Here is a 144,179-nt window from a genome sequence, read left to right as displayed (position 1 = left end):
ATTGACCGTCACATTATACGCCCCCACGGCTGGGAGGGCGAGCATGCTTAGCGCGACTCGGGCGCGGACACGCGACCCTCGGATTACGAGTCGCACGCCTTACGCGCTTGGCCATGCTAGGCCTCTACAATAGTGGAGAAGACTGCCTGTTTTGAGCAAGCAAGCTCTCCGTAAGTTTCGATTGAGACCTTCTCTAACATATGATGTTGTAATAAGTTCTCTATCTGAAACTGGATTATGTTTTTATACATTTCACGTCGTCACAATTTAGTGGATAACGTATTCAACAAAGTGTTAGATTTAACGAACCTAATAGAAGGTTTACTTAATAAACAATTACGTGAGCAAAACGAAGCCTTTGATATGCTTCATAAAGAGCTGTTTCAAGGTACTTTCGGTACTTTCATTGTCAATATATTAGATATGGATGTAGAATAAAGTATTGTATATTGTTTGTATCACCATTCTCCGAATCGATTCTTTGCTTCGCACGTAAATTACTCGAGTTACTGGTCTGTGTGCTCACTCAGCTACTTACACAACTGTCTTTGTGGAATTGAAATAAATTCATTGGTGACTCGTGAAAAGTCAAACTCAAGCGCATGGCCTTCATCGGTTCACCTATTACACCCCATACTCTGCACTGTGACAAACACCACAAATATAATAAGTAATTTATTAGCACGTTTCTTGTATTCGTACTTTTCTCCCACCACTTTTCCTTAACTTTGCCTACTGCAGCAAGATGTCTGAATCTTTGACCATTACTATTAAAACGTCGCATAGGAGGAGAATAAATGCTTGAACTTAAAAAATAACAACACTAGTTTAAGTAAATTCCTATTTTCAAAGGTAAGTGCTAGTGTCGTACCGTGTATATCATTTTTAAATATTATGCTTTTCACTTGTGATATGACTGAACATCTGATAATATTTTTCAATTCGTCTGAACTAATATCCTCATTTACTCTATGAATCATTCTTTCCGTTCCATTAAGGTTTACACGTTTTAAAATTACACTTTCACTATCTATAGAGAGTTTATTTTCGGTAATTATAATTATACACGGATGCTTATGTGTTATTTCTAACTTTTCTTTCTTAATAAATCTGCTTCATTTTAATTTCTCATTTTACTTTTTTAATTTTCTTCATTGTTATTTCCGTAAATGTATTAACACTTTTAGAGAGATATAAACATAATTAAACTTTAAAGTTACAAACAATTTTGGGATGGCTTGCGCAAATAACCATCGTGCACGTGCGTAACCAAAAATGGCCATTGAGGAGAGGTTAGTTTGAGTGCTTGATGCAAGCGCCGCAGGCGCGAAGCCATGCTAGGTGGTCCGGGGCATGCCACTCGGGAAATTTTAAAATAAAAACATTAATAAAATTTTAATAAAACGCCTGAATTATGCATTCTGAGACCACCTTTTTGGCAAATTTCAGAATGGCACACTGAGGTGTTTGTCTTATTTTTTAAATCATAAATAAATATATAGTTATCAGGCCCAGCAAAGTAGGCCTACAGTCCTGTCATCAACATATAAAATGTAGAGTCACTCAGGAGAGTGAAAAATATATGTATAGTGCCTATAAACTGTATTAAAATACCATGAATAGTGTATGTTCAGGTTCCCTGCATTTCAAGAATTAATTTCACAAATAAACAGTGGGTGGCACCATGATACTATGAATGTGACGTTGCGATAAACAATCATTCACTCTGTCAAGCCTGAAAAAGCAAAAGACACTGCATGGGTTCTTTAAACCCATTCATGAGGCTGAACCTGATCAATCTGCTGCAGCCAATCAGGTTGAATCAGAATTGTCAACTGAATTGTCAGAGTCATCAACGTGGCCTTCTACCAGTGCTGTCACTACCACCTCAGGTTCAGTCTGGGACATTGGAAATTACATTTCTGATGATGTCAGCATTGGTAAACAGGTAAGTCGACTCCTCATTATATTAATATTGTATTAAAAATCATGCAAACACTCTGTATCGTTGGCTTTCACAGTGGAGATGGCTACTCTACAGTCAACATGCAAAGGGTGCTTTCTGCAAGTACTGCTGTCTTTTTGCTCCTGATGGTGCTGGTGTTGAAAGCCAGAAATTAGGACAACGAGTGAAATTTCCATACACAAACTGAAAAAAGGCTGTTGAAGACTTCAAGGCACATGAATTGAAACAGTACCACAAAGACAGCAAAGAAAAAGCTAATAATTTTCTATAGCTCGTAAACACAAGTTCATCTGTACATTTGCAGCTTGGTACAACTTATGAACAAGAAATTGAACAGAACCGGCAATATTTAATGCCTATTGTTGATGCTGTATTGCTGTGTGGGAAACAGGGTTTAGCTTTGAGGGAAAAAATATGATTCTAGTCCAATGTTTGTTGGTGAAACTGATGAGGAGCCAATCAATAATGATGGGAATTTTCGGGCAATTTTGCGCTACAGGACAAAGGGTGATGTCAAGCTTTCAGCAAGCCTAAAGAATACAAAGAGGAATGCTACGTATCTGAGTCTTCAAATTCAAAATAAAATTATCAATGTCTGTAATACTCATGTTCTTGATGCTTTGGTCAACAGGGTTAATGCTGCAAAGTGTTTATCAGTATTAGCTGATGAAACAACAGATATTTCAGGCATTGAACAGTTTTTGCTGTGTGTTAGATATTTGCATGCCAATGACAACTCTGTTGTAATGAAAGAAGATTTTTTTTGCAATTTATACCTGTTTATGATGTGACAGGCAGAAACTTGGCTGATGTTATCATAACCAATCTGACAAAATATGGTATTGACATGGCTTACCTGAGGACAAGGGCACGACGGTGCTGCCTCTATGAGTGGGAAATTCAATTTTGTCCAGAGACACATAACTGGTAAATTCCCACTTGCACCCTATGTACACAGCAGTGTCCATTCCATAAACTTGGCAATTTCTGATGCTTGTAAAGAAGTTCCTGTGCGAAATTGCATGGGAGTAATTTCCAGCATTGAAAACTTTCTCAATACACCCAAACGAAAGCACGTTTTGGCTCTTTCGGTGGAGAATAAAGCACCTGAATCGAAAAAAAAAGTTTGAAAGGTCTCTGCCCCACCCGGTGGGTTGAGAGGCATGACTCAGTCATTGTCTTTTTAGAATTAATCCATGCAGTTGCAGATGCCCTTGAGATCATATCAGGTTGGCAAGACAGATTCTGCCATGCAAGCCAATCAATTGTTGTGTTCTAGCCGTCCCTAATTTAGCAGTGTAAGACTAGAGAGTATGGAGCTAGTCATCACCACCAACCGCTAACTCTTGGGCTACTCTTTTACCATCGAATAGTGGGATTAGCTGTTACATTATATCGCCCATTCGGTATTAAAATGTCTTTAGGGAGTTTGAATTTTCAGAGATTAATATAAGCACAACAAACATCGTGTACTACAAGAAATAGATCGAGCTTAGTTTAATTCTGTTACAACTATTCTTTTGAAAGGTTCTAGACTGATTTGTTTGTTTAAAGTTAAGCGCAAAGCTATACAATGGGCTGACTATTTGTGCTCTTCTCATCACGAGTATCGAAACCTGGATTGTAGCAGTATAAGTTTACAGACGTATCGCTGTGTCAGTGTGGAGGCTTTCAGAGTGAAAATGCATTATTTGCAATGAAGCTAAAGAATGATACCCTGTTAATTATTTATTCAGTTTTATCAAGTTAAAATGAAATTAAACAGATATAGTAGTTATTTGTTACTCAAAGAATAAATAAAGTAGACCATTATTATTGGTCCTAATGAACTAAATTATCTAGGTAACTAAATTTGAATCATGACAATTGCTCAACTTCTTCATCGGAATTCGGACCATTGACCTCTTCCTACCTCAATCCTAGATAAAAACCCTTGTTATTTTGTTACGTTACTCAAGTTACTCACAGTATGTTAAATTTTGTTCGCTCTCTGCAGCTTTAATTAACGTGTTTTCTTGCCAAGCCCGTTTCATGTGGTAATATTATCTCGTTTATTTCTTCGATTCCCCTCGGTGGGCTGAGCAGATAGCCTTTGTGGCTTTGCTAAAAGAAAACACACACACACACACACACTCGTTTATTTCACTTGCTTCTCTTATGCACGATTGCACAATTAGTCTCTGTTCACTATACAGTTGGCTTAGCATGGCCAGATGGTTAAGGCACTCGAGTCGTAATCCAAAGGTCGCGGGTTCGAATTCCCGTCACACCAAACATGCTCACCCTTTCAGCCGTGGGGGCGTTATAATGTGACGGTCAATCCTATTGTTTGTTAGTAAAAGAGTAGCCTAAGAGTTGGCGTTGGGTGGTGATGATTAGTTGTCTTCCCTCTAGCCTTGCACTGCTAAATTAGGGACGGCTAACGCAGATAGCCCTCATGTAGGTTTGTCCGAAATTCAAGAACAAACAATCAAATTTTATTATTCAAGAGTAGAGTAACAAAATAAAGTTTGTTTTGCTACGTAAATAAGAAACCGACTCTGGTGACAAACACTGGCTTATCAGGATAAAAGTTCAAGTTGAAACAAACATTGTCGTGTTTTACACTCATTTATTTAAAGAAACAGGTTTTTCTGTAATTGTTTCTAAGGTAATGTTTCCATCTAGAAGCTAAAGGTAAAAATGATAAAATATCATCTGATGTATTCTTACGGTGATTTTAAAATGTGATTAGATAAAATATATTTAAAATGATAACGATATATTGGGATTTGGCGATAGATAAGTTTTGTCAACTCACCCGGTGCTGAGGGAGCGATGAAGAACAACTCTGTCACTTGTCTTAATGTGAGATCATGCGCAGTCTTAATAAGAACGTCTTGCACTCAAGAGTTTGACACGTGCGAGTTATCTTCTTGCATATGTACATGCTTGTATTGATTGTATAAAGAAAGTCAGAATAACAACAAATTTTGTTCTATACACACGTTTCAAGGAATCGTGTCAGATGCTGTCTTTTATAATTAGAAACTTTTGAAATAGTTGAGTTCTTGGATTTTCTTTATTCTTTTACTTATGGCGTTGGAATATCCTTTGTTTTCACATCTTTACGAGCAGACTACTCTCTTGTTGGTTGAAATATGTTTCATGGGTTTTACTGAGTTTTTCTTCTCTTCTTTTACCGTTATTATTTCTTTGCACATTTTTTTAAATTATTGAACCCGAACCTTGAACTCCAGAGAAGATTGATTGTGAAGTTAAGTAAACATCCAATTTAATACAACGTCCATCTCGGTATACTCTCACGTTGATTGTGAAGCCTTGTTTTTCGTTTTTTATTGTTTTAATATGAGATGATAGTTTCACTGTAGGTTGGAATTTTCATTACAAGTTTAGTCTAAGTTTAATAATAATATAGAACATGAAGTTAGACTGACAGGTTAATGGCCGAGACAACTTTAGTTTTTTCTTGTTGGGGAATCTGATATGTATATAATTACTATCGGATTGTTTTGATATAAGTAGTTAAATTGCGCAAATTGTAGTCAAACTAGTGATTATCTTGGTTAAATGTTACAACCGCCAAAAAATGTTTATATTGATAACGCAAGGAAGACGTTCCGAACTTCTAATCTGACGTTTTCCTTTCATCCTAAATATTATTTTAATTATTCCATTATCCAACTGGATCTGGCCCGGCATGACCAGGTGGGTTAAGGCGTGCAACTCGTAATCTGAGGGTCACGGGTTTGAATCCTCGTCGTGCCAAACATGCTCGCCCTTTTAGCCGTTGGGGCGTTATAATTTGAGGGTCAATTCTACTATTCGTTGGTAAAAGAGTAGCCCAGGAGTTGGCGGTGGGTGGTGATGACTAGCTGCCTTCCCTCTAGTCTTACACTGCAAAATTAGGGATGGCTAGCGCAGATAGCCCTCGAGTAGCTTAGCGCAAAATAAAAAAAACAAAACAATATATTAATAGAAGTGAAATCTTCTATATAAAAGAAATAGAAGTGAAAAACAACTGGATCTAACGATAGTTTGTCTTAAGTCTTTTGAGCTAAACTAAGACGCCCCAGGTTTTTTGTTCCTAGAAAAACAAGATCGTATTTAAGTTCCTCCAGTAGCCTTCCTCTGCAACTCTCGCAGTCTGCCAATATATTTTTTACTAAAAGAAGATTCTACACATGGATTCATTTTATTAATCTTGTTATTTTACGATATCGCATAATTCTCAGAACGATTTTAAAGGCTTTACTGATCCGTTAGAGATTTTGGATGACGTTTTCGCTTTTAACGAATTGGTTTGGCATGGCCAGATGGTTAAGATTCTCGACTCGCAATCTGCGAGTCTCAGCTTCGAATCCCCGTTTATCCAAACGTGCTCGATCTCACTGTTCGTTGATAAAAAGTGTATCCCAAGAGCTGAGAGTGGGTGACGATGTCTTTCACTGCTAAATTATGGACAACTTGTGTAGATAGCCTTCGTTTTTATTTCTACGAACTTTAAACGAAACGGCACGGCATGGCCAAGTGGTTAAGGCACTCGACTCGCAATCTGCGAGTCTCAAGTTCGAATTCCCTTTTAACCAAACGTGCTCGATCTCACTATTCGTTGATAAAAAGAGTATCCCAACAGCTGAGAGTGGGTGACGATGTCTTTCACTGCTAAATTATGGACAACTTGTGTAGATAGCCTTCGTTTTTATTTCTACGAACTTTAAACGAAACGGCACGGCATGGCCAAGTGGTAAAGGCACTCGACTCGCAATCTGCGAGTCTCAAGTTCGAATTCCCTTTTAACCAAACGTGCTCGATCTCACTATTCGTTGATAAAAAGAGTATCCCAAGAGCTGAGAGTGGGTGATGATGTCTTTCACTGCTAAATTATGGACGACTAGTGTAGATAGCCTTCGTTTTTATTTGTACGAACTTTAAACGAAACGGCCCGGCATGGCCAGGTGGTTAAGGCACTCGACTCGTAATCCGAGGGTCGCGGGTTTGAATTCTCGTTACACCAAACATGCTTGCCCTTTCAGCCGCGAGGGCGTTATAAAGTGACGGTCAATCCCACTGTTCGTTGGTAAAAGAGTTGGCAGTAGGTGGTGATGAGGTGCCTTCCCTCCAGTCCTAAACTGCTAAATTAGGGACGGCTAGCGCAGACAGTCCTCGTTTAGCTTTGTGGGAAATTATGTAGCTTTCTGGTTAAAAGAAAAACTGAAACACACTGTTTGAAAGAACGTAACGAAATGCTCTTTAAACTAAATTGAATTAAAAGCACTAAAGGTATGATTATTAAGTGATCTTGTGGCAAAAGAAGACAAAACCATTTTAGCACAACAGTTTCTCGCGTTTCGCATAATTGCTGTTAATCTTAATTTCATCCGAATTTTAACTTTGATTTGTGAATGATGATTGGTTTATTCTGTTTTGAATTTCGCGCAAAGCTACACGAGGGCTATTTGCGTTACCCGTCCCTAATTTAGCAGTGTAAGACTAGAGGGAAGGCACTTAGTCGTCACCACCCATCGTCAACTCTTGGGCTACTCTTTTACCAATGAATAGTGGGATTGAACGTCACATTATAACGCCCCCACGGCTGAAAGGGTAACCACGTTTGGTGCGACGGGAATTCGAACTCTCGACTCTCAGATTACGAATCGAGTGCTTTAACCATCTGGCCATGCTGGGCCCCACCATGATGTATATAGCATTACTTATCTTAATACGTAAAATTATGACCTCGCCTGTAAAGTTAGATGTATGTATGTATACATAATGCTCTATGTGCTGCCTTCGTGTTTATGTATTTTATTTTGTATAATTTAGTACTTGCGTAACGGCCGTGTTTAACAAAGTTAACATATGTAATGCTGTACGCGTTACGTCATAAATCGTGAACAGTTTGATTCGAAATATTGAAACTGCGAGACAATTCTAGCATACGACGATAAAAAAGTAATAATAAATCATTTTTCTTGAGTGAAACTCCCAACAGGTTTACAGAGATATCTTTCAAGTTTCATACATGGCATTCTATTAGATACACAGATTGTTTTTATATCTTAAAGAGAGTTTCATTTTCTTTCTCAAGGCACTTGTCGTATTTCTTTTGATGGAAGCCATTCTGATAATGTTAGTTACAGTTTTAATTAAAAAAACGCAGTATTTTTTAAAGATCTGATATGTTAATTATTTCTTTTAAAATTCACAATAAAACCATAGATACGATATATGGCCAATAATAATAATCTTCACAGTCATATAATCTCTAAATACGTTTTGATTCTTTCTAAAATGTGTAGAAGGCGTCTTCTTCTGTGTATTAAATCATCTATAGGTTTTAGTATTTCTTTTGTTTGTTTTTGAATTTCGGGCAAAGCTACCCGAGGGCTATCTGGAAGGGCTAGAGGGAAGGCAGCTAGTCATCACCACCCAACGAATAGTGGGACTGACCTTCACATTATAACGTCCCCACAGCTGAAAGGGCAAGCATGTTTGGTGCGACGAGGATTCGAACTCGCGACGGTTGGATTACAGGTCGAACGCCTTAACGCACCTGGCCATGCCGGGCCTGGTTTTAGTATACGTTTAGTAAAACTTACAAAAAAATCGCTTTCTCATATATAGTGATTAACAGAAAATACACAGTTTTGTCTTAGTTATGGAGCTATCATTATGATGCCAGTTGAGATCTCTAGGTAACAGTTTAGAAAGTATGTGATAACTTATCTTCCAACTCAAGATATCCCCTCCCTCTAGAAAGTATGTGAGAACTTATCTTCCAACTCAAGATATCCCCTCCCTCTAGAAAGTATGTGATAACTTATCTTCCAACTCAAGATATCCCCTCCCTCTAGAAAGTATGTGAGAACTTATCTTCCAACTCAAGATATCCCCTCCCTCTAGAAAGTATGTGATAACTTATCTTCCAACTCAAGATATCCCCTCCCTCTAGAAAGTATGTGATAACTTATCTTCCAACTCAAGATATCCCCTCCCTCTAGAAAGTATGTGAGAACTTATCTTCCAACTCAAGATATCCCCTCCCTCTAGAAAGTATGTGAGAACTTATCTTCCAACTCAAGATATCCCCTCCCTCTAGAAAGTATGTGATAACTTATCTTCCAACTCAAGATATCCCCTCCCTCTAGAAAGTATGTGAGAACTTATCTTCCAACTCAAGATATCCCCTCCCTCTAGAAAGTATGTGATAACTTATCTTCCAACTCAAGATATCCTCTCCCTCTAGGGTGGGGATCTGAATGTTATCAGGGGTTAACAGAAAATAAACAAAAACTGTAATTGTCATCGTTTATAAACTGATTTGGTAAATCACTACCAAGTAGCATTATTAAGTTGAACTGCTGAAGCTGATAAAATATGGTCAATCAGGGAATACCACATTTGTTTGTATACATAAGGTCAGCTGTAAGTTTATGGTTTTGGTTTGGTTTCTTTTGAATTTCGCGCAAAGCCACACGAGAGTTATTTGCGCTAGCCGTTCCTAATTTAGCAGCATGAGACTAGAGGGAAGGCAGCTAGTCACTACCACCCTTCGCCAACTCTTGAGCTACTTTTTTTTTTAATAACGAATAGTTGGATTGACCGTCACATTGTAACGCTTCGATGGCTGAAAGGGCGAGTATGTTTTGTATGAAGGAGATTCAAAGTCGACACCCTCAGATTGAGAGACAAGTGCTCTAATCATTTGGCCATGAAGGCCCAGACGTTTACGTACTTACCATACGAGACAATTCAAAGTTCAATTCCCCAAGGTGGACGGAAAGTAAATAGTCAATTGTGTAGCTTTGTGCAAATAACGCAGCTCTAAACATTTACACACACACACACATATATATATAATGCCGTTCGTGATGTTTTTACTTAATTTCAAAGCTCATTTAAATAATAGCAAGTTGTTGTTTACATTATTAAAGTGTATCCCTAACGTGATTAATTAAGACATTCAGGAGTTAACGTAAAAACCATGAACAGGCCTTAGGTTATGTCTGTTCTACCACATCTAATTATCTTTACTTTTTTTTTTAGCAATAAATAGTTCAAGAAACAAATGTAGACAGTCACATAAACGCCAGACTAATCACTTAATATCCACATTTCTTTTCTTTCTTCAATTAAATACCCCAGAGGGAAACACCTACATCCACAGATCTCAAGTGTAATGTAAGATACTAGTAAGTGATTTCCAGTATCTACAGTATAAATCAATAGAAATGTAAGTTTATGTATTCGTAACCTTTCTCTTCTACATGTATTAAAACAAAAATTAAACTCTATGGAGAATACAAAAGCATAAAGTTCTAATTGTACTGTGGAATACACTGAAAATGAACAAATATTACTACAAAAAACAAAACAAACTAGTTAACGAATAAAGCCAAACTTATTTTCTAATCAGTCAAATTACTGTCGCATGTTGACTCTACTCAAAAACTCAAAAGTGAATAACTTACTTATTAATTAGCACTTAGTGTTTTTTGTACGTAGATATTAATTTGGTTTTATGCTAATCTATGGCTGCAGACTTCAGAAAGGTTCAAAGGACTAATTACTGTGATGGGCTATATCAGTTGTGGATCTTATTTATGGAAACCTTGTTTGTCATCCACTCGGCTAGAGATCCTCTAGTTTTTGCTTCTTGAACACTGTTGGGTGTTCCTTACAGATTTTTGGCTGCTGATCACGAAAATCACATCCAAATTTGCCCATCACGTACTGTTTCATCAAAATCTTCAGTTTTGCTACAATGGAAAAGCGATATCAGGGCAACTGGAATCCGTCAATGCTTGCTGACTACTGTTGGACACTGCAACGTGATGCACCGGACATTAAATACAAACGAAAATCAGGAGCAAAACACTTTTAATTATGTTGAACTTCATAGCGTATTAGAAACACAAACGCAACTAAATACGTTATTGCCGGTAAACAGTTAACTGTCTATTTCTCAGAGTTTCTACGTGATGAAGCAAAACTTTTCAAAAAAATTGTTATGCAGTGTATGTGAACGATGACAGTATATATTGACAGGTTTTTGATTACAGCTTGTAAATACAGGCAAATACACGCTGAAACCCGTATTAACAACTTGATATCATAATTCGATGTGATCGAGCGTGGCCTTGTGGTTAACGTGCAAGACTGTGGATCTGAGATTCCATCCCCTTATGGGACCAACATGAGCAGGTGGTTACGGCGTTCGAATCCCCGTATCATCAAACTGTCACGTTATTTCCAAGAAAAAAAAATCGTCGTCCGCATTTTGTGATCTGGGTTTATCATAAAAGTAACAACAAAATCTTGTTATACGTTCTACTATAAGCAGCTCAAGCGGAGGCAGCGGGTACTGTTAACACGCCGTTTTTCATTTTGTCTGTCTTTTCAAAATTAGGGACGGCTAGCATAGGCAGTTGTGTAGGTTTGTTTGTTTGTTTTTGAATTTCGCGCAAAGCTACACGAGGGTTATCTACGCTAGTCATCCCTAATATTGCAGTGCAAAACTAGAAGGAAGGCAACTAGTCATCACCACCCATCGTAAACTTTTGGGCTACCCTTTTACCAACGAATAGTGGGATTGACTGTTACATTGTAATGCTCACACGGCTGAAAGGGCGAGAATGTTTGATGCGACGAGGATTCGAGCCCGTCCCCTTATTGGGCCTCTGTGTAGCTTGGTGAGAAATTCAAGGAAACAAATAAGCCCGATTTTCTCGGAAAATAAACGTTCTCGTCTCTCACTTCAAAATTAGGGATGGCTAGTGTAGATAACGTTATAGTTGCTTTGCATGCAAATTCAACAGAGAAACAAAACGCAACTTATTTTAGTATTTTTTATTCTTGTATACAGAAGAGTTTTTCGGAGATACTTAAGGGTACTGTATAAGATAAGTTAATGACAACACGCTTTTCAAATAAGGATGTCTATTGCCTAACAGTGACGTAAGACAAAAATGTTAATACATTTTCTGACTTATCTACAAACACAAAAAATGTCTTATAATTGTATGTGCGTGTGCATAAAAATGAATACAATGTCTCTGCGTGTAGATAATAGTCATAAGGAAAAACAAATGCCTCATCAAGTTTCACTATTTCATGAAAGTTAAAGCTTTGAATTATATCCGAAATCAGTTTTTCACTTGAAATCTACTATGTGCTAAATATATCTCGGAATGAAACGAAGGTTAACTGAAGTGACTGCCTGGTTCTCATATTCACGAAATGAATTAACATTTGTATGTAATATAGATGATTCAATATATCAATGATCCACCGTTAAATGGTTCAACATAGCGTTGATCCACCATTAGACAGTTTAATGTAGCCATTTTTTTGCCAGTGATTTCAGCACTTGTTAATTTAGCTTCAAGTGATTCCTGGCTCTCACAACGTTTGCAACAATTAGTTTTATTGTATAAGTAATAATGACTTGTATATTTTGTTTTCTGTTTCACTCTAAAAAGATGTAAGAACTAGAGTATATGGACAACTTTGTTTTTTGATGATATGTAAGCAATGCCAATAGTCCGAGTGCTTTCGGAAAACTAACTTCCCTTCATCAGGGGTTAAACAAATGACCATTGTAAGTCCAACCATCATTTACGCGGCCGTTGTTCTGGAAGTGAGACGTTGCGCGATTGTAAAAGATGACCTAAATTGCAAAAAAAACAACAAAAAAACTGCGTGTGTAAATGCTGGAGGTGGGATAAAGGTTTGGTTTGTTTGGAATTTTGTGCAAAGCTACACGAAGGCTATCTGCTCTAGCCGTCCCTAATTTAGCAGTGTAAGACTAGAGGGAAGGCAGCTAGTCATCACCACTCTCTGCCAACTCTTGGGCTACTCTTTTCTAACGAATAATGGGATTGCCCGTAACATTATAACGCCCCACGGCTGAAAAGGCGAGCATCTTTGGTGTGGCGGGAATTCGAACCCGCGACTTTTGGATTACGAGTCGAATGCCTTAACCTACTTGGCCATGACGGTCCTATAATTAGTGGTTATTTATTTATGAATTTTTATTAGTTTATTTTTCAAAAGAATTATTTGTATGTCACGTAGCACACAAGTAGATAACCAATAAAATTAACTGTGTGCATCAAGCCCCAAAATACTGTTGATTTCTTACCAGTTTCTGAAGGAAAAGAGATTACTTGATGCAAACACGTTGTTTATCTTTCCTGTCCATTTTTATTACGACAGGAACAATAGATACGTCTGTCTTTGAAAAGGTCTTAGCAACACGGGTATAAAGTCTAAAGAAATGGCTTGTTCTTGGGGTAGATCAATATTTGTACTTTAACACACATCAGTGAAGATCAGTGTCTCTGTACTGGCACTTGTAACAGAAGACGTCTTAGAACTGTTTGATCACGCCTCGTTCTTTATGTGATATCTGTAACAAAATTAAACAAAACAAAACGACGCGACATGCTGTGACAAGATCCTTGTCGTTCGTAAATGTTGAAATGGTATGAAAAGCATCAGTACTGAAGAAAAATATATTTTAAGAAAAACGTGTTACGTTCACGTGAAGCCATGCTCCATAAGGTTATCTCTTGTAATAGCTAACTCAACGAAAATCCTAGCTGTTTTGAAATGTTTCGAAAAATACTCACACACACAAACAGTATTGGAAATGATTTTGGAAAGAGTGAATAAAATCAGTATAGAATGTGAATATCATGGGACTGCTGACATTCTATTATATGAAACTGCACTGAACCAGAGTGTAGTCACGTGTTGTTTTCTTACAACCAATTAGATAGCGCTACTACAGTAACATAAAAGTATAGGTAATCATACTATTCCCAGTAATAATGTGGTGAATCCATTCTTGGTTCCAAAACAGAAATGTTACGTGATATATTTGTAAAAATCAAAATGATGCGAAATTTTGTTTTCAGTACGAGTTGAGTTGGATCTTTCAAGAATGAATGCAAAAGTAATACTGTTAAGCGGTCAGGTCAGAAGGCGCATACTCCTCAGAAGTGATGTACGAGGTCTGATAAAAAATACGCGGTCTGATGTCATAAAACAAAATGTACTTTATTTAGAAGTTACAAGTCTGGGACCCCTTCAAAGTACTCTCCTCCCCAACGCACACACATATCCCAACGGTGTTTCCACTTGTTGAAACAGTCCTGGTACGCTTCTTTTGTAATGTCCTCCAGCTCCTTCGTCGCATTTGCCTTAATCTCGGGTATCGTCTCAAATCTTCTTCCTTTCAAGGGTCTTTTGAGTTTGGGGAACAAGAAAAAATCGCAAGGAGCAAGGTCAGGTGAGTAGGGGGGTGGGGAAGAACAGTGATCGAGTGTTTGGTCAAAAACTCACGAGTTCTGAGGGCCGAATTTCGCAGCAACGCGGTGCATCTTCAATTTTTCGGTCAAAATCTCGTAACAAGATCCAACTGATATCCCACATTCTTCAGCAATCTCCCTGACAGTCAGACGTCGATTTGCCCGCACCAGGGTGTTGATTTTGTCGACGTGTGGGTCGTCAGTTGACGTGGAAGGACGTCCAGGACGATCATCATCTTCAATGGACTGTCGACCATCTTTATAACGTTCATGCCACTTGAAACATGCCGGACGCTTCACAGTAACATCACCGTAAGCCGTGTTAAGCATAGCATAAGTTTCAGTCGCAGATTTTCCAAGTTTAACACAAAATTTCACAGCAAGTCGTTGCTCCTTCAGGTCATTCATTCTGAAATCCGCCAAACGAAAAAATCGCACTTCACTTAAAACCACGTAGCTAATACACAAATGAAGATATCTGCAATCGGGAAATGACGTCGTAATCAGCTGATCTGTGCGAACCTAGCGACACCAAGCGGATTCCCCTGGAACCTACTGGAGCCGCGTAATTTAAACAGTCCGCGTATTTTTTGAACAGCCCTCATAACTCATGATAATCTGGTAGAGAGCTCGTAAATGTCCTAACTGTAAATCCAGGTATGAATGTGACCGTTAGGACAGTAAGATACACAATGGATGTACAACTATTTATAAGATATAAAAAAGATAAAATCAAAAGGCTGAAATGGAAATTATGTCTAAAACAATGGGACAACAAAGCTGAAGGAGTGCGTACCTTACAGATGAACCCATCTTCAAATGGGTAGCATTTAGTGATGGTGTGTTCTATAACAGAGAAGAGAGTGGCACCAAAACCAAAATACAGTATCCATAGTGAAGCATGTTGAAGACCAAAGATAAGGTAGGCTGCATTTTAGCCAAAGATGTTGAAGATTTACACAAAACTGATGGCACCCTGACTACTAACAGGTACAAATATGTTGTTATCCATTATGCTATTCCCTCGACATGTTAGGAAGGGATTTATCTTCAAGCTAAGACAGTTTTCCGAAGCATGCAACATATGTGGTGAATTGACAGCTGGGAGATAAATGACCATTTGAACATGCTCAGCCATGGCTTACCTATTCATATTTATAATAAGAAATTGTTTAGGCAATATAGACTTATATGAAAACTAAAATGTTTAGGTGACAACCAAACAACTTATCTGAATTGTTGGGATTAGAACATTGGAAATAATATTTCACAATCATACATACACACCAAACATGCTCGCCTTTTCAGCTGTGGGGGCGTTATAATATCACCGTCAATCCTATTATTTGTTGGTAAAAGAGTAGCCCAAGAGTTGGGGAAAGAGTGGTGATGACTACCCGCGTTTCCTCCAGTCTTACATTACAAAATTAAGGGCAGCTAGCGCATATAAATCTCGTGTAGCTTTATACAAAATTCAAAACAAACCATACCAAGATTTGACAGTGGTGATAATGACTAGCTACCTTCTCTCTAGTCTTTCATCGCAAAAATTAGGAACGGCTAGTGCAGATAGCCTTCGTGTAGCTTTGCGCGAAATTCGAAACAAACCAAAACAATCGTAATCTTAGGGTCGCAGGTTCGAATCCCTGTAGCATCAAACATGCTCGCCCTTTCAGCCGTGGGATTGTCATAATATGACCGTCAATCCCACTATTCGTTGGTAAAATGAGTAACCCAAGAATTGCGGTGGGTGGTGATGATTAGCTGCCTTCCCTCTTGTCTTGCACTACTATTTAGGACGGCTAGTGCAGATAGCTCTCGTGTAGCTTTGCGCAAAATTCAAAATCAACCAGACCATTATTATTTCAAATACTGCATGTTGCATAAAATGTATATATGAAGTTAAGTTAATCTTGAATATTATTATGGAGATTATCACAACCTACGTCTTCGTTTATTACGTTTCTATTTGTCACAAGTCTCAAAGAGAACTCCACGCTACTATAGTGAAGTTAAGTTATAGTTAAGAGGGCTAATGCACGCTTTTTTATTCATTTTTTTTATTTTTAAAGTGAAAGGAAATGATTATGCGTATGCATATGCTTTATCTTATTAAATAAAAATAACCTATTATCAAATTCTCACATAAGGGACAATATTAAGCCAATTTACTAAACTGTTCTGACACTTTCGTATCAGGTTTATTGAGAATAAATTGTGTTAAAACCTTTTTGTTGAAAGTATCTGGCGTTCAACTGAAGGAAAATACGACATTGAATGAGCATACCAAGTAATAACGGGTGAAAAAATATATATTGTCAAAAATAGCAAATTTAACAAAATAGAGCAGGTGACATAAGTATTGTTAGTTGAAATAAACCCTAAGGGAAAAGACTACAAAGAAATTTAACAATTTCCTATACGTGTAGACTCGAAGTTACTGTTTTTGATCCTAAGCCTGACAAAATATTATACCCGCTCCTAGCGTAGCCTACATATTAAATATGAAATAAATAGGGTATTACAAATATTATAATAATTCTCTTTCATTCCCCAGTGGGTCAGGGATAAGATTACTGATTTAAACACTAGCATTTAGGGTTAGGTTCACTGCGATGGATAAGGTTCTAACAACCCATTTTGTAGTTTGACGGTAAACCTTTTTGTTTGTTTTGGCAAACATTTTTAAATTCACGATGATGAAGGAAAGGGCAACCAAGCGAATTGGAAATTGGAACATGTGAGCAAACATAAAGCATTAAGTGTGCTTTAAGACTGCTATTCTTCCATTAACCGAAACGACGAGAGCCGATGTAAAACAAAGTACAAACTAACAACTATTTGACTTTATTTCAAGTGTTAGCACAACTTGTGGTTTCAACAGTTTTTTTTTTACGCTAGACTTGTCAATAAGTCTGAACCATAGGCACAACAGTGAGATAGTTAAACTAATATTTCGATTTTGAAAAAAAAAGAAAAGAAAAAGGCTAGGCTTCGAATTTTTCAACGTCAATTTCATCAGCGATTTTTGCTTCAATTAATACGTGATTGGTAAATAACCAACCCTTCATGATTCCTCCAAAAGCCTCCTAGTGACACAATGGTATGTTTGCAGACTTACAGCGATAAAAATCGGCTTTCGATACCTGAAGTGGGCAGAGTACTGATAGACTTTTGTGTGGCTTCGTATTTAATAACAAATAAACAAAACAAAGTTCCTCAAAACAGAGTAATTTTGCTGTTCGTAGCCGATTTTTAATTCATCGATCTAGCGTTGGAGTAGTTTTATATTTTAGGTCTAACACTGTAACCAATCTGCTTTTATGAAACGAGAAAAAAACAACATGAAAAACCTTTCTATACCAGAATACATACAAAAATGAAAAGAAAACAACTACCCAATGTAAAGTGAAGCCTTGCACATGTGTATCACGTAGTGTTTTAGCTATAAAGAAAATAATAGGCGGTACCGAAACCATAACGAAGTACAGCCTTCCATGTTTGCTTCTAAAGTAAATATTTTCAAGTACAACGCTAGGATGTTTTTTTTCTTTTTCTTCCTCTATCGTAATTTCTTTGAAAGAAAAACCACATGAGGTAGATATCACAAAAAGCTGCTTGGTTATAAATAGGCTGTTTTGTAACAACGAATGAAATATCGGAAAGCGAAGAAACGTTCAAAATAAAATTCAAATACGTTTAGTACAAACTTCAGTTGTAATTATGTTTGTTTGTTTTTTTAAATTTTGTGCAAAGTTACACGAGGGCTATCTGTAATGGAGATTTGAACCCGTGACCCTCATATTACGAGTCGAGCGCCCTAACCACCTGGTCATGGCGGGCTGTATAAAAATATCTACCGCCTTTCCTAATTTTAACGGATTCGAATCCCCCCTCACACCAAACATGTTCGCCCTTTCAGCCGTTGGAGCATTATAATGTGATGGTCAATCTCACTATTCGTTGGTAAAAGAGTAGCCCAAGAGCTGATGGTGAGTAGTGATGACTAGCTGCCTTCTCTCAAGTCTTACACTACTGAATTAGGGACAGCTATTTGTGCTAGTCCTCGTGTAGTTTGCGCGAAATTAAAAAAACAACAACAAAACAAATCAATCCTAAGTTTAAAATGCTGTTTGTTTGTTTCGAAGTTAACAACAAAAGATACGTAATGGGTTATACGTACTCTGGCCAATACAGGTATCGTAATTTCTAGCATTGTTAGTTCAGACATGCTGCTGTGCCACTTGGGGAGGGGGGCTTTGAACTACTGACCGGAGAGAAAGGCAGTCAGACGGCAACGCCCCCAACCACGCTAAGAGGTTGACTGTCACTCTTGTTACATATCTGCATCCTGTGTTTTGTACTAATTTTTTCTGTGGTAGGTGCAGATAATTTTCTGATACATCACCAACGTATGTGTTATAACATTAATGACTGTCACTCTTATTACAAATCCACAGCTTAAAGTTGTGTCTTTTGTTTCATACTTATGTTTTTTCCATCATTGGTATAGATAATTTTTTGTCCACCAACAAATCATTTGGTCACTCTTCACTCCTGTTGAAGTTTACAACTTTAATCACTGTCATTTTTCAGACTTTGTAAACTACAGCCAAGCAGTGGTGTGTGTGTGTTTTCCTTATAGCAAAGCCACATCAGGCTATCTGGTGAGCCCACCGAGCGTTGTAAATCCGTGGACACACCGCTGTACTGGCGGGGTCGCCAAGCAAGGGATAATGAGCTTTCAAAATGTGTTCTGTCATTGTAAATTTGACAGATACACAACGCAGTCGAAGTTTTTTTTTGTATGTGTGATTGCGTCATGGCAGTAAGAGTTCAAAAACCTTGCCACTATTATTTATTCAAACGAATGCTAGTCGAATAAACTTCGAATATTAAACGTAACTAGTTATTTTTAGGTATGGTAGGCTAGGGCATGGTTTAGTTGTTATCATAACTGGATACAGATCAGAAACTTCAGATCTAAAACGTAATACTGCAGAATATATTCCGCATTATTAACTGTTGGCGTGTTATAAAGTCAGAGATAATCACGTTATCCAGTTTAATGAGTTAGGCAAAATCCTCGTGGATTCGAGCCGTCGGAAGGACTGGTCATTAGTTCAAGATTAAGGACGATTACTCCTGAGCCTTTGAGACTCGTATAACCTGGACATTTAACACACATGTGCAAAAGAAAAAAGTGCATTTCAGGTGGGGTTGGCTTGGTTTGTTTTGAATTTCGCGCAAGGCTACACGAGGGCTATCTGCGTTAGCTGTCCCTAATTTAGCAGTGTAATAACAGAGGGAAGGCAACTAGTTTTCACCACCAACCGCCAATTCTTGGGCCACTTTTTTACTGACGAATACTGGGATTGGCCGTAACATCATAATTCCCCCACGGCTAAAAGGGCGAGCATGTTTGGTGTAAGGGTGGTTCTATTTAACCTTCAGAGGACATTTTTTAACTGTTACAGAATAATTTCTGGTTTCTGTCCTTTGAGTATTACTTATTCTTGTTATTTATTTATTTTATTTTTTCTCCACTAGGGTAACTACTACTGCATCTTTCTTATACTTGCTAAATATTTCAAATACGCCTTAACAAGTATTCCAATTCAAACTAACATGGTAAAAGAAATGTGCATTAATATATTCATTCGAAATGTACAAACACAAAGTTTGTCTAAGGCATAAAAACAAACAGTAACAACACTGCTCAAACATCAACTTTTTATTATTTTCTTGTGCAACTCTCAAGGGAAGATGAAAAGAAAAACACATTTTACCTCGAATCTCTTATCACTTTCTATCTATTTCTTCGAATCTCTCGATTGCGTGTGAGACAATGTTTTCCATTTAAAATCCAATTGTTACATTTTCTCAGTTATTTCATCATTACATTTATTCTCGCTTTAACTTGTAACGGACTTATTATTATATATTTATTTTAATATCTTGTTTGTTTCACCTTAATACATAGTTAGAAATGTATGTAACTTATATTGTTAAATATATATTGTAAAAGACCTGTTTATTAGCTAAATTTTTAGAAGATTCTTGAGGATAAGAATCAACAATTACGATGTGTGTATGTTAAATATATAGTGATTGCCAGTATTATTGCCAATTGAAATTTCGAGAATCTCGCTACAGTTAGTATACTACTAACCTCGCAAGCTGTAACTGTGATAAACGCTTATTAATCGGAAAATTACAGATATTTGTAAAGAAATGTTTATAGATTTTGAACATAACTAACCTTTTAACTTCAGTAAATTAACCTCGGTCGTTATTATTTCTACGAGGACATAGTTTGTTTCATCGAGAAAAAAATTCACGTGTAAAGAAGCTAGCTGGCTTTCGGCCAATCATCGTGAACAGTCGATAAAATATTCAGTTACACACAAATAAAGACTATGTATTGAAATAGTAATACGTAACGTACGTAACATAATAAATCGGAGACTCGTCCGAGATGAGTTATTATACGTAACAAACTAAGATATGATTTAAACAATTAATTTCACCGCCAAAGAATTCTGATTCATTTTCTAACTTAGTTTTTAATATTAACCGAATCATCAAGAACTGAAATATTATTATTTATGCACTTATTCTCTTTACTTTGATTTAGTTTGACTTATGCCGCATTTGAGATTATTTTTGTTACTCTCAAAATTCACAAGATCCAAAGTTTGATCCAAAGTTTCTTAGTTTATCATGAGCGTGGTAATGTTTTTTTTAAAGATGAGTGTCACACGTCATTGTTTAATTTATGTAGTACCAGCTGACATGAAGACATAAAAAACACTATATTGCCAGTCAAACTTGGTAGCTTGTATAAAACACTCTTGAAGAAACTGTAAAGCGAAACGTCAAGCAAATGTATTTTTGCTGAGTTTTATGATCGTCTCGTAATGTTTATTATGTCCTTGTTGTTTCATTTAGCACTACATAAGTTTAAAAGTGACGAATTTTAGCATGCCAGCAGTTGTATTTGTAGTGTGACATTTTGTATTTTTAACTCAAGTACTAAAAACTACAGAATATAAAATTTGTTTCCTAAATCAGTATTGGCTTCAGTTAACTTGACAGTTTAAGTGGAGCCCTTCCAAAGAAGAAATAAAGCGAATTGTTGTGTATTAGACTTTCTTTCTGAAGGCTTATAAACGTTTTATACAATTTATTTTCGTAGTTTTCGTGTTTCTTTTAAATTATCTCTTAAGAGTTTAAAGTGTGATAAAATAGACAGGTCAGGAAGGTTACAAAAACATGATCGAATAGGTAGACTGTGAATTTATTTCAAATTTTCTGCTTTAAGCCTTTCCTTAGGATGTCTGTTAAAAGATACTTTAAAAACAAAATCTCACTCAATTAAATTGAGAAATGAACAAAATATTATTATTGGTCTATTTTCAGCGCAACGCTACACAATGAACTGCTTGAGCTCCGTCAACCGCAGAGGATAGAATCCTGGATTTTAGTATTGTAAATCTAACGGAAGACAAAGAAATTACAGTAGATTTCGAACATTACAAAGCGTTAAACTTCAGCAGATTAACATCGGATGTTAGTATTTTTACAAAGAAATTATATAACTTCAGCGGTGAAAACTCACTTGTGATCAGCGAAGAGCTAACTAGCTCCACGTTAAGTGAATTGTACCTAAATAAACTCAGAATTAATTCGCTCGTCGTGAGCCCCGGATAGTGTATACAGGAAGTTCCGGATCGGATAGAAGACTTAATGTTGTTTGTAATTTTGTAAATCCTTATTTGTGATAACTGTTATTATAAATTGTATTATTTTTTGTATATTAAAATATATCTGCATTGACAAGGAAACTGTTTGTATCAATATTGTCGGCAAATATTATACATTTGATACATCTCGACATTTAATTGACTTCTAAAGTCAAATTAAAATTTAACTCAGTTTATATAGGTTATACTTTTATGCATAAATGGGTTCAGTTTTACACACACACTATCAACCTTATAACTTAATTTAAGCCGGATACTTTCGCTAGTCATTCAATCAGCAAATTACAAATGACACAATAAATATTTTAAATATTTTTACACCTATTTACATAAATTCCATTTATATTATACTGTTCGTAATGTCTTCTCAATAATTAAATAGTTTTTTTTTTTTTTAACAAACTCATGCGAATATTTCTTTTACGTATGATGAAACACTTAAGTTTCATTCTGAGGTGAACAGGTACATCTGTTTAGGAACAATAAAAACTTTCTGTCTATATACTATATAGATAAAACAATTTTGTGCACTTCATATGTGCGTTTATTTAATAACCGCTCACTGTATGTTGAGTTTAAGATTTTAATCCCCGTTCGCTACCACGAGTTTCAGTTTCATCTAAACAATATATAAATATACAGTATATAGGTAACATTTAATATAAAAAAAAGTTTCATCTAAACAATATATAGGTATACAGTATATAGGTAACATTTAATATAAAAAAAAGTTTCATCTAAATAATATATAGGTATACAGTATATAGGTAACATTTAATATAAAAAAAAGTTTCATCTAAACAATATATAGGTATACAGTATATAGGTAACATTTAATATAAAAAACAAAATATTAACGACTTTCTAAAAACAGGGCTCGGCACGGGCAAGTGGTTAAGGCACTAGACTCGTAATCTAATGGGCGCGGGTTCGAATCTCGCTCACACCAAACATGTTAGCCCTTTCAGCCGTGGGGCATTATAATGTGGCGGTAAATCCCACTATTCGTTGGTAAAAAGGTAGTCCAAGAGTTGACGGTGGGTGATAATAACTAGCTGCTTTCCCTCTAGTCTTACACTGCTAAATTAGGGACAGCTAGCGCAGATAGCTCTAGAGTAGCTTTGCGCGAAATTCAAACAAATAAATACTTTTTGACTCAAATTTTAAACCTTTTAAGTGCTATTATTCCTTTTATTAATACTTTACCATTTGCAGTCTGGTTGATGTTTACCGGTTGTTTGTTTGAAAACGAAACCAGATTTAGTTATTTGTTGCATTCACTAAGGAAATTCAAACTCCAGATTTCAGTGTTGTAAATTCGTAACCTTACTGCTGTTCCACCTGGGGGATTCTTAATACGAATTAATGCAATAAAGATGCAGAAAAATAGTTTTGAAATTATATATTAAATGTATTGTATGCAGGCATTATTCGTCACATCATTACAAAACAGTTAATAAATAAGCAATATGACTGATATAAGTTATTCACAAAAAAATGGTTTCGTGTACGGAAACGTGTGAGTGTATTTCATGGGAATCTCACATGTTTATGGGCGTGAGTTTTACGTTTAACTTGGATATAAAGAAACTCTAATTTCAGCTTACCACACTAAGACAAATTGCGAATAAAAGATGCAACAGCCAAAAAATAAAGCTACTTACTCCATTTTTTTCGAGTGTTCATGGATATGCAAATACGCATATGCGTTGCAACAGTGGCTTTTATGTCACTTTGTTTCAGCAACAAAAGTATAGCATAATATTATTGTTAATCTATGTACTGAAAGTATGAAATGAAGTCTAAAGACAACAAAGCTTGAAAAATATTTATTGATTTCTTAATTTAGAGTCTCCGTTGATTAAAAAGGTTTTTTTTTCTTCATTGGTTATACAACAGAAGTAGCTTAATTCAGAAACGATTTAATTGAATTGATATCTTTATTTTCATGATATATTTTATGCACATGAATCTAGGTTAGGTGATCAAATATTACGTTTTTACTTTAGTCTTATTATACTAACACTCGCTACACTTATAAGGTTTCATGGCTCTCTTAGCTCGTAATGGGCAGACACTAATCCAACTATATCTATCTGGATAAACGTGTTTGGTTTTTATGATTTTTCATATTTAGAGAAATCAATCATAGTGTGACACACACTGCCTGTTATATAGATTAGTTATTTCGTTTTATTTGCTTTTTATGGGTTATCTGCGCTGTGTCTACCGCGGGAAATCGAGCCCTGGACTTTAGCACCGCAAGTTCGCAAACTCATCACGGAACCTCTGGGAGACCAATTAAACTATTTGTACTGAAAGGACACATCCATCGTTTATAATATCAGGACAGTTACTCATATTTTTACAAGAAACAAATTACAATTCAATACCTTGCATATTGTGCGTGAACGTAAATATCTTCATTAGCGAAGCAATCAATTGTATATATACATATACAAAACAGAACCTTCAGTTATAATGTGTATACACATAAAATGTTTACATGGTAACTTGTTTAACGATAATAGATAAACTGTAAGTTTAGGATAAATAAAAGCTTTATTCATTTCCAGTTTTAGATCAATTCTAGATTTCTTGAACCTGTTACCGTAGTGGATTTGGAACAAAGTCGTGAACTTTCCTGATAAAAGGTTCTTCATCAATGATCCAAGACATTATAAACTCTTTTCTTTTGAAATCCTCTTTCTCCAGAAGATAATGGTAGAATTTTTATCTTACTTGCAGGCAAATTTCATTTAGTATTAAATATATTAGGTTTCACACATTAAGGACTTCTGTCTTTAAAGGCATGTTTTTCTCAGAAAAACGTGATCTAATGACTTAAAGGTTAACTATAGTTTTCTGTCATTAAAAGTTTTATTAAGACTAAATTTTGACGTGTATGGTCAGAGTTTTCTTAACATATACACACCCGCCGAGTTACCACACACTCGGACGATCGAGTACGTGATGTTTAAACATCAACTCAAACACAAAACTAAACTAAAATTTTCTAAAACATGCACTTTTTAAGCTCAACAATTGAGTTGTAAGTTATCATACCTACATTTATAGATGTTCTTTACCCATAATTCTCTCTTCACATACATAATATGCAAGTACTAAAGGTGTCACTTAGATTACCCGGGTAATATGTTCATTTCGAATACATATTTTTTTCTTGAAATGAATATAATTGAAAGAGCTCACGTTACTAGTAAAATATATTGAGGAAATATATTTTGAAAATGTATGAACAACTAACATGACATTTATATTAAAATCTAATCCAATAAAACATATGCGTTTCAAAACGATCACATTCTTTAAGGTTTTTGAAATGTTATAACTGTAAAGTATTAGGAATGAATCATGTATACCTGCTACTTATCTAAATGTAAGTTTAGATTTTTTTTTTTTTGTATACTAACATACGTGTGCTGTCTTCCCAAGTATTAGCTTAAGCTTTAACGATGTACACGTGATGCTTGCCCTAGTGTTGGTTTAGGTTTTGTTAATGTACATGTGATACACACTGCACATAAATGATATTTAAGACTAAGTGAAATACGTTGTGCCTAAACAATGTTCAATATTAAGTGATATAAATTATGACTAAACAATATATCACCCGAAAACGGTTTGAACTTTTATTTTTCTTATTTTGCATATGCTCTTGTATCTTAGATTTAGGAATTGTCATAAAATCTAATCAGTTTATTATTTAAACGTTATAGTTGCTTATGAAAACTACTATATATACATTCCTAGATGACTATCTTCAACAAGTCTAAACATTTTCCTTATAAATCCACCCGATGGACTATGTTTATTGTTTTGTTTTTAATTTCGCTCAAAGTTACACGAGGGCTATCTGCGCTAGCTGTCCCTAAGGGACGACAAGGGAAGGCAACCAGTCATCACCATCTACCGCTAACTCTTGGCCTACTCTTTTACCAAAGAATAGTGAGATTGACCGTCACATTATAACGCACCCACGGCTGAAAGGGTGAACATATTTGGTGTGACGGCGATTCGAACCCGTTATTTTCGGATTACGAATCGAATGGCCTTAACCACCTGGCCATGCCGGGCCATGTTTGGTTGGTGTTGAATTTCGTACAAAGTTACACCAGATTATCTAGACCAGCCGTTTCTAATTCAGCAGTGAAAGACAAGAAGAAAGGCAGCTGGTCACCACAACCAACCACCAACGCTGGGGTTACTTTTTTACCAACGAATAGTTGAATTAACCATAACATTATAACGCCTCTACAGTTGAAAGAGCAAGTATGTTTGATGGAGCGGACATTCGAACCCGCGGCCCTCAGATTGCGAGTCAAGCATGCTAACCGCCTAGACATGAAAGACCGATGGACTATGCAAATAATAAATACAGCATCTTTTAGGAGTCATTTGTCATAAACACTATAATATAAAAAAAACTTTAAATCATGATAGAAATGTATGCTAGAAGAGAATAATAGTCGTGCATAAATTATAAAATACGTTTTTTCAAAAGAAGGTTACAATGCTAAAAACCGGGTTTCGATACCCGTGGTGGGCAGAGCACATATAGCCCATTGTGTAGCTTTGTGCTTAATTTAAAACAACAACAACAACAACAAAAGAATGAAAGTATATTACGCTTTATACCATTATACATTTTGATTAATTTCTAACTATTATCATTCTGCGAAAACATATATTTTTTACTTGTTATTACTCTTTATACTATTTTTCGACGAGAGATGAAAGTACGAGCTATTTTAAACCCTTTTGTCGTACTTTTTAAAATAAAGTATTTTGATCTGCTATATTTCAGTTTAACACATTTTATCAGTTACTCTGGTAAATCTATATATTTCCAGTCAATAAATCCAATTTCAAATAAGTAAAGAGTCAAATAGAAAATGACTGTTTCCTTAACTCTTTTTTTTTTACTGCAAAACAAACCAATCCAATAAAGAACTATTTTTTTTCTTGAAATAAATTAACTCACGAAGTAACAATACAAAAAAAAGTAGTTTTGAAAAACTGGAAATTCCATGGCAACTGAGAATGCAAACTTATCTACACGGCCCGGCATGGCCAAGCGTGTTAAGACGTGCGACTCGTAATCTGAGGGTCGCGAGTTCGCATCCCCGTCGCGCCAAACATGCTCGCCCTTTCAGCCGTGGGGGCGTTATAATGTGACGGTCAATCCCACTATTCGTTGGTAAAAGAGTAGCTCAAGAGTTGGCGGTTGGTGGTGATGACTAGGTGCCTTCCCTCTAGTCTTACACTGCTAAATTAGGGACGGCTAGCACAGTTAGCCCTCAAGTAGCTTTGTGCGAAATTCAAAAACAAACAAACAAACTTATCTACATAAACACAATTAGGGGGTGACAGTAACCTGCGTGACGTATACAGACCCATAATGATCCATGGAAAGTAACTTATCTTGTTTGTAAGCTATTCCAATGAGATTATTGAGGTAGAAAATAAATGATTCTTATCGTTAAGGGTTGTTTTTAGAACTGACAGACTGATCCAGTAGAAAGAAGTATACATCAAATGATTTAAGGCTCATGTGCATAAGATACAAGGTAATTCAGTATTCCTTATATTCTTTACTATTGTCCTTTTCTGCCAGTTACAATACTAAAATAAATGTTAGTTCATTGAAATAAGTTGGAATTACCAGATTATTTCTGGTATAATAAATTTGAGAATATTAACACCATAATAACTTTTAATTATTATTCAGGAATAGTGCGTTTTTTCTTCAATTTAATAAGACTGAAATCACTTGTCATAATTTGGTGGAATTAACTGTAAAGCGTTTCTTCCAATTAAAGAAACACATTTCTTTATTTTAATGAGTCAAAATCCGTCCCATTTTAATTACAGTAAATTAACTTTTAAAAATTGTACATTTTTACGCAAAGAAAGGCCTTTAGTGCCATATAATATTTGAATTGTACAATAGAGTATTCTAGCAAATGTGATCTAGCCTGCTTCTGAGAGAAAGATATATTTTGTGAGACAAGACAAGATACGGTTCAATTGTCACCTGTGGCACAGCAGTATGTCTGATAAACAACGATAGAAACTGGTTTTCGATACCTGTGGTGGTTAGAGCACAAATAGTCCATTGTGTAGCTTTGCGCTTAGCTACAAATAAAGAAATACAGTTCGGTATTTCGGCTTGTTCTATAAGTGTGGTAACACAGAGAAACTGTGAAATGTATTCTGTTCAATTAATTACAATCTGTTTTCTTATAAATATTTTTGTAATTTTAAATTGATGTTGTTATTTTATGTACATAATACTAATAATTACGTTGTAATAATAATTAGGCTGAAAATATTCGTAAATATACTGTATTTTAATTATAGAAATAAGTTTAGTACGACAATCATGCATTATTATCGCCAAGTCGCAAATATTATTAACTTAGCGAATGTCTCTAATATATAACAGAACCGTGTAACAGAATCGAGATATATTATTTATAACATTACCTCTGCTAGCTCTATGTATGTGATATCACACTTGGGCCAGGCATGGCCAAGCGTGTTAAGGCGTGCGACTCGTAATCTGAGGGTCGCATCCCCGTCGCGCCAAACATACTCGCCCTTTCAGTCGTGGGGGCATTAAAACGTGTTGGTTAATCCCACTGTTCGTTGGTTAAAGAGTAATCCAAAAGTTGACGGTGGTAGTGATTAGTGGCTGCCTTCCCTCTAGTCTTTCAGTGCTAAATTAGTGATGGCTAGGTGGCATAGCGGTATGTCTGCGGAGTTACAACGCTAGAAACTCGGTTTCGATACTCTTGGTAGACATGTAATAGCTTAAATTTGTGCTTAAATACAAAGAAACAGAGAAAACCAACCAAGTATTCCTGAAAATTATGGGAAAATAACTGCAAGTTCTTTAGTAAATATCCTGTTTCGATATCAAGTTGGACTATTTATTCATGTTTAAAATTTCCTTAACACTGCTGTTATACAGGGAAGTAAGTTGTTGATTGCGACAACAGCGACACGAGACAACTTCAGATGAAGGTGGATGGAATATATAGACTCAGTTGACTGTCTATACAGTAAATCTGCAGGCTTACAACACTAAAAACTGTATAATTATACGCTTAACAGAAACCAAACCAAATTTTAGAGTAAAATATTCACGTGATCGATGTCAGAAACGATCTGTTGGACTGGTGTTTAACAGATTCATCTTTCATCTGAAAAACAAAACCAACATGCATGCTTTAATGGTTTCGTTACTAATTAATGATTCTCAGAATAAACTCAGAGAGAGGGCATATTAGACTTAATTAAGGACGTAATTAAGCAGGCTCAACAGTCATTTATTGTGACTGAACCTGAAGTATCAGCCAGTCCCCCCTTTATCTAAGTTAACAACAACAAGAGAGAAGCTTGAGGGTGCTTTAATTTACTCGCTGTTAGTGAGAATATACCACACAAGAAACGATCCAACATCTAAAACCAGAAGAACGAGGGAATCGTTTTCTTTCTTTCAAGCAACGGTTCTCACCCGAGGTAACAAAAACTCATAATATCCTTTTATAACCAAGTAAAGTGCACTTGAAGCTTTAATGTGTGCACTGACGTTTCTCTCAACAGTTTCATTATAACTGCTTGTGTGAAGAAAACTTTAAAGTGTCTCACCAACACTCCTTTGATTAGATCCAAAGAAGATGAAGCTCTTTCAAAACAGAAATGTCCGGAAATGTTTCTCCCGCTAATGATTATATTAATACGAAAGAGACATGCGATAAGCAAGACCTAGATTAACTCTTTCTTAAAATTTCGGTTGTTTGAAAAGTAAAAAATAAAACATAAAGTAATGAAGACACGTGGTAGTCTGTCGTGCGACCGAAATAACCTGCAGAACAGTGTGTTATCAACAGTGGTAATAGTTTATCGATTTTCCTCTTCCTGTAGTTCGGAACGTGATAATCCAATTCCCACATATTTCCTTGGATGTGCGCTATTGGACTCTAAATTCGCATATCAGGTTTCAAGGCAATCAAGAAATACACAAGTTATAAATTCTCTGATTCAGTTTGATATTTTCCTCTTTTATTCGTATCGAAAGTACGCAAAATTTGCTTTATACTGAAACGTATTTAATTTTATGGAGTTTTTTTCCCAATCTGATATACTGATAAATTTCTACAACCTACCATTTATTTGTTCCAAATAAAAGCCACATTTGACCAAAAGTTTTGAGCATTTTTACGCAAAAATGCTGCGTGAGCTATCGAGCTAACATTTTTACTAAAATTTTTTCTAAGAGTAAAAGTGAACGGTGCTTAGATTTTGTCATTTGGATTAAAGGTGGCTGATTTAGAGCAGCAATATTATAAGGTGAAAAGAAAAAGAAGGATTGGATAGGCCAAGCAAACTAAATTAGCAGTTTCTAGCTCAAGTTTTCAAAACATTCATACAGGTGGACGGTTATTATTCATTGCCAACTTTTAAACATAACTTCGCTAATTTTATTAAATTATACTAATTAAAGAGCGTTTAGCATCACGTAATATTAACTTCAACAGTCAGTGTAAATAGCGATGATCAATACGGCTGTACCGAGTGCAAGCCGGTTACCCGCTTGCACTGTTTTTCTCAATTTTATTAACCAGGCCTTTTTTTTTTGTTCAACTTGAGACATGATGTTGACTAAACCAAACCACATGACCTACCTAACTAATCAATGAATAATTACTGCAAAATTATTATCATTGCTGTAAGTGTGGCTGTCAGTTTGTTCGTCAATTCTGATTCCATTACTTTAACTCCCAGGTTCAATACTTTTTAGTCATAGGTGCGTTATAAGAGTGACGATCAAATTCTATTATTCAGTTAAATTATACAAAAAGTCTGACTGGGGTTCTGTTAACAAGTTATATTTTCTCTAATTTACTATTTCAAAATTAAAGTGTTTTTTTTTTTTTTTTCTTATAGGCTTCTTATAATTTTGCGCAAGTATCCGGGAAAATAACTTAAGAATTTAATGAACAGTGTTCTTTAAAACATAAATATCTATTATTACTACAACTAAAACTTGAAGACAAATACACTGTATTCTTAATTGAACATTAAATATAAATCAAGTACGTGAACAGTTGAAGACGATTTAACCAGAGGATAAACCAGAATTATGCAGCAAACTCTTCTAGTAAAAACAAAAGGTGTCTAAATCTTAGAGAGAGGGTCGTGCTAAAAATATCGGCTATTAATAGCAGGATATTGGTTGGAAAATTTAAGAAACACGTTTTGGCAAATTAACTTTAGAGCAATATTAGTTAAGTGTTAGAGGTTTGAAAAGAAAATGGGCATAAGTAGTTACATGTGAACAACCAGCATATATTACTAAATGTATAATAAACAAAACGTAAACAACCAACATATACCATCAGATGTGTGATGGACAGAACGTAAGTCGCGTACATCACCAGTTGTGAAATAAACTGAGCGTAAGTTACATACACCATAAGCAAAGTAAGTCATATACACTATCGGCTATGTAAAGTGAGCGTAAGTCTCGTACAACGTTTGTTTGTTTGTTTTTTACTTTCGCGCAAAGCTACACGAGGGCTATCTGCGCTAGCCGTCCCTAATTTAGCAGTGTGAGACTAGAGGGAAGGCAGCTAGTCATCACCACCCACCGACGATTCTTGGGCTACTCTTTTACCATCGAATAGTGGGATTGACCGTCACATTATAACGCCCCAATGCCTGAAAGCATGTTTCGTGCGACGGGGATTCGAACCCGCGACCCTCAGATTAGAGTCGAACGCCTTAACCCACCTGGCCATGCCGGACTCTCATACACCGTTAGCTTTGTAATGAACAGAGCGTAAGTCTCACACACCATCAGTTTGTAATGAAATAAACGTAAGTCACATACATTATCAGCTGTGTAATGAACAGAACGTAAGTCACATTCGCCATTATATGTGTAATGAACAAAGTTTTACACATATATCATCAGCTGTGTGATGAATACATGGTTTGACACACACACTTTCAGCTGTATAATGCGCTAAGTTTACAAACGTACAACGCTAACATCCGAAGCTCAATTCCTTGGGTTGGAAATAGCGCAGACAACCATTTGTCTAACTTTGCGCTACAACAGAACACGTACACGTTCAACATACCATTATAATCAACTACAAGTTAATTTTCTGGTTTGTAAAATCAACTTATGAAAAACATTATTCCTAAATCGGTTTCTTACCTCAAGAAAATTCAGTAAAAAATAAAATTTGTCTATGAAACATCAATTTTCTTTATTTATTTCAAAATAACCTTTCCATTCAGCGATTTTAAAATGTCACTGAACTTTAAATTATCTAAAAATACATACCGTCATACTAGACACGTTCGCCCTTTCAGCTGTGGGGGCGTTGTAGTGTAACGGTAAATCCCACTATTTGTCGGTGAAAGAGTAGCCCAAGAGTTGGCAGTGGATGGTGATGACTTGCTGCCTTCCCTCCAGTCTGACACTGCTAAATTAGGGACGGCTAGCGCTCGTGTAGCTTTGCGCGAAATTCATAAACACTTAAACATTATTCAGAATTTGCCCAATTTCAATAAATAAATTATTATTTTATAAAAATATAATTTTAATTAACAAGCTTCGAGACATTCATGCAATGTTCCTTTTTAGATTTAGATAACTTTCTCGGTATCGATTGTTTAACGTGTTTCATTAACATGGCCGCCTGATGAAACGCATAGTCGTTTGAAATATCAAAGCAAAATAAAAAAAGTATAATTAACTACCGTAACTTTCCATAATAATATTATTGCCTAAAAGGCAAATCGTCGTGCAATATGACGATTCAATTATATGGAATTTTTCTGTTGCTTCATAAAGATAATAGAAATATAATCTGACAATTAGCATATCATAGATTACTTACACACATCTCTACACCATCAATTATTAAACCTTGTAATATTATTACTGTTCGAAATGAATTAATGAAGCAATAACAACGTTACCTAAAGTATTACCTATAAAAGAACTAATAAATGCTATAATATGTCCTTTAACACAAAAAGCCCACTTAATTTGAAACAGAAGTTAAAGGAATAGAACAGAGATACAGTCTATAATTCGACCCAGAAGCTTTTGTTTAAAAAAAAATATTGTTTTCTTATGTGTTAATTTTTACTTCTAGGTTCTCACAAAAAAATTGTCTCCAATAAGAAAAACTTTGTCTGTCCTTTGTCTGACGTTATCTGACCTCCAGCGGTAAATCTACGGACTTACAACGCTAAAAACCAAGTTTTGATACCTGTGGATAGTCCATTATGTTTATGTTTAACTACACGAGAGTTGACGTTAATATTTAACTATTTGCAATGTTCCATTAAAAAGGTTCGTTTGTTTGCTGATTTGCTCGCAGGAGGTACCGAAACACAAGTTTTCGCATTTTAAGGTCTCAAACTTTTCGCTGAATCACCGGGGACCCCATGGGAAGCTTTGTTTATTTATTTTAGAGCAAAGACAGATTGTGCTATCTACTGTATCCACCGGAGGAAACTGAACCAAAAATCTCAGCGTTGTAAATCCGTAACACAGCTTCTATCCCATCAAAATGAGCTCAGAATTATTTAAATATGGAGAAGTGTATATATATTTAATTCAAAACTGTCAATACTTATTTTGTTATAAATTTCATTAAATACAAAACGTACTTCTATTATAAATCAAACAGAAAAGGCTGAGCAGAGATAAGTTGTTATAGTGCTAGGCTGTACCTTAAAAGGCCCAAGGTTCGATCATCGATATTTTGGTAAACATATTCCGTAATGTCAGCTATCAGCTGCGGGAAAAGGGTGTTAAGATTGTGATAGTTAAGGTGTGAAGATTGTGATAGTTAAGATGTTAAGATTGTGATAGCTAATTTCAATATCCGCATAAAGCAGCAACAAAAACAGCGTGTGCTGTTAACTATTTACCATTATTTTGGTAAGCATTTCTAAATTAGAAATGGCTATTCCTAAGAGTAAAAAGTGTCTCATTTGGTAGTATATTGCACGTGTCGTATAAAAGATATTCGAGATAAAAATATCGAAAGAAACAAACAACAACAACAAAAGAGGACAAATCAGAGATGATCTGTTTGAAAAACCGTAAAATAAAGTTAAGTTTCTTAATACATGAAAATACATTACGGCAGCAAATACGGTTGAATCATGATGGGATAAAAGTAAAAGAAACAAAATGTTTTTATTTTAATTATTACTAAATTGAGGCAAAGGTCTTCTGAGACTTATTTATTAATAATATATCGAACTTTGTATTAATTATTACTGAATTGAGGTAAAGGTCTTCTGAGACTTATTTATTAATAATATATCGAACTTTGTATTAATTATTACTGAATTGAGGTAAAGGTCTTCTGAGACTTATTTATTAATAATATATCGAACTTTGTATTAATTATTAGTGAATTGAGGTAAAGGTCTTCTGAGACTTATTTATTAATAATATATCGAACTTGTCTTCATCCAGTTAACTAAATGATGCATTTTAATGTTATCAACATATCTAGTCTTTTCAACATCTGTTTATATTCGTGGAATTAAGAAAAAGGAATTTATTGGTATTCTTATGAAAAAATTGAAACACAACTGATTTTACCTTTGATACTTGCCTGAGATATCTCGGTTTCGTAGGCTATCAGGTTTATTGTTTTTTTCACACGTAAAGCTAGTCTCAATAACTCCCAGTGCCATAGTGGTGTGTCTGCGGACATATACTGCCAGAATATAAGTTTCGATACTTGTGGTGGACGGAGTACCAATAGCTCTTCGTGTAGCTTTGTGCTAAACAACAAACAAGCGTTTAAGGCGTTTCCAGGCACACATCAATAGTGACAAGACTATTTTTTGTGTTATTCTGTTTTATTCTCACCAAAGTACGGCCAGTTTCCACTATTATAAAGTCAGAAACTATAATATAATGAAAACAGTATTGCAATCCAAACAGCTTGACGAACAATGGTATAAAGCGAAGGGCTTTATTGGTAGTTACGGGCATCATCAACAGTGTACTTGAAAGCTGTTCAACGCCATACTTACTGGAAACTCCTATAGGACCAGTTATGTGATTTAAATTAATGTTATCGTGATGTCACATTACGAACCCATATCAACCGTCTCTACAATATATATATGGTATTCTCGTTATCGTGAATTATTACACGTACTTATTAAAATGAAATATAAAGCATTGTGAGCTAAGGATTTATACATCATAGTATTTATTGTGAGGTACTTTATTGTGGGCCTGACATGGCCAACTAATTAGGGCGCTTGACTCGTAACCCCAGGTCCGCGGGTTCAAATTCCCGCTATATCAAACGTGCTCAGCCGTGGGGTTGCTATTATATGAAAGTCATCCCATTATTCGTTGGTAAACGAGTAGCCCAAGAGATGGCGGTGGGTGGTGATGACTAGCTGTCTTCCCTCTAGTCTGACACTGCTAAATTATGGACGGCTAGCGCAGATTACTCTCGTGTAGCTCTACGGAATACTAAGTGTTACTTATACTTGATAAAAGCTGAAGCCGAAACGCTGGATGATAGTCAATAAAACTGTTCGTGTATCTTTACTATGCTATGATTTTTCAGTCTACACACTGCTAATGCAATATTTTAATAACAGTAAGTATAATCTTCCTTTCTAAATGAGTTCTGTGAGAAAAAACGTTATCTAAAAATATGCTATTAGTAAGGCTGATATTTACTACCAAGTATTTCTCATAAAGAGTGCTAAATCTTCCTTGTTCTTCCTGATTTTTTCCCTTAACATACGTTTTTCACGAACAGTTAGTTCAATTGTATGATAAAAATTAAGCACTGAGATTTGTTTGTTTCAGAATTTGTGCACAACGCTACACAATAGGTTATCTGTGCATTATCGTCTCAAATTTACAAGTGGTAACTAAAAGGAAAATCAGTTAGTCCTTAGCAGTTACCGCCAACTTAACGTATATCTAACCAAATAATAGGATCTAACCCCAAAATATAGTACGAATTTCTGTGGCAACAGGACAAGAACTTGGAGTTCACTGTCTTCTTGGCGACATCCGGCCAAACACATTGGAGGAAAAGTAGTTTCAGTATTGTATATTCTAGCTTGCCATAACTTTGTTACACGTTTTTAGGGATCTAGTGGACAGTAAGAGTAATTTATTCTCTTTGAGTAAATATTTAACCACCATTGACTCAACGGTAAGCCTGAGGACTTATAACGCTAAAAATCGGGTTTCGATACCCATGGCGGGCACAACAAAGATAGCCCATTGCGTAGCCCTGTTCTATAAAACAAACAGTAAACACTTAAGAGAAGAACAAGTTTAACAAATGAAGAACTTTAACACTTTGTCTATCTATATATTAAGCAGAAAAGCTTTTTATTTTTTAGTTTAGATGTTAAGCCCAAAGCCACGCGATAGGCTATCCGGGTTCTGCCCCAGACTTTCTGTTGAACCAGCAAGGAGCACAATAACTAGTTTTCTCTGCCATGTTTTTATTTTTTTTTTCATACCATTTTCACTGGAAATGTAGATTTTTTATACTAAAGTACTTTATTTTCCGTTTTATTGAGGTAAATGAAGTTGACTGAATCCCTCGGTAGTTTTTTTTTCACTCTACTTTTAAAGTGTCTGTTTCTGAAATATCATAAAAAATATAACACGATCTCTTAATGTTTGGTTTGTTTTGAATTTCGCACAAAGCTACAAAGAGATATATCTGCGCTAGCCGTCGCTAATTTAGCTGCGTAAGACTAGAGGGAAGCCAGCTAGTCATTACCACCCACCGCTAACTTTTGGGCTACTCTTTAACATACGAATAGTGGGATTGTCCGTTACATAATAACTCTCCAAGGCTGAAAGGGCGAGCAATTTTTGGTACGACGGAGATTCGAAGCCGCGTACCTCAGATTACGATTCGAGCGCCTTAATTACCTGGTCATGCCAGGCTTATCTCTGAAGGAAAGTAATTTGAAAACTTTACAAAATTATGTCACTTATCTGCAGTATTCAATGAGGTTTTTATTGAGTGAATTCATCTTTTCGTCACCTAGATTTTTGAGAAAAGTTTCATAGTTACCTTTGTAACGTTAGGTGCTCTAATAGCCTTCCACGACTCTGATAAATTAGCGGAAAATGTCTTTTCCATCTAGCGAACAAAATACGTCCTTATGTTCAGCTTACTGTTGCAGAGAGTGTGTGTGTACTAGGTGTTGGCAAATCCTTTGATGTGTAACAATTGAAATGGAGTTCCTGCGATTGTTAGTATATCATTGTTGCTCTCGAAAAGAGTTCAGACGTCTCATTTAAACAATATAATTACAGTTTCTTCACATAGGCGGTAAGACCCGCAATTAGATTAACTTTGTATATAGGAACGTTAAAGAAAATAAGTTTATATAAAGTAATGTTAATTTTGTTATTGTTGGGCCGTAGAAAAACAACTAAAATTACCATAATATTCTCTGTTTGTCGCCATGATTTTATTATTTATCAGAAAGCAAATTAATAATAACTTTGCTGTACATAGTTATTAAAATATATCTAAGTGTATTTTGTGTATATCAGAACTGTTATAAACTTCTGATAATTCCATAAAAGATACGATTTTAATTCGTTCGTTTCTCGTTCTTTTTTTGTTTCTTTAAGGCGTTCGACTCGTAACCTGAGGGTCGCGGGTTCGAATCTCGTCGCACCAAACATGCTCGCTCTTTCAGCCGTGGGGCGTTATAAGCTGCCTTTCCTTTAGTCTTACACTGCAAAATTCGCGCGAAATTCAAAACAAACCAGACAGAACTCATGTATTTATCCTCAACGCTGGGACTACTGCAGTATGAGTGTTGTTTAGTAGATTAATATATTTTGGTGATAGTACTAGAGTAAAAGGAGAGACACCTGAAGAGGATATGATTGGATAGTTTAGGTATGGACACCATTACAGAGCCTTGTTTGCAGTTGGCTGCCTTAAGAGAGGGTAACAGTAGTAGGATTGAAGCTCAAAACACAGGTATTCTTTCAAGTAATTGCCCACAAGTATTGTACGGAGATTTTATCACACGACTCTGGAGTAAAAAGACGTAACTGTGAAATAATCAAGGAACGCCCATCCTGTTTGTTATTTTTGTTAAACACGTTTTTACTCAGTTGATAAAGTCTCTCTTTAGCTGGCAAAATATTCGCCTTTGGAATGGAGAAAAATGTTCAGGAGTAGAGCACTATTCTAATACATGACAGATGAACTCACGTTTCGAGTTAAAAAGAAACAACCAATCAAGATGGAAAAATAGTGCAGGATACATCCATCTTGTCGTTTAGCAACGGTTGGTTAAGAAATATCATAATATGGTATACATACATATGTATATATGGATGCACAAATTTATTACCTATGAATTTTCAAATAAGTCTCTGATCGAATACGATACACAACCAAATGAGTTTGTTTGCTTGTTTTTGAATTTCTCGCAAAGTTACCTGAGGACTATCTACGCTAGCTGTCTCTAATTTAGTAGTGAAAGACTAGAGGGAAGGCAGCTAATCACCACCACCCATCGCCAAACCTTGGGCTACTCTTTTTACCAATGAATAGTGAGATTGATCGTCACATTATAATGTCCCTACGGCTGAAAAGGTGAGCATGGTTGGGGTGACGGGGATTCGAACCCGCGACCCTCACATTACGAGTCGAGCGCCTTAACCACCTGGCCATGCCTGGCTGTTTTTTTATACGTAACCAAATGAAGACTGCACGTGGTTCCGCAATAACTCAGTGTTGACTGGTCTTGTGAACAGTAATTATCTTGCAACTTGATTGTCATGTTATGTTTCTTTGTTTTGTTGTTTGTTTTTTTAATTTCGCGCAATGCTACACGAGAGCTATCTGCGTTAGATGTCCCTAATTTAGTAGTGTCAGACCAGTAGGAAGACAGCTAGTCATCACCACCCATCGCTAACTCTTGGGCGACTTTTTTCACCAAGAACAGTGGGGTTGACCGTCACATTATAACGTCTCCTTGGCTGAAAGAGCGAGCATGTTTTATGAGAGGGTGAATTCGAACCCGCGAGCCTCAGATCGCGCCGAGCGTCCTGACCATCTGGCTATACTGTGCCACAGAAAGTGTGAAAAGAGCCACAACAGAGTAAGGTGAATGAGATTTTATTGATTTGTTTGTTAATTTTCTGATAGTTTTGCGGAAAGGTACATACCTCTAGGTTTAGTGATATATAATACAATCATATACACTGATAGGAATACATCTGATAAATTTAGAAATTTGATGTTTTGATATAGGAGGTTGTTTAGTAGTGCTACTTAACGTTATCTCGTCAACAAATTGGGAAAACCGGATAAATTGAGAAAAAAAAAGACTGTGTATATGATACAACACGACGAACATGTGACAGATACTTAAGATCCCAGTAGAGGGACACAAGAATAAATAATAAATTCGTCAATTAAATCTTAACTTTCAATTTAAATGCCAGTCTCTTACTGGCATGTCAGGCCTAGCATGACCAGGTGGTTGAGGCACTCGACTCGTAATCTGAGGGTTGCGGGTTCGAATTCCCGTCGCACCTAATATGCTCGGCTTTTTAGGGCGTTATAATGTAACGGTCAATCCCACAATTCGTTGGTAAAAAGTAGCCCAAGAGTTGGTGATAACTAGCTGCCTTCCCTCCAGTCTGACACTGCTAAATTCGGGATGGCTAGCGCAGATAGCCCCCGCGTAGCTTTGCGTGAAATTCACAAACAAACAAAACAAACACTGGCATGTTATAGCTTGATGCAGTGATCTAATACTGCTTCCTTGGTTCGAAGCCATTAATACCTTACACTGAATGGTCCAAAACCCTTATAAACCTGTTTTACGACTAAATCTTGTGTTGTCGTCTTTCGAAGCTTTTAACAAATCTATTAAAGAACTAAGCCTTATATTACGTGGTTCGAAGCCTTTAACACACCTGTCGTAGCACTGAACCCTGTTCTTAAGAAACCCATTGTAGTATTGAACACTATTCTTAAGAAACTCATTGTAGCACTGAACCTGGTTCTTAAGAAATCTATTGAAGCACTGAACCCTAGTCTTGAGAAACCTATTGTAGCATGGAACCCTGTTCTTAAGAAATCTAGTCTAGCACCGAACTCTGTTCTTAACACACTGATTGTGGTACTGAACCCTTTTTTGTTATAATTGGGGTCCTTGACACAGCGAAATGAAACCTACGTTGTTGTGACTCAAAAGCCTCAGCAAACTGAACCTTGTTTTGTTGTGTTAGAAATAAACCTGCTGCAGCTGTTTATTTTTTTTTTTTCAGAATTATCCTGGTGGATTGTTTTGAAAGTGTTTTTGAGTTCAATAAAGCATCCAAATAGCGAACATACAAATAGTCCTCGCAACAGAATATTCGAGCATGACATGTTTCAACGCATCACTTGTCGCAAACATTTTCTTCATTGGTATCACTCAAGGGTTTGTTGTTTCGTGTTAAGTTGAAAACTACGCAACGAACTATCTGTGATGTATTAAAACCTAATTTTTAGAGTTATAATTTCGAAACTTATCCTTAAACTATTGCGTGTGGAGGTGGGACCATAACCTACGGGACACATCTCCTTTTGACAGGGAAATTAAAAATAAATAATTACGTTTGTTAACGAACACCTGATTGCCCTCTGTCGCTAAGCTCATACATTAAAAAAAAAAGAGATATTCAAACGAATTTCTATCGGCTGTTGGAAAATATTTTTATTCAGTGGTAATAATCTTCAGCAAGGGTAGACTAAACAAAATAAGTGTAACATTGGTATTTAGCTCATTAATTTAAACATTCGTTGAATTAAGTTACATTTCACGTACACACAACCAACGTCGTTATGCAATATCTCAAAACGTATTATTTGTGCATTAACCGGCAGTTTCAAAAGTTCAATTTATATCTGGAATTTTGAGAAATATGGTAGGAAACACGAATGATTGTCTTTAATTTAGTAAAGGAGAGGATTATGGGACGGTTAGATAATTATTGTTGCATTTTATAGCGGCAGATTGTTATAGAAATTGCCTTTCCTCTTGTGTAAGGCCAAGCGTGTGCTATCTATTCCAGCACGTGCATCTCAAGTTTACAATTGTTAAAGGGAATGTAGAAGCTTAGTGATTAAACATTCTTGGTTCAGTAGATGTCAACTACAATGTTATCTTAAGATTAAATTAACAAAGGTTGTCTTAAGTATCTAAGGTAAGCAACTAATAGTAGAAAAGTGACATTAAGGGCTACTGTTATATTAACTGAATTTTATTAGAACTATGATTAATAATATGAACTTGTAAAGTGGGTGTGAAAATAAATTATTAAAGTGAGAGATAGGGTGTCGAGTACGCCCATATACCCTGGAATCAACTGTCAACCCCACACACGCATATCTGGTTCATTTACTGAGGTAGGCTTTATCTGTACACAGACGTCCGTAATTATGAACTGATAGACCAGAGAGTTTGTTTGTTTGATTTTGATTTTCACACAAAGCTACACGAGGGCTATCTGCGCTAACCGTCCCTAATTTAGCAGTGTACGACTCGAGGGAGGTCAGCTAGTCATCATCACTCACTGCCATCTCTTGGGCTACTCTTTTACCAACGAATAGTGGAATTGCCCGTCACGTAATAACGCTTCCACGGCTGAAAGGGCGAGCATGTTTGGTGCGACGGGGATTCGAACCCGCGACCGAATAAAATGAAAAACACTGCGCTCTGTTAGAAATATTTCTCATTGCCGAAAATTATTGCGGCCTGGCATGGCTAGGTGGGTTAAGGCGTTCGACTCGTAATCTGAGGGCTGCGGGTTCGCATCCCCGTCGCGCCAAACATGCTTGCACTTTCAGCCGTGAGGGTGTTATAATGTGACGGTCAATCCCACTATTCGTTGGTAAAAGAGTAGCCCAAGAGTTGGCGATGGGTGGTGATGACTAGCTGCCTTCCTTCTAGTCTTACATCCCTAAATTAGGGACGGCTAGCACAGATAGCTCTTGAGTAGCTTTGTGCGAAATAAAAAACAACAACATATTTTCCTTATACAGGTTTATTTTCTACCTAATTAATTACAGCATACTTATTTTTCCCGTATAGATTTGGTGTTTTATTATATTTGCTTTGACCAAAAATAATTTTTACGTAAATGACGGGACACAGTTCATCGTAATTTCTACAGTGTGGATATTATTTTAAGTTTTTCATTTACTTTTCTAATTCACAACAGATGTCTATTTGACATTACATCTTTAAATTTTGTGCATTGTTAACTATACAACCATACATTGGACTACTTGTCCTGTGCACACCACGCGTATCGAAACTTAATTTTTAGCGTTATAAACCCTCAGACTTAACCCTGAGCCATCGGGAAAGCTACGTTTAAATTACTTTTTTAATTTACTCGTTACAATTTTATCAGATGACCATTTCGTTTTATCTCGTAGTATGCGATTTGTATGATCCAATACCTTTAAAACACTTCGTACGTTTGTGTTTTTTTTCTTATAACAAAGTAATATCAGGCTATCTGTTGAGCCTACCGAGAGAAATCGAACGCCTGATTTTAGCGTTGCAAATCCGTAGACGTACCGCTGTACTGGCGGGGGGCACGTACATTTGAACGCATGTATCTTTTTTAACGTTTCATGCCATCGAAGTTTTACGTATATCTACACTCGACTCGTAATTCGAGGGTCGCAGGTTTGAATCCCCGTCACACCAAATATGCTCGCCCTTTTAGCCGTGGGGGCGTTATAATGAGACGATCAATCCCACTATTCATTGGTAAAAGAGTAGCCCAAGAGTTGGCGGTGGATGGTGATGACTAAGTGCCTTCCCTCTTGTCTTACACTGCTAAATTAGGGACGGCTAGCGCATATAGCCCTCGAGTAGCGTTGCGTGAAATTCAAAACAAACTAAACGTATATCTATTTTCACTAAAACCTCTACAAATTTTGAATTACTAAGTTTTATGTTCCAACTGAAAAGTCAAGGAAATAGAAATAGCACTATTAATTACACAATGGTACTGCATAGTTTTTAAATTTTAGAACACACACACATATGTATAGTATGTTGGCTTTCTCTACCGGAAAAATTTTAACAAGGCTATTTTAACAAGGCTTACAAATAATATTTTTAGGGAACTAGTGTGTGTAATCCCTATGAATCCGCCTTGAAATCCTCTATTATCAATGAGGTTATGGAAATCTAAGTAGGATTTTGTACATTGTAACTCTTTCAGTACTAGGGGTCGTGTAATGTGACAGTCAGTTCCACTATTTAGGAAGCAGGTCATGTGGATAATAAGTAGGCAAATGACAATTTATAATCACAATAAATTGATTTATTTGTGATGAAACACAAATAAATTGGTCTATCGTTCTCAGATATGAGCTGTGTCCAAGCGATACAGGGTTTATGTATAAGAATAAAAACAAAAGACCCAGAAGTTTAAGCGCAGATAACTCTCGAATAGCTTTCCACGAAATTCAAAACAAACCAAACCACAGGTGTTTAATGTAACTTATATACATTTGTTGGTAAGGAATAAATAGTTCAAGAGTTGTCCGTGGGTGATGTCCGTAGCTATGATTTCAAAATTAGGGATGGCAATCACGAATTGTCTTCGAGTAGTTTTTTGCAAAATCCAATAAGAATAACAAACAAACAACAACAAAAAAACTCTAATGAAGAATTTCGTCAATTCCGCACGCGATTACCTATACAGACCGACTTTCGAGATCAGATTGTGTTATAAATAAAAACGTTTGACTTATGGGACGCAATTTAGAAACAGATATTTGCATTGCATAAAATTGTATTTCCAAGTCAAGAAAAGTTTTAGTTGAACTCAGAAACTGAGCTAACTTTATTTCAAGAACGTTCGCTTGCTTCTTTCTTTCTTTGCAGGCCCGGCATGGCCTAGCGCGTAAGGCGTGCGACTTGTAATCCGAGGGTCGCGGGTTCGCGCCCGCGTCGCGCTAAACATCCTCGCCCTCCCAGCCGTGGGGGTGTATAATATGACGGTCAATCCCACTATTCGTTGGTAAAGAGTAGCCCAAGAGTTGGCGGTGGGTGGTGATGACTAGCTGTCTTCTCTCTAGTCTTACACTGCTAAATTAGGGACGGCTAGCACAGATATCCCTCGAGTAGCTTTGTGCGAAATTTCCAAACAAACAAACAAACAATTCTTTCTTTGTTTATTGAATTCTGCACAAAACCTAAGTGAAGGCTGTCTGTACTAGCTGCCCTAATTTCAAGTAATAGACTAGAAGAAAAACATCTAGGCAACACTACCAACCACAGACACATAGGGGAATTTGACCGTCAGTCACTCTTATAACGCACCCACAATCCCAAAATGCAAATCGCGATTTTATTTAGCAGCGAAACGTGACTCTACCATTGAAATTAGGATCCAAAGTCTGGGACGCTAATTGCAAGGCTATACTCGACCTTCAGGTACACAATGAGCTATCTGAATGTTCAGTACAGGGAATCGAACTCCGGATTTGTATAGAAGGATTATTTATAATACGAAGAAACTCTCGAACGCCAACTCATATTTTTTACGCAATAAAACAGTACGCAAATTCGAAGATTAATCCCTTACCTACGATGACTACAATGTGTGGTCTGCCCTACGATGACTTCAATGTTTGCGTTATGGGAAGGCTTGATTATCTCAGCGATGACTCCACTGTAGGAGTCACCATGCTTAAGTTTATGTTTGAGAAGAAAAATATTCCGTTATGTTTATCATAGCATTATTGAATGTCTCTTATGCTCTTCAATCTAAATGACGTCATTTTTATTAACCAATTAGAAACTTTCACAAAATAAATAATGCGGTAATTCATTGAAATAGTAACAAGGTAGTGTCAGTTGCATACAGGTGTTAATTGAATGGTAACAAGCTATAAGAACGTTTCATTTTATATACATTTACGATTTGTTTGAGTAAAATAATATATAAAATATCAAGTGATAAAGTCATCATAAACACTGGTAACGAATATGTACCAGATGAAAGTTATATGGATTTGATAACAGTAATTATTTTGGTTGCAATGGCAATTTTCAATTTCAAGACTTGCCTCAACTGAATGAAATACTTGAAGGATGGAAACGTATTCCTTATGTGTTTGATGATGCTAGGCCTCAACTGAATGAAATGGTTGGAGGATGGAAACGTATCTCTAATGTGTTTGATGATGCTAGGCCTCAACTGAATGAAATAACTGGAGGATAGAAACGTATTCCTAATGTGTTTGATGATGCTAGGCCTCAACTGAATGAAATGGTTGGAGAATGGAAGCACATTCCTTATGTGTTTGATGATGCTTGGCCTCAACTGAATGAAATGGTTGGAGAATGGAAGCATATTCCTAATATGTTTGATGATGCTAGGCCTCAGCTGGAGCTGCCATTAGTGCGTAATTTTAGTGGGATCAACCTCACAACTGGCTTTTCAGATAGTATGAGTGTTTTAAAGTGTGTGAAAAAGTTTATTACGAGTGAAGTTATAAATCATATTGCTTTTTGTGTAAATGATAAAGTTAAGGTTTTTTATGCTATTGAGTTGTATATATTATCCAGTAAAAGACGTCACTGAAAATGATATATGTATATTTCTTTATCATTATTTTTATACTGATATATGTAAATATAGCGATATGAAGGAGAACTGGGCAAAAATTCCCAAGAATCAGGCGTTCATTTGTGTTTTGTGCTGCCGTAATAAGTAGAAACAGGTATGTGTCAGTTATGAAACCCTTGCGCTTTACTAAAGTAAACGTGGAAAAAAAGTACCTTCTACAAAATTAGATGCTTTTTGTGAGCTTTGAAAAAAATTTCGATGAAAAATGTGGGTGTAGAAAAACATATTTTAATTGATGAGGCATTAGTTTTATATAAAGAATGGCTAGGCTTTCACCAAATCATAAAAATTAAATGTGCAACATTTGGCATCATATTATTTGTTCTGTGCAATAGTGAAAATAATTGGTGTGGATACAACTATAACTTTAGGGTGTAGTGTGGAAAAGACCCCAACAATCAATATTCTATGTCTAGTGTTGAAGGAGTAAATTAACTTGCATCTAGTGAAAAAATAGTTGTTCATTTATTAGAATCTGTTCTCGGACATGGGCGTCCTGTAATCATGGACAAGTAGCATAATCTTTAGAGACTAAATATATAATAATGACGTACTAATAAAAGAGTCCCAAAAGAACTTGCTTATGAGCATCTGGAGCATTACGACATGATGTTTGTTGGTAAAGACAATGCTCTGATAATGAAATGGGAAGACCGAAAAACATTATATGGATCACCACAAAATATTCAGTTAGCTCGTCATCAAGAATTCAGCTGGTTTTGTTGAAAAGGGTAAAACTTACTTTGAGAGAACTAGTAAAAGGTGTCCATGCTTTAGTTCCTCTTCCATCCACGTCTGGTAGTTCAAAGATGGTATAGACTTCATAAGGTGTTGGAAGGTGGTTAGAGATATATTCCTCTATTTACTGTCTAATGTTATACATGATTCATGGATCGAGGTACCTAGAGAATTGTGATGTCGATAGTGTATTTCAAGTTCATCCTACAATTGCTCATTTCAACTGATATACGGGTTTGGGGGTAAAAGGAGACACTTGAGTCTTCATCATGTCCCTCGAACGATGCACCCACAGTTTAGATACGGTAGATGGAGCATGTCATCTTGGAAGTAGCCTTTTTCATGAGGATACACACAAAGCGTCACTGGATGCATTTGGTCAGAAGTAATGTTGAGGTAAGATGTGACATTTATTTTGTCCTTCCAATGGCTCTGGAGCATATTTAAGAAAACATGACCATATCACAGTTTGGAACCAGTTAGAGAAGTCGAGTGACTCATGTGGCTTTTTCTAATTCTTTCTTCACTCATCTATACTAAAACAAAATTCTTTAGATTATATAATTCTTTTCCAATTCTTATTAATCCAATGTTTTCGCTCCTGATACAACTCGAAGCATGTTTTATTGTAGCTATCGAGATTTGTAATATACATAATGGTCTCTTACTACCAGGGTCCATTCGTAACGATACTTTACTGCCATAATACGTTCGTAATGGCCTTCTACTGCCATAATCCGTTCGTAATGGTCTTCTACTGCCATGATCCATTCTTAATGGTCTCCTACTGCCATGATCCATTCGTAGTGGTCTTCTACTGCCATAGTCAATTCTTAATGATTTCCTACTGCTATGGCCCATTCGATGCAAAATTGTTTTTCCGCAACGTATTTCTACAGATGGGTGTGAATTACCCTTCACAGATTGTCTGTCAGTTGGTCTATTCTTTGATAATGGTTAGACTTCACCATCTTCTCTAACCGCATCTATCATCTCTTTCTCATTATGTGTTTGTTGTCATAATTAGCACTTGCTGCTGACGTTTCATTTATATTTTGCCCTTGCTGATAAACTAGTGACTAATATTTTGGAACAACTTACCATCGAAACGTTTTAGGCTTTTGGTCAATGTGTAGCAGTAGCTATATGTACACCTACTCTCTCTCGGCTTTTGGATATCACATTCGTTTATTTCGAGCGTCAATTTTCTTTGTATAATAATTAGTCATTCTATATAACTTGGATTCCGTAATAAGAAAATATATTCGAATTAACTTTCTTCGACCTGAAGAAAAATGTCTTAAAAACAATACTAATATTTGCTTTTACCATTCATAGTTTAATTGTCATATCATTTGTTTTACTCTCAAATATATCAGGCCCGGCATGGCTAGGTGGTTAAGGCACTCGCCTCGTAATCTGAGGGGCGCGAGGTTCGAATCCCTCTACACCAAACATGCTTGCCATTTCAGTCTTGGAGCGTTATAATGTGACGGTCAATCCCACTAGTTGTTAGTAAAAGAGTAGCGCAATTGTTGGAGGTGGGTGGTGATAACTAGCTGCCTTCCCTTTAGCCTTACACTCCTAAATTTGGGACGACTAGCGCAGATAGCCCTCGTGTAGCTTTGCGCGAAATAAAAAACAAACAAACAAATTTCTTCCACTATATTTATCGCTACCAGTTGAGTAACCGAGAACAGCGTCAAATCATACGTTTTAATTTTATTTAAGAAGTGTGTGAAAAGTGTAAAAAAAAAACGACTTAACAGCTTAAAGTTCTGCAAAAGCAGATAGATGTACACGTTACAGATACAGTCTAATCAAACTAATATCGTAAATATATTGATATCAGTCTTATACGGTATCGTAAGAACAAAAGTAATAACGGCGAAACAGAAATGTAGGACAAGTGAGTTGGTGCAAAACAGCCGAAACGAAGGAGAAACGACTTTTCGTTATTTTTAATACATTTAAAAAACAATATATTAACAAGAAAACACAACTGACTCCGTTGAAAAAGTGGCAGTAGAGAGTTAACATAATTCAGAATTAGTGATGTAATTCCGTATCACCAATACAAAAATTTTATTAATATATAGTTTTTAGAATGATACAAATGTATTTTAAAAAGTAAGTCATTCGTTGAAGACACTCATGAAAATTAATTACAAATTATGCCAAACAAAGGAATTTGTATTCATAGAGTCTCGAACATTGATGAGTAGCACAAACTTAAATCATGTGTTAAATGTTCAAAACAGTTCCATAATTATTATACTTACGAATTTACTATTAGTAATATGTGAGAATATTTTCATAATGCATTTTGTAAAAAAGATTTGTAATTAATGTTTAATTTTAACGCGTTCTTAAATCGAAGTACTGACAGTAAGTTACACCTCGTCCGTTTTTTGTTTGTTTGAACATCTTTAATCAATTCTTATAACAATAAATGGTGATAATTTATTCACGTTGGACAGTGTGCAGAAGACATTTTGAACGGCTGGCGCAGACATTCGCAATCTAACCATTCTCTGGAGTAATTATTTACTGTTCTCATTTCTAAGATATTCAGGTACTATGAATATATATGTGACCTAAATAATTGATTTTTTCTATAATTTCTCACCACTTAACTCTTAGCAAGTGTCTCATACAGTTTATTTTTCATAATTAGAAAGATGAGCCTTTTGATGAAGACTATATGCTAGGGTTCGATTTTTCAACATGACCAAAGATATGTCATCAGGACTTTGGGTGAAACATCATAAGATGCCAAAATTAGTTGGATAACACATTCTTCACGTCAGCAAAAAAATTTAAGTGCTTGTGAAACGTCTCTTTTCGTTTTTAAAGATGTCTCATTATCTACAGGTATTTATATGTCTCAATGGGATTCGCGCCCAACTCCCAAAATGCAGTGCGCTTCACACTACCCTATTAACATACGTAAAACTGGCCCAACGCATTTGGGCTAATTTTCTTCTACCTATCATTACCTCAAGCACTACAGCTTTAAGAATTCTTGGAATAATGTACCATTTACTCGTTTTGACCCTTTTGTAATTTTCACGTTTATGGACAGTACATTTCACAGCCCATACGGATGCTTCTTCTGTTTCAGCTGGACAACATGGCATGCTTTAATCACAGCGAACTTTTTGCCAGAGTGATTTTAGTTGGTTTGTTGACATCGTGATAAAAAACGTTTACCGTGTTCTGTCATGATTTTTTCATTGAATTGAAAAAATTGCAAATTTTGTACTTATGTTTAGAAAATCGCACATGACAAAGAACTGTAATTTCTTAACGCACTGATTTTATGTAATTCTACCAGCCAACGACTGTTTTCTCTCTTACATTTATGTATCTCAAGTCATATTTGTTTCTTACACAACATATGATATTAGATTACTTCACTGAGATCACTTGTATAGCATTTCTCACTTTCAAAGGATGTCACACATTCTTATTACCCTATGTGACCTATGTTTAAGATAATACTTTTTACAATTTTATTTATTTCTATATTTCGTGTAGGTCGAGTACCTTTCACGACAATATATGATGATTTAGGTGTGAACTTAAGATATAGTTAATTTAATCGTATACTGATATTAATAAGATTAACCCAACAATGATACTGATGAAACAAAACTAAACGAATGATTATGTTAGTAAGTTAAACCTGACATACTTGTTGATAAGTGCTGCTAAGACGAATATATGTTTCGTATTTTTATGTCGGTTTCAACAATTGATTTATGCGCACTTTCACACGGTAGACACTTTTACTTTAATGTGTAATAATTTTAAATTCAAAACAGCAAATAGAATACTGATAATAATATCAAGGACTCTATGAACAACCATCATATTATAAACCGCTGATGATGCTATAGAGGGATATTTTAAAACTTATGGCGAATTAAAAACAGTAACGAGTAATCGATTAAACTGTTTAGTTTGATATCAGTTATGGTTCGAAAATCTTGATAAACAGATTTACTGCAAAGTAGGATAAGCAGTATTCTCTTCTTAAATAATTTGAGCTTCACAGAACGTTTTGACGATAACATTTAGAGAAATATAAAGTAAATAAATAACTTATTTGAACGCATATCTAAGTTAATAAAAATTAAAACTTACCACGAACTATTTGATTTGAACAATCACATTAAAAACTGTCTTAATCAGGAGAGAGAGAACTACAGAACTCTGGTGGGTAACATTTAAATTCTACTATGGATAGAAAGATTCTGGTGGGTTTAAAATAAGAAACGTGTACTCAGATTGGATATCTATCTCGGCCAATTATACATCGTCAATCAAATCGTTGGTTTTCATCTTGTTTACTTCACAAGCTTTTGAAAGCGTAGATTTTCTCACAATGGTTCTTGTGAAAGATCTCAATCTGGTCGCAGAGCCTTCGATAGAGCTTCTTGCCGGGCAGGGAACGTTTTCTCTGGTTTTCCGAAAACAATACAAAACTTTACGAAAATACCGCTTAAATCTGGAAGTAAAAAACAACAAAATTAGTTTTAAAGACATAAAAGACTTAAAAAGATTTTCCATATCGTGATTTATAACGCATCGTTCCTTCACGAGTTTCCACTAAGTGGGATATTTATAGTTTAAAAGCGATAGAAAATAATAAAATAAGAGTATTAGCACGTGATAGAGCGTAGTAAAATATGTGTTATGAATGTTAACAATAAATGTGTATATGTTTTACTAACTAGTGATTATCAATGGTCGTTATGTGTAAATTGGAGGAGATATAGCTTGAATGCTTAACTGTCGTCGTACGCATGAAACGTTCTCAAAAAACATATAATAACGCATTTCACAAACTTAACGACTTTATTACGTTAGCCTATACTTTGATCCACTATTATGAGCAATACATTTACAGTTAACTTGGCGTTACGTACAGTGGATAATGAGCAATAAAACAGTAATGAAAACAGACAATACGAAACTTTCTGGGATCTTTACGATACTGGTATTCTTTTGAAAATTCACGATGCACAAGACTGGAAGTAATAACAACGCTGTTCTAGTTCCCCTGGGTGGACTTAGCAGATAGCCCGATGTGGCTTTGCCATACGAAAACACACACACACTCAGCTCCAGCACACGTACCGAATTATAAGTTCGAGTAGAATCAAGCGTGTCTACTTCGAAAAAAAATCTGATTGTATACGCTAATTCCCTCATTATCCCTCAGTATTTCATCGAATTTACAACGCTATAAACCGGGTTTCGATACCTGTGATGGACAGAGCATAGATAGTCCAAAGTGCAGCTTTGTGCTCAACAACAAGTAAAACAGTGGTCATTAAGCAATATATAACTAATATAGGATAATCGTATGACAATTATCATTCCATTATATGTTAATTATGCTCTATTATCATATTGCAATAACAAGAGAGAATAATACAATAATTGTAAGAAACAATAATTCATTGTCATTTATATGCGTGATTAAGATCTGACCGAAAAATTTTTTTTTTACTTCATAGCACGAGGCCTGGCATGGCCAGGTGGGTTAAGGCACTCGATTTGTAATTCGAGGGTCACGGGTTCGAATCCCCGTCACACCAAACATGCTCGCCCTTTCAGCCGTAAGAGCTTTATAATGTGACGGTCAATTCCACTATCCATTCGTAGCCCAAGAGATGGTGATGGATGGTGATGACTAGTTGCCTTCCCTCTAGTTTAACACTGCAAAATTAGGGACGGCTAGCGCAGATAGCCCTCGTGTAGCTGTGCGCCAAATTCAAAAACAAACAAAATCATAGCACGAGCAAGACTAATTTTATTCATTCCTTCAACATCTTTCAAACTATTTTTAAGTTACGAAGGCTTAACTTATCATCATTTATAATAATGTAATTATAAAACGAAATGTGTAGTAAACGCTCCCTCTATTCGCTGCTGCATGTTACACACTTTAAATCACGGATAGAAAAGTATTCAATCATGTGTCAGTTTTTGTCGAAATGTTGTCCTGTTTGTTGGTTTGTCATTAATGTTTTAATAGATCTAATCTGTATCTTGCCTTGCCACTACGTTTGCGGTTTGTTTGTCTTATGAAAAGCTGTTAGCATTTTCATCATATCACACAATAAACCAGACAATGTTCAAACGATGGTTAATTCTGACAAACGACTGTTGCTCGAAAGTTAACCTTTGTTTTTTTTTTCCCGGTGGTTTGTCTAGCCTGATCCTTCATTTTCCATAATCCAACTCTTCATCGACTTGGGTTTCTTATATTCATTAGTACAATTGTCTGGAAAGAAGGTATTTGATATAGAATGCTTTAAACGATGAATCACACCATGTACCAGTATTATATGTACAATGTTTAGACACAGTTAGTCTAAATAAAGTCTTTTTTTTGATACAGAATGTTTTAAACGATGAATCATACCATATAGCAATATTATATGTACGATGTTTAGACACAGTTAGTCTAAATAAAGTCTTAAGTCATACAACTCTTTTCTTGCACAGTACAGGTTTCCAAAATGGAGTCTATGTAATAACATTTAAATTCTATCTTATTTTTTTGCATATTGTTCCTGATTAAGTCCTAACGGACAATACCAGAAATCAACAGACCGGCTGAGAAATAATAACAATAAGACTTGTTGTTGGTCTTTCTAGTGCAGAAACTACACAATTGGATATTTGGGCTCAGTCCGCCGCGTCAAAGGCCCAGCATGGCCAGGTGGTTAAGGCACTCGACGGTCGCGGGTTCGAATCCCCGTCATACCAAACATGTTCGCCCTTTCAGCCATGGGGAAATTATAATATGTGACGCTCAATCCCACTATTCGTTGATAAAAGAGCAGCCCAAGAGTTGGCGGTGGGTGGTCATAACTAAGTGCCTTCCATCTAGTCTTGCACTGCTAAATTAGGGACGGCTAGCGCAGATAGCCCTCGTGTAGCTTTGTGCGAAATTTAAACCAAACCAAATCGCCGCGTGCAACCAACCCCGAATCTAGGTGTTGTAAGTCTGAAAACTTACCACTGAGCCACCAGTCTAGAACTATTATATTCTTCAGACATGCTTTGACATAGGAAATGTTAAGTCATTAGTTGAATCGCATAATCAAGGCAACGTTGCAATGCTGTATATACTAGTATTTTGTTTCTCTCTTCCTGCAATCGAGCAATTCACCAAAAGTTTCTTTTTGTCACTCGGGAATTTTTGTTGGATTCAACTAAACGAAAACCAAAACCATTGTTTGAAAACAAAACATACTAGATGAAGACATTCTTTTAGGATCGAATTGAAATGAAAATCACGTCAAAAATTACAAAAATTTAAATGTAATTAAAATATTCCTTAACATTTTATCAATCATAAAAATTCCGCGTTTGGAGACATCTGGGGTCATAATACTCCGGAATTAAAATTATAGGTTTGGCATATAGGTTAGAGCTAGTCTAGGTATATGATATCATAATTGAATTAAACTGATTGAAATAAAGCAGATCATATTTGTATAGCCCCCCGCTAGTACAGCGGTAAATCTACGGATTTACAACGCTAAAATCAGGGGTTCGATTCCCCTCGGTGAGCACAGCAGATAGTCCGATGTGGCTTTGCTATACGAAAAACACAAACACACACTCCTATTTGTATTATAATAAAAATGTTATATTGTTACTTAACATGTGAACTTAGGAAAGCTGATTAAACTTCGTGAAGTATTATTGGGATTATGGCCGAGAACATCACTAACAATGAAGTTACCCAATTGATGTATTGAAATCTTTATAAGTAAAAACATAAGAACAATAAAATTAATGTAGCTCCATTTATTGCTAGACTGACTTTTAGGCCTGATTCATGTAAGTGGCTAGACGTGAAAGTAGTTATGAAGCTTATATGCAAAAACGGCTCGTTTGGGTTGAGAAAATATTTTACATAGAAGTGTGGTCAGCTTCCGGTCAGTTACCTCTTTCTTTGTAAACCTGACGATGACCGAAGAAGGTCGAAACGTTATTCACTCTTCTATGTAAAATATTTTCTCAACCCAAACGAGCCGTTTTTGCATATATATTTCTCTACAAGTGGGTTTTCTCGACATCACTGAGTTATGAAGTTATTTTAGTAATTTAATTTTTTTTTATTTCATGACAGTTCACGGAAGTTTCTGATGGTTCACTGGAGATGAAGCAAAATGTATGTTTTACAAGATTGTACAAAGTCAATTTGTGAATTTCTCTTCAGGTTTTACTACACGATGGTTTTTTAACAATGGGAGTCAATAGTAACTTCTCCTTACCGGAAATTATTATAAATTGACCATCTCATTGTCCGAAATTGGCTATAAAATACCCATCCTACTGTACGTTTATAAAGTCCAGACGTTTTTAGTGCCAGTTTATAGCTCTAGCTTTAAAACAACTAGTTTGTTTCAATATACCAATTTGTTGGAAAAATCACGTAACAATTTGTAATAAAAATACAAGTGGCAAAATGGATAACCACTAATATAATAAAAAGTGGACAAAGATTTTAGTCTGCGCATTAGAACATAACGTATTAACGTTGTTACCGAGTAATCGCTTTCTTCCAGTTCGCAACAAAAAAAAATGTGTTACTTCGGCTTAACTTAAAAATGTGTAATAACGTAACTTTCATCATGCTATGTAAATGTAATAACGTAACTGTCATCATGTTATGTGAGTGTAATAACGTAACTTTCATCATGCTATGTAAATGTAATAACGTAACTGTCATCATGCTATGTGAGTGTAATAACGTAACTGTCATCATGTTATGTGAGTGTAATAACGTAACTGTCATCATGCTATGTAAATGTAATAACGTAACTGTCATCATGTTATGTGAGTGTAATAACGTAACTTTCATCATGCTATGTAAATGTAATAACGTAACTGTCATCATGCTATGTGAGTGTAATAACGTAACTTTCATCATGCTATGTAAATGTAATAACGTAACTGTCATCATGTTGTGTGAGTGTAATAACGTAACTTTCATCATGCTATGTAAATGTAATAACGTAACTGTCATCATGTTATGTGAGTGTAATAACGTAACTGTCATCATGCTATGTGAGTGTAATAACGTAACTGTCATCATGCTATGTGAGTGTAATAACGTAACTGTCATCATGCTATGTGAGTTTAATAACGTAACTGTCATCATGCTATGTGAGTGTAATAACGTAACTGTCATCATGCTATGTGAGTGTAATAACGTAACTGTCATCATGCTATGTGAGTGTAATAACGTAACTGTCATCATGCTATGTGAGTGTAATAACGTAACTGTCATCATGCTATGTGAGTGTAATAACGTAACTGTCATCATGCTATGTGAGTGTAATAACGTAACTGTCATCATGTTATGTGAGTGTAATAACGTAACTTTCATCATGCTATGTAAATGTAATAACGTAACTGTCATCATGTTATGTGAGTGTAATAACGTAACTTTCATCATGCTATGTAAATGTAATAACGTAACTGTCATCATGTTATGTGAGTGTAATAACGTAACTGTCATCATGCTATGTGAGTGTAATAACGTAACTGTCATCATGTTATGTGAGTGTAATAACGTAACTGTCATCATGCTATGTGAGTGTAATAACGTAACTGTCATCATGCTATGTGTGTGTAATAACGTAACTGTCATCATGCTATGTGAATAACGTAACTGTCATCATGCTATGTGAGTGTAATAACGTAACTGTCAACTTGCTATGTGAGTGTTGTAACGTAACTGTTTAATCATGCTATGTGAGTGTAATAACGTAACTTACATCATAGCTATGTGAATGTAATAACGTAAATTTGTTATGTTTTCACATACATGTTTTATTTATCAAAATAAAATAATTCTGTGTGATCGTACAAGTACAGAATACGTCATTACACAGTAAATCAGATGTTATTTAGTTAATGTTTAGGTCTGACAAACGATAGTTGCTCAAAAGGTTAAACACTTTTGTTATTTTCTTTTATAATCCAACTTGTCACTTACACGGATTTTTCTCGTTATTTACACTGTGATCCTGGTTACAAAGCTCTAGGACTTGAAATGTCTTAGATGCTTAAGCATGGCACCGAATTACAAAGAATAATTAGTGAATCTCCACACTCTTCACTTGTTTAACCATATCTGAGTTTAACATCTGTGAACTCGTTTTTTTCCGGATTGGTCAAAGTAAATCAAACCAGTATGAAATAAACACTACAAATAACTAATTGTACACAATCGTTTAAAGTCTCTTACTTCTCACTGCATATTTCAAGTTGTGTTATGTTATTCATGATGCTCATACCACTGTTGTAAATGGTTAAACATTTTTGTTTTGTTTTGAATTTCGCGCAAAACTACACGAGAGCTACCTGCGCTAGCCTTCCCTAATTTAGCAGTGTAAAACTAGAGGAAAGGCAGCTATTCATCACCACCCACCGCCAACTCTTGGGCTACTCATTTACCAACGAATACTGGGATTGACCGTCACATTATAACGCCCCCACGGCTGAAAGGTGAGCATGTTTGGTGTGACGGGGATTCGAACCCGCGACTCTTGGATTGCGAGTCGAGTTCCTTAACCACCTGGCCATGCCGGGCCTAGATTTGAAGTGTTTATTGTTGTACCGCTTGGTTTTGTAGTATTTAATATATAACTATATTGGGTGTGTGTGTTTTTTTTTTGGTAAAGTCACATCGGGCTATCTGCTGAGCCTACCGAGGGGAATCGAACCCCTAAATTTAGCATTATAAATCCGTAGACTTACCGCTGTACTAACGGGGGGGGCAACTATATTGGATATTTTAATTTAAACTTCTATAATGATAACATTTTACTCAAAGTGTTTCATATAGAACATTTTGTGTTACGTTAGAAACTTTTATGGTGTTAACATGGTGTGGCATCTGGTTTTGTGATGATAATATACACATTCTAATATGTTGCTAAGTCTGTAGTGACAAAGATCTCATTTCTTTATGTTATTAAATTTCGTGGTGTAACAAAGACACAGTTAGCGTCGTTAGTAAATTTGGTAGTGATAATTTCTTGTCTAAGGTTATAAGTAACTTTTCGTGGTTACAACAGTGTATCATGCTACTGTGTAACGTAATTGTTCTGGTAGTAACATTATTTAACCTTGTATTCTGTTGAGGTACCAGTTATCTGCTTGTAAACGTATGGAACACGAATTACCAAATGAAACTCCAGTTATTATGTCATTACGTGTAACACATGTATTTTGTAAAAGGGAAAAATGATATGTCACACGATCAATTATTCCAACCTTCATCCAATGTTATCTTTAGTCACGTAGTTGCTACAAACTATGAAAACAAATGTGTATTAAGAAAAATATTATTAGAAAGAAAAAAATCCAAAAATAATAGTAATAAATAAGATATCATACTTTTTGACATGCATTAACAATGACATTTTATTGAATTATATAATTATATCTGTGCATATACTGTTTCAAACAAACCAGTGTGCTTTCTGAAAAATGTCTACTTGCAAATTTATATATAAATATATTTGTTTCTACATGATAAAGTTCTGTTTATTATTTTAGTGAGCAAAATTACTTTATCATTAGAATATATTGCACGCTATACTTTTACACTAATTTGGGAATTTATCTTTTAATGTTATTCAAGTGTTAAGTTTCGATTAACTTAAAATGTAGGATTAAAAGAAAGGGTAGACACTAAAATGATTAATGAAGTAGCAAGTGTTTCGCATAAATGCACTTTTAACAGAATATCTGAAAAGGAATTTTGTAATTATCCGTCACAAAACACTTTGCGAGGAGTTTCACAAGCAGAAATGCATGGTGAGTTATCTACCTCAATGATTGACTTTTCAAGTTACATGGTATCTTTACTGTTCATTATGGACCACCTAATAATAGTTACTAAGATAGAAACTGCAGTCGACACATAACTTACAGACACATAATAATTAGAAAAGTCATAATCATTCGCGTATCTGTTAATTTTGAGATAAATAATTACTAATCGACGTTGTTTTTTTTCCTTCTTTATTTTTATTATCAAAATAGCATCATTTCAAACGATTTAATAAATAGTACTTGTCACATTAGATTAGGGAACCAGTTCAAAACTGATTAACACTAAGTGTACTGTTAAGATGATGTTTTATGACGTTTAATAAAAAGTTTTAATACATTAGATTTGTTGCGTTATGTTTCTAAGTCTCATTAACTTTAATTTTAGCTCCGCTTTAGCAAAAATCCTATCTATTTATGTGTAACATCAATAGTATGTATTCTCCTTATGTTCGTAGGTGAAGCTGCAGTGTGATTGCCATCCTCAAATTACGATGTGCTTAAAGTAAGTTCAACAAAACCTTCATAACAAAAAACAACTGATCGGCACTAAAAATTAGATAAAATATATAAAATTACGTATTCGGTTTTATTAAACGTATACATAAACTTGCGTAAAATTCCGTTAAAAATTATGGAAGATCACTGGAAACCAAAGCTATTCCGTACAAAACTGTCAATAGGCAAAAGAAATATAGAATTTTCTTTCACAGAAACATGTTACATATTGTTCCTGAATCCACTACACGTAGCTAAGCAAACGTGCTAGATACTGGTACCTTTAGATAAAAGGTTAAAACATACGATGATCATGTGATTGCATAAACACGTGTTCTACTTCCTAGAAAAAGTCGTCATTTATCCCTACAAATAACTGTTATCTTTAGTTTGTGTAAACAAAGGCATCTTTGTAGTAATTCCCATGCATTTATTTACGCTAATTTTAAATTTATTTTTCCACAGACGTTGATGGATGCAAATGCATTTTCGCGTCTTCGATTACATGAGTCTTCTCAGCTTTCCCATTCGAATCCGACCTAGCTTGACGTCATAATGATGTGGATGATGTGGTGTCACATACATAACGCCATACCTGATCATCATTATCTGTGTTTTAATAATGTTATAAAATATAGTGAAAAGCAGTTTGGTTAGTTTATTAAAATAAATACAAGATTTTTCTCCATAAGCTTAATACGAATTTTGAAAAGAATTAAATGCTAAAAAGTATAGTAACTTTAAAGCCCAAAGCTACATAATAGGTTATCTGTGCTCTACAAACCACAGGTAACGAAACTCAATTTTCAGAATCTTATGTCTGCAGACTTTCACTGGGGGAAGGGACAAATATCAAAAGAGCATTCTTAAACTTCACGCAAGATGTTTATGCTTGTTTGTTTTTGAACATTGCGCAAAGCTACACAAGAGCTATCACCGTTAGCCTTTCCTAATTTTACAGTGTACGACTAGAGAGAAGGAAGTTAGTCATCACCACCTACCGCCAACTCTTGGGCTACTTTTTTACCAACGAATAGTGGTATTGATCGTAATATATTAAAACGCCACCACGGCTGAAAGGGCGAGTATGTTTGGTGTGATGGGGATTCGAATACGCGACTCTCATGTCGGGCCAAGATGTTTATGAGTTCTTACGCATTGATAAAAACACTAAGGGTGTTTTTTGATTTATAGTAGACATTTGATACGCTAACAAATAAAATATTACTAAATGAAAATGGAAACTCTGAGAATAAAAGACACTGAATTAAAATAGTTGAAACCAATAACAAAACTTGTAAAAATAAATATCTTTACTGATATAAATATAATAATTTTTAGTGTTCCACGTGATTCTGTGAATCAATTTTTATAACATAAACATAAAGTTGAATTGTAAAATCACGAAGTTTGCCGATGAAACATTATTGGCATTTAGCTTTGCTTGTACAGAATAGCTAAAGTTTCGAATTAAGAAACACGTAAACAAAGTAGAAATTGATTTTTGAAAACATATTAGCTATTAACATAACCAAAATAATAAGAACGTTTTTGATTTGAAAATAAATAAAGCTACAAATATAAGTGATTTTAAGATGTGCAGTCACAACAGTGGGTGTTTAAGTAGTAATAATGATTGTAAACGTTTGCAAATCAGGAAACACATATTATAAAAATATTAGGACTTACTAATTAGTTCGAATTTAAGCTCGAAACAGCATGTTTAGGATTTGGCAAAGACATCAGGAATTATGTCCATTAAAGTCTATTATTAGAAAATATTGTTAATTATGTAGACGTTAAGAATTCTTTATTTCTGATTAGTGCAAGTAACAGTTCATTACGCGAGTTATGTATGGAGAGGAATTTATTCAACTATGCTAAAATTAATTGTTTTATTACAGAACAATACCATAAAAATATATCCTGTGACAATAAAAGATAAAAATAATTTATAACAGATATATTTTGCTTACTGTATTTCATTTGAGAAACTTATTATTCGTGTTATTATTTATAAATAATAGAAGTTATTAATTACAAGTTTTTCCTCATTGATTAGCTATAAATATACTGAAAAAAATTAATGAAGCTAATTGTCGTAACATCAAAATTAAATAACTATTAATATTCGTCACGAACGCGTTAAATTTGTTTTTAGAATTTCGCGCAAACCTACTTAAGGACTATTTGTGCCAGCTGTTCCTAATTTAGCAGTGTAAGACTAGATCGAAGACAACTAGTCCTTCCTACCCACCGCCAACTCTTAGGTTACTCTTTTACCAATGAATAGTGGGATTGAACATCACATTATAACGCCGCTACGGCTGAAAGGGAGAGCATGTTTGGTAGGACCGGGATTCGAATTCGCGACCCTCATATTACGAGTCGAGCGCCTTAACCACTTAGCCATGCCGGGCTTTTGGAGAAAGTAATAATCTTATAACTACAAAATTGCATTTTAAACTATATTATTTGTAACTTACGGCCCGGCATGACCAAGTGTGTTAAGGCGTTCGACTCGTAATCCGAGGGTCGCGGGTTCGAATCCCGGTAGCACCAAACATGCTCGCCCTTTTAGCCGTGAGGGCGTTATAATATGACGGTCAATACCACTATTCGTTGGTAAAAGAATAACCCAAGAGTTGGCGGTGGGTGGTGATGACTAGCTGCCTTCCCTTTAGTCTTACACTGCCAAATTAGAGACTACTAGCGCAGATAGCTCTCGAGTAGCTTTGCGCGAAATTCAAAAACAAACAAACAAACATTATAATTTACTTGCACAGATGTCGCTCTGTAGCCGACTGTTTGTGCCTGTAATTACTGATCGTAGTATTTATACATCTTTCGGAAAACTTTATAAAAACTGGAGGTTTGCTAACAATAAAGGGATTTTTTTAGAAAAGGTGTTCAGATTGTGCTGATATAAACTGTAACGTTCTTATAAATTAAAAGTATTCTTTACTGAAAAAAATTGTTTTTAACGGCTCCAGTTTTTTAGTATTGTATTTACAAATTACATCAACAAAGATGTAATCAAACCCGAGCACAGCCCTAGTGAAGGTCTGTGTTCTTGTTGGGAAGACAGCACTTGTATTTAAAACCGTGTTTTGTAGTTGTTACACACACTGTAGCTATTTTACTGTCTGAATTTTGGGTACCCAAAGAGTGAAACTCTTTAATGAATTTTTGTTTGTGGTATCATTCAATGTATGCCGCTTCATTGCATTTATTATTTCGGCCATATACATAGACACATATATACACAGTACTTCCATTATAATTAGAGAGTCACAGAGTTCTCTTACTAATATTTGTAGCAAATATAATATATATACACAAACTTGTACAGGAAGTTATAATGGGAATATTTACGAAACTTTGTTTTTGAAATTCGCACAAAGCTACACGAGGGCTATCTGCGCTACCCGTCATTAATTTAGCAGTGTAAAACTAAACTAGAGGGAAGGCAGTTAGTCATCACCACCCACCGCCAACTCTTGGGCTACTCTTTTACCAAGGAATAGTGGGATTGACTGTCACATTATAACGCCCCCACGGCTGAAAGGGCGAACATGTTTGGTGTGATGGGTATCCGAACTTTTACGTAACTTAGTTATAGCGTAAAATATACAGGATATTATGAAATAATAAATTTTATTTCCAAAGTGGATTTACTTTGATCGTCAAGTTCCTCCAACAACTCATTATAAATGATATATTTCAAATAGCAAGTAAATCCATCTTCCCAATGTAATATAAACATATGAACTGGCTTTTGGTATTATCAACAGAATATTTTAGGTTTCTACGTTTATGATGTAGGTTCAAGAAATCGATTGAAAATAAAGGTACGATACTCTACAACCCTAGCGTTTTTGAAAGAGGAATCCTTTTTTCCCTCAGGGTGTATCCTTAGAGCATGGTTACCCCAAATTGTGTTTTAATATGTTTAGAATGATCAATGACTCACCAGGTTTGAAAAATGCTATTTTTAAGACAGGAAACCGATACTGCGATATATGTAATAAAATTAGCTGTTGTATTCAACCAGCTATTGTTATGTTTGTATTAATATATTACTGTTGGTCTGGCCCGTTCTTGAAAGCCTAAAAATGCACACAGAGATTTAATAGATTAAACATTAGATTAAAACTATTATGAAATCTCACCACATTTTTACAGTCTGTGTCCTTATGTTCGATCATAATATGCTGAAAAAATATTTTGGAAATAACGTTACAGTGTAGCTTCCATTGGACGTGTTGTTGCCTATTCTTCTTATAACGATCTATTTCCAGTGGCATCACTAAACTTCTATAACGCAGAGCACGAATAGCCTATTATGTAGCTTTGTACTTAACTTCAAGCAAACAAACAGACACAATACTTACTTTTGGTAAATAACGTTTTACGGTGACTTTATATCTGCTGTAATTTGCACGTGATTTCTCAGTTGCATATTCAAAACGGTTTTAGTATAACATACTCAACCCGCTGTACTGTACGTAATTTAATAAAATGGTACTAATATTTTCAACCTTAAATGTTCCTCTTGAAACACGTGTTAAACAGATAGGTCAAATATCCTTAAGGTTAATTGATATCCACCTTTGACTTGGATCTGCTGACCGGAAAGAAATCGCTCAACTAGTAGCACCCACCACTTATTAAACGACTACTGTGTGACGAACAACGGAAGTGACTGCCACAGTTTTCACACCCCACAAATAAAATTGCAGAGAACGTTCAGTGGTTATCGTGGCTCAATCCTTGGATCTTTCCAGCCACGACCCGGTACATTAATGACACCTAGCCGCTTAAAAGTGAATAATCATATATGATATTTCTAATTAACTACTCTATGCCAACACCTAGATGATATGTAATGAGCAATAGCTAGATAATATGAATTATATAGCATTTAGTAATCTAAATGTTGAAACGTTCTCAATGTTAACTAAAAATACGCTTTCTTCTTAATATTCTCCGAGTTTTCATCAAAAGTTATTTTAAACTTAAGAAGATAAAATTATCTATATATAACGTATAACCTCGTTTTAAATGCAGCTGAAATGAGTCTAAAACTAATTTATTGTCAAGCTGATAATGTATTAAACCGCTTCTTTACTATCTTCGAAAATCAGCTTTATTACTGACCTGTATTTTGAAATCGTCGTTGGTTTTGTTTCTGTATATATTTGGTTTTAAGGTTATATATATATATATAAAGATCCGTCTTTTGACACTTGACTGATCGTAAATGAAAAGTATTTAAAGTTTCCAAACGCTATTGATTTGGAATTTGGTTGAACGTGGATTTTAGTATGTGTGTGTGTAGTGAGTTCCTTAAATGTGTAAACTTCCCTGGTGTGTGCTGCAGTATTAAGGAGGAATTGCAGGAGAATGACAATAGTGTGACATACAAACAGTTGATGTTCGCCTAGAGTATGAGTTATGGAATTTTGTGTGTTCGATCATTCGAGTTTGCAGATGTCTGTCGGCTATCATAAGCCCTTTAGCATTTGGGGGAAATAAAATGATAAATTACTAGCATATTTCGACTTTAATTCCTTATATCTGGAAAAGAGTGAGAGAAAGGAGTGCATAGAAACAATAAATCTAAAACATGCCTGGAATTATAGTCTTCACTCACGCCTCTAAATGCTGCTGTATGATAGTACCTCTGATTTTTATTGGTGATCGGATTATATACGCCACAAGTTTATGAAATGAACAATGTTCAATGATTGGGTGGGTTTATGTGGGTGTTGTTGATTTATAAGTGTCTCAAATTGCACGAGAAATTAATTTCACTGTAATTTGTCTTTTCGAAAATTTAATTCCTCTTGTAAGAAAAGCTTAGATCCGGTTATCTTGAAAACTCTAAAGATCAATAGAAGAGAGGCTTAGCTAGTAATCCTCTATGTCTTGAAACCGCTACTACAAAGTAAATTTAATACGAATTGTTTGATTCGTGCATTCACTTTCTAATTATTGTTTAAAATAGATGAGATATTGAACAATATCACGTGCTATTGTTTTAAGTTTAAACTTGATTTAGGAAAATACGTGTGATGTAAAGAGGATTACGAGATCAGGATAATAAGATTTTCGGTGTTTCGGTTTGGTTGTTGTTAAAAGTAATGCAGAACAATGGACTACCTGTGCTCTGCTCACCACGGGCATTAAAACCCGCCTTCTAACTTTGTAAGCCCGCAGATATACCGCTGTGCCATTAATCGTTAGCGTGGTAAGTTTGTAGACTTGCCGCTAGTCACTGATTCAACAATAGTGTTCCATACATAGAATGTTAATACGTTTTTAGTAGTACTTACAGGTAACGTACAACGTTATCGCAGCCATGTCCTAACTTATATACTGGCAGCCCACACAACCCAAAATAGAACAAATAAACTAGATTCGTGCTTGTGAAATCTAACACAAAACACATTTCGTATTGTTGTGTTAAATTTAGACAATTTTGTGAAGCCGTGGTTTAAGAAATTAAAATAGGATGATTACTTAGTGTAATACTTTCTGTTAACCTATTCAAGTTAGTTGGTGTAATACTTTCTATTAACTTATTAAAGTTAATTAGTGTAATACTTTCTCTTAACCTATTAAAGTTAGTTGGTGTAATACTTTCTATTACCTTATTAAAGTTAGTTAGTGTAATACTTTCTCTTAACTTATTGAAGTTAGTTGGTGTAATACTTTCTATTACCTTATTAAAGTTAGTTAGTGTAATACTTTCTCTTAACCTATTAAAGTTAGTTGGTGTAATACTTTCTATTACCTTATTAAAGTTAGTTAGTGTAATACTTTCTCTTAACCTATTGAAGTTAGTTGGTGTAATACTTTCTATTACCTTATTAAAGTTAGTTAGTGTACTACTTTCTCTAAACCTATTAAAGTTAGTTAGTGTAATACTTTCTGTTAACCTATTAAAGTTAGTTAGTGTAATACTTTCTGTTAACTTATTAAAGTTAGTGTAATACTTTCTCTTAACCTATTAAAGTTAGTTAGTGTAACACTTTCTATTGCCTTATTAAAGTTAGTTAGTGTAATACTTTCTCTTAACCTATTAAAGTTAGTTAGTGTAATACTTTCTATTGCCTTATTAACGTTAGTTAGTCTAATACTTTCTATTGCCTTATTAAAGTTAGTTAGTGTAATACTTTCTATTGCCTTATTAAAGTTAGTTAGTGTAATACTTTCTATTGCCTTATTAAAGTTAGTTAGTGTAATACTTTCTCTTAACCTATTAAAGTTAGTTAGTGTAATACTTTCTATTGCCTTATTAACGTTAGTTAGTCTAATACTTTCTATTGCCTTATTAAAGTTAGTTAGTGTAATACTTTATATTGAGCTATTAAAGTTAGTTAGTGTAATACTTTCTGTTAACTTTTTAAACTTAGTGTAATACTTTCTCTTAACCTATTAAAGTTAGTTAGTGTAATACTTCCTGTTAACTTATTAAAGTTAGTGTAATACTTTCTCTTAACCTATTAAAGTTAGTTGGTGTAATATTTTCTGTTAACCTATTACAGTTAGTTAGGGTAATGCTTTCTGTTAACTTATTAAAGTTAGTTAGTGTAACACTTTCTCTTCACCTATTCAAGATAGTTAGTGTGATACTTTCTATTAACTTATTAAAGTTAGTGTAATACTTTCTCTTAACCTATTAAAGTTAGTTGATGTAATAATTTATCTTAGCCTATTAAAGTTAGTTAGTGTAATACTTTCTGTTAACTTATCAAAGTTAATTAGTGTAATACTTTCTGTTAACCTATTACAGTTAGCTAGGGTAATACTTCTATTAACTTATTAAAGTTAGTTAGTGTAATACTTTCTCTTAACCTATTAAAGTTAGTTGGTGTAATACTTTCTGTTAACCTATTACAGTTAGTTAGGGTAATGCTTTCTGTTAACTTATTAAAGTTAGTTAGTGTAATACTTTCTGTTAACTCATCAAATGTAATTAGTGTAATACTATCCAAAGTAATTAGTTATCTTCTGTTTTAGCTCTGTTATGTCTAATTTATATATTTTGGTATTACATTAACCAATTAAACTCTACAATTCAATAAGCTTACGTCCATTTCATTTCTGTATTCCCAAAAGGAACTGTAACAATAAGTGTGCTTTGCTGCTTTATGTGGTGACAGTCTTTTGTTTGTTATACGGCCAAACAAACCAAGTTTCTTTTAGAGGAAGCATTCTGTTGGTACATCAAATATATGGCAATCTTATAGTTGAAAGCCAACATGCAGAAGAGGATATTTCATGAAGAATTATTTTGTCTTCTTAAGCCTTGTTAAAATAAAATGTTCTATTTGTTGGTTGACCGTTAAGCCATTAAGGAGTATAAAGTGTTCTATTTGTTGATAAACTGTTTCGGTAGTATTAAAATGTTCTATTTGTTGATTAACCGTTAAGGTAGTATTAAAATGTTCTATTTGTTGATAAACTGTTTCGGTAACTATTTGTTGATTAACCGTTAAGGTAGTATTAAAATGTTCTATTTGTTGGTTAACTGTGAAGGCAGCATTAAAATGTTCTCTTTTTGGTTTATCATTAAGGTAGTATTAAAGTATACTATTTATTGGTTTATCATTAAGGTTGTGTTAAAGTGTTCTATTTGTTGGTTATCTGTTAAGGTAGTATTATAGTGTTCTATTTGTTGGTTATCTGTTAAGGTAGTATTATAGTGTTCTATTTGTTGGTTAACCGTTAAGGTAGTATTAAAATGTTCTATTTGTTGATAAACTGTTTCGGTAGTATTAAAATGTTCTATTTGTTGATTAACCGTTAAGGTAGTATTAAAATGTTCTATTTGTTGGTTAACTGTGAAGGCAGCATTAAAATGTTCTCTTTTTGGTTTATCATTAAGGTAGTATTAAAGTATACTATTTATTGGTTTATCATTAAGGTTGTGTTAAAGTGCTCTATTTGTTGGTTATCTGTTAAGGTAGTATTATAGTGTTCTATTTGTTGGTTATCTGTTAAGGTAGTATTATAGTGCTATATTTGTTAGTATTAAAGTGTTCTATTTGTTGGTTAACCGTTAAGACAGTATTATAGTGTTCTACTTTTTTGGTTTATCATTAACATAGTGTTAAAGTAATTTATTTGTTGGTTATCTGTTAAGTTAGTATTATAGTGTTCTTTTTGTTGGTTTATCATTAAGTTATTGTTAAAGTTTTCTATTTCTTGGTTATCTATTACGGTAGTATTATAGCGCTATATTTGTTGGTTAACTGTAAAGGTAATATTAAAGTGTTCTATTTGTTGGTTTATCGTTAAGGTAGTATTAAAGTGTTTGATTTGTTGATTAACCGTTAAGGTAATATTAAATTGTTCTATTTGTTGGTTAACCCTTAAGGTAACATTAAATTGTTCCATTTGTTAGTTAACCGTTAAGGTAGTATTAAAATGTACTATTTGTTAGTTATCTCCTAAGGTCGTATTCTAGTGTTCTATATGTTGGTTAACCGTTAAAGTGTTCTAGTTGTTGGTTTATCATTAAGGTAGTATTAAGGTGTTTTATTTGTTGGTTTATCATTAAGGTTTTGTTAAAGTGTCCTATTTGTTGGTTAAATGTTATGGAAGTATTATAGTGTTCTGTTTGTTTGTTTGTCATTAAAGTAGTGTTAAACTGTTCTATTTGTTAGTTATTTCTTAAGGTAGTATTATAGTGTTCTATTTGTTTGTTATCTGTTTAGATAGTATTATAGTGCTATAGTTATTGGTTAACTGTTAAGGTGGTATCAAAGTGTTCTCTTTGTTTGTTAACCCTTAAGGTAGTATTAAGGTGTTCTATTTGTTGGTTTATCATCAAGGTAATAATAAAATGTTCTATTTGTTGGTTGACCGTTAAGGTAGTATTAAGGTATTTTATTTGTTGGTTTATCATTAAGATTGTGTTAAAGTATTCTATTTGTTGGTTGACTGTTAAGGAAATATTATAGTGTTCTGTTTTTGGTTTATCATTAAAGTAATGTTAAACTGTTCTATTTGTTGGTTATCTCTTAAGGTAGTATTATAGTGTTCTATTTGTTTGTTTATTATTAAGGTAATGTTAAAGTTTAAGATTTGTTGGTTATCTGTCAAGGTAATATTATAGTGTGTGTTTTCTTATAGCAAAGCTACATCGGGCTATCTGCTGAAACCACCGAGGGGAATCAAACCCCTGATTTTAGCGTTGTAAATCCGAAGACATACCGCTGTACTATCGCTGGGGGGTAATATTATAGTGCTATATTTTTGGTTTAACATTATAGTAGTGTTAAAGTATTTTATTTGTTTGTTAATCGTTAAGGTAGTACTGAAATGTTCTATTTGTTGGTTAAACGTTAAGGTAGTATTATAGTGTTCTATTTGTTGGTTAACCATTAAGGTAGTAATAAAATGCTCTATTTGTTAGTAATCTCTTAAGGAAGTATTAAAGTGTTCTATGTGTTAGTTAACCGTTAAAGTGTTCTAATTGTTGGTTAACCGTTAAGGTAGTATTAAAGTGTTGTTTTTGTTGGCTAACCGTTAAAGTGTTCTAGTTGTTGGTTTATCATTGAGGTAGTATTAAAATGTTCTATTTGTTGGTTAACCGTTAAGGTAGTATTAAAATGTTCTATTTGTTATTTATCTCCTAAGGTAGTATTAAAGTGTTCTATGTGTTGATTAACCATTAAGGTAGTATTAAAGTGTTCTATTTCCTGGTTTATGATTAAGGTAGTATTAAAATGTTCTATTATTTGTTGAAACGTTAAGGTAGTATGAAAGTGTTCTAGTTATTGGCTTATCATTAAGGTAGTATTGAATTGTTTTCGTTTAAAAAGCGGCAAAAGTTAAATAAAAGTAATATAATGTTAAATTCACATAATCTTTAAGTACTGTGAAATCATTAACACACTCACTAATCTAGCCATGTCACTTCTTGTTTTTGCAACTCCGAAAGAGGATTTAGCTTCGCTTTTCTACTTCAAATATAACTAGTTTTTATTAAAGTGTTTAATCCATAACATTAAAATGTGTCTCATACCAGCCGTCTTGAGATACACCTTAACTTCAAGTGGGTTTCTCGTCGTCACGAGTCCATAGCCTGTCTGAGGTACTAGCGAGACTGGAGAATGAAAATCTTTATCCTTTGACTGTAACCCCAAGAATGAAAACCAATTCTGACAAATCAAAAGCAAAATATGTGAACCAGCATGCCTACCAAATTAAATAGTTTTCCTGTCAGTAAACCCAAGACGATAGCGACATTCTCTATTAATATGGCACGATGAACGTAAGCGTAATGTATTAACGGTTTCGTTATTGTTTTCATATTCTATTCCCAAACGTTTTATTCTCGATTTTCTTTAGTTCAGATTTATATTATTTTATTTGTAGGTTTTAATCATTTTAAAACTTAATAGCTTTGTGCTCAACATCAAACAAAAAAATTTAATCAATTTCTCTGCTTTGTATCTCGGTAATATTTCAGATCATTGATTTCTTGTATGACATTCGTCTCATATTACTTCAATGATTCAGTGGTTTTTTACTTTAAAATGTTATCAAAAATTTTAGTTACAGTGATTTTAGTGCAAGGCTGCACACTGGGTTATCTGTGTTCTGCCCACTACGGGTATTCAAACCCGGTTTATAGCGGTGTAAGTCTGCAGACCATACATAACCACCAGTGAGGCTCGAACTGATGGCCCTTGTTTTATAAGGTCAGTACACTGCCACTGAGATATGACGGATCTTTAAAAGTAAGGAGGGGTTGGTGATGTGATTAAAAAATCTCTACAATACAAAAAGCTAACTTGTATAGTAAATATATTTTTATATAAAGGTACCTAATGATATTTAATATTTTTCAAAACGTTTCTATAAATATTTGCGTGGTGTTAATGATTTTAACAAGTGTAGAGTAAGAAAATTCATTATATTCAGAATAATTATTTTTGAGAACTGAAATTTTTGATTAAGGCATAAAGAAGAAACTCAAATATAAAAACAAGAGAAAATCTTCAATAGCCGTGGCGCTTGAAACTCTTTGAGGAAAGATTAGAGTAAATTAATCTGAGACCTTTGGTTCCGTTTTATTAGCTACATTCTTGTTCGCCAGCGACACCAACCATGGGGCACACATGTATCTGATTCGATTTTATTACTCATCAGGATCTCTACTATTCTACACTCAAATCAAAATTATTTTGGGTAGGATTCTAATGTATTAATCTGTGAGACCTTTGACGTGATCAAACACAATCAATCGAAAGGGTTTGGCCTCTTGAGTCCAAAACTGTAATTAGATATCAAATCGTTCAAGAGATGACGGAACTATAAGATAAATGTTTATACCAACAAAAACTCGGAGCCATCTTTGCGCCGCTCTGCTGTTGCTAAAAATAATAATAACACGACTAACTACGATACTGTTTATTGTTTTCCAACACAAAGACACTTTATAAAGTAGATATATCAATAAATACCACCTTCTACTGTAGCGTAACCAGTGACATATAAGGTAATAGAGCTAAGTATTCCACACAGTGAGACTTTTCTATAACATCCCAAACTTCTATTCTGTGAGATCCTTTTTCCCCAGGCCCGGCATCGCCAGGTGGTTAGGGCGCTTGACTTGTAATATGAGGGTCGCGAGTTCGAATCTTCGTCGCACCAAACATGCTCGCCCTTTCAGCCGTGGGGGCGTTTAAAGTGGCGGCCAATCCTACTATTCGTTGGTAAAAGAGTAGCCCAAGAGTTGGCGGTGGGTGGTGATGACTAGCTGCCCTAGTCTTACATTGCTAAATTAGGTATAGCTAGCGCAGATAGCCCTCATGTAGTTTTGCGCGAATTCGAAACAAACAAACCAACCTTTTCCCTCTTGTGATGTCTGTTATTGCACGGTTTGTAATTCACGAATCGACCTTGTATATTTTAAAATTAAAGTTGTTTTTTTATTGAATTTGATTTTATACCTAAAAAGTAAACCGCATTGTTCGTACTCCACGTACTTAACATGAGTTAACTGAATGATTATGTAGAGGTGTCTGTGAAGGTAGTTTTAGCAAAGCAGTGGGGATGCACTTAATGTATATATATATGTGTGTGTGTGTGTGTTAGGTTTAACTTTAGGTAAAAATACACCTAAAATGTCCACCTTCAAGTCTCAAGTGTGTCAAAAATTTCTAATTTTGATGCAAGTATATATGTTTTCTATCAACAGTATTTCATATCTGGGTTATATTTGTTCTACTTTATGAAGACATTTGTGATAAATATTATGTTTCAAAAACATTACAAATATTAAATGGATAGAACCACCTTAATTAAATGGACTTTCTAGAACAGACAGAGGACGAGAGTAAAACTTCACCTTCAAGTTGTTATTTCATGTCCGTAATAAACCATAATCACTATTAACATCACAATATAACCTTGGACGGCAGTCTAAGAACACTGGGACTAGATAAGAAAAATCGCATTTTATCCAAATAAATCAAATAATAAGATAACGTTATATAGCCTATGTTCTCCGCCGCTTCTTCCCAAGAGAATGTCATTGAAAGAAGTGTGAAGTTATGTAAACTCGTAATTTTATATAACAAAATAAACACCAAAGTATTCATGCGCAAGAAATTAAGGTTCACTAACTCATATCGGTTGTATTTGACAGTCATATGTGTATGAAATTCATAACAAATATGATAAAGATTAAGTATCATTATAAGGTATTGAAATTTGGTGTTATATCTGTACTATCATCAGTATAATATATCTTGAATATCTCGTTGATATACGAATGCAATTCAGTTTATATCTACAATCTTGATGAAAACCAAGTAATAAAAGAAGTGTCATATTATTTTCAATATCTGCTGGTGACGCAGGCAGCGTATATTAGAAATGTTAAAATTACATTGATTTGATTGTCTGTTTTGTTTGAAGTTAAGCACAAAGCTACTCAGTGGGCTATTTGTGCTTCGATTTCCAGCACTGTTAAGTCCACAGACATAGTGCTATATCACTGGGGAGGAGGGAAAAATTTCCAATGCTACAAATAAACTACTTAATTATCTTATATTGTTTATTTTTACAATTTTTAAAGGTAAGTGCAGCTGTGAATTAGCTAGTTAATGGCCAAGTAATAAGAAAGTCTGATTACAGTTTAATTAACCAAATAAAAGCTATATATACACTCTACGAACACAAGGCATGATGGGTAATTGACTTAAATACGTGATAAGTGGCAAAGCGGTATGTACGCGGACTTACAACGCTAAAAAGCGGGTTTCGATACCGTGGTGGGCAGAGTACAGATAGCCCCTTGTGTAGCTTTGTGCTTAGTTAGAAACGAGAAGAAGAAGGGAAGTACTTTACATCTCTTAACAAAGTATGTGCCAAAAAATCCATTTCAAAGGCACTAGTTTACAAAATTGTATGTGCCTTTTCTGAATCATATTTCACACTCTTAACTGTGATTTGCAGTTATTAGCGATTTTGACTTCACCAATACTTACTTTACGGCCAGTATCTCATGATTTAAAGTCAAACCTAATATTTCAAGTTTCCACTAACTATTACCGAGCCAGGAAATGACGTCAACAAAAACTATCTACACGTTTAATTGTAACAAAACATTAATTAGCAGGTTCGTTGGCTTTCTTGGCGATTCTTCTGATGATGAAAAAAATACTAGCACTGCTCGTTTACAGATACGTTAAACCTATCCAATACGTAGCTTCAAAAACATATAACACTGTAGTTCATACCTGTTATTCATGTAGTAATACACTATGGGGTTGTACGTTGAGTTAGACATGGCTAACCAGTAGAAAGCCAGGTAGACATGTTGGATGTGGTCAGTTTTAAGAATTTTCGGATGGTGATAAACGTAGATGAAGTATACGTGGTACGGTAACCAGCAGATGGCAAAGATTAAAGCTACAGCCACGAGCATTCGAACTACCTAAATAAAAGATACAATAAATTTAGTTACGTTTTATCTTTTGGACATTCACTTTATTAATATTTAACCCATGACCAGTATATAACATTCTTTCTGGAGTACGTTTCTTTTGTTTGTTTGTTTTTTGAATTTCACGCAAAGCTACACGAGGGCTATCTGCGCTAGCCGTCCCTAATTTTGCAGTGTAAGACAAAAGAGAAGGCAGCTAGTCATCACCACCCACCGCCGACTCTTGGGCTACTCTATTACCAATGAATAATGGGATTGACCGTTACATTATAAAGCCCCCACGGCTGAAAGAGCGAGCATGTTTGGTGCGACGGGGATTCAAACCCGCGACCCTCGGATTACGAATTGTACGCCTTAACCACCTGGCCATGCCGGGCCTTCTGGAGTAGGTGGGCGTTTATTCACTTAATGTTTACAGCATTCTTTCTGGAATATGTGGGCGCTTATTCACTTAATTTTACAGCATTCTTTCTGGAATATGTGGGCGCTTATTCACTTAATTTTACAGCATTCTTTCTGGAGTAGGTGGGCGCTTATTCACTTAATGGCATTCTTTCTGTAGGTGGGCGCATTCTTTCTGGAATATGTGGGCGCTTATTCACTTAATTTTACAGCATTCTTTCTGGAGTAGGTGGGCGCGTATTCACTTAATGTTTACAGCATTCTTTCTGGAATATGTGGGCGCTTATTCACTTAATTTTACATCATTCTTTCTGAAATATGTGGGTGCTTATTCATTTAATTTTAAACGACATCAAGCAGTATCAGAATCATCAAGTTATATCTTAAATGTCTTCATGCGCATGTTAGAAACGTTGCAATTCCGCTGATTGTGGAGATATTAATGTAAGGCTTTGAACATTCTGTACTATTTTTATAATTTTGTATGTCAGGGAAACAACCTCATTAAATATTAAGAACCAAGTAATTAAGATTTTAATTATAGTCTAGTTAATCAAATAAAGGCTAATGATAGCGTATACGCCATGCCATCAAGTAAATATGTACATCAAATAATAGAAATCAACCACCTGTAGAACTTCAAATGCAAATAGCCGGAAGTATAACTCGTTAGAAACCATGATTCTAGTTCTTTACCAGAAAGTTAGTACAGTGCTTAAAGCTCAAATACTGTATATATAATATGTAGTTGTGTTTCTTTTTGTCTTACATACATATTACAGATCCACCAGAGATTAATGGTAATATAGCACTATTTGCTTCATGTTTGTTTATTTAATAAAAGGGCATTCCTTCTGGAGTAGACATCTATTTACTTATTGGTGGACTACCTGTATAAATGTTCTATGATATTTTCACGATTACCTGGTTAGGAGGTTAGAGCGTTCGGCTCGCAATCTGAGGGTCGCTAGTTCGATTTTCCGTCCCACCAAATGTGCTTGCCCTTTCAGTCGTTGTGTATTATCTTGTAAGGGTCAGTCCCACTATTCGTTGTTAAAAAAGGTGGTCCCAGGGTTGGCGGTGGGTGGTGATTACTAGTTGCCTTTCTTCTAGTGTATCGCTACTAAATTAGAACCGGCTTCGTGAAGCTTTGTGCAAAATTCAAACCAAACAAACAAAATTACATTTTTGTTCACAAGCAACCTTATATAAACAAAAGAATTTTAGGAATTGCTGATTCGATAAGTTCGCCCAATGAGATTATTTTTAGATAACGTTTCGATGCATTTCAGTTTTTATAAGATATATGAAACTTAATGCAAATGGAGCTCTCCTTCAGGACCGTGCTTACCTAAACATCAACCATGATAATCGAAGAAATAAACTAGAGATGTGTTGAAAATACACGAAACCATATGTAACTGATCCATCCCTAACGGCCGTGCTTACCTTTGCATGAACCCCATTAATCTAGAAAATTAGAGCCCTGAGGAAGACATAAGGAAGTGCGTCGAGCAATTATCTAAAAAGATGTCCTAAGGCATTTTGTCCATTTCAACAATTCCTAATGATTTTGTGCCTACTAAACATATCTCTTAAAGAAATATTATTTGAATTAAACTATATCTCCTAATAAAAAGTCACACAAATACACGTGTATATATATATATATATATATAAAAGAGGTTGAGTTTTACAAAATAGTTTTAAAGCGATATGTTAATCTGCATATAATAACCTTAACAAATCAAACATTAAAATAAAACGTCATATTACAGATTTCGAACTATACTGCATGTCTACTGAAATAACACATAAAATAACTTACTTTTCGTTTCGATAACACAATATTCTTTTGATGCTCAGTTGTTTCCCCTATCGCTCCGCTTCCCCACAATACAAGCCCCATTTTAGTATAGGTTATTAGCATAGCCATCATTGGAATGACATACGTCAGCACCATGAAGAAGACGTTGTAACTAGAAAAATAAAATATTTATCTATTCTATCCTTTGAAATTCAATTTGCTTTTCGTTTCCTATTGTCACACTTTCAACATTTTTTTTACTCTATGTATGATAAGATGACGATGTTTGCTTTAGTTTTTATTCAACCTCCTAGCACACCCACTTATCAATACACACCCACTTATCAATACACACCCTCTTTCTCTCCCAACTTTTCCAGTACTATGAACATTGCGTTTTGTTTCAACTTTATATTCGTGTCTGTTGACCCACGTTATTTATTTAACATCTTTAATTTTTGCAGTATTTTAAATTATTCCGTGTTTTTGTAACTTTTTGGCAACTGGTCTTTAATAATGTGGAATGTGGAAGAACATTAAATTATTTTGTGTTTTGTAACTGTTGTCAACTTTTTTTAATAACGTGCACGCAATTTGGAATGACTTTAAATTATTTTGTGTTATGTAACTGTTTTGTCAACTTGTTTTTAATAATGTATACGTAATTTGGAATAACTTTAAATTATTTTGTATTTTGTAGCTGTTTTGTCAACTTGTTTTTAGTAATGTGTGCGTAATTTGGAATAACTTTAAATTATTTTGTATTTTGTAACTGTTTTGTCAATTTGTTTTAAATAATGTGGGAAAAACTTTGAATTATTTTGTGTTTGTAAATATTTTGTCAACTTGTCTTTAATAATGTGCAAGTAATGTAGAATAACTTACGTCTAAAAATATCAACACCTTTCTTGTTTAGCTGATAAAATATCTAAAAGTTGATAACAATGATAGTTGGTTTCTATATATTTATATATAATTACTTTTTTGAAAGAAATATGACAATTACATATAAAAGTTAGGTAAAATACTGTTTATCAACTATGTCCTGTATTATGATACATATATCTATTTAATTAGTTTCAGGGACGGCTCGTGCAGATAGCCCTCGTTTAGGTTTGCGCGAAATTCAAAAACAAACAAACTACTTCTCATTTTTTCCTGTGTTGTTACAGTTCGAGAAAATAAAGATTTTTGCTCTTCTAGCTTTGAAAGTAAACATATCTTCTATGTATGATTTGTAACTTGAACCGAATATTATGTGAATGTGGGTTAAATAGCCAGATCAAAGACCCTCAAATTTCAGGTATATCTGTTTCTAACATTCAATTCTTGATCAGCCAGAAGGTAGTCAGCCAACAAATCCTGCCGCCATGAGGGTTTTTTAAGCTTTTAAAGCCGAATAAAGGGACTACTGTTTTTATGACATGTCGATACCTGTAAGGAGCACATTCAGTAGCATTACGTCTTGAACCTCGAACCCTGGTTCCGCAACCCTACACGCTAGTCATTAGACCACGCCCTGCACTGGACCAAAGTAAAAATTTAATGCGTTTAGTTACCTGGTATCTTATTGTTGTTATTTATTATTAAGCATAAACCTACACAAAGGGCTCAGCTCACCCCAGGTATCAAAACCTGGTTTATAGTAGTATAAGTCCGCAGATATACTGTTTACCACAGGGAAGCCTGGTATTTTATATCTACAGAAAAACAGAAAAAGGGTGTAAGTAAAATCAACCATCGTATCGAATAACATCAGCAACGAGTTTTGGTAATATTATTCTGATATTTAAGGTTTGCGGACATTTTATATGCTTTGACAAATTACTAGCAAACCATTATAAAAATACCATATCTCAGAAATAAGAGAACTGTTGTTATAGAATGACCAGGTCATTCACCTGATATCAATCAGGTTGAAAATTTATTGGCTGAGTTAAATCGATTAACGAAAGATCGCAAGCCAAACACAGAACATGAACTTTTTGAAGTACTCAAAGAAAAATGGCAGTCAATCACTCAGTGTACAAACTCATTGAAAGCATGTCACGTTGGTGTGAAGCAATACTGAAATTTAAAGGAATACCGACTAAATATTAACTTGTGAAAGTGGTTTGTGTTATTTTGAACTTAATTTGTTTCGACGGATTATTGCAGAGAAACTTGTTTAATGATTTTGTTGGCTAATTCTAATAAGAAGATCTATGAAACTACATCAGGTGCACAACAGTTTTCATGAAAAAAATGTAACTAAAATTATGAAAAGTTCAGGTAGTTACTATAGCTAGTGATAATATTACGATTTCATATAATATATGAACAGATCTTGTCCAGTGCGTTCTAAAAACATATAGTTTCATTTATTTTTCTGTTATCTAATAATAGATATAACAAATTAACAACATTTTTAAGAAGGGTCCCACTTTTTTCCCCCTAGTAGCTCAAGGCTTTTTCAGCTTGATAGTATTGTTACAGAACTCAAACATCGTTGGTACAGTTAATTTGATATTTAATCAGTTCCACGTTGACTCATAAATTAAAGCAGTAATCGGGGCCTTTTCGGTTGAATGTTATTATTGAATATCGCTAGTGGTGATGGTTGAGTTAATTTGATCTTCTTTTCAGTTCCACGTTGACTCAAAAAACTAAAGCAGTAATCGGGGCCTTTTCTGGTGAATGTTATTATTGGATAACTCGAGTGGTGATGGTTGAGAAAATTTGACATTTATAAGCTCAATTAGTAAATCATTCAGTTCATTCTTCAGTAAACCATCTTAGGGTTAAACCAAGCGTGAAGAGATAACATACGAACCCACATGTACTCTTCTTAACAGGAAAAAAGTTCCTTTTGTACCTAATTAATAAAGTAATCTAATTATATAATCTAAAGTAAAGGGAATTTCACGCACAATTCCATAATCATTGCGTATTCTTTAGCTGGTTAGTTAACTTGCACATTAAATATTCGGCGCATTAATAATCCAACACCTGTTTAAATACACACTATACAAGTTCAGTTAAGCTCAGGTAAGTTTCAATGTGTGTTTATCATAAAACTCAATATTTCAACGTAATGTTTAAAATAACAACAACAAGCAAACTCAAAGTATTGAGTGTATTTCAAACATTCCCGTACTTTATCCTTAAAATCCCCATAAAGAGGTTATGTCAATGTCTTTAAATTTACTGAGTTTAATTAATTTATACATATTAAAAACAATAGATTCGACTGAGCAAGCTTGGTCAATCCGGGTCTTCCGTCTATTGGTCATCAAGGTCTCTTTCCCACCTTGACTGCCTTAATTAATCTTACTAAGCTTTAGTCAGTTTAAACCAAAATGATGGCAGTATCTGATCTAATATCTGCACAAAAGAGATTTGATCATCATGAGGCTGTTTCCATAGCATAAACAAATTATTTTGACCGTTTGTTTATTGGTTAAACCACAATTTTTCAGCAGAAATATTATCAACAAAGAAATGAACCAAGGCATTAGTAGCAATATAAACCAAGGCATTAGTAGCAATATAAACCATGGCATTAGTAGCAATATAAACCAAGGCATTAGTAGTAATATAAACCAAGGCATTAGTAGTAATATAAATCTCAGAATGAGATGACAGATTCATTTAACAAATTATGCATAAGTTTGAAACTAGCTGGAAAGCTCAAACTACTACCTAAGTTTTGATACAAAAAATATGTGTTATACGTTATTGTATTAATAATAATTACGAAAAAAATAAACATCACTTATCTTGTTTGTTTTGTTTCTTTTTTAATTTCGCGCAAAGCTACTCGAGGGCTATCTGCTCTAGTCGTTCTTAATTTAGCATTGTAATACTAGAGAGAAGGAGCTAGTCATCACCACCCACCGCCATCTGTTGAGGTACTCTTCTACCAACTAATAGTGGGAGTGACCGTCACATTATAACGCCCCCCACGGCTGAAGAGGCGAGCATGTTTGGTGTGACGGGGATGCGAACCCGCCACCGTCAGATTACGAGTCGCACGCCTTACCCCACCTCATTATTTAGCTATGATTCGCTATAACAATTATCATTTTAACATTTAAATATACTTCTTTTACTTAAAAGTAGCCTGACATAGCCAGCGGGTTAGAGCGCTCGACTTGTCATCTGAGGATCTCGGGTTCGAATCTCCGTCACACCAAACAAGTTCGCTCTTTCAGCCGTGGGAACGTTATTATGTGACGGTCAATCCTACTATTTGTTGGTAAAAGAGTAGCCCAAGCGTTGGCTGCGGGTGGTGATGACTAGCTACTAAATTAGGAACGGCTTGCACAGATAGCGATCGTGTAGCTTTGTGTTTAATTCAAAACACACAAACGTATTAGTTCAACGTAGAAGATGTTCTTCTTTTTGGCGTCGTTTTCAATTAAGCACAAAGCTACGCAATGGGATAGCTGTGCTGGTATCAAAACATGGTTTCTAACATTGTAAGTTCGCAGTCATGCAGTTGTTCCGTTATGGGGGGGGACAACATAGAAGTCCTGAAATGAATGATTGCGCTGAAATCGTCTATTAAAAAACAACTAAAATATTCTGGAATTTTTGTTTTGCTATTAAGTGCAAACTATACAATGTGTTGCGTTCAACATGGGTATAAAACAACGAATTTTATTGTTACAAGTCATCAAGCTTACCTTATAAGTATGATAAAAAACAATAAGAAAAGCTATTCTAGGTCAGACTTTGTATAAATATTATGTTTTCTTTTAAGTTTGAAAATCTATAGATATATATAAATCTAATAAATTACAGATGGAGGGCGTTCAAGAAAATGAAGAGGATATGTTTGATAAGTGAGGTAAACAAAACAACATAGAACATTACTTAACATAATGATAAATGATATAACTCTCAAACATAAAACATTAAACTATTCAGAAGCTGCAATGAAATTATACGAATTTACTTATCTGTTGACAAACTCGACGTACATGTAGTCGTCTTTGGACAGAGGTCCGTCAGGCCATCGTAGATAACACAAGGTTCTGTCTCCGCCAATAACGTATTGATAGGTACTTGTGGTGGAATACAGGAGAGTTGGAAGTGCCAACAGGACACTGCATGCCCAGATTAATCCTGTTAAGAGAAAGGTGCTCTTCTTCGACATTCGAGGAGTCAAAGGATGCACTATTGCCACATACCTATTTGAAGAAATATATTAATTGCTAATTAAGTATTTCTTGAAATTACAACCATTGTAAACCCAGACGTCACCACTGGTCAGTTATCTCTTAATGTTTAGGATTATAAAGCAGCATTTATACCTAGTTAAATTCAACGTAACGTATGATATACTGAACAAGTTTCCCAGTATTTATAGACCAATCAGTTTGTAACAAAATTAAAAGAAACATATCTGACAAAGCAAAAGCGATTATCTTACTGTTATCTTATTCTTTTACTGGTAAAACAGTAAAGCAGAAACTGTCGCCTAATACAGTCGTACACGACAAATTTATTATATTGAATAAATTTATTTTACAACGACTCGCTTTGAAGTGTGTAAAGCACGAAGGCACCGTTTTATGACAAATCACTATTAATTCTATAATTTATTAGATTAAATATTGATGTGTTGACCTTAAAATAAATAGAAAATTATTTCTGTATTCATATGAATATATATATAAGGAAATTACAATAGAGATTTCTAAAACAGCAGTACAGTTTCACCTGATAACGCCTAATAATATGTTAACAAATTATTGGCTCGTTATTCGTTGCAGTATCCATGTTTAAGAATAAAGAATATAATAATAAAAAGAGAAATATTTATTTTGTTATTACAGTATTAGTAAAACAGTATAATACTTGCTATTTTTTCCTAATATCAAGATATCTAAATGTTTGTTTCCTTCAACACAAACAAACCGCCTAGAGAATATTAGAAAATCAACCAGTTAAATCACAAAATTTAAATGGACCTAACTTGTGCAAAAACATAATTTCTTTTTTTTTGTTGTATACATCAATGTTTTATAACAACGTACAATTTTATGCGCGATTCTATAGTTGTCTTAAATTTAGAGAAGCGGCCCGCCACGGCTAGGTGGTTAAGGCACTGGACTCGTAATCCGAGGGTCGCGGGTTCGAATCCCGATCGCACCAAACATGCTCGCCCTTTCAGCCGTGGGGGCGTTATAATGTGACGATCAATCCCACTATTCGTTGGTAAAAGAGTAGCCCAAGAGCTGGCAGTTGGTGGTGATGACTAGCTGCCTTCCCTGTAGTCTTACACTACCAAATTTGGGACGGTTAGCGCATATAGCCCTCGTGTAGCTTTGCGCGAAATTCAAAAACAAAACAAACAAAATTCAGAGAAAGGCTTAAACATAAGCCTAAAGAAAAACATATTCGTTCAGAAAATATTAAGTTTATAAATCCATGGATGCTTATATCGTCAGGTATACTTAGTTCTGATATTAAGTTTCAAAACTGCTGCATTCATTTAACAGATATAGCTTAGACTACACTCTTTCAAACAATGTACAAAAAGCATAACGTTAAGCCTTGAGAGTTTTTAAATTCCACAGGAAGTTTACGAACTTACAACGCTAAAATCTTGCAGCTCTATTCCCCGCGGATGGATACTGCAGGTAGCCCAGTGCGACTTTGCTTTAAACAACAAGCAGGTACTTTTGGACAGGGTTATTCAAAAACGAGCCGTTTTTGCATATATATTTCTCTACAAGTGGGTTTTATCGACATCACTGATTATTCTTATAGAGTATTTAATAGGCGTGACTGGAAATTATATTGAGTTTGAGCAATGACGAATTAAAATAAGATTTTAAATAAACTATTATAAGAGAATAACAGAATGTTTGACAAATACAAGTTTCAGTGACTTTATCCTTTAATATCAATAAAGTATAAATTTTAATTGTATAACACTGTTTCAGAATTATTAAAAATACAAAATTATGGCAAATACGGTCTTTTCATTTGCATTTGAAAAATGTCTTTAGAGATTTTAGTTTCACTAACGTGTGTTTTAGGGATAAACAAAGCACGAGAACAACTCGTAATTATATCTTCTTTGTAATTAAGCTGAAAGCTACACAATGGGTTATCTGTGCTCTACCCATCACCAGATTTTAGCGTTTAAACCCGCAGACATTCCGCTGTGCCACCAGGAGGCAGTGTAGTTTGAAAACGATAAAGTTTATTAGAAAACGTGATCCACCAGTAAAATTGCGATTTATTAGGAACCTTAGGATTTATTAATAAACAAATATAATGAAAACGTTGAATTTAGCGCCATGAATTACAGCAGTGTCAGTCTCCCTAACCGTTAGCTACGCTTGGTTTCTTGGTTAAGCAATCTAAGAAAGTTTACTTAGTGTAAATATTCAGTGATTAATATTATTGATGAAGTTCCTGTTAAATCATGTTACGTATTTACGAGGATATTTTAAATTTCCTCTGAAATCCTAAAGTTATTGGTGCAAGTCTTTAATGCCCCGTTTACTCGATAATGAAATTGTCAAATTGCCAAGGGTGTGTGAGTTCACTAGTTAGTGTTTCGACAATATAGGAGCTTTCATTTGTGAAGCGAAATTCAACTTCATTTCTAACAGACTTCAATTTGTAAATGTAGGAAAATCATGAACAATTCATTTTTTAAATAGTAATCGGAAAATTCAATAGGACTGAAAACCTAGATGAAGTCAACAGAAAGGTATCAGGAGGTCTAGCTAAGTCTGGGGGTTATTGACTCGCCATCTGTTAGTCGCCGATCATTATCGCCCTTTCAACCTTGGAGGCATTATAATCGACTGTCAATTCCACTTTTCGTTGTCTGAAAAAGAGTAGCCCCAAGGGTTGGCGATGAGTTGTGTTGACTAGATGACTTCCGTCTAGTCTATCATTATTAAGTTAGGGACGGCTAGTGCATATAGCGCCCTCAAGTAGCTCTGCACCAAATAAAAACACAAAATGTGAGTATAATCTATATATAATCGTACTTCAAACTTTCTTCAGAAAACAGTTACAGAGTGGAAACCATTTCACACAAACTCCCAACAAGAGCTTGAGAGTGAACTATATACTTTATAACTAACAAATTTTCCAAAGTTTCTTGTTAGTTCCTGAAATTACTTGGATTTCATAGGCTTAGACCACTTAGTATTTATTGCTAAAGTTACAATAAAATTATAGAAATGATATTAAATTAACGTATGTTACTGATTCATGCATTTCTTTTGCAGACATAAAAAAGACCTAAAACTAAGTATTCTGATGCCATAATCTATTACACATTTATCAAAATATTACGTGTATATATAAATATATATATAAAACGTTCGAAATATTTTTGCAATGAAAATGGATCGGCACATTTAAAAGGCAACTTGACCGCACGTGAGAAGATACCTAGAAGAAATAGATTAACCGCAAAATATTATCCTTCGAAAACTCATTTTTAGTCAGTAAGAACTTAGGTTTCACTTGTCTGCAGAAATTTGAGGTTTATTCAGAATGGTGACCATGGGTTTTAGGGGTAAGCACAAAAACTGAAATTTAATACCACCTCACTAACCACACGTGTTTTGGGTTACACGTGAATTAATCATGAAAAAAAGTAATCCCATTTTGGTTGAGCTTTTAAATTCTAGCTATGTAGTCTCTGTATGGAAATGATGTAGTTAAATATGTGTTTCCTTAATTTTGAAGACTGTATGTGTTTTTACAACAAAGCCACTTCGGGCTAACTGCTGTGTCTACGGAAGGGAACCAAACCCTGACTTTATCATTGTAAATCCGTAGACTTACCTCTGCCCTACCAGGAGTTTTTTTTTTTTTAATGTGGAGTTTGAAGCTAAATAACATTTGCGTACATTAGATTACTTTGTTTCATTTATTCTAAAGTATTGAATTGTTATTCTAGAAAGCCTGTCAATCAAAGTTAAGTGGCAGACATGTTTGGCCAATCTGTATCTGTGAGTTTTTTGGAAACAATAGAATACTGTTTAAACAGAACCATGAAAGGGTTCTATAAAACTGATATCATACTGTAGTGCTGGGTGTGTGACGATTTACGTATTTATTTATGTGAAAACGTAGAGTTATTTTAACTTACGAACACATCGATATATTGTTAACATAAAATATACATCACAACAATGATAAACAATGTTATTCTGTGGTAGTTAAAACATGTGCCAGTTAATAACAAAGGGAAGTCGGGTGTTTGTCGAATTTGGTTTTGGAGTAAATTTTATTTGTATTGTTTAGTTTGACATTATTACGCTTGTTGAACAATAAATATGTGACATCTAATTTAAATTAAAGTCACAGACCGTTCCACGTGCTTCAAGACGCTGGAAAGAGAATGATATATGAAATTGATTCACATAATAAAAACATTCCACTTTATCATGTGAAAAGATACGTATGGCTCTAAAATGATCGATTGTGTTACATCTAACTGATTAATAGTGGATGTTAATTACTTTAAAGTATAAACCGTTTTTACTGTATTTCGTTACTTTGCTAATCTTGTACTGACGTTATTTTCCAATTACTAACTAATCATTTATTTAAATGTTAATCTGTCTACCAACCTCAACGTTATCAATAAACTTATGAAGAAACAAACTATCATGATACTATTGAGAATGAAGCTGGTCAGTTTAACCGCAAACTACAGTGGGAGAGAAGTTTCTGAAAAAAAACATTTGGTGTTTGTTGTATTTTTTTTTAACAATGATACAATTAGCAATAAACCAAAAGGAAATAAATTATATTTTGAAATTAAAAAGAAAGGAAAACTTCAAGTAAATTTTACGTTAGTTTTGCCTTAACTTTTAGTATTCAGTGATTCAGTTTATCTTGATAAATACGAAAATAAAGTTAAAGACATAAACTTAAAAATTGTACTGACTTCATCAACAGTATTGGATATAAATGGAAGACACAGAAAGTAGTGTGTGATTTTTTTATATTAAAGTCAGGCTTAGCAGTTAGTGCATCAAACTATAGCCTCTCATTTCTACAAAAACAAAATTGCAATCTGCACTTTGGTCCGTGGGTACATTATAAGAGAAGCAGTCAAATCCCATTAAATGATAAGAGTTGATGGTGAGTGCTCTTGCTTAACAGTCTTCACTATAAGTCTATCACTTTAAAAATTTGAGGGTCAGGCATGGCCAAGTGGCTAAGGCATTCGACTCTCAATCTGAAGGACTCGAATTCAAATCCTCCATCAAACCAAATATATTCACCATTTCAACTGTGGTGGCGTTATAATGTGACAGCTAATCCCACTATTCGTTGGTAAAAGAGTAGTCCAAGAGTTGGCGATGGGTGGCGATGACTAGCTGCCTTCTCTCTAGTCTTACACTGCTAAATTAGGGACGGCTAGCGCAGATAGCCCTTGTGTAGCTTTGCGCGAAATTAAAGAAAACAAACAAACAATTCAACACAACGTAATTCTGTTCTAGTTCTTTCTATTCTGCTTCATTTTCACAGCTTGTAATTTATTCCCTAATGCTTAGGGCTAAGTACTTCGTCTCTAATAGTAATTGTGCTGCAAGAAGAAAAGTAAAATACTACCTGCCAGTGAAACTTTACGGTTACCCCGAAACATCAATTAAAAAGTTAATTGAAATCCTATAAACTGTACAAAAGATTACAATAAAGTTTAGCGGCACTTTGCTTATTTCATCGTTTATAAATAACAAAATATTTGTTTCACATACTAAAATGGTTAATTAAACGTAATACTGAACTCTTCGAGAAACTGGTCGTACTTTAGAAAATCGTCTAACGTACGTATACGAATAGCCTTTAAAAAAACGATTTTGTTCAGTGCAAGTGTCTACAGCAAAAGATTTGTAGAAACGTTTTGTTAATAGATAAACATTAGAAGTGGTTTTTAAATGATAAATCCCTATCAATAATTAATAATAATAGGTTTACTTGACTTATGTGAAAAATTAATTAGATCGTCAACGAAACGAGTTTTTGTAAGTTATTTTCTCATTAAACCACTGTATAATGACTGTCATTTATATATTTTTTCCTGTTATTTATCTCTGTAAACCAGAAATATTAGTCTGCACAGTGCTGACCGATCTACAGTAACGTCTCCATGACTGTAAGTGTTAATTACATTTGTTACAAGACATCAGTTTTAGGCTTATTATGTTTTAAAATACTTCATTCTAAATCTAGTCCAATCGAGGTTTCCAAGATTTAAAAGAATGTATAATAGCAGTTTTCCAACCACCCTATGAAATAATATTTAAAAGTAGACTAGTCCTCATAATAATGTCTTAGGAGAAGTGTAAAAGGCGTTCACACTATTACAAACTTTCACGTTGCATTGTTATACTATTTTTATCATATCTTTCTCGTATATCACGTATTCAATTTTTTTCTTTTTGTTCCTTGTCAGGTTACAGTCGATAAATGTTTTCCCTTGTTCCCTGTCAGGTTACAGTCGGTGAATGTTCTCCCTTTCTTCCTTGTTAGGTTACAATCAGTAAATGTTTACGTTTTTCTTTGACAGTTTACAGTAGGTAGATATACAGGGTGTTCGGAAAGTCACTGTGCACTTATATATTTATAAACAAACAAAACTGCACAGTAACTTTCCGAACACCCTGTAAATTGTTGTTTCTTGTTAGGTTGCAATCAGTAACACTATGCCACACAATTTTTACTTTTTCTTGTTCCTGGGCAGAAAGTGTTATTTTCCAATTGCTTATGCCTAAATTAAATGGAAAAGACTTATTTTTCTCTTCAAACTTTGCTTTTGTGACTTGGGAGCGTATAACGAAAACACGATGGAAGAATATATTTGGGGGCTGATACGTGAAAGTGAAATCTCGAAAAACTACTCACTTCTGAACATTTTTGTATAACTTTAGTATAAATACATGCAAATTTTGATTCATATGTTGTTTTATTCAAACCTTATGTAAATTAAAATGTGCAAATTTTCGCGTTTTTACATACAAAATATGATAATTTCTGAATTTTATTATCCAGGTCACAAAAGCAAAGTTTGAAGGGAATAATGGCCATTTTCTGCACTTTTACAACATAAGCAATAAAGAAATAACACATACTATCCAGGAACAAAACTTGTGTTACATAGTGTAATTTTTTTCCCTGTTCTTTACTAGTTTACAATCGATAAATGTTTTCTTTGTTCTCTATCAGTATATACTTTCCTTTGTTCCTGCCTGATTTACTAAGCCTATGCATTTTTTTTCAGAGGTAGAATTACTCAACGAATAGTCTTGCTACCTTTTACTTTCTAAGTTAAACCTGTGCATCAGTACTTCCAAAAAGGACTCAATCTTAAGTATGGCTTTGTTTGGGTTTACTTAAGTTCTGTGATACTTTTGATTATGACAGATGGGGGTTCATTTTGTTGGCGATGTTTTATTGGCAGAGACGAACTCGTTTTGTTTGGTTTTCATTTCAGAAATAACGAGCATGTTTAAATAAGAAGAAGAATTATCTTTTCATAGAATATTTGTTTTGTGTTTTTAAACATATTGGTGGACCATGTGTATTCTTAACATTCCTTTCATCTCATTCGTGAACCGCCAGTGATTGTACGAAGCTTTTCAGTCGATTCTAAAAACATTTTCTAATTATTGATTATTTCAGTATAGAGTAACTAATGCAACACAGCTCAACTGAATTACTTTTAGTTTTCATGAGCTCGTCTAATTTGTAGACCATTTGCACGAAAAATAAACGTCTTTTGAACAAAACTGTACTATAGCATATTGCCATCTATATCACTGAGTTATGATGTATTGCATATTGCTATCTATATCATTAAGTTATGGTGTATTGCATATTGCTATTTTTATTCTTGAGCTGTGATTTGTTAAACACCCTTAACACTTTATATAACAAGCTACTGCTGTATCAGGACATATGTTGATAAGGTGTATAGTGCTTTCCTTTTAAGAAATTGTAGTTGTTATAATGGCTGTGTTTTTTGTGAAATCAGAAGTATTTTGTCACAGATCTTGTAGGATTAAAAAAACAAGAATTAAAGTCCCATATTTTACATGTATTTTTTTGAAATAATAAGTAATAATCTTAGATTTATGTGGACTCAAATATGTGTAGTTTTAAACCAGTCTCTGTTACTGTAGTCTTATTTGTGAAGGAAATAACTTTTAATGTGACATATTTTAAATTACCCTATATCCCAGTTATTTATTACTTCAATATTAATATTTAAGAAAAGAACCTTGCGTGGCTCAGCGATATCTAAAGGCTTGTTTCGATATCCCATTGTCTATCTTTACGCTTAACAACAAACAAAAACGAATTTAAAAAAAGCTACTGGGCAAATTCGAACGAAAACAAAATTAAATAAACAAATATGGATGTTAAATATATTATTAAATGCGCATTGATGTTCCTTGTCAGCTAAGAGAAACCTGAATTATACCTGTGAAACATTCGTCGTTGTCAAAAATGTTTAATAACACATTGACATTAAAACTAGAAAATATATGCAATGGTTATCGGTGAAAGATAACCTTGTGAAACTGTAGTCGTTACAAACTTTTCCACACTTTTTATGGGTTATTCTTTTCCTACGCATTAAAATAAGTTTACGTTTGTTTGCAATGTTTTTATAGCTTTTAGCAGCCTTTAGTAGCGTCTTCTTTTTTCTTTTGTTTTTTTTTAATTTCGCAAAAAGCTACTAAAGGGCTATCTGCGCTAGCCGTCCCTAATTTAGCAGTGTAAGACTAGAGGGATGGTAGCTAGTCATCACCACCTACAGCCAATTCTTGGGCTACTCTTTTAACAAAGAATAGTGGGAGTCACTGTGACTTTATAACTCTCCCACAGTTGAAAGGGTGAACTTGTTTGATGTGACGGGGATTCGAACCCGCGATCCTCAGATTACGAGTCCAACGCCTTAACCCACCTGGCCATGCCGGGTCTTTAGTATTGTCTTGGTCTATATTTTCTCTTTTTTTCTTTGCTCCCACTCCCACAAGTGGCACAGTGGTACGTCTATGGACCAATGCTGCTAGAAACTGGGTTTTAATATCCGTGTTGGGGAAAACACAAATCATAGTTTGTGTAGCTTTATAACAAACAAACAAACTATATTTTTCTTAATTGGTTACGAAGTGTGTGCATGCTTGTTTTCTTATAGCAAAGCCACATCGGGCTATCTGCTGAGTCCACCAAGGAGAATCGAACCTCTGATTTGAGCGTTGTAAATCCGTAGACTTACCGCTGTACAATCGGGATACAGGGTACGAAGAAAACATAATAAATAATTAACAAAGTAAATATTAAATGAATAACACATACGTTTTCATAATCGAAAAGCATGCACATTTTTAAGTGGCAACAAATAATGAAACATATTTATATAAAGTAGCTATTACGTAATGTAGGCTTCATATCTAGAGTAGAGGATTAAGAGCCCGACTCGAACAGGCAAAATCTGTTTGCTTGTTTATGATATAAAGAAACAGCACCTGCGCGCCATGAAGTTATAACTACAAAGTAATCGTTACCAAAATGGAGGTTAGGCGTTCCTGACAACAGTGAAAATGTTATTACTCCAATAGAAATTATCATCTGCTGAACTGTCGAATCCTCAGGGCGATGAGGATCTTTTCTGCCTTGCTTTAGCTTCTATAGTGCTATCATCAACAATATTGACGTTAATTAGAAGTTTACACAATTTGTACACCACAATGATGAATATGCCTCAAGACGTACACTTAGAAAAATGAAGGTATGTGATAAAAACACATCATGAATAGGAAATTTGTTGCGATAATACCTTGGAACGCTCGTAGCTACAAGACGAGAAAATCGATTATTGGAAAGTTATTGGATGAGAAAGATGTCATATTGGTGCAAGATAAAATGATATGGGAGTAACATCGTAATGTGGCAGAAGCATTGACGTATTTTTATGAACCATTGACAGTGGAGGGAAATACCGGATGAGGACTTCTCATCCTTGTTGATGGCATCATTAAATGCTGCCAAATACTCCCTTTTAGAAAGACAGTGAGGACGAAGTTTTTGGTAGTCATTCTGACAAATAATGCATCCTGGTCAGTTTATTCATCACCAACAGTATTACCATAGAAGAATATATATGTACTTATGTGCTGCATCTTATTGTAAGTGTGGCCAAGGAGGTCATCGTTAATAGTGGCTTTAATACCCAGAACCCTATCTGACTGGACAGTAGAGGGAAGATAATTGAATGAGGTAATGCAAAACATCAACTGTATTCTAGCGAGAGAGATCAACTCTTCTATAAACCTCACTTCTAGTTGTACCTTCTGCATTCTATGTGTTGAAATAGACGATGCTGCCTTTAATGGGCAGTAGTGACAAGTCTATCTTCATGCATATGGCCATAGAAGAGCTGTTTCAAAACTCCACTCAAATAGAGATGGGTAAAAAACATTGTGCGTAAAAACTGAAATGTTGTAAAAAAATAAACAAATTAACTAGAAACATTAAATGTGGTAGTCTCAAGAAACCCAAGTGAAAGACAATAAAAGTCGGGGAAGCATGGAAAGAGGAGATTGGGGTCAAAGGTTACAATAAAGGAAAAGGCGAGGTCAAACAGAAAATAGCAGAATTCTGCAAAGCTGCTTACAAATGCAGTTAAACAAAAACAGAGAGAAGTAATTCAGGAGACTCGAATGGACCAAACCAGTTTTGTATACTGGCAGAAGTTATGAAACGAGTATTAAATGAGTATGTGGTACGTCCACAGAAGAATAAATTGCTGATTGGTGGATGTTTTAAAACTGACGAACAAAATGATAACCCTCTTTGAGCCAGCTACAAGAAAAGGGACGTGTCTCTGTGAGATAGACAGCAAATGAATAATGAAATTCAAAAGAAAGCTCGTATACAATCAGAAACATCATTGGCACTGAATGAATTGGAAATAATTCTTTGTGGAAATATAGAAGGATTCTACTCTAAACTCAGATAGTGTTGTGAATTCTAAAATCAAACATTTTCATGAAAGAGAAGATAAAGCTAGCTTAAATGATAAATTGGTCAGCGATGAAGGGCCATATACAATAATGGCATTGTTGGTCAAAACACTCAAAGATCATTACTCAGTGAAGTGATAGAAACCAATGCTAGTAACAAACGTCTGGTAAATTCACAAGAAAGGTAAAACTAAAGGAATTTATAATAGACCAGGAAAACATAGATCATCTGTCTATCAGGGTGAAGGAGCACGATCAAAGAGATTCACAGCCTCAAATGTCGGAGAGATCACATAACAAGCAAGAGTGTATGTAGTCAGTGCAGCACTGAACGTTTGGACTATTTAACCTTGAGGATACATACAATCCAGTGGATATTGGAATTTTGGCTAAAAAGTGAAAGAACGGAAACTGACCATGCTGAACATCAGGTGCTGTCAGTTGAAAGTTAGCTAATGAAAATCTTAAACTCGTGAAATGAGCCATCGCTTTATAATAGAATTACTTCTACCAGATCTCACACAGACACCTCTTTCTTTTCATTGACATATGTAGTCCGAAGAGTTCCACCAAAGAAATTTACTACTTTTCTGAATGTTGTGACGAGCCACAGAATGTTATTGTCTGTACATGTTGGTCATTTGAGAGAGAAATCGTTAAGTAGTTTTTTTACCCTTTTTAAGTAAGCTGCAGTCTAGAATGTGCAAAAAAGCATATAATAAGCTTGAAGGCAACCTTCATGACCGGATGGAGCATACAATTCACTTATGTGCATCAGCAGAGAAGTCAACAACGACCAAGTTATAAAGGGGCAGAATGCAACCACGAGAATAGCGTAGTCGATCCACTGCTTTTGAATTGCTCTGAGTAGAATTACTAAAAGACTCACGGCAATCACACCCTTATCTCATTCTTTTTATTAATAATTAAGAGAGAGAGAGGGTGGGTGAAGTAGTAACTCAGAAACTGAAATTCGTCAAGAGAAGCCAAGGAAAATGTAGAGGAAATAGATACACTGGAACATGTCAAAAGCATTAATTAGGTCTATACCAATGGGATTAAGTTAAATGCAACGAAGATTGGCAGCAGAATGTGTAACAAATAGCCATGACTGGGCAAAACAGCTGGAATCATGCAGTGCATATCTGAGTAGAGAACTATATAGCAATGCATGACTCTGTCAGGAAAGGCATGACGGTATGGATATAATTTGTGTGGAGAGATGAACATCTAGTGTATGAAAGGTCAATGGTCAAAGATAGATAATTTACATGATTAAAAATAAAAATGAAACATTCAAGAATAAACTTGTTTTCCTGACTAGGATTATACTCACAAGATACTTCCTAATCCTCATCTCAAGACTAGAGAAGGTTTTGTCCAAAGAATGGGCAAAGACCTTAGAGAGACTTGAAGACTCTTCTGTTAACAACCTATATTCCAGACTACAGTAGTATATAGTTCAATGAGAATGTAGAACAATCAACTGATAACCTGCTAAGATTTCATAATGATTTCGTCTATCAAATAGCATTTAGACTAAAGAAACAAATAAAAAGTAAAATAGTAGTTACAATAGTAGAAGTAAGATGGTGGAAGTATGGTTTGGTTTGTTTTGAATTTCATGCAAAGCCACACGAAGACTATCTGCGATAGCTGTCCCTAATTTTGCAGCGTAAGACTAGGGAGAAGGCAGCTAGTCATCACCAGCCACCGCCAACTCTTGGGCTACTCTTTTACCAGAAAATAGTGGGATTGACCGTCACTTTATAATGCATCCACGGCTGAAAGGGCGAGCATGTTTGGTGTGACAGGGATTCGAACCTGTCAGAGGGTGAAAGTATGTATCTGGAGCGAGTGTGAGAGATGTTTTAAATTCAGTTTTTGTAGAAGGACTTTCTAGATATTATTGGACGGAGGAAAACTTGTATCAAACTGTTCAAGCACATAAGTAGTCATAAAATAATCTTATTTACAATAGATACCTATTGTTAACAAAATTATATAATACATGATTAAATTGTGAATAATAAGTTATGATGATAAAGTAAACATATAAGCGGTTGTATTCCAAACAACAACTAAAGTTAGGTAAAAGTTTGAAAAATAAGAAACGGGAGGTTTGACGACATCAATTGTAATTTCATTTTCTGTACCTGACAAAACAAACGTCTTTAGCTTTCATAAAACTGATATTTCTAGGATCGTAATATTAGTTGTATCAACAAAATGCCCTTTGTGATTTTTTCGTAGACTGTTTTTCTCCAGTGTAGTTGAAAAAAACGAGTTGTGTCAGGAACAAAATCACAAACATTCACTGTTTTCACTTGTCTGTAAAGGTGCTCCTTTTTGTTTTAAGAAAGCAACTTTTCCGCTTAAAGTCGAATCGAAATGTTTCCCAAATCACCCATATATAATGTTTCAGGAAATCGTCACGAAACACTCCCATATTTCTGTTTGTGTTAAACAGAAATATGTTTCATGATTGTCAGCTTAGACTGTCTTTCCATCTAGTTTTTACAGTATTTTGCCTGATAAAATAAAAACTATGACTTTGTCTTTACAACTTTGAAATACTTATTGTTAACAGCTATAAAGGGATTAAATACAAGAACTCAGTCTGAATTTGCTACTTGGTTTCTACATGTTCTATTTTAGTGATGAACTCAGTGGGGTACCCTTCGTTGGATCACCCTGTGTTTGTTGTACCCTGCATTTGAGACAGGTAAATTAGAGCCTTGGAAAGAGGAAAGAAATGAGAGAAAAGGTACTTGTCATAAGTACTAAGAGGCATACATCATTTTCCCCTTAAAGGGTCGGGTAAGGGTAAGGGTAAGGATCGACAAATTTAAATATTTAATTTTTCATTTTGCATCAAAATTCAATGCATTGTGTGTCAACACATCAGAAATAATACAAATTAAAAATTTTTCTGCATAATTTTCAGTCCTCTTCTATATTTCTTACTCACATAGATTTTAAAGACTTGGAAACGAAAGTTAATAATTTATACACGGACGCTCGATTAATTCTCTATGTGCGTCTTTTCTTATATCAAAGTCACTTCGAGCTATCTGCTGAGTCCACTAGGGGAATCGAACCGCTGATTTTAGCATTGTAAATCCGTTAACTTACCACTGTACCAGGGGGGCTTCAATTAACTTTACAAATGTTGTAGCAAACCCTATTTTTTCCCTTTAAGTTTGAAATTCATTAGCATAAAACACGCAAATGAAACATTTATATTTAGTTAATTTATTCTTATTGTGTAAAATAAGACGATAGAAAACTGTCTTCATGCATTTACAATAACGCATTTGAAGCCAGGATGTCAACCTAAATTAGTTTTAGCTATGACCTTTTACTATTAATTCTTAACATGGTTTGCAATGATTTGGAACTTTTCTCAGACTTAAGTAGAGAACATTTCACCAATAAGCTGAAAAAAGAATTTAGTCTTAAAATCACAAGTTGAGCATATAACAGTAAAGTAGGCTGACGTTAATGAATCTCGGGCAAAGGAAACACAGAGGATTGCCGTTCACTTATATATCTCTTCCTCATGACCGGGTGGTGAAGGCGCTCAACTCGTAATCCGGGGATCACGGAGATCGAATTCCCGTCCTACCAAACATACTCGTTCTTTCAGTCGTGAGGGTGTTATAATGTTTCGGTCAATCCCATTATTCGTTGATAAAAGAGTAGACCAAGAGTTGGCGGTGGGTGGTGATGACTAGGTGTCGTACCTCTAGTTTCACACTGCTAAAGTAGAGATGGCTAGCGCAGGTTGCCCTCGAGTAACTTTGCGCAAAATTCAGAAACAAAAAAAAACACACTATTCCTCAAATATTTTTATTGAATCCTATATTGATAATACTTGTTGTTTTTCAATTTATACTTCTATGTTTTTAAATACATAGCTTCAGTATATACAGGACACTGATTGGCCACACTTTTTGTACTGTAAGATTGAATAAACCAAAGGAAACTGTTTCTCAAAGTAACATACTTTACAATTTAACTTTTTTTTTTTGTCTATGCAATTTGAAGAAACCTAACCTTGTACTGATTTTACACAGTTTGGGATTAAGTCATAAATGTTTAGCTTCTAATAGATTTCTTGTTATAAAAACGTGCATTTAATAGGAAATATAAGAAGCCTTTTTTTCTTAATCTGCCTATTTATTATAGCTATGTGGCCCATTATTTAACAGAACAACTTAAAAAAAGACCCCTAAATCAGAATAATACAAGTTTTCTTTTTATAAGTTAATCTCTTACACGGCCCGATATGGCCAGGTGGGTTAAGGCGTTCGACTCGTAATCCGAGGGTCGTGGGTTCGAATCCCCGTCACATCAAACGTGCTCGCCCTTTCAGCCATGGGGGCGTTATAATGTGACGGTCATTCCCACCATTCGTTGGCAATAGAATAGCCCAAAAGTCGGGGGTAGATGGTGATGACTAGTTGCCTTCCCTCTAGTTTTACACTGCTAAGTTAGAGACAGCTAGAGCAGATAGCCCTTGTATAGCTTTGCGCGAAATTCAAAAATAAACAATTTCTTACATTTTAGATATGCAAATCAATACGTAGCTCTCGTGACAACCACAGCTGAAAAAAAGCAGCAGTGAAACTGCTTGTATCAGAACTACGCTGCTTAACATTTTTTCAGTTAGTGTTGACTAATACTGAATGGTTTCGGAAAGGGTATATAACAACCCTTTCTAACGCGAAATAATCATACATTCACATCAGAAAGACAAGTTCAAATCGGAGATTTGGAATTCCTAAGACTTGGATATTATTATACAATTAATTACGTTGGAACATCTTGGGGAATTAGGACTATCCAGAAAAAATCCTGCAACAAGTCGTACTTAGCCATGGTAGAGCAAAGTGCGACGTTTTGTTACAAATTAGAATTCACGAGTATAAAGGTCAGTGACACATACGGTCCACGAATCCCGAGCTAGCGTTGTACGCAATACAATTAGTAAGTTGTTACAACATAGCAATGTGGTTATATTAGTAATATAACCAATAGTACTTGAAAAGCAAAATTCTGTAGCCTTAGTTTATACATGAAAAACAATATTTTTATACAGAGGTCTTAGCCATCATTTTAAGATTCTAAAACAATTTGGTTGGACAACTACGTTACATTTATGTAGAAAGTATTTCAGTACAGTTTTTATTCAAAAATCAAAAACTTGCATGTTCTTTCATGCAAAATAATGACTTTTGTTTAGTAGACCCAATATAATCATGTTTACAGCAAAGGAAAATAGATGTATAAACAACGTTTAACGATTTTACTGAAGGAATATGATCCTAAAATATAAAAACGTTTCGTAGAGACAATTAGGTTTAAATACACTTTTGAAGTGTATTTGAAAGTGTACCCTTACGGTTCCCCTGTTGAACAGCGGTAGGCTTAAGAACTTCCAATGGTAAAATCCTGAGTTCGATTTCCTGAGATGAAAACAGAAAATACTCCATTGTGGCTTTGCTTTCAACAAAACGGATACCATAGTCAGTATATTTCGTAACCGATTTGTTTATTTATATCCAAAGGATATTTACCAACTTTTGGCAAAAATATAACTGAAATATATTATAGAGCTTCATTCGTAGATAGTATGATAAAACTTTGTTTATTCAAATAGTTTCGAATTATTCGATCAATAGCGTGCATGGGAAAACTGTTTTCTGCATAATAATTATTTAATATTATGAATTTCTTTACGAAAATTTAATAACTTATAGAAATTTAGTAACTACGATGAAATAAGTTTTTTTTGTTTTTGAATTTCGCGCAAACCTACACGAGGGCTATCTGCGTTAGCTATCCCTATTTTAGCAGTATAAGACTAGAAGGAAGGCAGCTAGTCATCACCACCCACCGTCAACTCTTAGGCTACTTTTTTACCAACGAATAGTGGGATTGACCACAGCTAAAAGAGCGAGCATGTTTGGTTTGATCCGAACCCTCGACCCTCGGATCACGAGTCGAGTGCCTTAACCACCTGGCCATGTCGAGCCTTCAATTAGGGTTTTAATAACATTTTCTATGAACACAGCTGATATCAAGCACGCGAAGTGTTTCGATGTTACAGACACTGTTTATGAATCAATATGTTTAAGAACGAATTTCATGTTCACTTGTGAATTTTCTACTGTTATGTTCATTCTTCAAGTACTCAAAAAATCAAAATTTTTAAAGTTCGTGAATTTGTTGGTCTTTTTGGAATTTCGCGCAAAGTTACTCGAAGGCTATATGCGCTAGTCGTCCCTAATTCAGCAATGTAACACTAGAAGGAAGGCAACTGGTCATCACCTCCTACCGCCAACTCTTGGGCTACTCTTTTACTAACGAATAGTGGTATTGATCATCACATTATAATGCTCCCACAGCTGAAAGAGCAAAAATGTGACGGGGATTCAAACCCGCTATTTTCATACTGTGGGTCTAGTGCCCTAACCACCTGACAATGGAAGACCAAGTTGATGAAACTGTCATCGAACCACCTCCACAGAATACCGATTAAGGACCGCGGACAGTCATTCTTATAATACACCTACGGCTCTAAAGTCCTGGGCAAGATTTTTTATGTGTATGGAGTGAGAGGATGCGAACAACATAACATCGACTTCACACTCTAGTACTCTAATCAAAGGGCCATGCTAGACACGTTAGAATTAGAACTAGGAGGAGAAATCTAACAACTATTTTAACGCGTTGTCTTCATATTTTCAATAAACATCTATTAATTCTAATCAGATGAAATGAAACGTAACCAAGTCCAAAATAAGAGCAAGTGAAATCGATTGTTTTTTTGGCTTTGACATATCTTTTACATATCTTTCGCATACCTTTACATATCTTTTAGTGGAATCAAGTATAATATAAGCTATAAAAAAGACAAATTTGTAAAACCAAATTTGATAGAAAGAAATACGCATAAAAGAGAAGCGCCCTAATAGATTCCCACAGTGTTTGATTAAAAGGCTTAAATAACTGTGACGTAGGTAGTGAGGGCGGATTCCAGAGTGAAGGGCCTATTACCTTTCAGTTTGTTTCTGCAGAAAAAAAAATTAAAATTAGAAAAAGCACTTTTATCATGAGCAGGATAACGCCTGTAATTTAATCGAAATTCCAAGAGCCCTCAGGGTCCTGGATCTTGGTCGTAATGGGTGACATTCCCTTGTTTTTGTTCGGTCAAGTGCATCTCTAGGAAACTAAAGTGTTGACTCATGCAAACATTTATACTTACACTGGTACGTAGATGTATCTATTTGTTGTTGATGCTAGGTTTGTGTTTATTTGGTCTCAGGTTTTTTTATATTATTGATAAACAAAAATATCGTCTGCATCAGCCTTCTGTTCCGACGCATTTGACTAGATTAGGTACTAAGTCCATTTACTGAAGAGTGCTGAGTTACTCAGGCTAAACAATCAACTTACCAAATATTATTCAAATCAGCCAAGCAAGCAGCTCGTGTCAGTTATTCGGTAGGTTTAACTCGATCACACACTTAAGCCTTTTCAAAATGTAAATAACAATAAGTTATGTTTATATTCTCATAGAAAAGCATTTATAACCCCAGCGATATAACAAGCGTAATTAATTTAATAACATGCTAGTGCTCTTCGAATTATAGCTTCAAAGTGTAAATCTACTTTTCTTAACAAGGCGTATAAACAAGTTAAAACACAAACCTATTAAAAGTGATTCAATGTAGATAGTCCTTCCGTAACTTTGCTGGATTATCCGAAATAAAATTACATAACTACGCTTTCTACAGTAAAACAAAAATTAAGTCCCTAATTGAACTTTCCACTAATGGACAATATCAATTATAATTCCTTTTACAATATATAAAAAGTAAACAAATGAAAGGCAGCAGGTGCCCAGAAGAAAGCAGATCCCTCTTTTAGATTTACACCTACCGTAATGTAAGTTGATTCAAGATGAAAGGGTGGGCCGGCATGGCAGGTGGTTAAGGAACTCGACTCGTAATACGAATGTAGCGTGTTCGAATTCCCGTCACACCAAACATGCTCACCCTTTCAGCCGTGGGGGCGTTATAATGTAACGTTCAATACAACTATTCGTTGGTAAAAGAGTAGTCCACGAGTTGGCGGTGGGTGGTGATGTCTAGCTGCCTTTCCTCTAGTTTTACACTGCTAAATTAGGGACGGCTAGCGTAGATAACCCTTGTGTAGCTTTGCGCGATATTCGAAACAAACCAAACCAAACCAAGATGAAGAGTAGAGGTGTCCAAAAAATAACAGATTTCATCTCTTCTCGATTTGAATCTCCCGTAATGTAGAATTAAATATGACGATAAGCTTGGTGAAAGAAATTTGTTTAGGGTAAATAAAACAACATTGTTTGTCTATTTGCTCTATGTTTATAATTTCTGATAAGAGTCCGTGGTACAAAATAAATTTGATCAATAATTACTATTCAGGTAAGTTATTTAATTATGTCATTTAAAGTTGAAGAGCTAAAGACCGTAGTACGAGGTACTTTCAATATACCACTAGGTTGTACAAGACCATTGAATAAGTTAAATACAACTATAGTCAAAGTATATTTAAATTTAACCAAACGTTTCGAGTAATGGATAATAGAGCTAATAAATTGCTAGTTATAATTCCTGAAACATTTCTATTCCTACATTAAAGATACTTCTGTGACATTTTCAGGTTAAACGATTTTCGTAGATAGCGTAAAATAGGCCCGCTGCATAACAGGAGAATCGACAGGATAATTTACAGAGCATATGCAAAGTTAACTATTAAGTGAATTCAGGCTTAGAAATAAGCAGAATGGATACGACATGTGACGCAGTCTTTAGTTATTTAATAGACAGAAACACAGTGGACGTACTAGGGGTGGAACACTGGCCGATGACATTCTATTGGAGTTGCGATTTCTTCTCTATGTTTTTTTTGTCTCGTGACATCTCTCCGGGAAACAGATCCTGTTATATGGACCGTTTAAATATAACGTTTTTAACTTATTGGGAAACGTCAGATTCACTGGCAGGAACTTGCAAAAATCACGTGACTGATCATTTTCATTTAATAATATTTGCACTAATAGCCAAAGATGCCGCTGCTATTAACGACTTTCAACAACGTACAGCATTGCAGCAATAGGGTCAGAGGGCAAAGTAGTCATTACCCTAAAGAATAACAAAGGAACAAATGCAGTTATAGTGAAGTCAAATCGACGATTTTCTGGACGAATCGTACATTGAAAATGTCGAAAAGTGTGTGTGTATATATGATTTAATTTTCTTGCAAAATACTGAAAGTACATCTTATCATTGCACATAATTAATTACTCTTCATGAGAATAGTGTTTAAGGAAACCGTGGTTCCCTTCGAGATACTTCCTTCTTGAGTATCTATGCTCAGCCAGATGACTATGTTACTCACATTTCGCTACAGAGGTATCCATTCCCAGACATTATTTCGTGGCAATGTTTTATTACTCACATTTCTTGAAATATAAAATTTACATCGTAACAAACTGTTTGGAAGGACATCGAGGTAAGTGTTAGACCTCATGACGTGTGGAAGTTGACACAGTCTTTCTAATCCATGTGTCTAGGTTGTCATGTTGACAAAGTAATGACACTGAAACTCTTTATAGGGAACTTGACAAGTAGAGGGTGAGATGGATTTGCTGTTGTTTCTCTTGTTATCTTTCTCTAGAAAATAGCACTTGATTCCAAAGAGATGATGGAAAATTGTGAATTTTTGCGAATTTCAAGTCCTTGTTAACAAAAGACAGGACATATACTCAGTTTCGTTGTAATTTTTTTTTCTCTGAGATCTGAACTGAAAAATACTCCTTCACTTTCCCGAAAAGGCATTGTTCCTAACTGGCTTGAGGTATATTTTCGGAGAAGATTTGAACTCCAAATGTTTTGATGTACATTTATGTTTTTTGCTACTAAGAAAAGTTTAAAGCTTCGTTTTTGAGCCAATTTAAACTGTGGTTTATTCGTGCTAGTTACGGTTTGGTTCATTTTTAGAACAGTGTGAGCAGCAAAGTTTGATTGACAAACGAACTGAACCAAAGTGATTCACTAAGAGAACATGTCTTTGTCTTTAAAACTTTATTTTCTGAATTGTATATTTTGGCTCAGTTTCATTCCATAATTTTCGCTACAGAAGTATCCATTTTCAGACACTATTTCGTGACAATGTTTTGTTATTTATCACGTTGAAGAGAAATCGCTGGGAAATATAGTACAAACACTAGATAAGTCTCTTGTGACACAACAGCTCGCATATGCACGAAGGTAGTTTTCACAAGTACTATTAAATCTGTGTACAGCTGATCGTGTTAATGTTTTCTTTATATTTTAAAAGGATAAGGGCAAATTCTACTATCAATATTCAATAAAATTTGACTAAACATTTCTAGTTACTTACTAAACATAGTTCTCGTAATACTTTAAGATTTACGACTGTATTTTAATTAGATGACAACGAAAAAAATGAAAGGAAACAGGCTTTCTGGCTGACTTGATCTTAGTTCATAATTTAACGTCACACACAAAGGTTTCTGTGACTTTTAGATCAAACTGAAAGATAAAGTTCACTGAGCCATACTGCAAAAGAAAGTATACGAAACGGTGCGTAAGATTTCAAAGATTGTGTTGCGTTAGAAGTCCTAAGTATTCGCTTTAAGACTTACGCATGTTAGGTCCTTCTCTAAATGACAAAAAAACGTTTTATAGAAGTTACTTTATCAGAAAGTATTCCAATTATCGTTAGTAGGTTCTTTTACAATAACACTACGTAACACAAATTTTGTTCCTGGAAACTATGTGTTATTTCTTAATTGCTTATGTTGTAAAAGTACAGAAAATGGCCATTATTCCCTTCAAACTTTGCTTTTGTGACCCGGATAATTAAATTTAGAAATTAACTTATTTTCTATGTAAAAACGGGCAAATTTGCACATTTTCATGTACATAAGGTCTGAATAAAATAAAAAATGAATCAAGATACATGTATTTATAATAAAGTTATACAAAAATGAACAAAAACGTTTAGAGTGAGTAGTTTTTCGAGATGGCTGATTTCTCTCTGGCAGAGTGGGTACAGCGAGCTCAGGGCAGTGTGGTACTGACGCGATGGATGATGTAAAGTCCGGATACATGATAGCAGATGCGTTCTTGCCTGCCCGACGTTTGGAAGGGTCCACCATACAGAAGTAGCAATTGCTTGAGTGGTCAGTGGGTTCACGTCAAATTCTTGGAATAGTGAACTTCATGGCTCTCTTTTCCTCTCTGTACCATCCTGCAAAAAACAAAACAAAATAAAACTGTTATTATGAAGATTAAATTTATTTCATCCACAACTAGTGTGTAATAGGTTCATGCAAAATATTTTATATGTGACATTTTTTATTCTATTGGAACTTAAAAAAGATAAATTAAAAGATATTTTAATTCTAAAAGGTCTAAAATTTGTACAATATAAAATCTTACTATTCAAGCAAGCAAAAATTCTCCGTCTTACCTTCTAGAGTTTTTGCAGTGCTCGCAGGTAAAATGAGGTACCCAGGGTTTGTCTTGATTCCCGACAGGCATGCTGAAATATGTCTTGTAGGCTTCACACATTTTAATACATGCTGTCACAGAGTACTTTTTCGCTCTTGTCTTGATAAATTGTCCACATACATGGCAGAATGCGTCTGGAGAATGCTTACAGCTTCTTGATGCCATCTCTGATAAAATCAGATAGGTCGATGTGTTCACTTAGGCAGCTAGAACTAAACTGAAGTGGTGAGGGGTGAACCCCTGTATATACATTAATACGAGTATTAATGGAAAGTTCTAGAAAATTCTAAAAGGTTCTTGAAAATTCTCGTAAGTTTCACAACCTTCTAGAAAATTCTTGTAAGCTCTACAACATTCTAGAAAGTTCAAGAAAATTCTCTATCAGCTACTCAGCACTGAATCCACCTGGATTGTTCTGAAAAATGGGTAAATTTGAAAATTTCATTACCCAGGTCACAAAAGCAAAGTTTGAAGAGTAAAATAGGTATTTTCCATTTACTTTAGGCATAAGCAATTGGGAAATAACACTTTCTGTACAGGAACAAGAAAAAGTAAAAATTTTGTTACACAGTGTAATATAAAACGCTCAGTTGTATTCCTAACGAAAATATACTAAGTGGCGTATAGATTGACTAATCAATACATTAACAAGTGGATATAGTGGACAACCTACGAGTGATGATAAAACCCATTTTACTATAGTTTCCTTCTTAAAATCAAATAATTCAATCCCATAACATTAAAGTGTAGCAGCTGGGAGCTAATGAAATTTTGCCTACGAATATACTTAGTCCATTCGGATTTTTTTACTCTAATCTTTGTTTAAACACCTGATTTAGATAATTAGAACTACGTTTTAGAGCTTGTTCATCCTGCGTTTTTTTTTTCCTGCTCATTACGGTTCAGTTCATTTAGTGAATAGTGTGAGAAGCAAAGTTCGATTGACAAACGAACTGAACCAAAGTGAGTTCAATAGAAGAAAATGTCTTTGGTTTTTTGGTAAAAGAACTGAGCTTATTACTTTTGGAAAACTTTAATGAGAACACTGGAAAATCTCGATTGAAATCTGACGAAATACTAAAGTGAACCATGAACAAGAACTCCGGTTTATTTCCAAACTAACTTGCCATGTTTGTACATAAAACAAGTATGAATAACTAGCACATTCGTCAAAGTAAAGGAACTTAACTTAAGTCGTTTGAAACAAACCCAGTTTTAATATTATTGTCTCATGTTTATATTCTTGGCATCAGCTAATCTTTTATTTAACTCGTATATGATATTATTTTAATTTGTACACGCTATATGAAGCCGATCACTTCTTTTCTCTTTACACTATAAACTCGTGGCCTCATTTTTCACTTATGAAACAGCTCGAAACTACAGCCAGTCTTTAAATTTACGGCCAGACGATACTTAATTCTTAGTGTGTTGGACTGCGGATTGAGGGTCCGAGGTTAGAGACGCAATTTCGCTGAACATGATCTAAACGTTTAGTTGTGGCGCTTTGTAAAATTATTAGTAAATTCCATTACCGGATTCAAAGATCCGAACAAATTCCATATGACGACGGGTGCTACTAATTGGTTTTCCTCTACCTTTTCAGCAGTTCTAAGTAGAGCTGTTTGTTTGACCTCTGGAGTTACACGAAATGGTTCATTGATTCGCGTGAGTGCAAGGTGACGTTCAGTTTAAAATTCATGTTCATATTTAATATATTTCGAAAGTTCAAAGTTTTGCATCATCTTAATTTATTGTTTTGGATATAACTAATGGTTAAACTTAGCGGAAACCTTAAGTATAACAAATTAGTGAAATATACAGGTAACAAAGCAAGCGTGACTCAGAATAAAAATAAGTTGTTCTTTTAAGCGCTCACTAACACTAACGCCATAGTAAACTAATAACATAACAGAGTTTGTTTGTTTTTGAATTTCGCACAAAGCTACTCGAGGGCTATCTGCGCTAGCCGTCCCTAATTTAGCAATGTAAGACTAGAGAGTAGGCAGCTAGTCATCACCACCTACCGCCGACTCCTGAGCTACTTTTTTACCAAAAGAAGAGTGGGATTAACCGTAACTTTATAACGCCCCCACGGCTGAAAGGATCAGCATGTTTGGTGCGACAGGGATTTGAACCCGCGACCCTCAGGTTACACCTCGAACGCCTTAACCTATCTGGCCATGCCGGGCCCATAACAGAGAGCTATTTATATTTTGCGCGTTCAGTGAAGTCTTAACGTTATTCTGGTTTGGTTTCGTTTTGAATTTCGCTGAAAAGGTGAGTATCTTTGGTGTGACGGGGATTCGAACGCACGACCCTTAGATTACGAGTGGAATGCCTTAACCACCTAGCCATGCCAGATCGTACGTTATTCTCTTAAACAACATTTAGCAAGGTTTGAAAAGTCCAGCGCAATACTGTTTTATTGCTTCAGTGCTTGTGTTTTAGCCATGTTTTATTTTAGCCGTTTCGATTTTACTACTAATGTAGCTCGCTGTATGTGTAATGTAATATGTTCCCAGTATACCCTAAATAGTATGTGAAATGGAAGCGGTATAATTTCGTAAACGTTGTTCTACTTCTGCAAAAAAATATACTTGCTGTGTTTGTTGTGAAAACCAAGACTATTAGCGCATGCTCTGTAGAAATATAAGCTTATAACGTGTAAGACAAAGCGATCAATATATGACTAGGAAATACAGTTATTAACGTAACATGAAACATATATCAGTATACAGCTTTTGTTGTTGTTTTGTCTATTGTTAAATACAAAGCTAGAAAATGATCTATCTTTGCTGTGGCTGCTTCAAATGTCAAAACCCGATTTTTAACGTCATAACTCTCAGACTTATCCAAGTAACCAATGGAGGCAAAATTATACTATAGATGACTGACTAGGTGGTGTATAACACATGGAGAATTCTGGTTATTTAGTGCAAAGCTAACCTTTGTGACATTGATGTCTGATCAAAAGGTCTATAACACATGAGGATCCTGCTTATACGTGTTAAAGCCAAACTCGTGACATTGGTGTCTGATCAAAAGGTCTATAACAATTAGAGGACCCTGTTTCTACATTTTACAGATAAACTCGTGGCGTCGATGTCTGATTAAAAGGTCTATAACACATGAGGCTCCTGTTCCTACGTGTTAAAGCCAAACTCTATGATGTTGATTCTGATCACAAGATCTATAACAGATGGAGAACCCTGTTTCTTTCTACTGGATTTGTATCAGTATTTCTTATTAAAAAGTCTAAAACTCATCCAATTTTTGCTTTTACCTCGGGTGATCTACCATATCGAAAGATCATACACTTATAAGCCCCGTTAATAAATTGTTCAGTAATAAATCCTCTCTTCGAAAGGATAATATTATATCAAAGTTTATTAACTTTACCTGAATGATTAGGGTTAGGAATGTAGCCTTGAACAGACGATTCTTCTCCGACTTTTTTCTGGCACGAACCTATCTTAACCCTGTATAAATACTAGTGGAGTCTTTGCCAATTCTGATAGCCTCCATAAATCTACCCCTACCTAGTGGCAATGGCTCAGCGGTAAGTCTGAAGGCTGATAACCCTAAAAACCGAGTTTCGATACCAATAGTGGACACAGCACAGATAGCCTGCAGCATATAAAATCAATAAAATTCATACGAACGAACTGTATAATCGATTGTGGGCCTGAACCAAGTTTTATGACCTAAACTTGTTCTTCTGAAATCCAGACTTGATCCTTTGGTTGCTGGCACTTACTGAATTGTATGCACTATAACAACTGCAAATAGCTGTGTTATCTTGACGGCGACCATCGCATGGCGTTTTTGACCTTCTATAACCACGTAGTTAGTGTTTCGTAAAGTGGCTATAACCTTTTCACTGGTGATCTGGATGCACGAGACTGAGTCGTCACTTGTATCTGTTGTTACTCAACATCCAACATTTGACCATCTAGCTCTCCGAGGCCCGGCATGGTCAAGCGTGTTAAGGCGTGCGACTCGTAATCTGAGGGTCGCGGGTTCGCATCACCGTCGCGCCAAACATGCTTGTCCTTTCAGCCGTGGGAGCGTTATAATGTTACGGCCAATCCCTCTATTCGTTGGTAAGAGTTGGCGGTGGGTGGTGATGACTAGTTCCCTTCCCTCAAGTCTTACACTGCTAAATTAGGGACGGCTAGCACAGATAGCCCTCGAGTAGCTTTGTGCGAAATTCAAAACAAACAAATAAACAAACAAACTCCCACTAGTGTCGTAATTATTTGGAGGAAAGAAGTAAAACTGATATCTTGCTTACCAGAATAGCAACTGATTGAAAGAAGCAAACAAAAATAGAAATATTATTTTTACAAGTTAAATAAGAGGTGTAAAATACACACCAAAACAACCTTCCATGGTATACGTGAAACGCGCAAGTGACCGGCGACATGTCGAATTTTTTTTATTCCATTTTTGTGTAAAATTTTTGGGCGTTATTAAATCTAAACCCTTAATTTTCTTAGTATTTTATCCACGAACCAAAATATCTGCAAAAGTTTGAGCTCATAATAAACTTTACAACAATAGTTTTTAGACCGATATATAACCTAACTCTTTAAACTTTTATTTACTTTGTTTCGCATTGTAGTTTATTAAAGTTTCAATCTCATTTATTATCTTTATATACATTTCACTCGTTGAATCGATAGTTAAGCTTTTACTCTTCACATAACTTTCTATATCTGTCAAGCTGCTCATATTCTGTCGGGTACTGACTTTGATGTAAAAGTCATTGTTGTTTATATGAACTGGAATCGATTGGAGAATGATGGAGAACTTGCCGTCCCTCATGCACTGAAAAGTATCAAATCAGTAAGACAAAACAGATTTTGAATATCTTCTAGAAATTTCTCGAAGTGGAGCTTAAAACTGTTTGATATTTGTGTGTTAATTCAATATTCTAATTAAAAGGTATGAAATATTTTCCAGTTACTATGGATATTAATTAAATTTACGTCGTAAACTTGAGGGACCAAATGTTCATGTTATTTAGAAATCTGCAACACGCAGAAGCCAAGTTCGTTTAGTTAATTGGTCGCTCTGTCCGTTACGCAATCGAAAAGAAAACAGTGTGAAATTAAAGCTTATATTGATTACAACTCTAAATTGCTAGTAATAAGACATTAGAAACTGGTCATTTTTAACCCAAACTTAAAAGTTCACGTTGAACCTTTACGTGGTCTCATAGCAACTGAAGCCACGAGAAAAGCACGTTACAAATCTGAAAACAGCGAGGCTGGTATCAATTTGCCTTATAACGAGATACAGAAGATCTGTTACGGAAATCTGTGATTCTCTGGTTCGAATATCGTCACCGAACATTCTCTCAGCTATGAGGAAATTATAATGTGACAATCAATCCCACATTTCGTTGAGCAAGAGATGGCGTTGGGTTGTGAAGACTAGCTGCCTTCTCTCTAGTCTTACACTGCTAAATTAGGGACGGCTAGAGTAGATAGCTCTTGAACAGCCTTGCACGAAATACAACAAAACAAACAAACTAGAGTTGTGACGTTCTTGAATTAAGAGAATGTGGAAAAGGTTTTTTGTTTTTGCATTTCGTGCAAAGCTACATGAGGGCTATCTGTGGTAGTCGTACCTAACTTAGCAGTGTAAGACTAGTAAGAAGGTAACTAGTCATTACCACTTACCACCAACTCTTGGGCTCCTCTTTTACAAACGAATAGTAGTATTGAACGTCACATTATAACGCCCCTGCAGCTGAAAGGACGAGCATGTTTGGTGTGATAGGGATTCGAACCCGCGATCCACAGATTACGAGTCAAACGCCCTAATCATGCCGGGCCTATGGAAAAGGTATCGAACTCTGAAAGTAAAAGCAAATCTTTAGGTCTCATCATCGTTTACCATCCGCTTCTCAACATTTGAATAAAAACTGCCCATTCAGGTCAGAAGCTTCGAGGAAACTGTAGCTCATATCCAATCCAACAGAAAATCAAACTGCTTTTGTAACTTTAAAATATAGGTACTCCCCCTTTTACAATGACAGCAGAATATAATGATGATAAACATAACATAGTGGTAATGCCACCATTGAAGCCTAAGAAAGAAGAATTTCTATATGTGTCATATGTGGTATTGAAGTCCTGAGGAGATATTAATGACCATTCAGTGTTTAAAAGAATGGAAGTAAGTGAAGAGAATCCAATACATCATGTACCAGAAAGTCTGAATATGTTTCCAACATCTTCTTTGTGGTCTGTATCTGTTGGAACCAGCAGACTACGAGAACTTTTCTTCTGATAACAATACATAGGTAAGAATCACTGGAATGATGCAGAAAGCTTAACATAACACAGGATGTAGTTTATTGTGTGATTCAGAGCATACGTGTAACATCTAAACACCTAGAAATGTACAGCATGTTGTAGTGTTAGAGGGACCTTCTGAAGTTTGACACAGCATTGGTAGAAGGTACCCTTCAAATTGTGTATCCAAATGTTGTTGCTCCTGTATCAAAGTTGGTTAGGGATCGTTCTGTTCATTTTTCATTGTTCATCAAGGAATTAAGTTTAATTGGTAAAAGTACAAGATTGTTGCTCAGCAAAAATGGTCCTACCTAGTGATCCTCCTACTAGGTATCCAACTGGCAAAGCATAATATTTTTAGTGATCTCGATGCCACAAATACACTTTCTCCTGGCTCAACAGAATCAAAACAACATCACAAGCTGATGAGCCAGTCCAAGCTTGGTGATCTAGTCAAAGTTCATGGATCTGTTCCAAGTTTGGTGATTCAATCCATAACTTAGGGATGCAATTCAAGATCGGTGATCTAGTCCAAGTTTAGGAATCTATTTCAAGCTCGATGATATAGTCCAGGTTTAGGGTTCCAATCCAAGTTCCATGGTGTAGTCCAAGTTTAGGGTTCCAATCCAAGTTCCATGGTGTAGTCCAAGTTTAGGGTTCCAATCCAAACACGGTGATCCAGTCCAAATACAGTCTGTGCAGAAGGTCGAAGGGCTCAGGCAGTCGATCTGACTTTTAACATTGTAGAAAATATTATGCTGTGATGTTCTGACATATACAGCTATTTTTCTTCTAACGCAACGTATTGTTTTATATCCCTTTACGCTACTTGTCATGTCATGAATTATTAATAAATAAGTCACTCAAAACTCACTCGATATATATGTGCTAGCCGTCCCTAATTTAGAAGTGAGAGGCTAGAGTGAAGGTACCTAATCAACACTAGTAACCGCCATATCTTGTTCTATTCTTTTACCAACAAAAACTGAAATTCACTGTCACATTATTATGCTTCTCTGGCTAAAAGGATGAGGATGTTTAGTGGTGGGATTCAAACCCGTGAATCGCGGACTGTGAGTGGAATGCACGAGTCACCAAGCCATGCTAGATCCCAAATGTTCTTACAGGAGTTTGAAAACACTTTATTGGTGTGCTTCTTACGGTTAAATTTTCATTGATAGAATAACTCATAAACTTCGATCATAAAACATTTTTTTCACAATTTCAGTGTCTTGGGTAATGCACAACGCCGCTATTGGAATATACATAATATGAAATATAAGTAATTAAAGTTAGACAAATACTGTAGAAACATTATAAGTATTACATTTTCATAACAATCAATGAATTTGTTTTGTGTGTGATGTAAAAAAAATGTGTTCCTGTTAAAGGTCTCAGTAATTTCCAACGTGTCTTTGGTGCTGTGATCACACTGCTTTCAGACAGAGTTAATCGAGCTTTATAAAAACGAATTGCATATGCTATTACATTGGAGAGTCGCTATAAATACCAGCTGTAGCCCCTGGTGGACGTGTTTAACTTCTAAATATATGTTTCCCGACCATTCAGCTGCATGTTATATCTTGATACATCATGGTTGGATGACAAAAATCCTTTAGAAGAAGAATATTGGTGTATCGAGATTTTTCAATGGTATAAAGCTAAATAACACCACGTTTCGAAGAAGGAAGCCATCAGCGCTCTCTGTGGAAGGAGATGAATTCATAGAGCAAGAAAGCATTTAAAGTAACATCAGGATCCAAACTTCACCCCAAGTAATTCGGGAGCATATTCCCTCTGTAAATAAAAGCTGTGTTTACTAAAGAGAAACTTATGACCCAATAAGGCAATGCAATGAATATGGGCTACCACATAATACACTTAACAAAATAAGAAATAGTAAATGGATTTGACAGAGTTAGAGTTACAAACCAATATATAACAAATTTAGCCATACCTCAAAATAAACATGAAGATAAAAGCCTGCATTACAGCGGATATTGAAATTGACCAACAATACATATATATATATATGTTTGTGTGGCCCTTTACAGTGGATGATAAGATATTTGTGGTATATGTTAAAACTCTTTTTCTATCAAGTACATACAAACATAGTTCTAAAACAAACATTGCTACGTCTTACGAGGATAAAATCTCAAAAAGACTGCACTTGTTCGCTTTTTAGTTGACTTATAAAGCGTGAACCGAGTTTAAGTTACTTGAGAACAAGTTCACTGATAAAATACATTTTTTTATTTCAATATTTCCATTAAAGTTTTTTTTAATCACAAAACTACACAATGGGCTACCTGTGCTCTGTCCACCACGAGTATCTAAACCCGGTTTCTAACGTTTTAAGTCCACAGTTAAGTGTAGCTGTAGCTATAAGAACGGTAATATAACTTAGCCTAAAGACAAAACATAAGGTTTAAAGCGATTTTGAATAATCAAAGAAGTTTCTCCACAGTTAAGGAGTTGTTCAAAATGTCTTAGAAATAAGAGAACTGATGTTATTGAACGGCCAAGCCATTCACCTCATATCAATCAGATTGAAATTATATTGGCTGAGTTAAATCGTTTAACGAAAGATCGCAAGCCAAACACGGAAGATGAACTATTTGAAGTACTCAAAGCTAAGGATGACAGCCAATTACTCAGGAATATCTGTACAAACTAACTGAAAACATTCCACGTTGATGTGAAGCAATACTGAAATCCAAAGGAATACCGACTAAATATTAACTTGTGAAATCGATTTGTGTTATTTTGAATTTAATTTTTTTCGTTCGATTATTGCAGACAAACTTGTTTGATCATTTTGTTGGCTAATTGTAATAAGAAGGTCTAAGAAACTACAGCATGTGTACAAGAGTTTGTTTGAGAAAATGCGACTAAAATTATGGAAAGTTCAGGTAGTTAGGAAATCCAGGATTTGATATCATATTTAAACAGATCTCGTAGAGTACATTTTAAAAACATATACTTTTTACATATATTTTCCGTTATCTAATAAAAGATGTAACAAATTAACAACATTTTCAAGAGGGACACCTTTTATTATTCATCTCCTGTCTGTACGCCTACGTTCTTTTTGCATTGTTATGCGGTGTGCCTGAAGCAAGCTACAGTTAGTGTTATTTGTTTGTTAAATTTCACGCAAAGCTTCTCGAGGGCTATCTGCACTAGCCGTCCCTAATTTAGCAGTGTAAGACTAGAGAGAAGGCAGCTAGTCATCGCCACCCACCGCCGACTCTTGGACTACTCTTTTACCTACGAATAGTAGGATTGACCGTAACTTTATAACGCCCCACACGACTGAAAGGGCGAGCATGTTTGGTGTGACGGGAATTTGAACCCACGACCCTCGGATTACGAGTCGACTGTCTTAACCACCTGGCCATGGCGGATCTACAGTTAGTGAAAGTATCAGTTATTATATTATACAAACCAAACAAATATTATACTTTCCAGGGATAAACATTTATATGGTCTTTACTTTAACGTCGATGTATCGAGCAAGATGCCATTGTCAATGATAAAGAGATGCATAACGTATAAAGCAAGATACATGTACACACTTAGAAGCGAATAAGATATACTTGGCTGTGAACATGTATAACTAAGACTGTCTTAGGACAATCACAAATTATTGCAAACAGAGACACAATTCTTTCCTTTGAATACACCAAGAGTTCTTAGATTTCTCTTCCCTAAGAAAATGAAATTTTAGGTAAAGCTAATTTGTTTTGATTGTTGTTAAACAAAGCTACACATTGCGTATAGCAGTGGTTCCCAACCAAGGGTGCTAGCACCCCTTGGGGGGGTGCAAGATAACATTTCAGTTTTCTTGTTTATATTAAGGGTACTGTCCTATATATTCAAATATTATGTTCGATTTTATTTCATTAAAAACTAATTATAAAAATTTGTTTTGGCGACTTTCACCTTTATTCTTAAATAATTACTGTGAGGGGTGCGAGAACATATTAAATTTTTTAGGAGTGCGGGGCATAAAAAGGAATGGGAACCACTGGCGTATAGTAATCTAAATTGTGGTTTTATAAGCCTACAAACTTACCGATGATCCACTAGAGAGTGCCATTTTAATCAAAAATTGTCAGAAGGGAAACTTTGAAATAAAACGATAAAACTTACCGATCTATGCTCATAGCTGCTATACTGAATACTGATGTTGAGACAGTTATGTAAGCAATGAAATTGCTAATGGTACAATAAACAGGCGCAAATGGCCAATGGCTACCAAGTAAGTAGATGAAATTAAAAATAGCATTGAAATCCGCCAGTAAAAGGTCAGCCACCGCCAGATTTAGTAAGAAATAGTTCGTAACCGTTCTCATTTGGCGATGTGCAACAACTATCCACACCACAACGATGTTTCCACCTGTTGCCATTGTTATCATTATCCCAAATGCAGCAGCCCATAGAAGCTGTTGCCACCACAGAAGGACATAGGGGCGCCTGTATAGGTTATATCTCAGGAGAATCGCCGTGCACTGGTTCTGGAAGACGTCCTGGTCTAAAGTGTTGTGTAGCCCTTGGTATTTGGTCCAGTTTTTGTTATCAAAGATATACCGAAGAAACGACACACACCATGTTATGTTTATTTTCAGCAGCGGAACAGAATAATTATAGTGTTCTTCGCTGCTTGATTCCAAAAACCCCGTTGTTTCATTCATCTTATCAACAACTCAGAGGACAAATATTCAAAATGAACCTCTACTCGTCTCTCGAATAATTCAAATTAACGATATAGTGCTGTTATTAAAGAGAGGTGAGGTTGTATTAGATATTTTAGCTTTAAAATAAGTTATTTTTAAAATTGATTTATCATTTGTCTTGACACAGAGAAACAAACATTCATACTTATGTGTTAACCTGCAGACCAATTAGCTCTTTTTTCTTTTACGCTAACAAAAGGAATGAAATTAATCGCTAACTGATCATTGCCTCAGTTCCTGAGTAGCGCATTAGACGCGATAGGTTAGTCTACTGACACGAGTATGAACGCGTCTTAGCGTTCGATGCGATCCTCGAGGAACTAAATGGAACGACACACTCGTAATAGACACGTCAAGAACATGTGGACATTTCATTTTTGATCACTAGGTGGCAATCTAAATAACACGTTGTTTTGGTATCTCGTGTAGTGTCATACGAATATTACAAAACATTAAAATAACGATTTTGTTAAGAAACATCGATTAATGTTAAGTGTACAAAGAAATCGATGAAACATTTTCTAATTTTCTAGTAAAAAGTTCAATGCTGTAATACGAAAAACAAATAATCAGAAAATGCCAAGTTATTCTATGTCGTTAAACAATCAATTTCTTTATAATTTATAAACTATACCCTCGTGTAGTTTTGCGCGAAATTCAAGAGCAAACAAACCTTAACTGCGGTCACTCCTGTCCCATTACCTCTATCTATTAAAAAAAATGTTTGCCAGCAATCCTTTTAATGAATGTATTTTCAGAAAGACTAAAATTATTTTTGATTATAGTCAAGCCCAAATTCACCCAATGGGCTATCTTCGCAGTGTTCATTCATGGGTATCGAAATCCGATTTCTAGAATTATAAAACCGCAAACAATTCACCCACATACACTTTCTAAGAATACGCTAGTTCGAATCCCGTTACAGGAGGTGCTTACCCTTTCAGTTGCGGAGAGGTTATCATGTGAAGGTTAAACCAACAATTCGTTTGTAAAAATTAGTATAAAAGTTGGAATTGGGAGATAGCCTTCTTGGTGAAGATTGCAAAAGTAGCCCTCCAATGACGGACTTAGATAGCTAAAATCGGGGTTTCAATACCCGTGGTCGGCAGAGCACAAATAGCTCATTTTGGAGTTTGTTTGTAATTAAGCACAAAATTATAGAATGGGTTATTTGTGCTCTGCCTACCACGGGTATTGAAACCTCGATTTTAGCGTTTTAAGTCCGCCACTGGAGGACTACTTTTGCAATCTTGACCTAGAAGACTATCTCTCAACTCCAACTTTTATTTCAGGACGGCTGGTATGGCTATTAACACGTTTACTAATAAAGCACAGAACAGCGTTTCGACCTTCTTAGGTCATCTTCAGGTTAACAAAGAGAGAGCTGCAACTGACCGTTGGCGGGCACATGCCTTAGGGATGAGAGTGTAAACGGGTACGAGATTATAGGGGTGTTGCAGTTAGATGTTGGGTTATCAATTAGTTTAGGTATAAAGGTGTTCCTTTATACTGGTTTACTTTTGTTAAACTGAAGACGACCTAATAAGGTTGAAACGGTGTTCAGTGCTTTATCAGTAAAAATGTTAATGCCCATACCAGCCGTCCTGAAATACATCCGTTTAATTTTTTCAAACACTCTAATCTCACTTAATCCAACTCCTAAAATCTAAAGCAACGTAAAATAATCACAAAAATAAAGCTACTTGAGTAAAACGAGAAAGAAGTAGAGAAAACACAATTCCTTTAATATCAGAAACAATGGTCAAGTTCTTGAGAGACATTGGTTTCATGCTTGGTGGACAGATAACGGTGGACAATACTCTAGCGAATTGCTCGCGCTCTCGGAGTTGTGGTAATTGGTTTTGGTTTGTTTTTTTGCTTATTTAAAAAAGAATCAAAACTTGAATAATGTTCCTTCTAACATTTTAAAAAACGCACATGATCTGTACATGCATGTGTTAAATTAAAATGTTTTTAATTAAAAACTTTATGGTAACATCATTAAGTTATGCAGTTTAGTAATATAAAAGGTTTGAGCATTTGTTTGGTAACATATTCTGAACTATCGATGGTTGATATCACCTTTAATTATAGTCCTACAAATTATCAAGGGTTTTGTCATCAAAGGTAATTATGATGTTAAAAAGGTGCTGAGAGAAAGAAAAGTGCCGACTAGTTATAGGTGATTTTAATGTAGAAATAGTAATTACAGGAGACAACAAACTGTTTAAAAGTATAGGAAAATATGGCTGAGCTGAAGGAAATAATATAAGAGAAAACTTATTGAGTTTGCAGGAAAAGAACAGTTAGTATTAGGAAAAAAAAATTATTTGAGAAGCAGATCTTGTAGTAATCTTGTAGAATAGTTCATTTGTTCTTGTTGGAAAACAATGAGAAATCGCAGGATTTGGAATCAAGTGATAAAAGTCTGACTTAATTATTGTGAATGTTTTATGTATGTTATACGTCACAGAAAAAAAAAAAGCAGAGAGCATTTGTTTCTTTCTGTACCTCCCGCCACCACCACAACCAATCCTTCATACAAAAATGAACGTGAACGTATAAAGATGGAACAGGCTCTCAGCTTGTTGTTTGAGGGGTATAAACGTGATACTGACTTAATTTAAAGAGAACAGTTATTTTACAAAATCTGAAACCTTTTAAGATAATATATTAAGAGAATCGGGAAAGAGACAATGACAGAACTTTAGGGCAGAAGCGGAAAGTGGTTAAGTTTCTGTGACAAAATTGTAAGTTATAGGTTTAAGAAAAACATTGGGAAACTCATTTTGTCTCAAGATGTTGTGAATATATGTCGTTTGTTCAGGAACAAAATTAAACTGATATCTGAAGGTTGGAAAAGATTAAGTTCAGGTGCCCCGATAGGGCTGAATTATCACATTCAGCCCCCCGCTAGTACAGCGATATGTCCATGGATTTACAACGCTAAAATCAGGGGTTCAATTCCCGTCGGTGGGCTCAGCAGATAGCCCGATGTGGCTTTGCTATAAAAAAACACACATCACACTCAGAATTACAACTTACAAAAATTTATATAATCCCAGTATGAATATCTGTAAATTTTAACGATCGTACATTTGATTCATGGGTACACCAATTGTGTGCGGGTGATAAAGTTAGTAGTAGGGTTTGGTTTGGTTTGTTTTTGAATTTAACGCAAAGCTACACGAGGGCTATCTGTGCCAGCCATCCCTAATTTAGTTGTATAAGACTAGAGAGAAGGCCGCTGGTCATCACCACGCAGCGCCAACTCTGAGGCTACTCTTTTGCCAACGAATAGTGGGACTGACCGTCACATTATAACACCCCCAACGGCTGGAAGGACGAGCATGTTTTGGTGCGTGGGGATTCGATCCCTAATTTAACAACGTAAGACTAGAGGGAAGGCAGCTAGTCATCACCACTCACCGTCAACTCTTGAACTACTCTTTTATTAACGAATAGTGGGATTGACCGTAACTTTAAAATATCCCCACGGCTGAAAGGGCGAGCAATTTTGGTGTGATGGGAATTCGAACCAGCGACTTTCAGATTACAAGTCGATTGCCTTAACTACCTGGCCATGTTGGGCTACGGGCTAGCTCTTTGAACTATTCTCTTAATGATTCGCGCCCTAATAAGATTAAAAGAACCTTTTGAATTATCTATAGATTTAAAATTGCTCAGAGAAATCGGTAATTTTATTTTTTTTTAACTAAGTAACAATCTACGACAAACTAAATGATTTTTTGCATTCAATTTAGAATGAATATTAAATGTACAATCTTAAAGTAAGGTCTACGTGCTTTTTCGTGAGAAATTAATACCTGATGAGTTCCCCCCTGAAAAAATATAAATGATAGATACAGTTTTTACTCTTTATGTTACTTGTATAAATAAATACTGTGTTAAACATACATTATATTGTAAAAACTATTAGCACAAAACATTCTAGGACTTCATTTCATTTGGTAATGGGCTTATCTTTGACGTAAATTTATGCTAACACTCCTGCTTCTTTATGGGTCACAAAATTCTGGTACAAATGTGATAAGACTGATCGCCGTTTATCTTGCAAAGTCGCACTAAGTGATAATGTGATTTCAAATACTTTTATTCTTTCCATTAGGTGGTGCCAATCCGTATATACCATCACGAAGAAACAGTTTGTTTGTTTGTTATTCTACTGCGATTTAGCATTATTTTGATGATAACAAAGAAACATCTCGAGTACAAATTTAGGCTTAGTATGCCACTGTTTATTTTGAAACGTTGAAGATTTAATTTGTTTTTACTTGAACCATTTTTAGCTATTTACATGTGCTTAACATTAAAGGAACAGTACTTTTTAAGAACTGCAATTGCTCAAGAGAGTTCTCACACTGACAACTTGCCAGACTTCGTATATTAGCGTTTTCTTTTAATGTTGAAATATTTTAAGCGATTTCTGTCCACAAATAATACCTTAAACTAATTAAACACAACTTGATGTTTATTGGTTCATGCTGAACGTTACGTAAACTGCTCAAAGATTACCATCTAAAACAGTAAGTATTTTGCAAATTAAATGCCAGCGAAAGACGTAAGATTTAATGAGACGTTAATGGAAATTGGCACAGACGTAAAATGACGTCTTCTAATACTCGTTATTGGATGAAATTTGAATATTTTCCGTGTATCTTGGCTTAATTATTGTTACATTTAATGTCTTTCCCATTCTGTGAGAGTTAAATTATGAATTTATTTGAATGCCTACAGATCAATATGTCCCCTTTTTCTTAATTAGATAGAACTTTGTATTCCGCACAGTCATTCTAAAATGGCGTTAGGGACTCAAAGAAACACATATATAATGTAACTAAGCCTTTTTAAATCTCTAACTCCTTTCTTCCTAGACACAAACTGCACAAAATATTTATGAAAATAGAACTTTTATTACTGTAAAAGTTAAAATTGAGAACACGTTCAAATTAAAACATAAATTCGCACTCTATGTGCTTTAGACTTTTGGATGTTGTCCTGTAGGTTTTTAGCGTCCTCTATCGAGGAAATTGTAATAAACCTCTGATTCTCCCCAAAAAAAAAAACCAACAAAGTTGTTGTGTTTCATAGCTGACATGGTTTTTGTTTGTAAATTTTATTTTTTGAATTAAATTTAACATTTGTGCCCTATTTATAAGTTGTCTTAATATTTAGCGTGTTATTTTGTTTTCTTATGGATTTTGCAAAGGATTATGTTGGCTTTGCTATTACAAATCTGATGTTATTATATCATCAATGAAAGCTATTTCCTTTACTAATTATTTTTATTTATCTAATAGGAAAAAGTATGTAATATCTAGCATTTGTTCATTTCCAGTTATTTCCTCTGGATGTCGGAATATCTGACGTCATTACTGTTGTGGTTTACAACTCAAGAAGATGTTTTGTTTTGTTTTCCAATGTATGCACATATATATATTATCACACAAATATTTTTACTTTCCAGGCGAAATGGAAAAGCCTGAAAGGTATCGATCGGCCTGTTGGGAAAAGGGCATTATTGAGTTTTATAGATTATTTACTGTGTGTTTTCAATAAGTTTTCGGATTTCTCTTCACCTGTAGGTGCTTTTGCTCACAACTTTTACGGTGGGAAGAGAACGGATACGTTGAAGAATATTTATTTACTTATATTAATGTAGTTACATGTGATTGAAATAATGATTCAAGTGCTTTATTTTTTTGGAAAAGTTTTTCTCTTTTTGTGTTTTTCAGAGCTCTGTATCAAACGCGATAAAATTATTACAAGAGCTTAAAATGAAGCTTGTAATGTAGTAAGTTACTTTAAAGTAATAAGTTACAGTCTTTACTTCGCTCGCAAGATTGTTTCTTATAAAGGAAGTCCGAGGGGACAGGTTGCCAGAACGACGGAGATTCCAGCGATAAATATTTGGACCTGACACGTTCGTAAAGGAAGTGGTAGGCCTAAAACATCTGTGAAGGAACTGTTGGACTTAACAAGTCTGTAAAGAAAAGGGTTGAGACGCGTCGTCCATGAAAGTGGCAGATCTGACACGGGTGTAAAGAAAGTGACGGACTTTACACGTCTTTGAAGGAAGTTGTGGACCTGACATGTCCGTAAAGGAAGTAGTAGGCCTAACACGTTTGTGAAGGAAGAGGTGGACCTGACACGTCTGTAAAGAGAGTGGTACGTCTAAAACGTCTGTGAAGGAATGGTAGACCTGTCACGACTGTAAATGAAGTGGTGGATCTAACACGCCTATAAAGATAGTAGTTATTTTCAGTCACTCATTGTTCAGCATCAATATATTATTTTAATCAGCGAAAGTGTCTGTTCTCTTCTTCGGTAATACTTATTAATGGTAGCATCTGGTTCACCAAACGTAGCATGATCTTGATACCCCTTGATGTAATGAACTATTCTACATCAGTTTAATAAGAATATTGGGTAGGGACACATGATGCAGAAAATTAATCAACGGAAATCAAACGCGTTAAGAATGGTTTCGCAAGTCACGCCCAGTATTCCAGATGCCACATCAATACCAAACTTGTGTTGTTTCTGCGATATGGAATACTGTTGTTTTCAGCCCTTGATTAAATTGTAGCTCGGCACGTGTTGCACTGTTGAGTATGAAACTGAAATCATTTGTAGCACACAATCACGTGATAAGGACAACGTTTTAATAACAAATATAGCGTACCATAACGTAAAAATAAAAGCCAGTTTCAGTCTTTAAATATTTTACACGCAAAACTACAAATCGCTACGACTCGAAAATATTTCGTTACTACAACTTGTCTACTGATGGAAAGCGTCTCCTGATGGGAAAGCAGTAAGTTTAATGATTTACAACTCTTAAAATATGGGTTTAGATCTAGAGTATGTGCGTGTGTGTTTTCTTATAGCAAAGCCACATCGGGCTATCTGCTCAACCCACCGAGGGGAATCGAACCCTGATGGTAGCGTTGTAAATCCGGCGACATACCGCTGTACTAGCGGGGACTGAGATCTAGTACACATTTCATTAATGTATGTAAGATCAGTCTAGCTATGTACTGATATGCGAAATACAACTGCAAATTTTATTATGGAAGTAAAAACAATCTAACTTAAAAAAAAAAAAAAGGCCCGGCATGGCCAGATGATTAAGGCGCTTGACTAGTAATCTGAGGATTGCGGGTTCGAATCAGTCTCACACCAAACATGCTCACCCTTTCACACATGAGTGCTTTTAAAGTGACGGCCAATCCCACTATTTGTCAGTAAAAGAGCAGCTCAAGAGTTAGCGGTGGGTGGTGATGACTAGCTGTCTTCCCTCTAGTCTTACACTGCTAAATTAGGGACGGCTAGCGCAGATAGCCCTCGTGTAGCTTTGCGCGAAATAAAAAACCCATAAAAACCAACCTACTTTGGGGCTCACATCTATTATAAACCATGGGTCACCACTTCTACTTTATTAATTAGCAGCCCCGTATCTTATTAACGATATGTTACTGGGTATATATGCTAACATTTCTGTATCAAATCAGCTAGTTACGTAGATTAGATCTAAGCTAATCTGAAGAGGAAAATTATAAATTAATATTTTATGACACAGTTAACTCTTAGGTGACGAACGCAATATGACGTAGTTAACTCCTAGGTGACGAACGCAAAGAATTATTAAAGAAAATAAATTCTGGGATATGTGTTGGATATAGCCGTGTAACTATCTCTTTTTTGATACTTTACATTTTAAAATATAATCTATATAGAATTATTGCAATGTAAACAAACTGTTTTACGCACCGAGAAAATATTGACCTATAGACCACCTACTTGTTTGTCAGTATAATGGAAACAACATGAGATGAAGATAGTTTCCGGACGGCAATCAGCATGTGTGTGTTCCGTGCAAAGGTTCTTTCGGAAATGTTTTAGAATTAGGTTAATACAAGCAATAAGACCAATCTTATACAATTTTATTCGCTGTTTGTTTTTAAACTGATTAAATCTGTTATAAAATTAAATTAAAATTATTTGTATTATATTTGAATAGGTCGAGTTCACAATCACATAATTTGAGGGACTTGTGTATATAGCGCTACCTATTGTCAAAACGAAGCATTTTGAGCAAAGCGTGACGCAGTAATTTAACAAGACAATTCTACAAAATATTTAGCTATGTTATGCTTACAAGTTCAACTCTACAGAACGTTTACAAAAAAAAAAATATTTGGACACTTACACTAGAAGGGTTTTGTCTTAAAACCTATAGGGTATTCTGACTGGATGTAAGGTATGACAGTGATGACGAATATGTCGGACTATAGATCTGAGAGTCTGTGGTTCACATCTCGTGATTCTTTTGTGAATATTATTATTTTTGGGTGAACATTCAAAAATATTTTAAAGTTTACATTTCTGTGTTAGCGTTTATATTTCTCGTTCCAGAATACTTCATAGTAATATTGCACAAGTTAGAAGAAAGCAAGTTTACACCATCTAAGTTTATAACAAATATCAAAATTACAACTTGTCGGTCTAACATTGTGGCTGTTTAGTTTTATTGTTACGTTCTGAATAAACTTTCTCTGCAAATAATGACAGATTAGACACAATGTTGTGTACTTCAATGGATTGGTAGACCACTATTAGAAGAAAAAAGCTGCGCATTAGATACAGTTTTAAAAGGTTATAATAAGTTCTGGTGGTTGTCTTTGTTTTGTTGGTTACTCGATGGTCTGATAAGGGATATCATCTCTATCAGTGTTAGCCACAGGTCACTAGTTTAAGAACCTATATTTACAGATTGAAGTATAGGTAATAAATCACCAAGAGAACAAAAATACGCCACCTTTATCATTATTTCAACGTTTCACTAATTGGTTTTCTGACATGACCAGTCTGGATACGATCGAAACCATTTTTTTCTTAGCCTCACCTCTTTTTTATTTCTCTTTTAGTTTTTCAGTTTCTTTAACCAGTTTTCCTGCATTCAGTTGGTCATATATATTAATCTAATAACGACCTATAGTTCATAACAGTTTCCGACTGAAAACTGGATTTCAGTTATATAAGAAATATTGAAATAAATTAAACTTTAAAATCGTAGATGTAACTGAGAAGTTAATTTTACAACTAGTTATTGATAAAAAATATGACAACAAGCACACAAATCAGCACTTAAATAGAGGAAAGTTTTTAATTAATGTCGTTTCTACTCTACAAGTTCTGTTGACTTATTTTAATGTTTGTATTTCAGGTGATTCTCAAGAAAACTCGTTTTCTTCACGTGATGGATTAGCTCACCCGACTAGGAAAGACAATATAAGACGTTTTGTGTTCGTCAGTTGATTATAGTACACTGATCGACAAACCTATTAAGAACCCATATAATACTGATGACATTATGCTTATTAATTCTGTAATCTTAGATACAGTACTAATGAAACTTATAGACTAAAATACTTAAGCCCGGCATAGCCAGCCAAGGAGTTAAGGCGCTCGACTCTTACGTAATTCGAGAGTCGCGGATTCGAATCACTGTCACACCAAACCATGCTCGCTCTTTCAGCCGTAGGGGCATTATAACGTGCCGGTCAATTCCACTATTCGTTGGTAAAAAGGGTAGCTCAAGAGTTGGCAGTGGGTGGTGATTCACAAGCTGCCTTCCCTCTAGTCTTACACTGCTAAATTAGGGACAGCTAGCGCAGAGAGCTCTTGTGTAGCTTCACGCAAAATTCAACAAACTAAAATACTCGCACTTTGCTGCAAGGTTCAAATTCTCTTTTATGATTTAAAGAGACCAGATGTACCAATTAAACTCTTCTATTATCTCCAATTACTTCTACAGCTGCTCCGTATCCTCCCCAAACAAATCCTGTCGAAATATACAATCATTGCACTTACATTTATGCACAGCATGGTTCTGTTGGGTTCCAAACTATGGGGAGTAACTTGGCAGAGTTACATACAGAAGTGTTTGTTTTTTAATTTCGCGCAAAACTATACAAGAGCTATCTGCGCTAGCCGTCCTTAATTTAGCAGTGTAAGACTAGAGGGAAGGCAGCTAGTCATAACCACCCACCGCTAACTCTTGGGCTACCCTTTTACCAACGAATAGTGGGATTGACCGTCACATTGTAACGCCCCACGGCTAAAAGGGAGAGCAGTTTGGTGTGACGGGGATTCGAACCCCCGACCCTTAGATTATGAGTCGAGTGCCTTATCCACCTGGCCATGTCGGGTCAGTAAATTAGGAAAAACACAATTTATTAGTTATAAAAAAACGTACTGCTGTGAGCAACATAATATTTGGAAAATTAATATTTAAGAGAATTTACTACATCAGTCATAAATTGAATTAGCGAACGTGAGTAACATATTTTATAGTTTTATACAGAATAATAAAACTGGTAAAATAAGAAGAGACTTTATTATCCAAAGATAAAGGGAACTCGAGTTTATGTTTGATAGAATTTGAATATGTTGTAAAAATTGCGAGAATTCAGTAGTTAATCGATGATAAATAAAAATAAATTGTTTTATTTGTTTTGAGTACAAATTTAAATGTCAAAGACATAAACCCAATTTTACTTCAAAAATAACACTTAAAATACTTCTTGGAAAGACGTTTAACTAACTTGGGTAAATTTTATTGAAAATATTCAAAATAAAGAAACAAAAATATTTAGAAGAATCTTTGTTCCCATTACGTGGTTTTGCGCTTAAACTGAAACAAACAAAGAAATAAAAAATAAATACTAGTACCCTTACGGAAAAACTAAAAGTACTGTTTAAGTTCTATATAAAGAATATAATATTTACCAGAAGATGGCGCGCAATTTTTGTAACCCACTAGTGGAGCCAGTATTGAACATTCCAAGTGTTTCCTAAGACCATGAAGGCAAATCAAATTATAAACAGGAATTTTGAAGATTATTTTATTATAAATATAGCAATGGAAAACCTGTAAAGAAAATATTTCACATGGTATGCTCCCACATTTTGTGAATATACTATATGATTAAAACGATTTATAATGGCATGTGTATCAGATTCCAAAATGTTGAAGCGCATCGATAAATTACAGACTGGACACTGTTTATTTGTCGCCTATTTTGTTTCTCGTCTGGGATGTTCTCATATTAAATATAGAGGGCCACTATGGATTCAACTTATTGTTTTAATAGAAGACCTTAGATTGATAGATCGTATGGAATTTTTGGATTACGTTAATGTTCAGCGGTACCCGGAGGTAAAATAATTTTATAATTTTGATACTAAAGAACTATTGGAGGCTAAGGTCAAGAGGGATTTTCTGAGGTAAAAATTCCTATTGTTATAGTTCCACCATTACTCTTGAAAAGGGCATATTAAATAAATATTAATTTTATAATTATGAAAGTTTTTGTATGGAAGGTTAAAAGATTAAAATCAATTATTTTGTTTCTTGAAGTCTTTGTTACGTATCGGTAATAACCAGCGATGATAGATAGCATATAAAGAAGTAATGATAATGACAAGACATGTCGGATAGTGTGTAAAGAAGTAGTGGTACTGACCAGAAAGACCAGATATTGTGCAAAGAAGCAGTGGTACCGGCAGGAGAGGCTGAATAGTAGGAGAATCAGTGGTACTGACAAACAGGCTGAATATTGTGTGGAGAGCAGTGATACTGACAAGAGAGGCCGGAAATGTAAGGAGAAGCAGTGGTACTGACTAGAGAGACTGGATAGTATGTGATGAAGAAGTGTTACTGACAGGAGAGGCCGGATATTGTGAGGAGAAGAAGTGGTACTGGCAGGAGACTCCGAATATAGTGAGCAGAAGCAGTGGTACTGACGAGAGAGGCCGAATATTGTGAGGAGAATTTAGCTTGATCTTCTTTATATTAAACGTTTTTTACTCAAAATGATACTGTATAATGAGTTATTTTTGTATAAAAAAATATTTTAGAGAAACATAAATATTAAAAATGTCTCCATTATTCAAGATTAAACCAACGTTCAGAAATGATCGTTTTCATTGCGAAACATACAAAAAAGGTTCGGGAATGTTCAAAGGCGGGTTTGATCCTATTGTGTTCTTTATATAATAATTAACCAATACTCCAAGAAACGAATAAACACTGAAGTCATTGATAAGTGCTGTTCTTTAATGGTTAAGTATGCATATTTCAGTTCTACATTTTCAGTTTTCCCAATATATTTTGCCTTCAGCGTGTACACTTAATAACATTGTGAACCGAAGATTTCTTAAAATAACAATGGAATCTCAGTTTCTGACAAACAAAAACTTTTTTTAATACTTCGGTCAAACCATCAAGGCACTCAAGGTTGTTAAGGCACTCGACTCGAAATCTGAGGGTCGCGAGTTCGAATCCCCGTCCCACCAAACATGCTCACCCTTTCAGCCGTGAGAGCGTGATAAAATGACGCTCAATCCAACTATTCGTTGGTAAAAGAGTAGCCCAAGAGTTGGTGGGGGGTGGTGATGACTAGCTGCCTTCCCTGTAGTCTTACACTGCTAAATTAGGGACGGTTAACGCAGATAGCCCACGTGTAGCTTTGCGCGAAATGTAAAACAAACCAAACCATCAGAGTCCGTCAAACGTCATGAAGGAACAGTGAAACATACTTTATAGAAATAACTCTATCTAATGACGTTCTACCTCTGTAGGAAAGAGCAGGTAAAACGTATCATATCAAACTGACCCCTGTCGTCAAGATCTCACAACCAGGGTGTGTTGATTCAAAATTTTATCTCAAATGCATCTTTCCTGAAGATGGAGCAGCGTCCTGATGAAAGGCTGAGTTTAATTATTTTCATATCCTATCGTTTCTCTAAACAACAGGTGGGACAGGTAAGTCTTCGGATTTACAACGCTAAAATCCGGGGTTCGATTTCCCTTACATGAACGCACCAGATAGCCCGATGTAACTTTACTATAATAAAGCACACACTCTTAATACCTTTAAAGAAAGACTGAAAAATTCAATAGCAAAGTTTTAAATGGAAGTGCGGGTTTATTTCTCTTCTACTTTTGAATTTGTTCGACTGAGAAGTAATAAAATATGAATTGAAAACTAATATCTGAAAAACAACAACAAAGTATATAAGAAATTATAAAGTTCAAAACAGTTCTATATCACAGAAGGTTTCCTCTTACTAAAAACCGCTAGAGATACAGAGATGCCACCCATTACGATTTTGGTGTATACATTACGACTATACGCTCATACAGACAAATATTACTTGTTTCAACTCCCAAATTATTATATATTATATATGCTTATACAATAAAGTGATAAATTGTTCCCCCAGGGCTTGAAAGGGGTGAAAAGAAAATTTTTAGTGATATACAAATAAATTTTGATAATAAATAAAATACATAGTCCAAATGGCTAATTGCGATAATCATGTTTGTGCTTGAAATAATAAAAACTTTTCGTATCTCCGTCGTCTACCAATAGTTTGAATGTGGTGCTTCTCCATACTGGGTACGTGGGGGAATCCATAGTTGCGTCATCAGTGCTTGTCAGCCAATCAGCGCTCGCGTAGATGGGTATTTCAAATTTTCTAAGCGGCATAGGGGCCCGGCATGGTCAAGTGTGTTAAGGCGTTCGACTCGTAATCCGAGGGTCGCGGGTTTGAATCCCGGTCGCACCAAACATGCTCGCCCTTTCAACCGTGGGGCGTTATAATGTGACGGTCAATTCCACTATTCGTTCGTAAAAGAGTAGCCCAAGAGTTGGCGGTGGGTGGTGATGACTAGCTGCCTTCCCTCTAGTCTTATACTGCTAAATTAGGGACGGCTAGCGCAGATAGCCCTCGTGTAGCTTTATAGAAATTCAAAACAAAACAAACAAACTAAAACTGTAAATCAAAAATTTAGGAAAGAGTATAGTGCAAAATATCTGATAATTGCATCAAAAGTCAGTGACAGTCATGCGTTTTGTACAGTTTGTAACATCGATTTTTCTGTGGCGCATGGCGGGATAAACGATTGTTCCAAACATACAAAATCGGCATCTCACCAACAAAAGGCTGAGGCGAAGACAAAAACGATGCAGATAACGACATTTATGAGTAAAAATTTAGAATATGAAAATGAATTTCAAAAGAATTTTTTAAATTTATTTATTAAATACACAAAACACAGTCATAAATGAGCAATCTATAGCAGTAATAAATAATAATAGTTATAATAATAATATAATAATAAACAGCTAAGAGACATTAGTCAGGCCTAGTAGCCGCAAATGATAAAGAGCTCTGTCTACAATCATTACGCTCAGTCATTTGAAATAGCTGGCATCTCTGGAGATCTATAATTGTACACATCCTATACCACCTGAACTAGCTAATAAATGATGCCTTACCTCTAATAGAAAAAAGAGAAAAAAAAACGTTTTGCGGCCAAGCACGTGACAAAAAATCACTTGTTTAAGTACAAAATTACTCGTGTTCACGTGCGCACACTTGCAATATTTGTCAGCTCAATCCGAATGGATAAACCTACGGTCACCCTGTCAAGGAACACATTGTATGTTTTCAAAACAAGGTAATCCATTTAACAGCACGCGACACACGTGCGAAGCGAGGCAGCGGGTGGATGAGATCCGGCTGTAAGCACTGCTACCAAAAGTACACTCGAAGCGATTCTCCATTGGTCGGACTTATTTACACAGCTCATCTCCACTTGCTCGCTGGAGTGGATTCCATAGGTGTCTACAGTTTAGCTTGACGCTGATAAATCAGAAAATTTTAAAGAAAACGGAAAATTAAAAGAGACGAAAAATATTTGTAAATCATAGTTAAAACTTGGCTATTTCAAAACATTTACTAGCAGGTAATGAATAGAATAAAAATGAGATTGTGTCTCCAAACTATCCTTACTTTGTGTATTGTTGCGCTCAAGAAGTACTTGGTTTAATTTTCAACATTACTTATTGTATTATTACACTCTTTATAGCTTTCCACCTGTTTTTTTTTTTTTTTTTTAAACAAATTGCTTCTTGCATTTGATTCTTCCAAGACTGCGTATGGGTCTGAGAGTGGATAGGGGTTAATTGACTGAGGTTTCGAAGATCTTGGGTTCAAAACATGGTGCCACTAAATATGTTATATGCTTTCAGCTGTTGCGTGATAAAAGAGTGGCAGTGAAACTCGCTATTTGATTAAGATTGGCTGTTTGAGGCGACGGGTGCTGTGGGCCGATTGCTTTCCGTTCACTTGGCAGTTCTAATAAACTCGAAATCGCTGCGCCTGATTCATGGGTGTCTCTGATGACGTCGTTCAGGTAAACAAATCAAAAGAATACATTATTAACTTCAGGTTACCCAGCCTTTCTTCATTTGCCTTTAAATAAAACTACGATGATTTTAAGAACAGTTTTTAATATCCTGTGAAATATGTTCCTAATTCGTCTTTTATCTCCAGATTTTGCATGATTGAATAAATTCCTAATCTTGGAAATACAGTGAATGTCGAAATTTAATACATGAGACAGCAGCGGTAAGCTCGAGAGTTTATAATGTTAAAAATTGGTGCTCGATTCCTGCGGTGCGGTTTAGAGCACAAGCAATTCATTGTACAGATTAGCACTTAAACAAACAAAAAAAATCGAAAACAAAAAATCAACACACGATGTAACTGGATGCCTCCAATTTTCAAGTAATTTTTTGTTCACTGTGCTTACTTTGTTATAAGAGCTGCCCGCGAACGTCTTTATACTATCTATTGAATCGCAGAGTTCTACGCATAATCAGAAGTATTTGAAACGTTGTGCGTCTGTCATTGTTTACTTGCTTCTCATATTTCTATGAATATATCTGAACAGCTGAGGCTGTACCAGTTTCACAGAAGGAAGTGTAATCGTATAATCAGACACCTTGGGGCGTCCGGAGACAATGAAGCGTCGCGATCATTACGGGACGCACCACTAACGCACGCCGCTGGCACGTGCTGATCGAGGGATGGTGTCATTACTTGTGTGTTTGAGTTACAAACCGAGTCAATAGAGCACTTTTCATTACGTGTAGTGCCGGGAAATAAGGCTATAGGGTGGGTGGTAATTAGCTTTATTAAAGTCAGTGTCTTATTAGCTTGAACACACGTGTCCCGTATATACGTTTGGTGGAGACTGCGTTCATTTTAGTTTGAAATTTTTGTACCTGTTAAACGTTGTGATATAAGAAACAGTTTAACTGTGTAAACACCGTACAATGCCTGTTAAATGCTGTAATAACACAAATAAATATTTTAACTGTCAAAATACTACAGCCTGTTAAAAGCTTCACGAAAACTAGATGACTCAATAAGATTGAGGCTTTGTTTGTTTTTTTAAATTTCACGCAAAGCTACTCGAGGGCTATCTGCGCTACCCGTCCCAAATTTAGTAGTGTAAGATTAGAGAGAAGGAAGCTAGTCATCATCACCCACCACCAACTCTTGGGCTACTCTTTTACCAACGAATAGTGGGATTGACCGTCACATTATAACGCCCCCACGGCTGAAAGGGCGAGCATGTTTGGTGCGACCGGGATTTGAACCCGCGACCTTCAGGATGGGAGTCGCACGTTTTAACCTACCTGGTCATGAAGGGTCCGAGTGAGTCTTTAAGACATTTTATGTATATTTAACTATCTACGGATTTTTAACTTGTTAATTTTTTTCTCATTTTACGTAAATATATATATATATATATGTGTAATACAATTATTTTCTCTATTCCAGAAATACAACGACGACATAGATTGACGACAGAAAATATTGTCAATTAAAGATACCTCGTGAATCACCGAACTTTGGACACGAACACAACATATGCCCTAAGGCGTCTGATTTAAATCTGAAGCAGATCAGTAGGACGAGAAATCGCCAGGGTGGCATTTGCACAAAGATGTTCGAACGAGATCCAACCCGTAAGGAGCATTTATTGTGAAGCCAGAGAGTTAACCGCATAGACTGCACGCGCTCGGGTTCTCTTTCCTTTGTTCATCCTCTGTTTAACAGCGACATAGCAGTCCTTCAGTAAGAATAATTTCGGAGATCCCGACTTCCTCACCAATCACGACATCTCATATTCTTACCTTATCCCACGTGACTAACAAACTTGGGTAGCAACTTGGCTTCTTAATTTTACTTTTTGTTTTATTTCAATATGTTTATTCGTTTATTGGTTTTATCATTTCTGTCTCGCATTAGAAACAAGATTTCCAGAACAGCCATGGACAAAGACCAGAAACAGGCCAGTCAAATACGACATCAAATATTAACATTTACTGTTGTTTCTTACAGAAGTCGTAAATCGTTTACACAAACACTCTCAGGTACTGGTTACACAGACGGTAAGGTGCTTACAAAATGTCAGATGTCACATTCTTCGTTCCATTCAGAAAACAACAATATTTAAGATTAATAACAGCATGGTTAAAACTGACGCTTGTGGTATAGACAACTTCCACAACCTTTGTTCTAATATATTTGTAAATTCATTCTAGAATTATAACTAAATAAGACAGTTTTAGCTAACTAAAACATTGTTTAAGATTTGATACACGGCTTTTTGTTTCCTGTGTAATACGTTATGCCATTAAACCTTCAAATCACTGTTTGTGTATATCAACTAATACATTACACAGAAAAACCTTGGACTCTGTGTCTATTTTATGCCAGCCAAGAGATTGTACAGTTAAACCTTATACTTGGTGTCTATCTATGTTAACTAACATGTGTTATACAGTAAAACCTTATTCTCGATGCCTATCTATATCAACTCGTGAGAGGTTCCATCACACTTACATAAAACTGCCAGAACAAAAATAGAACTTATCAGTTTCTTACACTTTTGATATTCTCATGTTTATTCACAATGTCTAATTAGCTCTTGTAATAATTACTAAAATATTTACCTTTCATTATAGTTCTAATAATAGATGTACACAGTTTTCGATAGATCAATTATTCCTTCCTAAACTTAACGAAGAGTAAGAGGTGAACGACTGTTTCTCAGTAAATAAAATCTCATGAGACAGAAGGAAGAGAATGAAAGAGAGCAGATTTTAGGACTAAGGACTCTCATTGTTCAAGTTGTGCATGTTACCATGTTCGTTGTTTTTGTGATAGCATAAGTCTACGGGAGTACCTACGGAAATAACAATTTCTGAATATAGATATACTGTCGATTGGTTTACGTTCATGAAAGCGTACCGAGAACTGAGAGCAAAATTTAGTTAATTGGGATTTTGGCGTGAGGTAAAAAATATACAGCGAGGCATAAACATGATATGAGAAAGTAACATTGTACTTATTTTTGGGGCGGTCGTGGCCTACTGGTTAGCATGCTGAGACTGTGAATCCATGGGTTCATGACTCTTGACCCTTTGCCGCAAAAAACGTGCTCCGCACTTTGTGTCGTGATTGTCACATCAGACTATTTGATCAGATAAGAGTAGCTCAAAAGTTGGCGGTGGGTGCTATTCACTAGCCGCCTTCCCTCCGGTTTATCAGCTAGGTTATGGACTGATAATACCCCTTTTGGAGCCTTTCACCAAGTTTGTGAGTGAAACAGAAGGCATGTTCTCATCATAAATAAACATTCTAACATGTTAATTATATCGTTAAAGTATATTATTATTTCGGAAAACAAAATGTATAGAACGAAAGTAGATGTGGTGAATTATTCAGAAAATATTTCTCGTAATCACGCATTAATTATAAGAAACGAAAACTTTAGATAGTTTCTCTTAACCTATCAGGCTATTTTTTACTTTGTAAACACGTGTACTAAAAGTTAGTAAATATTATTTTATATATAGATATATTTCATGACTAAAGAATAGCAATTATAATATAATTTAATGTCCTTGTTTTGGGGGACTGAAAGGTGGATTCCTTTTTCTGTAAGCTCGCCAACAGTCATGTTTAAAATACTACGTCCCAGTCCTTAAAGAGACCAATTAATAGTTTATTAGCAGATACCTTATACACAACTCCATTAGGACTTATGAAAGTTCAGCCGTAAAAAAAGAAATCTATCAAATCTTTACTTAATCATTGTGATACGTGTTTTTGCTATTGTTTCAGAAGTTGAGCCGGGTGTGGCCATTTGTTAGAGTTGATCTCCAAACCGCGAAGTCCTAAATTCACGCCCACATGTTGCTGAATATATTTCGAGTGGCTGTGGGTGTGACAGTCAATTCTGTTATTCGATGTTCAATGCAGAACAAACCTCTTGTAGAAATACGTGCTGCTGACCGGTTACTTTCACTCTGGTCAATATTTTGAAATCGAGGATGACGGAACCTGGGTCTTTGACTTCGTTGTTAATAACATGTTCGAAAACTGTAATTTTCATTCTGAAATTACCAATAGCGTTCGAAAGTTGGGTTTTTTGTTGTCATTTATAGAACAGGAATAACAGCAAATTTCACATTCTTCAAGGAACCGTCATCAAATTATAATTATAAATAATTTATATAAAGTTACGACCATGGTATAACAGATGACGTGTCGCGGAATCCCGAAACTGTCCACTCTCACTTTAGGGGTTTCAGAACCACAACTTGGGAATATATGTTTCAGCACATCAAAATGTGATTTTCAAAACAACAACAACAAAACTCGTGCACCTTTGCATTTATCCAGTACCTTGAAATTTAAAAGATAAAACAAACTATAGAACTTAAAAATAGAGATGAACATTTATTACGTTCAAAAGCATATTTAGAATTGTAATTGAAAAACGTTTATTGTTCTTAAGCAAACAGATACCATGAAAAATTACACTTTGTACTTTGAAACTGTTTTGCATAAACATAATATGCTTTCCTTTTGGTCTCTCTTATTTATTCAATGTTGTTGGTTTTGTTTTGTTCTTTTGAGATATACGTATATTTAAAAATTTACCAAGCGTTGTTAATTATTATTTTTAACTGCTGCTTAGCGACTCACAGAACAGCATTTTTCTTTCAAGTACAAGGTTTTAGCTCATAGCGTCATCATCTCTTGACCAATTGAAGACTCAGAATAACAAACTCTTTCGATTGATCTTTTTTTTCCCACGCCCATGGTATCATATATTAATTTATTCTAACTTTGCCTTAAAGAATTTGAATTAGAGGATAGAGTAGCAGAGATCCTGATGATAATTTGTTTGTTTGTTTTGAATTTTGCGCAAAACTGCTCGAGGGCTATCTGCGCTAGCCGTTCCTAATTTTGCAGTATAAGACTAGAGGAAAGGCAGCTAATCCTCACCACCCACCACCAACTCTTCGGCCACTTTTTTACCAACGAATAGTGAAATTGACCGTCCTATTATAACGCCCCCACGGCTGAAATGGCGAGCATGTTTGGTGCGACCGGGATTCGAACCCGCGACCCTCAGATTACAAGTCAAACGCCTTAACCTGGACATGCCGGGTCCCTGATGATAATAAAATTGAGTCGGGTATACGCATGCTCCACGTTTGGTATTGTTGGCGCACAAAAATATAGCTAGTATAAAGAGAAAACAGTCTCGTAGATTAATTTACTCTAACCCTGCCTAAAAGAATTCCAAATGCCGCAGCTAATGAGAATTTTTTCTTGCTCTATCTGAAGGAACCTAGCCAGAAATTTGACCAAACTTTTAATTCAAGTGCTTAGTGTTTCCTTTTTATTTGTTTCCTTATACAAATTATTTCCTTCCTTCCTGATTTTAGGGATTTGGTGTACGTACTAATAAAGCTGTAAACGTTGTTTTTTTTTCTTCTTGTGAATCGTGGAATTTTTTTACTTTCTTTCGCTGTTACCTAGCTAAATTCAATTGTAAACCACACACAAGCAAGTTAAAGGTTTTTGTCATGGTTACAACCATCAAATGACCACGTAGTTCTAAAGTAAAGGCAGGTAAAGCGATCCTCCCCACCAGATGTAGCTGAAACGGGTGACATACCAAAATTTTATGGGTTGTTAATACGCACCAACCCTTCTGTCCTTTACGACCCATAACCCGTAGGTAATCGCGCGACGTTCGAACGAGTTCCGACTTTTATTCGCTGAGAAGCAACGTTAAAAATTGCGTAGACAGCAGATTTCATCGGTTTAAGCCATGAAAGCAGTATTAGCCAATTCATCATTTCTTCCCAGACAAAGAAGTGACATCTCTTGTATCGGAGCTATTGTGTGAGCCACAAACGGATGAGCGTGTAGTTCTGTAGTATCCGAGACTTTACAGAGATGGCCCAGTATTAAGTAGAAACGGGTGTAAAAACGGATCACTTGTTAGTTCACTCCATCCCCCTTCCACACACACACTTTTCTTTTAGTTGGTCTGTGCATCTACTGCACGTAAATGACTGCCGTCAGTATTTGTGGCATGAAATAGTGGCGTTCACTTTTCCTCAACCGTTACATTTGCGGTATCCTGTTGTTAGGATTTCTATTAGACTCGTCTCATTCTTCGGTTTATTTGTAACGAATAACGCGATGGAGGTTAGAATGGAGACTGGCCTACTAAATATACATATTTATGAGGCAGCACGTGCGGGCATAGAACGTTCTGTTGGACAGACAACGTGTTTGCTTAGTTTAGAAAATTCTTTTTCATTGACTTGTATGATATATGTTTCGTTGTATATTTCAAGTGTTCATGTTTCTTAGCAATTTTTATTTCAATTCTTTGAATCACTACAAATAGAATGTGAAACGCAACGCCCATTGCTTTACAAGTGGGTGAAATTAAAACAACTTGCATGTAGACTACGTGTTTACGCATGCATCGAAAATACGTTTTTTTAAAGGTACTCCAATGTTTTGTCCTCGATGAGCGGTATTTTCAACAGACGTTAAGTCATACTCTGAGTATACATGTCCGTAAATGTAGATGGTCAAGAGTCATAAATATATAAACATAAATACAGACACGTATACATGCATACATACGTATTATATATATATATGTATTTATAGCCCGGCATTGGCAAGTGGTTAGGGCGCTCGAGTTGCAGTCTGAGGGTCGCGTGTTCAAATCCCTCTCATACCAAACATGCTCGCCCTTTCAGCCATGGGGGCGTTATAACGTGATGGTCAATAACATTAATCTATGTTTAAAGAGTAGTTTAAAAGTTGGTGATGGGTGGTGATGACTAGCTAGCTCCCTTCCCTGTAGTCTTACACTGCTAAATTAGGAACGGCTAGCGCAGATAATCCTGGTGTAGCTTTGCACAAAAATTCAAAACCAACCTATACATACACATGCGTGGCTCATCCGGGCCTATTCTGACAAGATTGTGAATCTGGGGATTGGTGGTTTGCGTCCCGTTCCCGAAAGAAGCTGTGATCCGTGTTTGGGGGTTATTATGGGTGTGGCTCAACAGTAACATTGTGTTCACACTGGTACACCTGTTTGACATTGTAACAGAATAATTAAAACAGAAGTGGCGTAGCTGTGCAAGCCAGAGATTGAAAATAATTCAGTCGACTGAAGAAAAAAATAATAAATGAAAGTATCTCGATATCTACATGAAACAGCAACTTTTTTATTAGTAAATCAATTTATTTATTATAGTAAACCGTGGCTTCCTCGATCTCGCTGTTGTGTTTTTAAATATCTGAAGATAATCTAGATTCCACTAACATTATATCGTAACTAATTCTAGTTAAAATGGTTAACAACTTTTTGTTACAGAATGACAATTAAGTTTGAAGAGGTTCAATAAGGGATGATGAAATGAGCGAATAAACATTTTGTTTTCCTAAGACAGAAAAAAACACTTCAGAAGATTAAGGAAAGTTAACTTTAGGAGAATTATGACGTATTAGCTTTTTCTTGTTTTTTTCTTAACATTATGAAACTATTTATGAATAATATCCTAATTAGATGAAGCATCTACACGCTATTAGAATCCAGCTTCGAATCCATTTTTTAATAAAGTCTCCCATGCCAGTAGCCTCCTTCGTAATAAAATATCCTAAAAGTATACCACTAAATCATCACATCTGCCGTACGTATAGTACTCAAAACACGCGACGCTATATACGGTCCTGGTTTGCAAAATACTCGAGCCAAGCACGTTCACTCACTGGACTGTGGTTCTTACTGGTCCTTACTCACACAACAAGAAGCTAGCTGTATGTTGAGAGTGGTTCGGGGATGTTAGCCCGTTACTAGAGTTCACGTGTTTCTCCTTTTCCTGTTAAACGACTCGTGACAACCCGGGAAATACTAATTGCTCTAAGTGTTTTGACGATGGTCGCAAATCAGATGGCAAAATAATCTGAATGAAACTCATTGGGAAACACTTCCATCTCAGAGTTCAAAGACTTTTCATTGACTTTGGAAAAGTATCTGTATATAAAATGGTTACACCAAGAAAACGCACATTGCAAACTTTGAAAAGCAAAGATTTAAGCTCAGAAAATCATTAACAGTTATTACACATTTCTCGAAAAAAGAAGATATGTTGCCAGAAACTGTTTGCTTCTTATGCACAAAGTTGTATCATGGGATATCTGTACCTCTGGTATAGGTCAAACCCCGATTTTTAACGTTATAAGCCTTCAGAATTACTACTGAGCCATTAGGAGGCTGGCCAGAAAGATATTTGTAGTTATTCAAAAACTATTGTTCAGAACGGATTTCCAGAATACAACCGTTACAACTTTATACCACAATACATGACACTGTATACAGCTGTTACGACTCTATACAACTAACTATACATGATACTGTATATCACAGTTTCAACTTATACCACAATATATGATACTATATAAAACTGTTACGATTCTCCATAACAATAAATGATACTGTATACAACAATACATGATATTGCATACAACTGTTATGACTCTACAACGTGATGCTGTGTACGACCGTTACAACTCTGTACAAACAATACATGATACTGTATATAACCGTTAGGGCTCTATACCACAATATATGATACTCTATACAACAGTTATGATTCTATACCACAATACATAATACTATATGCAACAGAAAATCTGCACATCTTACCACTCTTAATTCAACATCCTGACATGTTTATTAGTATTCTCCACAACCAAATATTGTTTTGGTGATTCTATTATGTGCCCCCTCAATGTCTCTCTGGAGACCACTCGATGGTATTGGACTAAAAGCGTTTCTCTCTTTTAAACATAAAGTAACATAAAAAAGAACGCAATCGTTGCAAGCCACCCCCACGTTGCAAGCCACCCCCACTCCCTCTTTTTTTTTTCTTTCTTGGTTTCCGCTCCACTGATCTCTTCTACTCTATAAATTCCCTATTCAATTGTAACGCGAAAATTTGAAAGAATGGTACGACCCATGTCACGTGCAGTAACGCCTCCAACAAAGCACGTGGAACAGCTGTGGTAGGACAACAACATCAGTGCTTCGGGTCAATTTAATTGTAATTTGAACAAATTCTTATCAATTTGGGGAAAAAACGTTTGCTACAGAATAACTGTACTATGCATATAAAATCTATAAAATTATAATCTTACTAAGACGTTATTAATGACTGATTATTTGTAGTTATTAGAAATAAACCGATCGATTTATGGACTCTCAGACCGGCTGGTATTGGTATTAGCACGTAAATTAGAATAAAGTACAGAACAACGTTTCGACCTTCTTAGTTCATCTTAATTACTACAAAGATGACCTAAGAAGGTCGAAACGTTGTTCTGTACTTTATTTTAATTAAAGTTGTAATACCCATACCAGTCGGCTTGAGAATATATTTTTACTTCAAACAGGTTTCTTGTCATCACGATTTATGAACTGTGGGAATTCTCGACACAACTAGAAAAAATGGCCTAATTATGAAATCAACTGTAGTTATTTCTTAGATAACCGTCTTAAGAGGAAATGCAGTAGCCCAATTACAGGGGCCCTAATTGCTCTTAGACTTTCTCTAGGAAAAAATAAAAGAAAATTAATATTAAATTAAGCAATACTTAAAAAGTTACATCTTAAGGGCGTTATAATGTGACAGTCAATCCCACTATTTGTTGATAAAAGAGTAGCCCAAGAGTTGGCGATGGGTGGTGATGACTAGCTGCTTTTCCTCTAATCCCTCGCTGCTAAATTAGGGACGGCTGGCGCAGATAACCCTTGTGTAACTTTGCCCGAAATTCAAAACAAACCAAACCACGAAAGGCAGAAGGCTTTCGAAATGTCGTCCTCTACACTTGTGCCTCTACAACAGGCAGTTGCCGTCTATTCTACAAAGTTTCATCATGTAGTAGAATTGTTTTTGGTATCTGATGGGCTCGAACGTGGCTTATGAATTTCTAAATTTCATAAGTTTAACAAATTACCCACCCTCAATAACAGTACTAAACAAACAATATTATAATTTGTCGCGATACAAAAAACAACATTAGTTATTTAATTTACGTTGTTCAAGAAGAACAGTTAAATATATATATATATATATTTTGTTTTATAGGAAAGCCACATCGGATTGTCTGCTATATCCACAAGGAAGAATCCAACCCAGGACCTTAGCGTTGTAACTCCTCAGGCTTTACTTTTTCATGGACAAGCAGTTTGCCCCTGAAAAAGAAAGTTCGACGTTTCGAAATCGCTTGGATTAAAGTTTTTTTTATTTCATTGATAAATAGTTTTTATTGTTTTTTCACTAGTTAGACACAAATAACGACTTGGAGAATTTAACTACGCATCAATAATAGTTATTCAGTTTGATTCTATGTATAATATACTATTTTAAAATAATGTTTGAAAAAAGGTACGTAATGGTGCTTAAAACGATAACCAGCCTTTCTATTTTTTTGTCCATTACACACACACGAAAGAATATTTCTGCCAATCATTCAGCTGTTCTTTGTCTGAATCACTAGTTTTCATTTTCAAGGCAATATTTGTAATAAATTATTTGTGTTATAAGAATAGCTAGTTTAAAGACTCAGATAAAGTCTATTTGTTTTAGTATTTCTTGCAAAGCCACATGAAAGCTGACGGCACCTTGTTCTCCGTAAGTTTTAAGTGATTGCCTAAAAGAGTGACAATCAACGAAACCCACCAGCTTTTTGGCGACTGACTGGTTGAATAGCAGAACTTAACTATTTCTCGTATGACACACTTCCTGTTCCAAGGTGCGGATAGCAATTTATGTAGAAACGAGATGCAAACTATGGACCCTCGAGTACACAATGCGGACACTAGCCGCTTGACAAAACTTTATCCTTTCAAAGAAGTATACCGCATAACATAACATTGATAACATGTATCGATTTTACAAACTGAGTATTAGAAGTACTTCAAAAGTAATAGCCTGTCACTTTGGCGTCAAAATTAAAGAAAAATGAGATATTGATTTGAAGATATGTCCTACACAATAACAAAAATACAATCAGTTTACCCAAGCAGAAGGCCAACTTCGATTTTACTGAACTAACTACGACCTTCATATAAGATGTCTGTAAGTATTTTTTTCTATCTCATAGTCGTTGTTGAAATATACAAATAATACATTAGAATTTAATGAAATTCTGTTAATTCTCGGTCAGAGGCATAGAGAGTTGGACATAAAACGAAATCTAAGTTTCCCACGTCTTTCAATCCTTTGATTTCTTTCTATTATACTTCCACAAGTTCAGTTGAGCCATGACAAGGCTGTCAGCAGAGAGATGACTGTATTGATCTAGTCAATGGCCTTTTTCAGCCGAAGTACAAAGACTTACTTCCGTTGACCAAGCCCATACGAACATGTTTGTTGCTATCAGATGAACAGCAGTACATAGCCTCGTGCGTTGATGCGCTGTTGTAAAGTAACAAGAAAACGACAAAATCTGACAAAGTGAACTTGCTTAGACGGTGGGCCTAACCATCAAGTTGAAGACATTAGCGACATTTTAGGGTGCATGTTTCGGACTACACGAATACATGGGGTGGACACAAAAGGTGGCCTCCTTGAAAATGTTGTTACTTTGTTTAAATCTTTTATTAGATAACAGAAAAATATGTAAAACAATATTTTTTTTAGAACGTACCCAACGAAATTTGTTCAAATATCACCTCAAATCTTAATTTTAACGATGGCTTTCGTAAGTACGTGAGATTTTCATGTTTTGCACGTGCTGTAGTTTCTTAGATATTCTCATTCCAGGTAGTTTCACTTTACATGAGAATGTGTGAGTAAAATCATGAAGACTTGAGGTATTTACGAAAGCTAGTATTAAAATTAAGATTTGAAATAAAAACATGTATTTTTACATATTTTTCTGTTATCTAATAAAATCTATAATAAATTAACAACATTTTCAAGGGGGGTCACTTTTTGTCCACATCCTATATATTATATATATATATATATATGCGTGTATGTTTTTTTTCAATTTATTGAAATATTGAATAAAGATTCAAGCAGAGATCAATCACACGTGTGTGTTATGACCGATGACCTCCTTATATATTTGTTTTGCAGTTCAGCTAAATCGGATTTATTGTTCGAGAGCTACTTCGTAAAGATTAGCTGAATTTACAGCTTTCTATTAAGTAGTTTTAAAGAGGATTTTGGATGGATTCAGAAGATATGGTATTTGAAGACAACTATTTCAGGAGTTTCCCCCCAGATAGGAGACCAGTAAATGTTCAGATTTACAACGTTAATGTCCGAGGTTTGATTGCCCTCAGTGGACACAGCAGATAGTTCAATGTGGTTTTGCTACAAGAAAACACACAACCTCCTTAGGAGTTACCAAGTATCAGTAAGCAGGAGTAACAAGGTGTCATTTATCTTTTATGTATCGTTTTATATATATTTCTATTAGAATCAGAATTAAAGGATCGAATGTGATCCGGTGTTTAGCGCACCAACCTACGGAACGAACATTCAAGGTTCGAGTCCTGATATGTCGATGAGTACACCCCTTCTTTCCGTTACAGATGTGTCATAAGTATGAGAGTCACTTCTCCTGTTCATTTAATTGTAACGAAATATCAGATATTTGTGCTACTACCTGGCTTCTATCTCTCTCTTGTCAGTAGTTCTATGGCTATGTCTGTCCTCTTCTAACTGGCTTCTATTTATCTCTTGTCAGTAGTTCTATGGCTATGTCTGTCCTCTTCTAACTGGCTTCTATCTCTCTCTTGTCAGTAGTTCTATGGCTATGCCTGCTCCCTTCTAACTGGCTGTTATCTCTCTGGTCAGTAGTTCTATGACTATGCTTGAACCCCTTCAGCTTCTGTGTGTGACCTGTCCGTTTAATTCCTGGGTCACATTTTATGTAAAGAATTTGGAGGTTTAATTTTTTTCTAAGTAACCATAAAAATACTTTGAAATGTTTTCATTATGTCCCGGATCATTCGTTGCTCTGATGTTGCCCTAGTTAGGTAAAGATAACAGAGCAAGTGTTTATGGGATCTAAAATATTGTTACGTATAACACTACACGTGTTGAAATTTAAGAATATTGAGTGATGATGTGTTCACGTTCGTCACGATGTTTTTCACTTAGTGTAATTTTATATTTGAATTTTTCTGGAACAGGAATTTATTTGAATTTTGAAAAGATGACCGACAGCTTCTAATCTGAATTTACAGTTCTTCATGGGGCTTTAGTCATTTACCTGGTTTTCAGATCTTAATGTAAGGTTTGTTAACCTGAAGATGACTTAAAAAGGTCGAAACGTTGTTCTCTACTTATCAATAAAAGTGTTAATACCCATACCAGGTTATCTGAGATACATTTTTACGTCAAGTGGATTTCTCATCATTAAGAATTTTATTTTAATAAAAAAGTTAAGCTGTCCGCGGTAGTAAAAATAAAAAGTAAGAATGATATCCACACTTTATTTAGGTTATAATTCAGTTGCATGCAAGTTTCCTTCATAAACATTCAGGTTTTATAGCAGACTACCCCTTGTGGCGTTGTGTAACAATCCATAATTCTTTATATTGTACTGTAGTATAGATGATAACACAGACGACCACCTGCACGCACCGTACAGCCACTGCTGCTGTTTCAATAATGTTTCTTTCTTTTGAGTAGAACACTATCAAAGCTCATAGAGTTTGTCCATCATGCCTGAGCGGATCCGCTTAGGTTGACAAATGTCGGCTTAACGAATCTACTGTTGTCCGCGGTCCAGGGATATTTTGTAGGTTAATACAGTAACAATCTCCCTCTTATCCAATTACACATGCATGTATATCGTCTTTTGTGAGTAGGGTTTAAAACTCATTAGAAGCAGGGAACTAGCCTCGATAGCGTGGATAGTAAGGAGAGAGAGAGTCGCAGATTAAAGATCTCGATTCAACTCCACCTAGACAAGACAAAGGATAAAATTGGGAATAAAATTATTTAAATAATCCACTTCTGAATCCTATTAAAGAGAAAAAATTTGATTAGGGTCCAAGAAAAGGACAAAAAAGGATCGAGTTACTTGGAAGACGTGTTTATTCCCTACG

At 35.2% G+C, this 144,179-nt stretch overlaps 1 protein-coding gene across 1 annotated transcript; it reads right to left on the bottom strand.

The window, feature by feature from the left end:
• Positions 1–48,739: 48,739 nt before the first annotated feature.
• LOC143235507 (tachykinin-like peptides receptor 86C) lies at positions 48,740–114,710 on the bottom strand. The gene is made up of 5 exons (XM_076473712.1): positions 114,177–114,710; positions 81,074–81,283; positions 76,131–76,281; positions 73,695–73,891; positions 48,740–51,061 (listed from the first exon to the last, which is right to left on the bottom strand). Exons 1-5 carry the CDS (start codon positions 114,440–114,442, stop codon positions 50,863–50,865), a joined length of 1,023 nt encoding a protein of 340 aa, XP_076329827.1. The 5' UTR covers positions 114,443–114,710; the 3' UTR covers positions 48,740–50,862.
• Between the last annotated feature and the right edge of the window lie 29,469 nt (positions 114,711–144,179).

Source organism: Tachypleus tridentatus, chromosome 12 (assembly GCF_004210375.1).
Source record: "Tachypleus tridentatus isolate NWPU-2018 chromosome 12, ASM421037v1, whole genome shotgun sequence".
NCBI lineage: Eukaryota > Metazoa > Arthropoda > Merostomata > Xiphosura > Limulidae > Tachypleus > Tachypleus tridentatus.
This window is presented reverse-complemented; position numbering and strand designations above follow the sequence as displayed.

Coding starts and splice junctions, on each gene's coding strand:
- LOC143235507 (XM_076473712.1), bottom strand. CDS start 114,442: ATGATAACAATGGCAACAGGTGGAAACATCGTTGTGGTGTGGATAGTT. Junction 81,284..114,176: donor GCAGCTATGAGCATAGATCG/GTAAGTTTTATC, acceptor TTCTTCAAATAG/GTATGTGGCAATAGTGCATC. Junction 73,892..76,130: donor TTGTGTTATCGAAACGAAAA/GTAAGTTATTTT, acceptor TCTTTTATTTAG/GTAGTTCGAATGCTCGTGGC.